The sequence below is a fragment of the Phocoena phocoena genome, chromosome 20 (genome assembly GCF_963924675.1).
Source record: "Phocoena phocoena chromosome 20, mPhoPho1.1, whole genome shotgun sequence".
NCBI lineage: Eukaryota > Metazoa > Chordata > Mammalia > Artiodactyla > Phocoenidae > Phocoena > Phocoena phocoena.
The window spans coordinates 13,236,917-13,359,649 of record NC_089238.1 but is presented as its reverse complement, the minus strand read 5'-3'; the positions used below and the strand labels follow the sequence as shown (position 1 = coordinate 13,359,649).

The following is a 122,733-nucleotide window of genomic DNA, read 5'->3' as shown; positions in this document are numbered from 1 at the left end:
GGACGTGGAAGACCTTGTGGGTTTGGCTGAGGCCCCAGGAGTCTCGGTTATTTCAAAAGCTGGGCTGGGCTGCATCAGGGCAAGGAAGACTCCAGCAGCCTTTCCTCCTTTCCTTGACTTTGACACGTGGCACCAAAGGAAGGTTCTGAGCAGGGAGGAAGGGACTTGATCTGACTCAAGTGTTCACAGGCTCCTTCTGACTTCTTGTGAGAAGGAGAGTTGGGAGGTGAGTGGAGGAGCAGAGAGATGGTGAGGACGCTACTGCAGTGGTCCAAGCGAAGACAAGGCGAGTCTGGACAGGACCAGGGTGTGGCCGTGGGGGAAAGGGGAAGTGGGTGGATTCCGTACATACTCTGAAGATGGAACTGACAGAATTTCCTGAAGAACTGGATGTGGGGTGTGAAGACAGAGGAGCCAAGGAGGACTGCAAGCTTTGTTGCCTGCACAGCTGGAAGGATGGAGGCGCCATTGACTGTGATGGGGATGACTGTGGGGTGACCAGGTCTGAGAGGAAGATGAGGAGCTCCGCTTTGGATATTTACACTTGACATGCCTCAATGTAGCAATGTCATTTATCTGTATTTATTTATTTATTGCTGCGCCACCCCCCCTCCATATTAGCCACTTGAGAACCAATCACATTTATCATCTCAGCACCATATCGCCAGTACCCAAGAACAGGCCCTGGCACACCAGTAGGTGCCCAATAAATGTTTGTTGAGTGAATGAAGATAGACAAGTCCAAAAAATCCTCTACCTTTCCCGTCAGCCAGTATCTATTCCAGTCTATCTAACTTCCATGTTCATTTCGTGAATCCCTCAGATGTCTGTTCAGATGTTCTCCTTCTCCGCAAAGGGTACCCTGAGTACTTCGTTTACGTTCCAGCTCTGCTTGATTTTTCTCCATAACACCCCTATAATATATATGTACTTAAAATTTTGTTTGTTGTCTCCCTTCACTAGAAGGTAGTTCCATGAGGCCAGGGAGTTTTGTCTCTCTTGTTCACTGGCAACGCACACAGAGGGCGCTTAATAAATATTTGTTAAATTTCTGTTACTGAATGGGAATCCACGCCACGCCTCAGCAGGTTCAAGCCTGATGTCGAGACCCGCCTTACGAATCATCCATGCTCTGGCCCCGCCCACACGCAGAGGCCGCGCGCGCTCACGCGGGAGAGGGGGCGCGGCTCGTCCAAGAGCTGAAGGGCCGAGGGGAGGTGCACTCTGCGCAGGCTCCGAGCTCCCCGAGGCGGGGTTTCAGTGCTTTTTGGCATAGGAGGCGCGCGCGCGAGAGAGGGCGGCGGCGGCGGCGCGGTGCGCAGGCGCAGCGAGCAGTGCGCAGGCGTCAGCGGAGGGCGGGCTGAAGCAGCTGAAGCGGCGGCGGTAGCGGCGGCGGCGGCGACGGCGGCTCGGGCAGAGGGGCGGGAGCAGAGGCGGGAGTGGACGGGCTCGGGAGAGGCAGCGGAATGGTGGACTACCACGCGGCGAACCAGTCGTACCAATACGGCCCCAGCAGCGGGAGCAATGGCGCCGGCGGCGGGGGTAGCGTGGGCGACTACATGGCCCAGGAGGACGACTGGGACCGGGACCTGCTGCTGGACCCGGCCTGGGAGAAGCAGCAGCGCAAGGTGCGCGGCCCGCGGGCCGAATGGGCTGGAGGGAGGGGGGGCTTCCGAGGGAGGCTGGGGGCCGGAAAGGGGCTGGGAGGTCCTGAGACGGAATTGGAGGGTCTGTGGTGAGAACTGGGCGTCCTGGGAATGAACTGGCGGGTCTGGGAAGGGGTTTAGAGTCCTGAAGAGGAGTTGCAGAACTTGAGCAGGGAATTGGGAGTCTGAAAAAATAATTGGCGGCTGAGTAGGGAATATGGAAATCTAAAACAAGGAATCGGGGAGCCCGATGAAGGAATTGGAGGGTCTGGGCGGGGAATTGGGGGAAACCGGCGAGATGATTGGAAACTCTAAAATGGAATGGGGTCTGAGGCGGGACTCGTGGGTCAGGATGGACTGGGGGGTGTTCAGAGAGAAACGGGGGAGTCTGGAATTTGTGGGTCAGGATAGAATTAGGCATCGGGGGAGTCTGAAGAGCTCGAGGATGGAGGGGGTTATTTGGATTGCGGAATCCTCTGAAGAGGGTTGGAATTGTGGGAGCCCCGGGTTAGGGGACTTCTAAAGGGGATGAAGATTCTGGAAGTCTGAAGATGGAGTAGGGGTACCAAGGAAGGGATTATGAAGTCTGAAGAGTAGTGGGAGGACTGGGGAGACTGGGGAGGTGGAAGAAGGAGAGGGGCTGAGGAAAGAAGTGGGTGTGAAAGGACCCGGAGCTTGGGGGCTGAGAACGGGGAGGGCTGCTAAGGAGTTCCGGGACTCCGGGTCTGAAGGGAGAAGTTAGGGAGCTGTGAATAGGAGGTTTTGAAGGAGGTGAGATTTATTTGGGGTGCGCTGTTCTACGGGTAAGAGGAGAAGATTGGGAGATAGGAAGAATGTGATGAGGCCGAGACCTCATTGATGAGGAGAGGCCGAAGGTGGGATACAGGGAGTATCTGGAGTGTTTTGAGGAGGGGCTCTGAAGAACTGATGGAACGTAGACAAAGCTCAGCAAAGGGCTGGCGGCGCCGGAGGCTAAGGTAGCCTGGACAAGGTGAGGATGGCGGGAGAGAATGAGCGGAATGGCGGATGGTGGGAGGGAGGTTAGAGTAGTAATGAAAGTCTCATTAGAAAGGGAGTGTGTGATGGATAGACTGAGAAAGGAATTTGGGGGTGGGGGCTTCTGGACATGCAGTCCTGAGACTGGAGAGAGTGTGTGTATTGTGAAGGGAGAATAAATTGTTTGGGGTGGAAGAGGTGAGAGTGTCCAGAAGAATTGTGTCTTTTGGGGGTGGTGGTGAAGAGCTCTTTCTAAAGCAGGGTCTGTTTTCAGGTGGCATGTTGAGAAGGTGGTGTGTGTGTGTGTGTGTGTGTGTGTGTGTGTGTGTGTAATCCAGGGTGGTTGAGAGGGGAGAGCTCCAAGCTGATAGAAGAGAGGGTTTGAGCATGTGCAGCACGAGCTAAAGAAAGGAGGGTGTTGAGTGGGTGTGTGTGTTGGGAGGGGGCTGTTTAAAAGTGTTGTGTGTGAAGAGGGTGGGAAGTACTTGCACTTAGAGGCATTTAATATGTTCCGGAGATCGGAATTTTCTTCCTAGGTTTGTTGTCAGCTCTGTGGCCTTGGGCAAGACCCTTGATCTCAGGGCAGTTCTGTCATCTGTGAAATGAGGAGGGGTCGAAGGGGTCCCTTCTTGATTCTACAAGGATGGATGCGTGTGGTATTGGGACTTCGGGAGGGTAGCTTTGGTGGAGCTTCCTCAGGATCATGGAGGCCAACTCAGGCAAGGGGCTTGAGTGGCGAGTGCGGCTGGAAGCCTCTTGAGGGTGTGAGTTGGTGCTTTGGGAGCTCCGTGCAGGCAGCCCAGTGTGGAGGGGAAAGGGTGAAGGGAGCAGCTGTTCCAGGCACCCTGGGGTGGAGCCTGGCATGACCTTGGGTAAATTACCAACCTCTGCTAGAATTTCCTCATCAGTAGTTGGGGGGGCGGGTGGCGGCTTGATGGTTGTGTCCTTATCTGTTGCCCCACCTTCCTCCGGGTGGGCAGGTTGAGATAATCTGACAAAATTCTTTTTGAGGGGAGAGACCTAGCCTGCAGTCTCAACAGTAATTTATTGCCGGAAGCAGTGCCGGGCTGGAAAAGGTTAAGAGTTGCCAAGAGACTTGGAAAGTTGGGAGGGGAACAGGGGGCCACGGGGTTGTTTTTGAGCATGTCTGGGATCTGTCTTCTCCAGCTCCAGGTGCTTGGGGAGAATGAGCTTCGGAACATTTTTACTCAGGTGGTGGGAGTGGGGACCTTCCCTTTCCCTCCCTTCCTGACTTCTACAACTCCCAGAGTGACTCCCTTTGCTAGCTCACTTCCACTCCCTTCTGGGAGTTAGGGTGTGTGCTCCTTCGTGGTTATAGTCTGCCTTGCGCGCTGGGTGAGGCTGAGGCACCATTCAGGCCTGGGTGGGACCCCCTAGGGGACTCACCGGAACCCCTAGGCCTTGCTGCTGTTGTATCATCCTCCCTCCTCCCTTCCACAAGGACCAGGCGAGGTTCAGGGAAAGGGTGGCTCACAACCCCTCTAATACTAGCTGTTTTAGATTCTCAATAATGGGCAGATTCTAGTGTGTCCTGCTTTATACAACTGCGACAAATACTTACACATAGCTGTACTTTGGGGGGAAATGTCGCTTCGCTGCTGTGCACCTGCCTGTTATGGGGTGGGGATCCTTTCTGAAATGGGAGAAGGAGTAATTGAAAGGAACACACACAAGTTTGTGCTGTTGTCTTCCTTCTAAGAGGAACCCCCCACCCCATTCCCCCCCAGACAGGCTGGCTGGCTTTTTCTGCGCTGCAGTGTCACTTTAGTGAGTGACAGCTTGCCCTTCTTGCCCCTTCAAGGCTGAGCCACTGGTCACAGGGAGAGTGGCAGTCCTGTGAGTGTCCTGTGCGTACTCTCATACCCTAAAAGTCATTATCCGGGATAGCTGTAGGCCCTTAAAGCGTGTGGAATTGAATTCTTCTAGGAATTAAGCAAGGTTTGGCCCAAGTCAGAGGGTGCGTGTGATTCCTGGTGGTTCTCACTTCTACCTGAAGCCCTTCTAAGGACCCTTGTAACCAAGGCATTACCTGATAAGTAGCTTATGCAACAGTTCTGATCTGGGAAGGCTCTGCCTGTTTTCTCCAGGGGTGTGGGGGAAGGACTGGTCTGGCCTTTGAGCAAATTCTTGAGCAATTATAGCTCTGGGCCAGAGGTCTCTCTCCCAGTTTCTGAAAGGGGCCTGGGTAGCCTTGCCCCGCCCCCTTGCCCCCCCCCCATTCTGCTGGACAGGTGAGGTCACCTGATAGCTGATCTAGAACTTCTCATCACAGCAAGAGGAATTGCCTCCTTTGCTAAGGTTGCCTGTTCATTGAAACATCACTGCTTACAGGGCCTCAGTGTTTAGACCCTGACCTTTGGCTCAGGCTCTATTAGATTTGAGTTAATTATTTGAAAGTTCTGATGGTGTCTTGTTTTTCTCCAAGTAGGGTTTGTTTGTTTGTTTTGTTTTTTCCTTAGGCTGATGATAGAGACCTCAAAGTAGCCGTCTGTTATTTTGTTCCATTACTCTAATTGCTTGCGTCTTAGGACCTGGCTGAGACTAGCAAGATCCTTAGCAGTTTTAAAAACTGAATAAGTTACATACTGAAAACAAAAACAAAACCCCCAAAAACCTAAACTCAATTGTCATCTAGAATTAAAGACTGTAAATATGTGAGGGCGGCAGGTATCCTGTTTGCCTTCTTGGGAGAGAGGTAGGGGAAGCTATTAGCTACTAGCCTCTGTCCTCCCCGCCCCCCCACCATGTGTTTTAAGAACAGGGCTTTTCTGATGACTGCGGAAGAGACGAGATGTGGGAGGATGGCCTGGGAGTACAGCGCCCCTTGTACTCACTCACACTCATTCAGCTGAGAGTTGAAATCTGGTTGGTGCCATGGAGTGGCGCCTGCTGCTTCATCTCATTCTGTGCTCTCCAGGGTGTGGGCCCAGGATTGCCCTCTGCCTTTTGAAACACCCTCCCTGAGACCAACAAGGAAGCTGCTTTGGCAGCTGGGAGCTGACTCACTCTCCAGTTGGAACTGGTGCTAAATGGTTTCATTTAATGGCAGCCGATTGCCTGGCCTAGAGTGGAATGCCTTGTGGGAAAAGTTTGGTGAAAGTGTTGGAGGAAAACAACCCCGGAAATGAGGGTGGGGTTTTAATATCCAGGTGCTGCTGGTGCTATTAAACTCCTGAGATGCAGTACAGGAGGTCAGTTAAAATGTAGGCTTGCACTCTCAAAACGTCCTCTTAATCAGATGTCAGGGGAGCGGGGACAAGCCTGGATTCCCATCTGAAGCCTCTGGGGTGGGGAGTTCTGCCACTTAAACATATATTCCAGTCACGGCTGACTTTGGCCAGACAGCACCCTTCTACAGCGTTAACTGAGTGAGTAGTACAAGTTATTTGGCAGTGCTGGTCTAGCAGATGACAGCGAAGAGAATGGAGCCAGAAAGGAATTGATTTGGGGAAGGCTCAAGGAATTTCTGAGACTGTTGAGATGAACGCTTTTGGCTTTTGCCATATTGATTTATAGTGTGCTGGGAATTGTACAAGCCTTTGACCAGATCTTAGGGTTGTTCTTTAAAAAAAAAAATTCCTTTGCTCTTATTTTGGGGGGAGGGGAGAGGGAAAGGGCAAAAATAAGGAACAGCTGTTTGCTCTGGTATCACTTGCTCATTCAGGTTTTCTGAATGGCTGAATTATCAACATGTTTATCTCTTGTCTGGCATTTGGTATATTCCAGATCAATGGTTTCCCCAGCTTTATCCTTATTTCCTTCACTTAGTGATGTCTGTGTTTTCATCAGTCATGGTCAGTTCCCTTCCGTTGCCTTTATTTACCTATTTATTTTACAGAATAGCAAACGCACTCACGTTACCTTGTTTAAGTCTCCCTTCCCCCCCTTTTCTTTTTTCATGGAAATAGGAGGCAAGTGATAGCAAGTTGGTAATTCAATGGCAGTGGTAATTGAAACACTGACCTACTAAAAGGTGGGTGGAAGCTTCTACTTGAGCAGCTACAAATCCTGTCATCCAGGGAGGTTTGAAAGAAGCCTTTATGTCCTGGGTAGTTTGAGAGCTCAAAATCAGTCTCCTTTAGGATGAGGTTAAACTTTGAAACATCAAAGCATCAAGTGCGGCTATAAGGAAACTTAGTTTTACAGTGTTGCCTGTCTAGACGCCAGAAGTTGTTATAAAGTGTCTGAAAGTGGCACAAGTAACACTTGCTTTTCTTCAGGAAGGTTTATGAGTTACATTTTAGACAGTAACCCAGGTATCAGGGAGTGTAGGGTTCAGTGAGTTAAGAGAAACAGAATCATTTAAAATTCCAGCCTCTGTTTAAAGAGTGATCTTATTGGGAGGAAAAATTAACCAGCGGCTGGGAGGAGGATCCCGCCTCCTCCAGAAAGTGAAAACTGCATACATTTAACTGGCAAGAGTGACCTTTATCAGTGCTTGGGAAGTTTTGTCCAAGAAGCGGTCTCCCTGGGATTATAAAAATCCCAGAGACATTTGTCTTGGTGTTGTGCCTTTTTTGGTTGTGTTGTTCTTTCATGTCCCTCCCCCTCCCCTTTCCATCGTAAACAACAGATGCATTAACTTGGAATGTCCATGGAAAGTCTTTAAAAGCTGGTTGGTGTAACTTGGTTGCCTTCTCTTTACTCTGAGCAGGAGTTACTCCGGAAGAGGCCAGTGGACTTTTTTCTTAGATGTAATTTACTGAAGTGGTATCTAAAAGTGAGTGAATAGAGCTTACTTGGGATTTGCTATTTGCCACCTGTTTCTGTACTGGCTCCTGCCTTCCTGGAGTGAGATGAGCCCCATCTCCCCAAGAGCGAGGGACCATCCTGTGTTTCCAGAAGGGACAGTGGTTCTCCAGCCAGAGCAGCCTTCCTCACCCCCACCCCATGCTTGTCTCCGTACTTCCTAAACTTCAGTCATTTGTGATTTTTCCTTAGCCACTTTTGCTTTTATATACTTAATAATATTCTTTCAAGTCAATTTGCCCTTTTTAAAAAATAAATTATTTATTGGCTGCGTTGGATCTTTGTTGCTGTGCGCGGGCTTTCTCTAGTTGCAGTGAGCATTGGCTTCTCATTGCCGTGTGGAGCATGGGCTCTAGGCACATGGGCTTCAGTAGTTGCAGCACGCAGTCTCAGTAGTTGCGGCACGCGAGCTCAGTAGTTGTGGCTCGTGGGCTCAGTAGTTGTGGCTCGCGGGCTCTAGAGCGCAGCCTCAGTAGTTCTGGTGCACAGGCTTAGTTGCTCCGCGGCATGTGGGATCTTCCCGGACCAGGGCTCAAACCCGTGTCCCCTGTGTTGGCAGGCGGATTCTCAGCCACTGCACCACCAGGGAAGTCCCTGCCTTTTTTAACTTAAGTTTTAAAGGGGAAATTTATATGAGCATTGCAAATGGAAAACCTAGCTTCCCTGGCCATAAATAGAAGGAAACTGCAAAAGTAAACAGGCTGAAAACAAAACAGTGCTATTAAGTTCTAGCTAGGTACTATTCCTGCTGCAGGCTCTGGACTTGAGGCTTGCTCCCTTTGTTGAAAGGAGATTGGCAAGTGTTGGTGAGGTGTTAGAGACCCAGGTACCAAGCAGAGACTTTCTCTTTGATCAGAATGTTTTCAAGAGAATCAAGGGGAATAACCTTCTCGCTGTTGTTCAAGGTTTAATGGAGAGTGTGAATAACCCTTAAAATCTCCCATGTGTGCATGCCGCACTTGGAAAAAACTTTATCTTGCTTGACCCTGAAACATTCCGCAAGTGGCGGGCAGAGTGACTTACCCAGGAACACACACCCCATCCTGCTTGCCCGGCATCCCACTGTACTACCCTTGAACAGGATTGGATAGCACTGGGTTTATCTCTGCATTCAAATGTTAAGGTTTCTTGGGTTCTGGGTTTTTTTTTTAAGTAACTAGGGCCATGTTCTAAATACAAGAATTGTGGGTTTATCCCTTGCTCCTCACATCGCTTTTTCTTTTTAAGGCTCCAGCTTTCTAACACATATACACTTAAAGTTTGGCTGCTCCCATGAATGAACCACCCTGCTACCCTGTCTGGGTTTGCATCCTAGATTCAGAAAGGAAGGCAGTACCCTCCTGCCAAGTTAAGAAGGGCTGATATGAATGTTTTGCTTCCAAATATCAGAGCAGAACAGATTCTTTGTCTCCTATGGAACTACGGACATGGGGCAGAAGTAGTTGGAAGTGGCAGTTACAACTCCACAGAACACAGTGAAGTCATCTCAGGAAATATCATTGATGGTGCTGAAATGATTGAATGGGATGCTAGAACACCATCAATACAACAGCATTTGTGTCTTCAGCTTTGGGCAGGAATAAAGAAGACATTGTGGTTTGTTTTATGCTTTTTAATGTTTTCCCCCCAAAGATGTGGGGCTGAGTGATGTCTTGTTACTGGCTTTCTAGTGGGTTTTTCTTTTCATCTTTTCCCCCTCCCTGATGGCTGTTGAGAGTGGGTGGAAGCCACAGTCTAGGTGGATGGGAGGCAGTGCGGAAGGCAGGCAGTACGCCTTCCTCCTTGTTCTCCACATGTGAAGGGAACACATTTGGTTTTTTAATCTCCAAAGAGCCCAGGATGAAGGGTTTCCATATCTTACCTCCTGACCAGTAAGGATTCCAGCTCCTAGAATGTCTTAATTAGCAGCCATCCAGGATGGGGGCATTGCAGGAAGCCAAATAAATGCATTTCTTCTTTTTCCTTTCTTTCTTTTTTTAATATACACTTCATTTCAGTGGCAGAGCAGGCTAGTTTGAGGTTAGGAGAAGCATCACAGGAGGAAGCTTGAAAGGGATTGAACAACCAGCCACCACGCTGGGAGGTTGCTTGAAGGGGTGTCACACCAGGAGGGTTTGTGGGTCTTCAGCTTGCGTTATTGAAAAGACAGGCTTCCCTTTACCAAGCCCCAAGGGGCAGTGCTGGAAGCCAGCTTCAGTCAGTGTCACCGGCCTCGGTATGCGCGTGTGCAAACATCAACACATCAGCGCTCTAGGATCAGTCTAAATCAGGGTGTGGGTAAAAGGTATTTAGTTGATATCGCCGTGGAAACTGAGTTGCTAACTGTTTTGGGGATGCGGCTCCGTACCAGAGGCAGCACCAGTTGTGGAATGTTGGGCTACTGGGCAGAAATAGGCTGTTGCCAGCCAGTGTCACAGAAGATATCCACATGAGTGGTGGCCACGCTGGGGAGGGGGACGAGGGGCCTCTGTTCCCTGGCGCAGGAGTCAGGCCAGCCCGTTTTATTGTTTTATCGATGAGGGGTGTGTATTTGCGCAAGAGAGAGAGAGAGAGAGAGAGAGAGAGAGAGAGGGAGAGAAGAACAAGAGTACACCATGAAAGCCACTGTTGGCTTTGTGGCTGGGATGTGTGCTTTTTCTCTAGGCATTTAGAGTTGGAATTTCAGCTATGTGACTTCTTAATAGCAGGGCAAAATGTGCCTGCATCTTTTGCCTGTTTTCGAAAACACTGACAAATTAAAAAGAACTCTGAAGTTTCCAGCAAATCCCAAGCACAGTTCATTCCATGATAACATTTTTTTAAAAAAAATCCACATCCTTCCTACTCCAACTCTGACAATAATAAATAAGCCTTTTTCTCCCTATCATCCCCCCCTTCTCCCCCCCCCCCCCCCCCGTTTAAGGAAATGAGTATCTTTACATTAAACTCTGTGTCTGATGAAAATATTAAATGCTTCTTTGGCTGCTGCTGGCATGGATTATGTTTGGAAGAGTCAGTTTTGTGTTTTGTTTTTTTAATTTTATAGGCTGGTATGATCTTCCAGTTCTGGCCTATGAAATAAGCTCCATTTCAAAATTCAAAATGTCTGGAAGCAGCTGGCTTGCCAGGCTAGTTCAAGGGCAGTGTGATGAATCACCCCTTCTTACAGGCTGTCTGCTAACCAATCCTGGAAGGTGTCCAGCCCGTAAACATCACCAGGATCGTCAGGCAGTTTTTTCTTTGCAGGACGGGGTGTGGGTGGGGGCATCATTTGAGCTTCACTGCCAAGTCTGGTAGGATTTGACTTTCTGTAAGACAGAAAGGTCTGTATCAAGATGTCTTTTTCAGAGATGTCAGGCCTGTAGTCGCCCAGCACTGTGTCTGCTGGTGGAGTGAGAGGAAATACCTAGACCAATTGGGGTGGGGGAACCTTCTTAACCGTTTGGGCACTCGAATTTTCCCTTTCCTTTTGTAACTTTCATTAACTCACTGACTCACTGACTCAGGGACAACCCACGGAAGAGAATTCAATCCATTGAAAGCAGTGAACCATTTTAGGGATGACTGTGGTTGATGCATCATGGCCCAAAGCTGTGGAAGGTCAGGGAGCGGCACTCGGCTCCTACCCGCTGCACAGAAACACCCCAGAGATTCAAAGGGAACAAGCTTTGACCATAAAAATACAAGACTCCCAGCTCATTGAGTTCTCTTCGCAGCTACCTTAGACTTAAGAAAGTTCTGGGCCTCTTTAATAAACAGCCACAAGGCAGGCCTTGCCAAATACGGCCAGCTCCAGGGCCACAGGGTTAGCTTAGGAGACAACTTTCTTGCCTAAAAATAAGTGTATGTTCCTATCGAACATTCCAAGCATAGTTTAAACATGAGACTTGTGAGTAGCAGTTCAGGCCTTGTGGGTTCAGTTATGTCAGAGTGTGGGCAGTTGAGGGTCTTTGGGGAGCCTAGCTCCCCACTTTGGGATTGGCCAGTGACCACCAAGGAAATCAGATGACCAAATGCAAACCATCTTCCAACTCATTTACGTTTTTTTTTTTTAACTTATTTTTGGCTGCATTGGGTCTTCATTGCTGCACGCCAGCTTCTCATTGCAGTGGCTTCTCTTGTTGCAGAGCACGGGCTCCAGGCACGCAGGTTCAGTGGTTGTGGCTCGCAAGCTCATTAGTTGTGGCGCACGGGCTTAGTTGCTCCGTGGCATGTGGGATCCTCCTGGACCAGGGATCGAACCCGTGTCCCCTGCATTGGCAGGCAGATTCGCAGGCAGATTCTTAACCCCTGTGCCACCAGGGAAGTCCTCATTTACGTTCTTGATCTACTCACAGGTTGGCGGGGGAGACAGAGAGCAAGCATGTAAATAAAGCAAGGTAATTTCAGATGGGATTATGCACTATGTATTTAATAATAATAATAACAGTTAGCATATGACTGTGCTAGACACTATTCTAAGAGCTTTACGTGTATTGACTCATGTAATCCTGAGAGGTAGGTAGGTGTTGTTACCTTTACAGGACAGGTGCAGAAATGGATCGATTGAAGTTGAAGTCACTTGCCTAAGTGACAGTGCCAGTATTTGAACCTTTCAAGCCTGTGCTCTCATTTCTACAGTACACTAGAGTCTAGTGATTGGGAATGGCCTGGAGAGAGGTCGCTGCAGGGAGGAGGGCAGTGCAGGTACTTTAGATCAAGAGGAAGATCTCTGAAGACATGACATTTTAGCTGTTCCCTGGGGGATGAGAAAGAGGGAGCCAAGAGAGCACTGGGGGAAGGCCGTTCCAAGAAGCGGGAACGAAAGTGTGGAGGCCCTGAGGAGCAGAAGGGTCAGAACGGTCAGAGCAGGGCACGTAGAAAACATGGGCACAGCCAAATCTCTTAGAGCCTTGCTGTTGGAAGTGGTGGTGAGGCCCAGGTCTGCAAATTCAGTTCTTCTTAGACTCCAGTAGGCCAGGAGCCTCATGCTTCCAGAACTCTGGCCCTGCAACCCTTTCCCCTCAGGCCCACTGGACAGGCCAAACCAGAACTGACTTCTAAAGTGGGAACCCCAGGACTGTAGAACATTAAACCGAACAAAAAAGCTTCAATTATCTTTGTGATCACTGCTGCAGAAGACACCTGTGTTTGATTAAAGTGTTGGTAACTTCTGAATCTGGAGTTTTATGGCACTGTGTACTCATATGGCTTTGTAGTCTCTCTCTTAGCTTCTACCCCATGAACAAATTCCAGCTCCCTTCAGTCCCATCAGGAGGCTGCTTGATTTACAAAGCATCTTTGGTAAAATGTTGTGTCTCCCTCTTTGAAGTGGGAAGCCCGGAAGCCTGATTTTTTAAACTGGCTCTTCTAGGTCCCCCTTTCTCTGTAAATCTCTTCCGTTTACTCAGTATTTCCGCCTCGTTTCCTTTGGTCAGGTGGGGCTGTAGCTAGGGTGGTTCTAGTTCAGAAAGACAGATGTGCGGGCTGATTCATTCTGAGGCATGCAGCTTTCTGTCCCCGCTGGAAGCCAGTCCAGGAACGCGGTAGATTTCATTTGGCCCATGGCTGTAGGTTGGAAGGCACACCTTGTCAAACTAGTTGTGTGACTTTTACTCAGGAAGGGAGGAATGGTGACAGAGCTCGGAGCTATTCCATGGGCACTTCTGACTGCACACACTGCACCCAGCAAGAAGCTAAGTTCATGGATCATAAAGTGTCCATTGTGAACATGGGCTGGGATTCTCTCTGCCCTGCCCTAGATGCAATTCGACAGCAAAAATCATGCCTTCTGACAGAATGTAAAGGAGCGAATGAGTATGGAGGTGTCCTGTAATGGCCCGGCCAGCCCAGCTGCTTCAGCTGGAAAGAAGATGGTGAGGTTTCCATTTTCCTGGCAGCATACCCATGTGAACTTGTTAAATCTTTTAAGTAGCTGTATAGGAAGGGAGATGTGTGTGTGTTTTTATCCTTACCTCCTTAGATATAAAAATAAAACTTCCCCCTTATAAAACTGATTCAGAGTGGAAAGAAAGTCTATGGCGAGTGGAAAATGTGCCCGATTGTATTGAGCCCTACCCCACGTTTGGGAGACAGCTGTAAGTTTCCACGGTGGGTGGCTTATTATGCATTTATGTTGAGCTGAACCTGCTCCAAGCTGTTCCTGCGGATAGAAAAGGCTTTCTTGTGGGAGTGGGGTGGGGGGGAAGCTGTCTCTTTGCACCACACAGGAGAGACTTGGAAGGTCTGTTGAAAGACTTAAGCAGTCGTCACTTGGGTAGCAGAATTAGGGGCCACTGACCAAAGTGGTTCTGCTTTTACACCAACCAGCATCTTGTGTAACATGAGTAGGGGCTTCATGGGCCCTGGAGTCCCGGGCTCAGGTAGAAACATGACCGCCAGGGCCAGACGACAGCCCTCGCTGGGCCCCTCTGCAGAGCGGAGCTCCGCGCTGAGCCTTTGAGGGTATGAGAGAAACCGGAGACCCGGCCCATGCTCTCAAGGAGCTTGTGGTGTAGCCGGGGAGAGAGCAGAGCCACATGAGACCTCAGGAGGACACTAAGCGGCCCACGGACAAGCCCACCGCACTCTAGCTGTGTCCCAGGAGAGGAAAGGGGGTGAATAAGGGCAGGTGGGGTCAGTCATGGAAACTTTCATAAAGGAGGTGAGTGTGGCCGCGGGCAGGTTTCTGGGGGCAAGTGTTAGGGGGATCCCGTCCCGCGTGTGCAGTTTGAACAGGTTCCTTAGCTGCCTCTCATGAGCAGTCCTACCAGTTCCTTCCCTCAGTGAGTGTTGTCTATGGGGAGTTTCCCATTTGAGGCACCATGTTCAGTATGTCTTAGCCATGCCTTGGAACTTCTGAATTGCAGGACCCCAGGTTCTGAATCCGTATCCATTCACAGGTCCTGTCGCTTTCAGGGCTCTAGGGGGCAGGCCAGACCCTTCCCCAGGTGGGCAGCTGCTCTGACTAATCCTTTTGAGGCATTTGCTTTCAGCTTGCTGATGGTCCCTTTAGAATAAGTGCAGGCTTCAGAAAGAGAGGAGCAGAGAGAGACCCCCTTCTTAGGTCCAAGGGTTTCTTCAAGCCTTGTGCCTTACGGCCCCTCTGGGTATGTGATGCTTGCCACTGCCTTCCAGTTCAGATGACACTCAAAGCCGGGAATGGCGATTCTGTGTTGATCATGGAAATGAATGGGGTTGAGTCCCGGCAGGCTGGCAGGTTTGGTGTGCCACAGTAAACAGGCTATCCCTGGATGAGGGTAGCCTCCAAGTGTTCTGTCCTGAGAGTTTATTCTTGCCTGCCAAGTGCAGCTTCCAGGTGCTATTCTTTTCTTTAAATAAATGCCTTAGACTGGCTTGTGCAACTTAAGAGTTCCCATCCCAAGGAATACTCGTCTGTTTAAAAAAAAAAAAAAGAAACCTCCTCATTCAGATGCTCATGGCCAAATGTGTGACTCAAATACCGCAGTGCCCTTGATTTGCTTTCCCCAAATTGACATACTTGAGTTGCACTCTGGCCCCACCATGAGATAAGGTTGGGTAGCTGGCCCGTGCCCCTTTCTTTGCATGGTTTCAGTTTGGGCTTTTTCTCCCTTCAGAGGATGCTTGAGAGCCGTGATAGCACAGCTCATGCAAATCTGAAATCATCCAGTAGAACCTGGCCTCCATCTCTTAGGCTGCCCGGGATCAGTAGGTTTGCCGTGGAAGGATTTGGTGGGGTTGCAGGTGTCGCCTGGAACGAGCCAGTCTGTGTAGCTTGGGCACTGAAGCAGTGTTTCTGCCGTTAAGAGCTGCAGGATGTTAGTACAGCCAGTTTCTGTTGCCTTTTCCAGCTTGTTATGGCTTCCAGTCAGGGTCTGCCTTAATCCTTAAGAGGTGCCTCTTTCCCCGCTTTTGAAAGGCAGAGATGGGAGGGAGGTGGACTTTATTCCAGGAGAGAACCCGTGGCTCACTAGTTGCAGTTGGGGAATGCATTGCTCTACCCACACTTTGGGAGAGGTTTCTGAGGGAGACGTTGAAGAATATTCAGGATCAGAATGTTTGTTGCATGAAGCCAGGCTCTGGGAGGAGATGCCTGCTCAGCCGGTGGGTGAGCCGATAGCACCCAGCCTGCCCACCAGACGATAGGAGACGGCTCAGTTGTCACTGGGATCCAGGCTGTCTCCTGGCTCAAGCAGCTGCAGCCCGGAAGGGGGTGTTGAGAGCGCTGAAGCTCCTGTGGGAGGGTGCTTCTGGCCACAGAACCAGGAGGGAGTGAGAGGTGTGGGGTGGGGAGAGGGTCAGATCACAGCCTTCAGAGGGAGACAGAACTGGGTTCTGCACCCATCTCCTCCACCTGCTGTCTGCGTGACTGTGGGCAGGTGACAGGGGTTAAGCCTCGGTGTCCTCCTTTGAAAAGGGCCATCATGCTACCTCACAGGATGATTCTGAGATTAAACATGAGAAATAGTGTGTATGAAGCACTTGGCACAGTGCATGGCACATTGTCAGTGCTCAGTAAATGTAGCTTCTCAAAATTCTTTCAGCAGCTCACCATCCTACATCCAGGTGGGGTCTGCTGCTTGCGTCTCCTCTTTAAAGGAGTTGAAAGGGTCTGCAGAAATGTACAGCTCAGGGGGAAACCAAAAAGTACCCCATTTCCTAAAGTCCCCCCAGAGAGCTCTGAACCCTGAACCCGGCCAGCGACTTCAAAGCAGCATTCACTGTCAAGTGGCAACCCGAATGTGAGATGCAGGCGACATGACAAAGCCCTCTCCCCAGCCTCTGGGTCCATCTGGGCCTCATTACCCGGGACGTGGCTTCTTGTTTCTGAGCTGCAAGCCCTAAACAGTTTTGTGTCTGGATGAGCCATAGGCAGTGCCAGCAAGGCTTTTTTGTGAGTAACTCAGCTTGTTACTAAGTTTGGAGTCAGCCGAGGGGCTCTTCCTCAGGTCCGCTTCTTTCCCTGTCCCCTTCCCCCAAAGCAAAAAAAAAAAAAAAGAAAAAAGTCCTTATCAGCTCAAGTTAGAAACAACCCACAGCCTCGAGCCAGGCCGCCTTCTCTCAAGTGGTAATGATGTAGAAAGAAGAACGGCCTCCCACTGATAACCCCCAAAATAACTGCCCACAAATGCTGTCAGTCGGGGCCTAGGGGTGTGCAGGAGCCTGTGCTTAGCTGCTGGCCCAGAATATGGGACCTTCCAGAAGGCTTTGCGGAGCCATGCTGCCTCCTTCCCCAGCGCTTCTCACGCCTGCGGCTCCGTCCTCTTTTCCGCCTGCCTCCTGCCCCCTCCCCGAGGTCACTTCCTGATGCCATTCCTCAACTTAGCCCCTGTCCCCCACAAAAGCAATCAAATCCACAACCTAATAAGGCAAAAGAATGAGGAGAATGTCCACCTCCCAGCCTCTCCCCTAACAGGGCGCAGGCCCGAAGCGAATTTGGAAAATATTACGACAACGGGAAGGACAACTGACTGGTGGGGGTTGGGGGGGCCCATTTTCTGGAGCTGCCCATTGTCCGCAGCAGGAGGGACCCTGCGGGAGGGCCACCTGGTTTGCGCTTTCCAAATCAGGCGGTTGACGCCCCTCTCGCCCACAAGAGTGTGTGGAAAGTAACAGCCAAGGGTCAGTCGCACCTGCCGCGCCTTGGGAACGTGAAAGCACAACCTGACGAGTCCACTCGGAGACACCTCCCCTCCATCGCAACTGGGACTCTGCAAATCGAAACACTTTTTGCCTCTGAGATGAGCAGTTTTCTTCCCCTCGATGGTGCCAGGGTTAAATTAGCCCTGGCGTTAATGAAAACTTGTCGACACTTAGAGCCCCAGAAACCTGTCACCCCTCTTACATCGTTATCCTGGAAAAATCAACCCTCTCCCGACTCAGTTTCCATTCTCCATTCTCTCCATGGAGAAGGAGGGACAAGCCCCTCTCTGCTGAGCCAGACCTACTTGTTTTGGAAGGTCAAGCTTAGTAATTAACCTGAACGCTTCGGGGAGGGGATGAAGGAGAAGGAACCAGGTCTAGGGGTGTGCCGGGTCTTTCAAAGCACTAATTATCTGCAGGCCTGAGGTCATCCATAAATATATCTAATTCTTTTGCTATAATTAAGGTGCTCATTAAAAGGGCAGGGAAGTTTTATTTTATTTTTTTTAAGGAAAAAACACAAAAAGCCTTTGTTTTGACTTGACAGGATGGCTTAGAACAGGCGGAGGGCTCAAGGCACAGGACTAGTTTCCTGTCTTAAGAGCCTTTACAGGAAATTCACTGCAAACAATATTGGTGACCCTGCCAAAGAGGCAGACCTGGGGTGATGTCATTGTTTGAAGCTGTCACCACCAAGCCTGGCCTTGGGGGAGGAGGAGGGTTGGTGGGATTAGAAAAGTGTGTGTGTGTGTGTGTGTGTGTGTGTGTGTGTGTTTAGTTGTCTCTAAAAGAGGGAAGTCAATTGAAAATCTGGGCGGGAGAGAAATCACAAGTGGGGGTCTTTGAAATATTCTTAGCTAGGTTCAACTTTCCTTGTTTTTCCAAGTTTAAAAAAATTCTCTGTTACTATTTTTGCTCCTCAAAATGCTGTTGCTTTTTCAGACACAGCCTTTTCTGAGCCATTCCTCATTTAATGCTTTCTTGGGTAACTGGCTGTTACAGTCTGGGATTTGTGGCCCACAAGGCAGGGAGTTAGGCACCAGGTAAAGCTCACTACTGCTTTTCTCAGGACGAGAGCCCGTTGCTAAGAAATGTGGAAATGGAGACACAGGACTAGGTTAATGTTACTATCTCTTCCACAAAAATCATTTTGGAAAACCACCCAGTGCCAGTGAGTTGGCATCTATGAGTTGTTAACCTTCCCATGTGCCTCCAGGAAGCGTCTGGAGCATCTCTGAAAAAAAGGACAAACTTTGCATCTTGTCATTCTTCTTCTGGCTGGAAGTCTAACAGAGAGGCATAAACAGAGTCTTAAAATGAAAGCAACAAAAATAAACTCAAACCAGCCCCGCGTGAAGACATTAATGCCAAATATGCAAGCTGACTTACTATTTATAAGGCAGAAGGCAATCATAAGGAGATCTAGGCCTGGCTAAGGAGGGTTATGTCTTTTGAGGTGCCTGTTCCTTAGAATTCCAAATAACCCATGGGTGATTTACTCAGATGGGGTTGAAATGCAGTGTCTTGTTTCATGCTTTGCACAGTTCGGTCTCTTGCTGAAACTTCTGAAATGCTAATGCAGGATCAGGATACAGTTTAGAGTGCCCCACTGCACCCTCCCCTCCTTAAAAAACATCCTAACAGCTTCAGAAGGAAGTTTGAGGATTGAATAAGAGAGCCATAAGTTTCCTGTGGTTCACATCCTGTGATCTGTTAGTGTTCTTTTTTTTTTTTTTTTTCCCTCACTCGGCTGACATTTACCCAGACATTCACAGGGTTAGATTTAGAGATACAGTGGGAAAGAAAACCAACCTAGCTCCTGTCCTCATAGTAGTTCCATTCTGGAGGGGAAGGTGGACAATAGGTTGAATGAGTTTGCAGTCTAACTTAAATAGGCCCATTGACATTGCCTCCCTGGGTTCAGAAAGGATCTTCCCAGCGAGCCATGTGTGACTAGGAGCTCAGGTGTTCAGCCTACCTCTCTAATAAATCCACCGCCAGCTGAATCCTGAGTATTTGGTTCTTGGTGTGCAGTTTCATAAGTTCCCCAGGGCTGAGGAGTTGCCATGGGATCCAGCTTTTCCTGGAACTATCCTGGTTTAGGGCACATTGCTGGAAAGGGCTGACAGACCTAGGCAAGAAGGATGCATCTCCTGGCCAAGGAAACCAGAGTTTGCAGGTGTCCCCCATCAGTAGCATCTCTAGAATTTCTGTGTGGGAAAAGCTTCAGTGGCCCAGTCTGGTCTGGAGTGGGTGAACAGGGGCCTGGTCTAGAAGCTGCAGACCTGCTGTTTTTGCTAAGACGGAGTGTGTATAGGAGGCAGCTGGGGAGGAGCTGGTGGAGATGGTGATGGGGGTGGTGGCAGATGCCACAACCATTGCCTGGGGAGATGGTTGCCCTTGGGTTGCTCGAGCTGCTGCTCCATTCCGGAGCTGCCTTGTGCACTTAGAGCCACGGTTTTGTGGTAAAACTACCAGGAAGCTGAGCCCCGTGTGGCCTCAGGAAGTTGGTGAGGTTAGTACTGCTTTTTGAGGGGCTGGGGACAGTACCAGCACTGACACCCCGTGGGCGTAGCCCCGGGATTTTGTTCTTTGGGGACACTGTGGAAATCGTCTCTTGGAATGCTGGCTTACTTGCTCATTAGGTATCTTGAAGCAAGAGTTGAGGGAAGGGGGAGAGGTAATAGTTGCAGCCCGGCCAAAAATCTCCAATGTATAAAACTTTAGTGCTTTTCTGATCTTTCGTGGCAAGAGCTGTTCGCTCTTAGCACCAATTGGAAACTGTTGGCAGCTAAAGGGGGTCGTTCCTCCAGGGCCCGTTGGAGCTGATATATCTGGTGTTCCTAACGTTTTCCTGACCATGCCTTTCTTTTCCATTTGTCCCATGTCGGCCTCCCAGCCCCATCATTTGGATAGAGTGCCTGGAAAGCATGTCTTCTAGGTCCCCCAGGAAATTTAGTGTTTCTGCTTGGGGGAGTTGGGGACCACATAACACCCTCTACCCCCACCCGGGGTTTCAGGCTGTATGTGGGCGCATAGGAGATGGTGGGATCCAGGAGGGAGGGTCAGAGGAGGCTGGAAGCTGAGTGGGGGCAGCTCTGCCCTCAGTCCTCTTTCATGAATAGTGAGGACAGGGCTGGCTCTGTCCTGGCATGTAGCTTGTCACTCCGGGTGGGTGGCCGTGTCACTTGGGCCTTGCTGGAATGGGTGTGAGGGCTCCTGGTTTTCTTCTGGAGCGGAGAGACTGCTGTCTCGGGTTATCGTAGGGCAGGTGACAAAAACCAGTAAAGTAGCCTGGGTGGGGACAGGGGCAGCCACTACTCAGCTTCCGCTTGTGGGCCTCTGGGACTTATTTTCCAGAAGTTTGGAAATCCAGAGTTTTATGGGGCAATTAATTCAGCTTAAAAAACAAAACTCCAAATCTGCAGGCCATACAAAATGGGGCCTATTTGGTCCCCAGAGGTACCCATTTGTGACCTCTGACCTTGAACATTTGCATGGTCTTGATTTTGTCTCTGACTCTCCTTTAGTTTCTTCTTTCCTCTTGACTGGATTGCTGCTGCTTAATCCTCTTACTGGGAGGGAGAAAATCCATTTTCTTTTGCTCCTTGGTGACAGCTCTGATAAACGGTGGTTGAAATGAATGGTGGTAAAAAGGGCTTGCCCTGGCTGGTTTTCCATCTCCGGACTCTTTCCTTTTTCCCCATTACTGTAGATAAAAGAGTTGGCTCCTCAGAATCCCTCTCACCATATACATATTTTTAGGATCTGGCTCCACGTTTCTGTGAACAGAAATAGTGGAAAGTTTTTTTCATTTGTTTTTGTTTTAGAAGGCCCCAAACAATTTTCCTACAAAGGCAGCTATTCTGCGCACACAATAACCTGGTGAACAATGCCAGCCTTCAAAATTACCTGCCAGTTCAAATTTTGCACCCAAGTGGCAGTTGTGCAGAAATGCTCATTTAGGATTGTTCAGCTAAACTTGACTTCTGGAAGATATTGGCAGTCCGGGTCTTGTGAAAGAGATCAATTCTAAGGTCTGTGTAGACAGAAAAGCCAGAACGCAGCACTAATCGCTGATGAGAGAGTTGGTGGATTTCAGGAAAACGGGATCTACTAGGTGTGCGATAAATTTGTTAACTTTTGGGGAAAAAAAAAAAAAAAAAGACACTTATCCGTGAAGAATTCATGCAGCCTTTTTTCCTAAGCTCTAATTAAGTTCTCTGTTTATTGGATTAATGGCCCCACAGAGAAAGATCCTTATCAAACTTTGCATTGGATCTGTCTGTCTGGGAAAATCCAGGAAACTCCCCATAAAGGCATTGCCCTCAACTTTAATTTTTTTGGGCTCCATTGCCTCCTTGCTGGTTTGAGTATTTCCTGGCTCAATTGTTTTCTCAAGCTGGCCTTGAGTCCTTAGATGTTATTTGTGTGCCTAGAAATAGCTGGAGGAAAAATGGTTGTAATACTTCACATTGCTCACTGCCTCTCCGGTGGATGGAAACTCTCTCCGCAAGGGAAAGGGCTTTCCACCCAGGAAAAGAGCTGGGTGGAGAAGACTTCAGTCACCCCTTCTGGCCATCACGTTATTCCAGCAGGGCTCTCGCTGTACCATAGTGACTGGGCTGAGAAAGTTTCCAGCTCACCACAGATTGGCAGCCCAAGGTGTGTTAGGGTAGAGACCAAATTGGTAGGAGTTCTCATAAATGGGCTTTGCTGCTAGCCATGTGGACCACCCAGGGGTGTTTGTTACACGAGGTTCTGTTTTTTTGATCTGTGTCCTTTTTGGTGGATTTAGAATGAGTGGAGGAGGAAGGAAATTAATTATGGAGGGGAGGAGAGGTTGGGCAACAGACTGATAAGGAAGAGAAGCCCTCTCACCAGTTTTAAATAATTGATCCCAGCACAATTGATGAAGAAGATGGCGTTGTCCATGCACTCAGCATTTACTGAGCATTAATCCAGTACGTGCCATAACCAAGATACTGGGTAAAGAGATGTGAACAAAATAGCCCTCTTTGTCCTCATGGAGCTTACGGCCCAGTGGGGAAGATAGGCATTAAACAGCAGCAAAAACAACAAAACCCCCAAATATATAGTGTTCCAAATTGTGGTCCTTGTTTTGAAGGAAAAGAGCAGAGCCCTTTAAGAGGGCACAGTGGGGAACTTGCCATAGATTGGGCAGGAGCCACCCTGGGAGAAGAGTGTCCCGGGCAGGAGGACCTGAGAAGCGTGGGAGAAGAGAATGAGACCAGGGTGCCTGGGGCCGCGAGTGGGAAGGGTGGTGTGAGGTGAGATCAGAAAGGTGACAGCAGCCAGAACATGCCTCTAGTGAGGATCTTAGATTTTCTCCCAAATGAACGAGAAAGCATTGATTCCACAAATATTTACTTCAGGCCAGCCACTGTTTTAGGCACTGGGTATATAATTGTGGGGGAAAAAAAAAACAAAAACAGAACCATCCCTGCCCTCATGGGGCTCTCCGTCAAGTGGAACTCCATGGAAGTATGTCCTTTTCTGCTGCTGGGACAGATCCCACGATAGCTCGTAAAGCGTATAGCACTTTAATATATATTCCTTGAGGGACTTCCCTGGTGGCGCAGTGGTTAAGAATCTGCCTGCCAATGCAGGGGACATGGGTTCGAGCCCTGGTCCAGGAAGATTCCACATGCTGCAGAGCAACTAAGCCCCCATGTGCCACAACTACCTGAGCCTGTGCTCTAGAGCCCATGAGCCACAACTGCTGAAGCCTGCATGCCACAACTACTGAAGCCCATGTGCCTAGAGCCCATGCTCCGCAACAAGAGAAGCCACCACGATGAGAAGCCCGCTCACCGCAACAAAGAGTAGCCCCCGCTCGCCACAACTAGAGAAACCCCATGCGCAACAGGGAAGACCCAACGCAGCCAAAAATAAGTAAATTAATTAAAAAAATTTTTTTCTTAATTAAAATAAATAAATAAATAAAATATATTCCTTGGGACCCTCGTGGTCCAGTGTTTAGGACTCGGAGCTTTCACTGCTGAGGGCATGGGTTCGATCTCTGGTTGGGGAACTAAGATCCTGCAAGCCACACAGTGCTTCCAAAAAACCCCCAAAAAACTGTTTTTATCCCCACCTTATGGTTGAGGAGACTGAGATTCAGAGAGGTTATGTGATTTGCCCAGGGTCACTCAGCCAATAAACAACAGAACCAAGAATCAAACCATGCTCTTTGTCCTTTTAGGTTATTTCTCCCATGTCAGGGCTGAGTGATTGATTCTCTTCTTTCTGACTTTATATACCCCTGGTAGTAAGATTCAAGGACTCCTGGTGATGCTTGGACTTCAGGCATATCAAAACACCTAGAGCTTGGGGTCCTGCAGGATGGGGTATGGCAAGAGGACAGAGGTGGTGATATCCCTGCTTCAGTAGCCTGGAGCTGTGCATTTCATCTTTACCACAACGTCTTAGGTTGGAGACAAGCGTTTGACTGACCCACATGTCTGGGAAAACCTGTCTAAGTGGTGGTGTAGAGCTGGGGAGTGACTTAGCTCTCTGGCCAAACCTTCTGGGTGCAGTCTGCCTATATATGGCCTGGCCTCAAAGAACAGGTGATGGCAGTAGGAGTTGTCTTCTGTGTTCCTGGTGGGAGGTGTCCAGCTACATTCCTTTGTAGACAAGCACAAACTAGATATTTTTGAAACTGAAGGTCTGAAGCCAGCCAAAGAATTAATCCCAGTCTGAAAAGCACATGGTGAGGGTACAGCCAACCTGGCTGGGGTGTCGCCTTCTCAGCTTTGTTGCTTTTTAATAAGCCTAGAAATATCTCTTAAGAGGGAGGATCTTGGGCCCTGGTGGCGCAGTGGTTGAGAGTCCGCCTGCCGATGCAGGGGACATGGGTTCATGCCCCGGTCCGGGAAGATCCCACATGCCGCGGAGCGGCTGGGCCCGTGAGCCATGGCCACTGAGCCTGCGCGTCTGGAGCCTGTGCTCCGCAACAGGAGAGGCCACAACAGTGAGAGGCCCGTGTACCGCAAAAAAAAAAAAAAAAAAAAGAGGGAGAATCTTTGTGAACATCTCCAGCCACTTTCCTTTTCCTTCTAGCTGACAGTGGAGGCCTCCAGCCATCAAGGGCTCAAGTCTGTTTTGCTGTTGTGCACACTTTGGCTAACGAGGTGCAGAGGTTGCAGCCGCTACCGGAGTTTTGTGATGAAGGGTCAGCTGGATGGGCCCAACTCTTCATCACTCAATCAAGAGGCTTCGTAGCAGAGAGAGAGCAAGACCTGGATGCAGGGGCTCCTGCGGTGCACGGCCCTGCCAAGCAGAGGCCGAAGCTGGGTCTCTTCTACAAAATGGGACCGATAATGTATTTACCTTAGGGTCAGGATTTAGTAAGGAGGATCAGTACCTGGCGGCTCTTTTCATTCTTACTGTCTACTGGGGTGGGCGGTTGGGATGGAGTCTTTCTGAGGTCTCATCCTGTGGGATCTGGAGTCCCAGTTGGAGTGATTGGTTGGGGGAGTTTGGGGACCAGGGAGCCTTTCTTCAATTAGGAAACTGCAGCCGGAGAATTAAGATAATAGAGCTGTCTTATGGTGTCTAAGTTGAAGCCAGCTGCTCTTTGAAGATTGACCCTGAGATCCAACAAGTTCAGCTGCTAGATATGGCAGCATTAAGCATTTAAGGGGGCCTGGAAGTAAGGTTCCTAGAAAGAGGCAGCAATCTCTTGCTCATCCCCGATTGTCTCAGACCCAGGGTGGAGGACGGAGCCCCTGTGGTTGAGCGGCAGACTCTGGGCGAGAAAACTAAGCCAGGCGGGGCCGAATGCTTTGTACAGCAGTGTCCTGCAAGTGGGCCAGAGTGGGCCCTGCCGGCCCTCAGAGGAGGCTAGATGACTGTGTCCTGCAGAGCGCCCCATGTGTCCTTCCCTCTGGGAAGCCTTCCACCCCGGCAGGGCCTCTGGGGCCGGATGTGAAAGGTAAACAGGCAGCCCTTCTGCTCTGCTTTTCATCTCAGGAAGCCCTGAGGTCCCACCGGCTCCCCTGAAGCAGCCTCATAGTCCCTGTGCCGCAGCATAACCAGTGTGGCCCAGGCGCTGATGCTGAAGCTTGAGCAACCACCCCCGGCCCCTCCCATCCATTCTCCACATGGGAGCCAGATAATAGCCTGCTTGAAATCTTGATCCATATCCCAAATCTGGAAGCCCACTGGGCCCTGCAGGCAGGATCTGTTCCTTCCTCTCCAGCTTCATCTCTCTCCCCCTCCCATTGTATCACTGTGCTCCAGGCACACCAGCTGCTTCTCTGCTCCATGCTCTTTCCTACCCGTGGAATCCTCTTTCCCTCGCCAAATCTCCACCCAGCTCCTCCTGATTCTTTAGATCTTCCCCACTGTTGGTGAGGAAGTCATACTCAACCCCTCCAGCCTAGGCTAGGTCTCTTAGGGGCACACTTTTCACCTCCACTTTTAACTCTAACCATCCTTTGATCTCTCCACCACCCCACCCCACCCTGCGCTGTGAGGGCCATGAGAGTAGACACAGAGTCTGTTTTGTCCACTGCTATGTCTCCAGCATGTAGAACAATGTCTGACAAATATAGGTGCTCCAATAAATATATATTTATGGAATGAATGGATTAATAGCAAGCCGATCAGGCAGGTGGAATGGACCTGCCACCCACCTGTTCACCCACTTATTTGAGTGCCTTCTATGGAACAGCTTGGTGTTAGGGGCAAAGATTGATCACCCTCAGTTTCTCTGAGAAACAAGGCACTGACACTCTGCAGGCCAGTCGAGTCCCAACTAAAAGCTGGCCCTGCGGTAAGCTGTGTGCTCTGGAAGGTTATAAGACGTCCTCCCCCAGGACACTTCCAGACCCAGTGGGTCAGCCAACTGTTCTGACAGAGTTCTGCATCAGTGCTTGCCAGTTACCAGCCACAAACAGGATGCTTTTCAAGTGCAGAAAGGAGGGGAGACATCACTGTCACCTGAAGAGTGGGGAAAACATTGTTAGGATAAAATTCATCCCTTTTTGTGCAAATACCAAGCTAGGTGTCCATGTGTTGTGTGCCAGGCACTGGTCCAAGCATCAGGGATGCAACACAAGAGAAGGCCCCTGCCCTCAAAAAAATGAGACACGAGGCTAAACACAGGGAGAGACCTTTTTAAATTTTTCTTTTTTTAAACTTATCTCTTTTATACAGAGATTGCTACCTATTGCAAATTAACTTAGTATAATAAGAGACAATAAAGTGTTTTGTTTCTAGAGATAGCTACAAACATAAAAACGTAGCCCTGTGGTTTAACTGGCTGCCCACCTTCCTGAAACCCAGCTTACTATGGTACCGTGCTCTGGGGCATCCCACTCGTCTCCATGTCCTGAGCTGAGCTTGGAGATGCGCAGTACCAGGGAAGGAAGCGCAGTCTGGGCTATCTTTGGTGGCCATTGTTATTTATGGGGCATTGGCAGAGAAGTCAGTACTGTGGAAAATCTAGAGAAAGATAGAGGCTACACGGTGTGGTTGAGCAGAATTCGATAGCTCCTCGGCGCTCTCTGGGCCATGGGACCCAGAACAACACAGCCACCCTGTCTCTGCTGTCAGGCTTGGCCTTGGGCTTGGTCTGCCACGTCCCTCCACACCTCCTTCGCTGTCGGTGTGAGCGATGCCGGGGAATCAGCCTCTCTGTGTTCCGAATCAGGCCCCTGGGACCTTCTCTCTGTTCGGGAGACAAAACCTGAGACTGTTTCTCCTTTTAAATGCAACTTTGTTCTGCAGGAGAGGAGAAAAGCTGGAAAGAGATGGCTTGTTCGTTTGACGATAGTGAGGTGTACTCCGATATGCCTTTGAAAAGGGCCCGTTTGCCCAGCAGCCTTTGCCACATAATGAGAGGAGAGGAACGCGGGGAAGTTGGTGGGAATCTGAAGCTGGGGGTGGGCATGGGGTGGGGGAGAAGTTCACCTCAGAGCAGCCCGGTCTGTCTCTCTCCTGTAGGAAAGTAGAGTGGTGCTGGATGGTTCACCAGCTGGGTTCTATACTGGGGAGAAGAAATGTGCTTGGCTATTGGCCTTGGTGCATTTAAAAAATGTGTAAGCCTCTGCTGGCTGATTCCATTTCCTCACTTCCCGATTACTTCTCAGCCCCAGCAGCTCCCCTGAGTCTGCCCTCAGAGGTCTCCAGAGACTGGCTAATTACCATCCCTGAGGGTGTGGGCGCAGCACTGCCTAATCCGGATGTGCTTGGCGCCTCCTAAGTGCCAGGCGTTGTATTAGGTGCTGGGGATGCAGGCAGTGGTCCCTGCTGTCTCTTCTCAACCTCTCTGCAGTGCATGGTCCTTTCAAAAAAAAAAAAAACCCAACACATTTATGAACATATACAAAAGTGGAGGGAATCCTTATGTACCCATCACCCAGCATCAACAATTACCAAAATTTTGCCAAACTTGTTTCATCAGCTTCTCCCAACACACTCCCTGCTCACACTGTTTAAAGACAACCCAGACATCACCCATAAATGCTTCCGTGTGTTTCTCTAATGGATATGGGTGTCTGTGTTTTTGATGGAACAGCACACCACTGTACTGGATGTTTTTGAGCATGCCTTAAGAAAAAGAAAAGTTCTCCCCTTTGCCTTCCTTGACATCACCTTCTCTACTTCTCCACCATCTCATCCTCTGTCTCTGAATCCTTTCCCTCTTCCCACCTCTGAAATGGGGACATCTCACAACATCCTTTTCCCAGGAGGATTTTATCCCACCTTCCCCTGGCCTTAGGTCCCACACCAGTGTGGATGACTCCACGTCCCTAGTCCTGACCCCCTTCTCACACTCTGGTGCAATTGTCTGCTAACATGTCTCTGTCCCCTGTTAGACTTGAGGTCTTTCGTGGAGGAACCCTATCTCATTTCTCTTTGTATCCCCAGCACCAGCACCACGCCTGACCCTAGGAGAGGCTCAGGAAATGTTTGAATGAGTGAGTGAATGAATGCACGTGCAAACAAATGACCTTTCTGCCGAATCTTAGACATAAGTTTCTGCACACCAACTGGTTGTTCAGCATGTACTTCACTCTCGGCGTGTCCCAAACCAGACTCATTCTCGAGCCCCTCTCCCTGGGTTCACTGTACCCGGGTCCGACATCCAAGCCAGAAACATTAAAATCATCTTTTGACTCCTCACCCCGTCACGGGCACCACATTTTACTTATTTCTTTCTCTCAATTATCTCTCCTCCTTTCCTTTGCTACTGCCATTGTCCTCATGCAGGACCACATAGTAAGTGCTTAAAAGTGCAGATTCTAAAGTCAGACTGCCTGGGTGTAAACTGCAGTGCCGCCATTCGCTACCTTGAGCTGCGTGACTGCGGGGAAATGCCTTAAGCACTCCGTGAGGATAATGTCTGCCTCCACGGCCTGTGGTGAGACTTCGGTGAGTTAATACTGTGTGTCCCTTGCTCCGTGCCGGGCACGTTGGAAGTGTTCTGACGTTGGCTCCATCATCATCACCATCACCCCTTGTTATACCATGTCCGGGTCTCCTGCGGCGGCCTCCTGCTGGCTTCACTCCAGTCTCCTAGTTCATCTCAGTTGCTCCATGAACATTATCTTTCTGAGACCCATATCTAAGCAGGTCACTGAGGAACCTTCCGATACCCAGAGAACAAGTTCTGAGTTCCTCGGCCTTTCTACCTTCTGAGCCCAGCTGACACCATCTCCTGCCACTTTCCCTTAGGGGTTCCCCAAACATTTCTTGCACGTTTATGTTTTTTTGTTCTTGATGTTCCCACCACGTGGAACAACCTTCTTCCCAGGTCACCACCTATCAGAATAGTGCTCCTCTTTCACGGCCCGGATCAGGTGTCACCTGACCTCTGCTGCCCTCGGATCACGCTGCTCTGCAGTGACTGGCTTACCAGTGTCCCTCTCCGGCCAGACCGTGCACTCCTCCAGGCCAGAATGTCAGGTTCTGTACATCGCCCTAGACTCTTGGTCGTGATTCTCTTTACTCATCCTGAATCTCAGTTCCTCCAGGAGATGGGAAGCTACCTGAAGGCCAGTTTCACCTTCATAGACATTTAGTTAAGTAAACAGAGGATTTCTCATTCTCTCCGCCTTTAGCTCTTCCTTTTTTCTTTGTTTTCTCGTCCAAGAGGAGAGGATGCTGTGGAAGTTAGAAACTCACGGCAAGGGTCTGCTCCCACCAGGGGAACGGCTGCCTGCTTTGGCCGCTCTGCTGTGAATTCCTGTTGCCTTTCTCTGGTTCTCTCCAACAGGTTCCATCTGTGGGCAGCAGGCCAGATGCTGGGGGAACTTTGGGATACAGGCCTTCTTATCTTCCCTTTGTTGCCCACCTTCCAGAAGGGAGCAGGCCCCAGCCATCTCAGACTGAAACGGCAGCACATGTGGTGTCTGCCTTCCTCTAGCCGCCTGCCACCCATGGAGCAGAGAGGATCAAAGGCTTTAGCAGGCGAGGAGACTGACGGGGTTTCGTGTCAGTGGAACCAGAGACTTCTCTTTCCCCTTCCATCGCTTGGCCTGGCGGAGCCCCGTCCTCCCCTCGATCTGGTGGGATGTAGGGGCTACTGTGGAAGGGGCTACAGCCATTTGGAATAGATTTTGCATGGGAGATTTAAGATTTAAAGCAGTGACATTTTTCAGTGGCACAGCTGTCTTTCAAGTTGAATCTCACGTGGAGCTACCATATTATAAAATCGATTAAATAGCTGCTGAAGTTAATGTGAGTAGGGGGCAGCCTCCCTCTCTGCTGGCAGCCCTCATGGCAGAACTCTTTTCCGAATGCTGTTTGAAAATCACTCCTTGGTATCACGTCCACTTCTCTGCTGAAAGAGGCATTCCACTGTCCCTTTGTGGTTCACCCTGGGGCCTGTGTGTTTCTAAAGAAGATGGCTGGGGCCGCGGTGGGGGGGGTCCTGGGTCTGCACGTTGGGTGCAGCTTCGTGCTGTGTGGGATAACGGTCACCTCCTGGTTCTGTGGAGGAGCAGGCTTTGACAAAGGACAGCGCGTCCTAGCGGCTCTGCCTTCAGGGTTCTCTCCATCCTCACTGCTGTAACCCTGACATCCCCACGGCCACCAGGGGGTCTTCCCACCCCGTAAATCTAGTCATGCTACTACTCCCCCCACAAGAGCTTCCTGCCATTCTTAGAATAAGACCCAAACTCCCCACCGTTCCTCCCCAGGGCCTGTAAGGCTCCCTCTGCTCCGGCCACACCCATGAGGCCTTTCCCACCCGGGGTCTCTCCTCCTGGAATGATCTCCCTCCTACTGGCAACTGGTTTGCCCTTTCTATTGGTTCAGACTCAAATAGCACCTCCACAGAGAGGTCTTCCTTGGCTGGCTGAACTTGATTCCCTCCCCGGCTGGCCCCCTCCTCCGGTTACTCTTGCTTGCATAACCCTATTTTTACTGCACCACCACTGTCTAATTATCTTCTTCTCTCTTTTTAAAATTATTTATTTATTTATGGCTACGTTGGGTCTTTGTTGCTGCGTGCTGGCTTTCTCTAGTTGCAGCGAGCGGGGGCTACTCTTCGTTTCGGTGCGCAGGCTTCTCTTGTTGCAGAGCACGGGCTTCAGTAGTTGTGGCACACGGGCTCTGTAGTTGTGGCGCACGGGCTCCACGGCATGTGGGATCTTCCCAGACCAGGGCTCGAACCCGTGTCCCCTGCATTGGCAGGCGGATTCTTAACCACTTCACCACTAGGGAAGTCCCATTATCCTTTTATGTATCATCTCCTCCACTAGAATGTAAACTTCATGAGGGCAGGGATGTTTGTCTAATTCCAGTGCTCAGAATATGGCAGCATGTGGTGGCTGCCCAATACATTTTTTTAATTGAAATGAGTGAGTGAAGTTTGGGAGAGACTCAGAGCAGTGAGTCTCCCCCTACTGGGAGCTGGGGATGCCGGGGAGGAAGGATCTGATGCCAGCATTCTGAGCCCAGGCTGGGATGACGCTGGAATCCTGAGTTCCAGTCGGGCTTTGGTTCTCATGCAGTGTCAGAGCACTCGGACCTAACCATTTTGTCCCCTGGCTCTCCTCTTTTGGGTTCCTCTGGGGGAAAGCAGGCGGCTGGGGCTCTCTGAGCACAGGCAGGACTTGCCATTCTGCTCCAGCCTGAAATCGATTTCCTCCGGGCCCTGCCTTGAGCCAGGCCCTGTGAACAGAGGGGAGGGGTTGAAGCCAGGTCTCCCCTACCATGTGTTGGGAAGAGAGTGATATAGCCACTTGGCCTGAGAGCCACCAACCTTTCCCCCGCCTTCCCTAAAAGGCACACAATGGCAGTTGGGCTGCGCCTTTGTTTTATGAGTCATCGGTGCTAGCCCGTCATAAATTGTTTTTTCCTATACTATCAGAGCAGCTTTATCGGGCGTCTCCTATGCAATCCGGGAACGGATTTGATACAGGGTCAGTTAACATGTTGTCGAGTCGAAATCTGTCATTGTGCCCATATAAGGCAAACTCCTCGGGTTACTTTTTACCTTGGCAGAATCTCAGGAATGTCAAGGTAACCAGGCCACCTCAGCATAGCTCTGATTCTCGTTGGGTCACCTGACTTGCCCTCCCTCTCCCATGACTCACCCTGCAGCTCTGCACTAAGCCTGCCACCCTGGGTGGTGCTGGTGGCTGGTGAAATTGGGGGAGGGTCTCCGGAACCTGCTTGCTTCTGTGTCTTCCTTCAAATGAGAGAAACTATGTGAGGTGCCTCACAGGGGGCCTGACAGAGTGAGAACCAGAAACAGAAAGTAGCCTTGGCCAGACTTGAGGTTGGTTAGGAGACGATGTGGGCCCCGGCTCTGACACCTGCCAGCTGGCTTATCTGTAAAATGTAGAGCACTCAGAACAAATCCTGGTACATAGTAAGTGCTCAATAAATGTGAGTCATTTGTACAATCATGTCAGGTTACACCCCACCCAATCATAAAGACACCTCTGCTGTTTCCCTTTGAGGCTCAACCCCCTAGTAGCTTTAATGGGGCAGATTGAGCTGGTACTCAGAGTCCCTCCCTGGAAAACTGAACCCACAACTTCCCAGTGGCACCTCATTCCCTTTCCTCCCCCACCCGCCCCCCACACCCACACGCATGCAGAACAAGCCACTCCTCTGCTGTTACAGGGCCAGGAGTCAGCTCTGCGAGAGCGCGGCAGAGGCCCCTTTGTCCTCTGACATCACACTGCTTCTGGAGACGGCTGCCCCTTATGACTGCTGTGTGGTTTGGCCAGGCCTTAGTACCAGCCCCAGGAAGGTCTGTAGGTTGGGCGAGCCAGGGTGAGAGTCTAGTGCTGTCCCTCTGCCAGGGCAAACGGTTTCACCATTTTTAATAGAGCAGTTATGAGTCAGAGGTTTCAGTCTCTCTTTACTGGTTCCTCCCAATCCTATAATTACCCTTTGGCTATAGAACCTTATTTTGTTTTTTCTTTTTTTAAATCCTAAGACACTGTTCATATTGTCCATCTCATGTGTCCAAGGGGTCTAAGATGGAGTGGTGATGGTAAAGGGAAAAAAGAGAGACTCCAAATCCAGAGTGATTTCTTAACCCACAGAAATGATGCCTTCTCCCCACCCACTCCAAGCACCATTCTAGTGCCACGCCAGGAAGTAGAGCCAGCACCGGCTTAACACAAGGCTGATGGCAAGAGTGGATAACTCTGAACACCTCCAGTTGCCTCTTGGCAAACTTTAAACTCCAAGCCTGGAATTTCTGGTCTGAGGCACCTCCCAGATTGACCGATGGATGGATTCATTCACACTCTTATCCAGTATGAGCCTCAGCAAAAAGCAGGCCTGCTGACGAGCTCCCGGCACCTCCTCAGGCCCCCTGCCAGTGCTGGCCCACTCAGAGATGAGGGGAATTGATCATGCAGATAAACGCCCTGTATTCACTCAGTCTCCACACTCTCCCTGCTTCTCAAAGGGATCGTCTTACGCCCAGGCTCTGAGAGTGGGAAGCCAGTGGGACAGAGTATATAGAAAACAGTGCATGTCTGTGAGTGCTGGCCCAGGCTCTGGTTCCCCCTGGTATGTCAAGAGCAAAGATTTCCAGCCCAACCCACTCCACTCTAGCCATGTCGCTCAGCCCTGCTTTTCACTGGAGCAGGAGAAGGCTTCTGACCTGACCGGCAGACGGGTGAATCAGAACGTCCCAAAAACAGGGAAAAGGGAAAGGGTCACCGAGGAGGAGTTTCAGTTGTCAAAGGTGTCAGGGCCGGCACAGTTGCTTGCCCTTCCGCCAACAAGGCCTAGTTTGTGGATCATGTAAATTGCTGCAGAAAACAAGCTGTCTGCTAGAAGGCGGCAGGGGGAATGGGAGTGTTTGCCCTGCCTTCAGGTGCCCCTGGCCTGTGGCACTCTTTGCACCTCTAGATTCTGTTCGGGAGTTCCTAGGGTGGGCCACCGTGGCCCAGGGTGGAAGGGGCACAGCGCCCCCTCTGACTTCTCCTCAAATGTCAAACACCTGTTATCTCGATGAGCCAGTCCATGGGCGGATTTGTCCAGGCTAAGATGTGATTCTAAAGACCCGTCCTCTTAGGCACCTGTTAGGATTCCAAGCCGCACGGTCTCGAGGCCAGAATTGGCTCACTTGGCTATCTTTTTGAAGGATCAAAGTTTAAACCAGACGATCTTTAATCTCCCCTCCCAAGCCCGAAACCCGAGCTCAGCTGTAAACCATTGAAAATAAATGGGGTTTTTGTAGCTCAGACTCCCTCTTCTCCAGGTGAAGGGCCCCCTGTGCTTGATTGTTTCACAGCAAAATGCCAGATGGGGCCAGAGGAGAGGTGGAGGGCAGGGCCCCAACCTCTGCTGCTGCCCTAATTTTAAAACTGCCTTTGGGGAGTGGAAGTTTTCTCTTTTAAAGGTAGCTGATTTCAAGGTAGGCCTCACTCATCTCCTCTTCCTGCTGAAAAGCCCTCCTTTGAAAGCGGAGCACTGCCTCCTGCGTCTACCTTGTGGGCCCCACCTGCCTGTAGTTCAGACCCTTATCTCCCTATGGATTCTGTGTGGGGAGGGCAGGCTCTTCCCCCTCAGGGAGGACCCAGTTCTTTGGAGTGTAATCTGAGTAGCTCTGGGTTGGTTGGTTGGTTTTCCCTGTGTGAGATGGCTCTGGAAAGGTCCATTTGAGAACAGACACAGGCTCAGACTGGGGCACCTTCCTACCCTGGGCTGCCTGTCCCCTGCTTCTCTGGGGTTTCTTTTAGCTCCAAGAGTCCAGTCCAGTCTAACAAATGCAGTGACAAGGCTCACCGGTTCTGCCTGGGCTTCAGATCCCTCATTTTTAGAACAAGGGGTTAGATTTGAGTGGTGGTTCTCAACCCTGGCTTCACGTTAGACTCAAACCCTGGTTTCATGTTAGAGCATTTGTAAAATATCGTTATTCTGGGACCCAGCCCCAGGAAATCTGATTCATTTGGCCTGGGGTGAAGTTCAGGCTTTTTGTGTGTGTGTGTGTGTGTGTGTTACGCAGGCCTCTCACTGTTGTGGCCTCTCCCGTTGCGGAGCAACAGGCTCCGGACGCGCAGGCTCAGCAGCCATGGCTCACGGGCCCAGCCGCTCCGCGGCATGTGGGATCTTCCCGGACCGGGGCACAAACCCGTGTCCCCTGCATCGGCAGGCGGACTCTCAACCACTGCGCCACCAGGGAAGCCCAAGTTCAGGCATTTTTAAGAAGCTTTCTGGTCCCATACATTTATTGACCTTTGTTTTTCAGCAAGGGTCCAAGACATATGCATTGGGGCAAGAATAGTCTTCCCAGTAAATGGTGCTGAAACAACTGGATATCCACATGCAAAGAATGGAATTGGACCACACCATATACAAAAAAGTACCTCCAACTGGATCAAAGACCTAAATGTAGGAGCTAAAACCATAAAACCTAGAAGAAAACATAGGCATAAATCTTCATGACCTTGGGTTAGGCAGTGGTTTATTAGGTATGACACCAAAACCATAAGCAACCAAAGAAAAATAGATAAACTATACTCTCCAAAATTAAAAAAAAACTTTTTGCTTCAAAGGACACTATTAAGAAAGTGAAAAGACATCCCTCAGAATGGGAGATAATATTTGCAAATTATACACCTGATAAGGATCAATTGTCCAGAATATATAAGAAGTCCTACAATGCAATAATGAAAAGATAAATAAACCAGTTAAAAATGGGCAAAGGACTAGAACAGACATTTCTCCAAAGAAGATATACAATTAGAAAATGGTACATGAAAAGATGCCCAATATCATTTGTCATTAGGGAAATGCAAATCAAAACCACAATGAGGTACCACCTCACAACCACTAGGGTGACTATAATCAAAAAGCCAGATAATAACAAGTGTTAGCAAGGATGTGGAGAAATTGGAATTATCATACATTGCTGGTGGGAATGTAAAGTGGTGCAGCCTGTTTGGAAAACAGTCTGGCAGTTCCTCAAATGATTAAACATAGACTTACCATATGACCCAGCAATTACACTTCTGGGTATATCCCTAAGAGAACTAGAAATATATATCTACACAAAAATTTGTGCTTAAATGTTTGTAGCAGCATTACTCATAATAGCAGATATATATAATAGCAAAGGTAGAAATAACCCAACTGTCCATCAACTTATGAATGGATAAACAAAATGTGGTATGTCCATACAATGGAGTCTTCAGTCTAAAAGGAATGTACTACACTGTGGATGAACCTTGAAAACATGCTGAATGAAAGAAGCCAGACAGAAAAGGCCACATATTGTATGATTCCATTCATATGAAGTGTCCAGATTAGGCGAATTCATAGAGACAGAAAGTAGATTAGTGGTTGTCATGGGCTGGTTTGGCGGGGAGGAGGAGGAGAAATGGGGAGTTACTGCTGACAGTTCTGGGGTGATGAAAATTTTCTGGAATCAGATAGTGGTGATAGTTTTTCAATCTCATGCTAAAACTCACTGATGTTTATATTTTAAAGGGGTGAATTCTATGGTATGTGAATTATAATTCAATTAAAATTTTGATTTTCCAAACTATGAACATGATTAAAAAGATTACATGCATGCCTGTGATCCAGCTACTCTACTTCTATGTTGTATTAGTTATCTACTGCTGCATAACAAATTGCCTTTTCAAAGCTTAATGGCTTAAAGCAGTAAATATTAGAGAGAGAAAATGCAAACGAACCAGAAAAGTGCCTGGGTAATTCTGTTGTAAAGCCAGGATTTGAAGGATCTCTGGAAGCAGGAAGGACCGGATCTGATCATTATATTCCTTTACTTATTTGGTAGTCAAGAGGCCAGGCAAAGGGGAGGGGAGGTTTGGGGGAAGACCGCTTTATGTCAGCCACCAGAAAGCAGCCCGTCAACTTGGCGAATCCTAGGGTGGAGGTGTGGCTTCAACAACTGCAAGCGCTGCTACCAACGACGGCACCTTTCGGAACAGGAATAACATAGTAATGACTAGAACCTCTGTTGAGTGCTCACTGTCTGCCAGGCTGTGTGCCGTGCTGCTTCTGTGTTATCCTGTTGAGTGCCCACACCCGTCATGTCTGTTACCCTCATTTTACAGGGGAGGAACTTGAAGCTTAGAGCGGGGAAGTTCATTTTCTACAGCCACACACAATACGTGGCAGAGTGAGGATTCGGACCCACGTTTGTTCAGACTCGAGAGCCCTTGCTCTGGAGCACTGTGCCATGTTGTCCTCTCCTCACCCTTGTAGACCCTGGCAGATTGATGGCTTGACATGTCTGTCAGCTCCTCAAGCTGTCTCCTTCTAGCCCACCTACTGCTCCGCCCCTGTCTAGGCCCAGACCTGAACCCCATGAACCAGGGTCTCTGCAAGTCCAGTGGCCTCGGATGCCTGAGCGAAGAGGGCTGCTGAGGGCTCCTCTCTTCCACTGGAATGGCACGCCGAGGGCATTGTCTTCCCTGGCTTGTTTTTCGAACGACTACAGCTCTAGGATTATTTCTGTGAACTCCTGAAAGCAAAATAGACTTATCCCTAAGTAGGGACCCTCACCAGTATAAAATGGGATTGGAAACCATGAGAAGTCCTAAATGGCTGGCCATGAGAAGCACCAACCCTGTTCCATTCATTCTAGGATTTACTGAGCACCTACTATGTGCAAGGCGCACTGTTCCAGGCAGTGGGTCCTGCAGCAAATAGGACCCTGCTCTCATAGAGTTTATGTTACACATGGGAGGGAGACTGGTTATGGACAGAGAACCTCATTTCTGATAGCAGTAAGTGCAGTGAATAAAACAAAGCAGAGGGAAGTGACAGCATGGTGAAGATAGCAGGGTCAGGGAAGGCACCCTGGGATTATGGCATGAGGGAAACTCTGAGTGATGAGAACTAAGCAGGCTGTAAAGAGCTAGAAGAAAGTCTTAGACCAGCGTTTCTCAGGAGGAAGGGACTACACTCCAGAATCAGCCTGTTGCAGCAATAACATACACGTTTTCTGGTGCCTCGCAGGAGATTGGCTGACGCAGGAATGTTGGCTACTGGGAGGGGTCGTGGGGGAAAGAGCTGGTTTCTGGATGGACACGCAGGACCTTTGGAATGCTCTCTACTCCACTCTGCGGTATTTATACCTCTCCTCCGACTGGGAAGTCAGCTTTTTCATGTAGGCCGAGAAAACTCCGAATAAGGCAACAGCAGGCCAGGACATAAGAAAGAAGCATTCCATATTTCCCTGTAATTGCTTTCAAATTAGGTTCTGTTGTCATGGGGCAGGCACACACAGCACGCCTGCTCTGTCCCTGGCTGGATATGGAGTTGGGTCCTGAATGGGCAGCTAATGTGTCCTTGTGTTGCTGAACCACTGGCCCCGATGACCCATGCTGGCAGGGCTATCTGAGTCCCATGTTGCTGCACCCGTCTAAATTGTGGTCATGTCATCATGACCAGATCATTTTCTCTTCTCTCAGCCTGGTCCCTGGTTTTTATCTTCAGAATCTGGTAAAGGCAGTGGATCTTCAAAATAGCACATGTATAATCTCAAAACCGTTCCAGAGGCTTCACAGACTTCCAGGATGGATCCATGCAGATGTTGCCAGGGCAATCGCCTGTTTGCCTGGGCCGCTGGTAACCCAGATTCCGGAAGGCTTAGCCGTCGGATCCTGAAAGCACCTTTATAGTTGGTGATGAAGCCCAGGGGCCAGGGGAGCAGTCTCTGCTTTCAGGAACTGAGAAGATGCCCCACTGGGGCCAGGCCTTGCCTGAAGCCTGGCAGTAGCTGGCAGATGGGTGATAAGAAGGGTGGGTGCCTACCCTAGGAATAAATAGCTGTCCCTCCCCTGTGTCCAAGCCCCGGACACCCTTCCTGAGGTCCTGTGGAAGCAGGAACCATGGGCAGCGTCAGAGGCCACACCAGGCAAGGTGGGAGTTCAGGAGGCAGGATGGCGCCCTCCCCCTCAAAGCAGCCAACGCCCCAGCGGAGCGGCAAACCCAACACGGTATTGCAGAGATGAGGTTTGAAAACTCCCAGCTCCCTAGGGAACCCTGTCTTGCCTCCGAGTGCCCTGGGGGAGTTTGCAGTTCTTCCAGCCAGCCCTGGTCCTCTGGCAAAGATATGCAGCTGGTCCTTCTGGGTCAGGCTGCTGGCCTGTGATGTTCTGCTAAGGGGGTGGGCGGTATACACAGCGGAAGGCGAGGGGTGCAGCACGAGACAGCGAACAGTTTTTCCTAAAGTCTTGTCCAGTGTGGAGTCAATGGAATCCACATGTGAGCATCTGCTGGCGCGTAGAAATAGCGCAGCCCCCAACCCTGGTCCAGGAGCTCTCCTTTGCCAGTGCTAATAATCAGAGCCAGCACGCTTGCCCCAGCCTGAGGTCGCAGGTGAGCCCATTTCTAGGTCCAAACTGACTTTGCAAAAGACTCCCTTCAGTCGGGGTTTAGTGGAATTCCAGCTTCCAACTGACATTTCCCTCCACGCCACCCCCTTCAGTACTAAGAACATGTTTTGTGACACGTAGTCGGTAAGAAGAAAAGGGAAGGAAAGTTTTTTCAGCTGGGTTAGCCGCATCCCACCAGGATCCTTCCTTCTTGCCCTTGGCATCACTCTGCCCGCTGGAATACCACTGGGTTGCCCCATGTCTTTCGAATGTTTGTTTCTTCCTTGGTGACTGCCCCAGAATCAAGAGGGTTTACCTCTTTGGGTTGGGGGAGGGAGTCATCGATGAATAGCTCGTTAAAGCCCACTGCTGCCACATTCCTGGCTGTTTAGTTCACCTCCGGAACAATATGCATCATTCATTCACACAGCCACCCCACATCCTGGCAACGGGGAGGGGTCCCTGTGACACAGGAAGGACTTTATGACCAGTGATGCTAGGCCTTCTCCCCCTCCCCCAACGCACAGTGACAAAGCAGAAACAGCTGGGGGGGGCGGTGTCCTCTGAGGTTTGCCTTCCCCAGTGCATGGGCTTCGGGCCTCGGCACAGGGAGTGGTGACTGGATCCCAAACAAACCAACAAGCTCATCCTCTCTTCTTCTACCCCGCCTCCCCCCTACACCCTGTGCTATTTTAACAACCAGAAAAGAATCTTTAACAGGCTGCCAGTGTGCAGAGGCAAGTTTTGAAGGCTATTCTCTGTGGGTTTTTTTTCACGTGTGTTCTCAAAGGCAGACGAGTCCACATCCTTCCTTCCTCCCTAGATAGGTCAAGGGCTGGGTGCAAGCTCCCTTCACAGGATGGCAGGGCCAGGCCTGGAGCAGCACGGCCAGCATTGGCCTCCCACACTGGGCTCAGGCCACCCTTTAAGAGGCAGGCAGGCTTTTAGGGAAACAGCCCTGCCTGCCTCGCTTTGTGAGCTCAGCTCCAGTTTGGGGACTGAGGCTGGGCGGGGCCCTTCTTGACTAGGTTCTGCGGGCTCTGCTTTGCCAGGCCGGTAGGTAGCATTCCCCTCAGAGGAATGGGTGGCCGCCCCATATTTGTGTTAATAGCTGTGTGACCTTGGGCAAGTCACTTAACTTTTCCCTGCCTTAGTTTCCTCATCTGTAAAATGGAGATGATAATATCTCACATGACCGTGGGGTTGGAGGTTTTAAACACTTGCTATGTGTAAATGGTAAGAACTAGCAATTAGCGTTTACTGGCCACCCCGCCCCCGCCGCCATCAGAATGTAAATTCTGGGTCTGTTTTGCTTCCTCCCATGCCCACTGCCTAATCGTGTCTCCAAGTCAGGATTTGTCAGCCAGGTGATTGCATGGAGCGCCTCTTAGGTGAGGTGCTGGGGACACGGCCACCACTCAATCAGTACTGCCCCTGGAAAATGACCTTGACAATAAAACCCAGATGAGCTTGAGATGCTTTTTGCCTTTCCCTTCTCCCACAGAGGGCCAGTAGCTCCGGACCCTCCCAAATGAAATTGAAACCTTGAGTTTGCCTTGCTTGGTTACAACTGTCAGCATTTCCAACACGGCTACTCTGCCTTCCTCCTCCTGCCAAGTTTCTCGTAGAGGCCCTTTACCTTCTTTTTTTCCCTGGTCATCACACATTGACCCTTGCCCCCTTTGGGTCAATCCCCACACAGCAGCAGCCCCATGAGGGTGGCCCTGCCAGCCTCATGACACAGCCTGCTCTCCCTCACTCCCTTCCTTCCTCTCTCCAGCCGGGCTCTGTTCTCGCTGCCACAGGGCCTTTGCACATGCTGTTCGCATTATCTGGAAAGTCTCCCTTATTTTCATCTTACTCATTCTCCATAGGGAAACTTGCCCATGTCCTTCCGGCCAGTAGATCAGGAGCTGTTCCCTGGCATCCTAAACGCTCTCTTCAGCTCCCTCTCTGGGAGTGGGAGGGAAGAGGACAAATGCAGGTTGATACCTCAGAGTGTGGCTGCTGGAGCCAGAGTACCTGGCTTTAAATCTAGCTCCGCAACTTTCCAGGTGCGTGACTACCTGCGGGCAAGTCATGTCACCTGTCAGACCCTCGGTTCCCTCATCTGTAAAATGGGCCAGAAATAGCAACTACCTCACAAAGTAGCTTTGTGGATGAGAGATGTTAACATCTGACGAAGTGCCTAGAGAAGTGCCTAGAACAGTGCCCGACACATAGTTAGCTTATAGAAGTATCTGCTGTGGTTGTTACTGTTACCACTTTTCCTAAGGGTGTCTCTTCTGTAGTTGAGTAGTTGCTTGGTTAATGAGATCCGTCCTCTTCCTCATCAGAGTGGGAGCTCCTCAGAGTGCAGCCTGGGTCTGTTTTTGCTCACTGCTGTGGATTCAGCACCAGGCCTGGCCCTGGCTCAGCATGTAGCAAATCCTCCCTTGTCGTGGGAGTGGATATGTCCCGCCCCACAGGGACCTGGGCATCGCGGAGCCCGTGGGGCCTGCCACGCTCGGGCAGTCGGGTCCTATAGCCCGTGCTCTGACAAATCTGCATGGTGGAGGGGGTACAGTGGGCCCACGAGATGTCCATCTATAGCAGCCACCCTCCACACTACCCACCCCACACATCTCAGTCTAAACTGGGTAGGGAGAGGGAGTGAGTAAGCAGAATGTTATTTTTGTAGCCAAGTAGAAGAAGCTATGAATTTTTCATGTCCCGTTGGAACTCCAGCTCCTACTCACCAGTCATGCCGCGTGGAGCAGTGGCTGCGCATGGTGGGCTCGTTCCCGAGGAGGGCCTCGTGACTCCCGCTCCCCTCGCCCCGAGCCCAGGACTCGGCGAGCCTCTGGTGTCAGTAGATGCTCCTCGTCTTCCAGGAGGAGAAACAGGGCCACGCAGGCCGTGGAGTGGGGATGAGAGGCCTGTCGGCGGGGTTCCCATCGTGTGTCAGGTTCAGGAGAATATCCACAGGCTTTTCCTCACTGCCGAGGCCAGGCCAGTGGATATTCTCCCCTAAGCACCTGCTCTGTATTCTGCTTGGGCCTCTGCCTGCTTCCAGCCAGGGAGACAGAAGTACAGGACAGAGTTACCATTTATTTAAAAATAGTCCTTTCCCTGAGATTTGTATAACACTGAGTACTTAATCTGTGCCAGGCACAGTCATAAGTGATTTACTTGCATTGTTTTATTTAATCCTCATTTAAGAGGGGAGATTATTGCCTCCATTTCACCAACAAGGAACCTGAGGCTCATTGCTTGCCCGATGTTACCCCGCCGGCAGGTGGCCTCAGTGGCCGAGGCAAGATTGGAATCCAGGTCTGTGTGGGCCCCAAGTCAGAGCTCTTGTTTCCTGCCCAGAGAAGCTGAGCAAAGGTGCAGAGATGGGACTCATGTTTGCAGGGTGGACGGTGCCGTGACCACCTGAGGACAGACTGCCTGAACCCAATGAGGCGAGGTTCGTTCAGAGCCTCCACAGGTTGGAGTGAGGGTCTGCTGTATCTTGTTACCACTCCACCCACGGCCGTGGGGTAAGGGCCTTTGCAGAGAGACGGGCTCTCGTCCATCCTTCCTGGGAGTGGAGTGGGAAGCAGCCGGGGTGGCTGTGTTTGCATGTGTGCGCATGCTCAGTCCATCTGGCTCTTGATGCCAAGCTCTGTGCCAGATGTTTTAAAGCATTCCCCCCCACTTAGCCCTACAGCAAATACAGGAGGTAGATTCTGATAAGTCCATCCTACAGAGAAGGAAGCTGAGGTGGAAGTAGGCCAAGCCACTTGGTTGGAAACACAGAAGTAAGCCGAGGGGCTGGCATTCAAACCCTGAAGGGTTACCCCAGGTGTAACCCAGGCAGGCCGAGGCGGAGAGGGTTGCCTTTCAGACACGTGCCCAGCTCTGCCTGCAGCCCAGGCACCTAGATCTCAGCCCAGCAGCAGTGCAGCACCAGGGACGCCTGCCCTCTGGGAACTGCCCTCTTGCATCCTCGGCCACGGGATGTAATGGGCCACTTTGCTGCCCCGCAGCATCTTTCAGGCACATGCCTTAGCAGAGGCCCAGCATCCCCTGCCACTTCCTGCCCCAGCCTGGCCTGCTGCTGCCCTCTGCTTTACAGGGTGGCTGAGTTCCCCGCCCGCCCGCTGCCCGCCACCGAGGCTGCTGTGCTTTGGGCATTCTATTTATTTATTTTATTTTTTGGCGGTACACGGGCCTCTCACTGTTGTGGCCTCTCCCATTGCGGAGCACAGGCTCAGCGGCCATGGCTCACGGGCCCAGCCGCTCTGCGGCATGTGGGATCTTCCCGGACCGGGGCACGAACCCGTGTCCCCTGCACCAGCAGGCGGACTCTCAACCACTGCGCCACCAGGGAAGCCCTGGGCATTCTAAATGCATGTGCAATGTGAGACTCAATCCCTGGGAGCACGCACACATGCAATAAGACCCAAAATGACTGGAGAATGCTGTCAGATGCCAAGGGTTGAGCGCGGTGGCGGGGGCAGGCAGGGGACGGAGAAGGCACTCAGTGGAAGAGGCGGGCCAGGTGTCGAGAGAGGAGGAGATCCTGGGAAGCACGGGCTGTGCGGAGAGCTGCCGCTTATGAGCACCTGCCGTGTGCTCTGCAGGCATTGCCGCTTCGAACCCTCACACTGACCGTGACCCAGGTGGTGTCTTCATCAACAGGTTGCAGATGAAGAAGCTGACGTTAGGAAGGTTGGGTAACCTGCTCACATGAGTGGTGTAGCCCTGGTCTGTCTGAATTGAGAGCTGCAGAGGGGAAGGAGCGTGGGAAGTGAGGTAGGGAAGGCAGATGCCTTGCTGAGAACCTGCTCCTGGCCAGAGCCCAAAGTAACTCATGCTTGTGGGGAGGCAGAAGCAGAGAGAATGGTACTGTGATAGATCTGCACGAGGAGGGGGCATCCGAGTCAAAATCGGGGTGGGGCAAGCAAGTCAGTGGGGGCATCCGGAGGAGCCGCACTTGGGACTGATTTTGTGGGATGGGTGGGTGCGGGCTGAGGCGAGGCGGAAGCGGGGTAAAGGTGCCCGTCGCTGAGGAGACAGCTTCACGTGGGTGTCCGTCTCCGAGGTGGAAGAACTCTTCTTCGTGTTGGCGGGAGGCGGGCGGGGTGCCCTGCCCGTTCGCAGCCCTCCCCCCGCTTCGGGTTTGGAAGGAAACCTTGTACCTGTGGTGCAGCGTATTAATCAGGCGGCTTCTTTGTCTGGGAGGGGCCTTGTGTTGAGTCTCTGAATGAGCAGGGCTGGTGACAGTTGTCAAAACACATGGTCCTTGGCCAGAGGCTCCTTGGAAGCCCCTCAGCCCCACATGGCCTCTGCCGGTACCCGGGTGCACATGGGCTCTTGCGCGTTCCTGGCTGTCGGCCCACCTCCACGCTGGGCCCTGCAGATTGACGAGGGCAGAGCGGGGGGACTCCCGTGAGAAACAGGCGTGGGGTTTTTCCCAGATCTTGCTGCAGGGGCCTGTCTCCCCAGAAGGCATCTGGGCACATGCACCTTAACTGATGTGACGTGCACCCCTGGCGCTGAAGTCTGATAACACGCCCCAGCCAGCAGGGGGCTGAGTGGTGGTTACTACTCGGGCATTCTGCGCTCTGGTTTGGGGTTTGGGCTTCTTATCGATGGGCCTCTCCGCCTGAAAAGGCCCCTTCGCCTTCCAGCACCCGCGTGCCCTGTGATCCTCCGGCAGTTCCTCCTTAGATGTGGTTGCCTAACCCTGGTGGGGGTGGGTGCCTGCCTCCCACTTGCCTTCCAGCCCCCTCTGAGATATACTGGATCTTAAGATGTGGAAGGGTGGGGCGTGGGATGTTCTCCAGGGAATAGAGGGTGTCTGGCCTCTAGGGAAACAGCATATGTAGGGGTGCCACAAGGGTCGGAGGATCTGTGTGCCCGGCCTTTGGGGGAGGTGTTGCCACTGGGCTACTGGCAGTTCGAAGAGAGACTGACTTGAGCAAACCTTGAATTTACAGGAGGCTTGTTTTCCAACTGCTTTCCTGTCCCAAGTCATCTCTGTGCCAGTGATGGGGAAATTGCTGCTCCTACCTGAGGGGAGGGGCAGGTGGAAGGGAGCCAGGGCCGTGGGGACCTGTGGTCTGCTCTGCCCGCTCAGGGGGATGGAGGGCTGGTGTGTCTGTCCAGAAGAACGTGTCAGTGGGAGCTGGACCCCTGCTTCTTGTTTCCATGCTCAGGACCTGGTTCCGTCAGCACCTTTGCCCGATGCGTGCAGTAGGCCCACTCAGGGTGTGGTGGGGCCAGCACTTGCTCTGAGGCTGGCCGACGTGGCTTCCAGTCCACGCTCTGCCACTCGTCACCTGGCTGACCAAGTGGTAGTCTGGTAACTGCCCTGAGCCTCAGTGTCCTCAGATCCACCTGCCTGGGTCGCTGTAAAGACCAGAAACAGTGTCATTGTTGATAAAAGGTGGGGCCCAGGACCTGGCCCTGAGCAAGGGCCCCGTGGCAGCCGTGCTGTTGCGGGGTCAGGGCTGTGACCCGGCCCTTTTGCTGGAGAGCCCTGACGGACACGCCGACCCTCCAAGCCATGCTCTCCTCTGCTTCCCCAGACCTTCACAGCCTGGTGCAACTCCCACCTGAGGAAGGCCGGCACGCAGATCGAGAACATCGACGAGGACTTCCGAGACGGACTCAAGCTCATGCTCCTCCTGGAGGTCATTTCAGGTGAGGCCCCCTCCTGCGGGTGCCCACGGGATGCTACCCACCCCGCCGTCCCATTGCTGCTCAGGGAAGAGCGAGGCCTTTACCAGCTGCAGCAGCACTGCGCCGGCACGGGCCTGTTCTGGGGAGCAGCGGGGACCCTGAAGCTCCTCTCCCTCTCTTTCTCGGTGTTTGGCCCTCAGGGGAGCGGTTACCTAAGCCGGAGCGGGGCAAGATGAGAGTGCACAAAATCAACAATGTGAACAAGGCACTGGACTTCATCGCCAGCAAAGGAGTCAAGCTGGTCTCCATTGGGGCGGAAGGTGAGCTCAGATGGGGCCCGACCTCTGCCTTGGGAACAGAAGTTGTGTTGGTGACAGAGAGAGCACTTGGGGGTGCCTAAAGCCCAGATACACCAAGCAGTGACCACAGTGACTGCCCTTGATGTGATGCTGGGCCCACAGACCTCCTTCCCTTCCCCCAAAGGATAATCCAGCCCAAGACCAGGAAATCCAGCTCACCCGGTCATGAGGGGCACAGGGGGAGGAATGGCTTTGACTTGGACCCCGGACACCCTCACTCGCCCTCCTGGTGCCGGGCCTGAGGGACACAGACCGACACGTGACACGGCATCTCTCTGCGCCAGCAGCACCTTCGCCCTTAGGCCCTGTCTGGTGTCTGCAGGCAGGAGGGCTCAGAGTAGGGGTGGGCGCTTGAGGCCCGGTGTCAGGGCTCTGGGGCAGGGAGTAAGCCCAAAGGTCAGTGAGCAGACTTTGCTGGCTGCACAGCTTGGGAGAGTGTGGCCTCTTGACAGAATACCCGGGATCCTCTGCGCCCCGTGCGGGTACCTGGAACTGTGACCCTTGTCTCCGAGCCCTCCCTAGAGCAGCGGCGTGCCCTCCCTCCAATGCAGGCTCTTGTCTCACAGACGCCTTTGGAGACCAGGCGAGGCCTGACAGAGCCCAGAAGCTCCCCATCAGCCTGGGCTCCCAGTTCTGGTCATTAATCAGAGCAGGGTTTCCTACACCCCCATATCCGTGTTGTCCCAGCTTTTAGAAAAACAAAGAAAACTAATTGCCGCTAATGACAGGGCTCCGAGAATTTGGCCAAGACTCCAGGCCAGAATGCACATCCCGCGTTCCAAGGCTCTGCCCCAACCCGGGACCTCTCCAGGGAGGGCTGCCAAGCCTCGCATGCCACGGTTGAGGTGGTTGGTGTTTGCTTAAAAAAAAAAAAAAATCAAAACCCTGAACTCAATCAGACCCTGAGATTTTCTGTTCTTGCATGGATCTTTCCTCCTGGCTCCCCTCCAGCCTTCTGCTTCTCACAGCTGCATTTATTTTGCTCAGATGCTAGCCTGTAAATACAGAAGGGGTTAGAGGAGAGACCCGTGGCAGTCATCAGTTTTCATCTGGAGAAAAACTCAGTCTAAAAATGTTTTCCGTTCATGCCCAAGCTGCTTCACTCCCAATCCCCGTGGCCGTCGGGCCTCTGGAGGACAGCCGACTGGAGCCGTTCTGAGGGCTTTGGGATACCTGAGCGCCCCAGTCCCCGCCCGCCCCCAGCTCCCTGTCCCTCCACACCATCTAGGCAGTTGCAGGAACATGGCTTCCTCGTGGGGGTTGTGAGAGGGGTTGGAAGTCGGAGGCACAGCTGCAGGTCCAAGAAGCAGCTGGTGGATGTGTCATGAGAGCGGCCATCTTCCTCCCCTCACAGGGACTCTCTGAGTCCTCCATGACCAGCTTGCTCATGGCAGCGGCTGGGTATGGGCGCTGCGGCCTCCTCTCCAGCTTGTGTCCGTCCCCGGCTTTGGGGTGCCTGGCCCTCGGGAGGAATGCAGCGTAGACTTCCTGAATGAATCACCGCCCTCACCCCACGCTGGGAAGGCTCGGCCTCATTTCCGGCCGTGGGGGTTCTTAGCCCTGGGAGAGAGCTGGACAGACGTGTCCTTCCCCTGCTTCCAGGCGGCCAGCTACGCCTATCTCCTCTCCTGAAACCCTCAAGCCGAGAGCTGCCCTCGGCCGTCAGCCCATGGCTTCGCTGTGGGGAGCCTCTCCAGTGGCTAAAAGAGCACCCACCCTTTCCTAGCGAGCATGTCCTCGGGGAAGCCTGGGCCCCATCCTCTGGGGGACCATCGTGCCTCCTTCCCAGATCAAGCCCACCTAGAGTTTTCTGTTCTCGAGGCCGGTGAGCAAGCTCTCTTGAAGTGTCCCCTCCATTCTCCACATCCTCTCTCCTGCATCCGGTGTGTGAGAGGTGTGGGGGTGGCAGGCCTGAGAGGACCGCCAAAGGCGCATTGGGCCCATGGGCCCCAGGAAGAGGCCGCTTGCATGCATCTCCCTCACCTGGCTGCAGACACACGGTACCTGAGCGTTGCAGAAGTGGTTTTTCTCTTAAGTTGCTGAAGCTGAAGAATGTGTGGTCCAAACCCTTCCCTTTCACTCCCAGAAGTTTGGGAGAGAGGCTGGTTTTCGGTTAGTTAAAAAAGCACGCACTTACCAGCTGGACCTTGTGCTACCCACTCTCCCCTTCCTGCAGTACCCTGTCTTTCTCAAGGGCCGGGTCCAGGTGCTGGGGGTGCAGAGGTGATCATGAAGGCAGACAGTGAACAAGTAGACAAACCAGCACATATCAGTGTGTGAGGGGAAGAGCAGGGTGCTGGGGAGAGAGGCACCAGGACAGTCAGGGAAGCCATTCTGGGGAGGTGACATATAAGCAGAGCCTTACAGGCTGGGAAGGACCGGCCATGTGAGGAAAGGGTCGAGGCGTGCGCTTTGTGGCGGGCCAGAAGGTGTGAGATCCTTAAAACAAGAGAGAGCTGGCTTGTTGAGAGGACGGAGCTGGAGAATGCTGGGGAGGGAGGTGGGAGTCACGCAGGGCAGGCCTTGTAAGCCAGACTCCAGAACACAAAGCAGGCGACCGACACAAATCCAGTGCACCTGTTCCAGTGACCACCGTGCCTGCTGCGTGGGGTGGATCGCAGTGGGGATGGAGGAGGCAGCACGTGAGGATCTGAGGGAGACGACGGTGGCTCGGACGAAGGTGGCGGCAGTGGGATTGGAAGGAAGTGGGCAGACTCTCAAGAGACATGCCCATAAGGTGTGGTGGGTCCTGGAAACGGAGGCCCAGCACCTGGGACAAGGCTCAGCGGGGAGCAGTCGTTGAGCTGGGTCAAGAGAATGGGCTGCCCAGAGAGGAAGAGGCCTGCGTGGCCGGGAATACACGGGGATGGAAGCCCGGAGGTGCCAGGCAGCAGCAGGCTTTAGGGGCAGCACTTCCCGGAGTGCTCAGGGGACATCTTCTCCCAGTGAAGGTGGTGGAGGACAGGCCTAGGCAGCTCTTTCAGATGATTGGAGTTAATCTCTGGGCAGGGCCGGGGGCCGCCTGGGGAGTCCCACTCTGGTTTTAACAACCCTCTTGCCCTCTGCCCCCTTTCCCCGTGTGCAGAGATTGTGGACGGCAACGCAAAGATGACCCTGGGAATGATCTGGACCATCATCCTCAGGTTCGCCATCCAGGACATCTCTGTGGAAGGTGAGAGCCAAGGACCTGCTCACGGGCAAAGAACAGCCTTTCCTCCCCACCCTGGTTCCACCCGAGTTGGGGGGACTTAGTTAGGATTTCGGGCTTTTTGTCTTCATGCTTTGAGGCCCTTTCCTGTGTCCAGACATCACTCACATGCCCTGCCTGGGGGTGGTTAGCAGAGGTGCTGGCCCAGGCTGCAGGTGAAGAGTCCCCCCCGCAGCCGCCCATCTCGGTGGACCCTCACACCACCCTTGTCAAGTGGGCACGATTGGCCCCATTTTACAGTCAAGTAGCAAACTAGTGATAGAGTCAGGCCTGGCCTCGTTCTCCTGGGCGTCAGCACCTATGTTTCCACTCAGCCTCCCACCCTCGGACCTTGGCCTCCATGGACCTGGGGTTGGTCCAGGCCACCACAGGATGAGAAAAGCCACAGGGCCAGTGTGCAGAGGGGGCTCCTGGTGACAGGCCACAGCAGGGAGTGCATCTGTCTGGTCACTTGTAGCACTCCCAGTGTGTTGAGGACAGTCAGAGCTGTCCACGGGGAACGGACGGACCTCCTGGGGCCCTCCCTCCCCGCTTCCTCGATGCTGTGGCCAGATCTAGAGACCCTGAGTGGGCAGGCCCGGCGCTCATGCCCCTCGTTCAGAAGAGGCCAAGGCCCGCATCAGGGGCTTGTTTGGCAGTGTGTCCTGCCAGCTAGAGGCACAGGCTTTGGGGTCAGAAACATGGCGCCGGTTCAGGCCCTCACACTGGCCTGTCACTGCCACCTCTGGGGTGACCCCAGGCGAGGGACTGCTCCTTGGGGCCTGGCGTGCTGTTAGGATCAGCAGGCGCCCACCCACGTCTGGAAGGGGCACTGCTGCTGCTCCGTGCAGGGCCTCTCCCCCAGGTGCTGTGTGACCCTCATGCCTGAGCCGGAAGTGCAATCCACCGGGACTGCGTTCTGAGCGTTCAGTTTTGGGCCAGTGCTCACCGTCCTCATGTGTTTTGCAGAGACCTCTGCCAAGGAAGGGCTCCTTCTGTGGTGCCAGAGAAAGACGGCCCCGTACAAGAACGTCAACGTGCAGAACTTCCACATCAGGTGAGCGCCGGCCAAAGCACCCGGCCCACATCATTCCCACTCTGCTTCCTGGGACCTGAGACGCGGTCCTCCCACCCTCTCTCTTTTCCTGTGGTGGTGTCGTGGTCTGTGAGGTGCCAGCTCTCAGCGGCCCCTCCCCCTGCCACTGGCCCCCGTGAGCCCCTGGGAAGGTCCCTGCATCCCCTGGGGGAGGCAGCAGTCACCTCGCCGTCCCAGGCTAAAGGCATTAAGGCCCGGCACTCTGGCAGGCCCTCTAGAATCTTCTTTTTCCCCAAGCAAGGTAACTCAGAAGCAACAACAAAGCTCTTCCTTTGTTTTGACCTGTCGAGAGGGACCTGCCGTCCTTACGGTTGCTAGTGAATGTAGTGTTGGGGAAAAGGTACTGTGTCCACTAGAGGAACAAGACTCGGCCTGCACGAGCCTGTTCTTCCTCGGTTGAGGGCGGGAAGTGAGTGTTTCCATGAGGTGAGTGTGGTCAGTGCCACACGAGATCTGGGAGCGTGGCATGGCCCGGGGGTTAGGAGTGCAGGCTTTGGGGGCGGCCCCGAGGTCAGATCTGGCGTGACTCTGTGACCTCACCTCTCTGAGCCTCTGGTGTTCTCCTCAGGTGGATGGACCAGGGAGAGGGCACACGTAGGAATGAAGAACGGGGCTTCATGGGATCCACAGAGGTCCTGCTGTGTCCTCAGGCTTCCTGGAGCCCTGGCACTGGACGTTAGGGACCATTGTGCTCTGCCATTAAGAGCATTTGGTCCCTCCCTTGAGCTCCTCTGTGTGTTTCCTTCCTTTTCCTGCCACCAGCTGGCTGGTCCTCTGTGCATTTCTTTTTCTTTTTTCGGGCTGCATTGGGTCTTAGTTGCCACATGTGGGATCCTTCCTTGTGGAGCGTGGGCTCAGTAGCTGTGGCCTGCGGGCTCAGTTGCTCTGAGGCGTGTGGGATCTTAGTTCCCCGACCAGGGATCGAACCCGCATCCCCTGCATTGGAAGGCGGATTCTTAACCACTGTGCCACCAGGGAAGTCCCTGTGCATTTCTTACTCGTTTATTTATTCAATCACTAAATGTCTATGGAATGCCTACTCCATGCCAAGAGTGGGAATACAGCAGCACCAAAATAAAGTCCCCACGCTTGGAAGGTAACACTGCAGCAGGGGGACCAGTAGTTCACAAAGGCGTGAAGAGACCAACAGCGTAATTTCAGGTAGTGAGAGGAGTCATAGAAAGACGACAAAGTAGGATAAGGTGATAGAAAGTAACTGGAAGAGTACCACAGTCGGGGGCAGGGGCGGGGGTCTTTCTGAGGAGGTGTCATTAACCTTGACCCATGAAAGAGCCAGTGTGACTAGTATGGACTGTGACCGGCTGTCACTTTCCTCTGAACAGAGCCCCTCGTGTCAAGCCACATCCCGGCATTTAGCCAGCCCACGGGTCAGGTCAGCTAAGGTGCGGAGGGCCTGCAGTGGCCTGCCCGGCTCAGTGGGGCCTTGCAGGGACAGCTACCCTGGTAACGAGCACGCAAAGCACGGGTCAGGCCAAAGCCTCACATATTTACTCATTTCATCCTCACAACAGCCCAGTGAAGTGTAGGTACTGTATTATCCCCATTTTACGGATGTGGCAACTGAGGTAGCAGGAGATTATGGGACTTGCCCAAGGTCACACTGACAGCGAGTGGAAGGGCTGGGATTTCCCCCAGATGGTCTGGCTCCAGCAGCCAGGTTCACGGCCAGCCGGCCACACCGTCTGCCTACAGTGCCAGGCACACACTCTAAACCACCTCACTGAGTGGGAGTTAATCATTCCTGTGGGTGCCCACAGCCTGCAGCCCTCCTATGACGGTGGGGCGGCTCCACTCATAACCTTGGCCTTTCCATCCCCAGCTGGAAGGACGGTCTTGCTTTCAATGCCCTGATCCACCGGCACAGACCAGAGCTGATTGAGTATGACAAGCTGAGGAAGGTACGTGTCTCCTGCTCCCCTCAGTGGCCCACAGACACCCTGAGTGTGACCCTGGCTCCGGGCCACCGCCCCCAAGCCCATCTGTTGCTGGCATCCAAAGCTGGACTCTGTGCTCAGATGGGCAGACTGGGAGGGCCTTGTGCCAGCTGTCAGCAGACCCCAGGCTCGGTGGCTGATCTCGCCTCCTTTGCTCCCCTTGGGGACTGCCCTTCTCCCTCCTTGGTCATCGCAGCTACCTGGGGTTATTGTAGGGCCTGGCCGGCCATGCTTAATAGCCGCCCTTCCTTAACCCTCTAGATTCTGGAGGCATTTGGGGAGGGGTAAAGAATTCTAAACCATCACCGCCGGCAGCCCTGTCCCGTGCGGGGTCCTGTTGTATTTTGCCTGTACAGAGCATGTAAGACCCAGGCTCTGCCCTCTAGGAGCTGCCAGCCTCGCGGGGAAGACAGGACAGTTGCGTCCAGAGCAAACCAGCCGTACAGGGCCCTGTGCATGTGCTCAGGCTGCGTGGGAGTGGAGAGGGGCTGGGGCCGGACAAATGCTCCAGAGGAAGGAAGGCACACCTGAGCTGGCCCGGTGGGGGCAGGGCCTCTGGGGAGGAGGCAGCTGAGGGCCAGAGAGCGGGCATCCCAGGTTGGGGAGGCACAGGCCTGCACTTAGCCCGTTCAGTCCGCAGTGAGTAATCGTATTGGGCTCTAGGTGGAAAGCCTAGGTGAAGGCATGTGAGGGAGGGTCAGGGTGAAGTGCCTTTCATCCTGTAAGCAGCGGGGCAGTTAGAGTAGGGAGGTTAGAACGTGGATGCACTCCATTCCCTCCCTACCCCACCCCCCACACCCAGTGCTCTCTCAGGTCTGGACCACAGTGTGGGTTTCAGGGCAGGGGTCTTAATCTGGGGTCTGGGGATGGATGGAAATTCTAAGAAAAGAGCACGCCTGCATTGTCTCTGGAGAAACGGTCCACAGTTTGCCCCACAAAGATTTCCAGAGGCATTCCTTTGGGTAGGAATTGACTTTACCCGGGTATCCCCCCTCCCCCCACTGATCCCTGCAGCAGCACAGGTGGCTGAGAACTGCCTGAAGGACCCTTTCCAGTCCTAGCCCTTCCCAAGATCCCTCCCTTCCGGGCCAGCCCTTGTTCCTTCTGCTGGTGCATCCTGCCCCTGACCAAGTTTCTCCTCCTTCCCTCACCTCCCTCCCCCAGGACGACCCTGTCACCAACCTGAACAATGCCTTTGAAGTGGCTGAGAAATACCTAGACATCCCCAAGATGTTGGATGCAGAGGGTAAGTACATCCCTTTTGTTCAGTCAGCACCCTGTTGTGGGCATGTCTTGCGGTAGCCTCAGGGAGCTGGCGGAGCCAGCCAGAACGCCTGAATGAATCAGCGTGAACTGGGGACAGTGGTGTCGCCCAGGGAGCCAGAGCAGGAGCAGCCTGAGCAGCCAGGGATGCAGGTGGTGGGGAAGAGGTCCTTGAAGAGGATCAGCTCTCAGGGGCTGCCTCTTGGGCTGGGCCCAGGTGCCCTGCCTTCCTGACTGATCCCACCCCTCCCTCCGGAGGGGCGAGGGAGGTCGCCAGGAGGGTTGACTCCTGCAAATAACCAAGGCCTCTGCCTTCCCTGCCTGCCACAGCCTCGGAGTCTGGAGCCCACCAAAGCGGAGTGTTTTTTCCTTTTCCGGCTTTGCTCCTTTTCCCAGCCATGTACCACCCCCAGCCAGGACCCATGCCTCTGGCCTCTGGTGGCCTTTGGGGTTGACCGTCTAGCAGCCCCTTGAGGCCACTCTCAGAGAGAGGAAGTGGCCTCGTTTTAATCCATTTCCCACAGGCTTGGCCTTTCCAGTGACCATGGGGAATGGAGGGGCCAAGGGTGTGGCCAAGCCAAGCCCACTGGAGTCGCCAAGGGCCGTGGAATCAGCTCTGAGGGTCCTCCTCCCAGGATGGCTCTGGCCTTGGGAGCCTATGGATCCAGTGGGTGACCGCCCCCGCCCCACCCGCCCCTGCTTGGGCGGTTTAACCCTTGTTGTTCACTTGCAGACATCGTGAACACGGCCCGGCCCGACGAGAAGGCCATAATGACCTATGTGTCCAGCTTCTACCATGCCTTTTCAGGAGCGCAGAAGGTACCGGGCAGGGCCAGGCAGGCCCACCTCGCTGCCACTGCCCAATGCCGCTGCTGCCTCTCGCCTCCCGTGCTCACCTCATTTCTCTTGCAGACGGCAGCGGTCTCTCTCCGACTGGAAGCCACCCCCTGACTCCTTGGCACCTCCGCCCATTTAGTCTTTGCCCACACTGTCTATCGAGGGCCTGACCTGTGCCAGGCTCTGTTCCAGGCACTTAGGATACAGTCAGTGACTGAGTCAGGCACGGTCCCTGCTCTCATGGAGCTTACATTCTAGTGGGCAAGGCAGACAACAGGCATGTCCACAGATAGAGTAATCTCTGTGATAAGTGCAGTTGAGAGCATGGGACAGGATGGTGGGATGGGGAAGCGTGGGGGCTGCTTCGCTGGGGCTGTCAGGGGAGGCAGGATGAGCAGGAGCTGCCTGGTGAAGATCTGTAGGAAAAGTGTTCCAGGTAGAGGGGGGAGCAAGTGCAAAGGCCCTGAGGTGTAAATAAGCATGGCTTTTTCAAGGAATGGCTGGAGAAGAGTAGGAGAGGGGAGGAAAATGAGGTCGGAAAACGTGACAGGCCCAGGCCATGTAGGACCATTGTAGTCTGGGATCTGGAGTTTGGGTTTTATTCTGGGGACTCAGGAGACCACTAGGGGTTTATGCTAAGGTGGTAGGTGGTCACACCGGACATGATCTTACTTATGTTTCCAGGAAGATCAAATAACACCTGATCCTTCCAGCACTAAACAAGGCTTCCTTGCTAGTGTTTCACAAACTCAGGCCTGGTTCGAAAAGGAATCCATCTTATTCGGACCCTCCCCCTTCCCCTCTACAAAACCTCGGCAAGACATGCCCACCCAGGCCGGAGCCAGGGTCTGGCTTCCAGTCCAGAGCAAGCGCTATTCCTCCCGCATGAACCTCGGGCCTCGGCCGGCCTTCCTGCATCTTTCACTCTCTCCTGCCTCTCTCTCTCTTTCTCTCTCTCTGCGCAGATATTGTAGGCACTCTGAGGCCAGATGAGAAAGCCATCATGACTTACGTGTCCTGCTTCTACCACGCTTTCTCGGGGGCTCAAAAGGTGAGCTGGGGCGGGAGCACCCTCACTGCTGTGGCTGGAGACTCGCCCTTGCCACCCCTCCACCCCCACGTCCCCCTGCCCGGGCTGCGGCCTGAGGACCAACCCAGTCTGGCAGGTTCCTGTGACTGTGGGCCTCCATTGCCACCACCGAGCCGGTGCTGGCCCACTGTCGAGACACCACAGGTAGTCTCTCTGTGAATACAGCCCACTCTGTGAGATGGGTGGTGGCACACTGGTTTCTCAGACAAGGCAGTTGAATCCCAGTGTCACCTTAGATGGCAGAGCGCAGCTTGGGCCTGTGCTGCTGTGCTCGGCCGCCCCGCCCTTTCCGTGATCCGTGCCGGCCACCTGCCTGCTGCGCTGGCTGTGCCTCTGCCCGGAGCATTGGCTTTGCTGCCCCTCTCTGCAGCTCTGTCCCCTCCCAAAGGCCCCAGGAAAGGCTCTGGGCCTGCTCCTGCTGACCCAGATCGTCAGGCCGCTGTCCCCAGCAGCCCTGCGGACACAGGTAGGGCCGTCAGAAGTGTCTGCTCCCAGGAGCGGCCCTCCCCGAGCCTGGCTGACCTCACGTGTCCCCCGCTGCGCCTGTCAGGAGCCCTCTGCTTCCACAGGACGGTGCCCAGCTGCCCCCACGTGGAGGCCTGGCCGGCTCTGTCCCCTCCACTTGCCTCCTGGGTGTCTGGTCTTGGCCAGCAGTGTATTCCCAGCAGCTTGATTTTGTGTCACAGTTGGCAGTTGGGCAGGGAGGAGAACAAGAAGAAATGAGCTCTCATTTATTGAGCACTTACTGCATGCAAGGGACTGCTCTGAGGACTCCATGTGCACAGGCTCTAAGAGTCCCCTGCACACCCACCCCCGGGAGGGGTGGGTGCCGTTATCCCCATTTACAAGAGAAGGACACTGAAGTCACGGGGCGGGGACTTTGCTGCCTCCTTCAGAGCCTCAAGGCCAGTGGGGGCCTTCCTACGGGCCATCTGCTTGGGCCGCCTCTCAGCAGTGTGACCTCGGATAAGTCCCTTCACCTCCGTTCTCCCACGTGGAAAACGTGGAGCAGGCTAGTGCCAGTCTCAGGGCTGTCCTGAGGATGAAGTGAGCTCATGCGGGTGAAGAGCTCAGGACGGTGCCTGGCCCCTTAAGCGCCCCGCCCGCGGCCCGGCAGTCAGAGTGGCCCGCCTCTGCCCACCGTGCCACTTCCCGTGCCACCTCCCCAGCAGGTGGTCGGAGCTCGTGTTCGGAGTGTTCTGTGGGGGGGGGCACAGGCAGGGAGAGTGGAGGGGACCCCTCAGCCTAGCAGGAAGGCTGGGTGGGGGTGGGCGGTGATAGATTCCTCGCCACAAACCCCAACTAACAGCACGTTTGTGTTGGCCTCACCCCTCCAGGGGCCCCAAGCCAGCCTCGCTGCCCACCACACTGCCCTCGAGGGAGTGTCTTCTCTCTGCCCAAACTGCCCCCTCATGCTTAGAGCTGAGCTCTGGTGTGGGGGACCGGAGGCCTTGAGGCATCTGTGGGAGGGGATACTGGCAGGAAAGCCCAGGTCAGAGCATTTGGGAGTCTTTGAGGCAGCTGGGCCCCTCTCGTGAGGGAGGAAATAAAGGCCGGCCTATTGGGAGCTGCCCGTCACCAAGGGACGTGCAGGATCCAGGCCTCTCCAGCTACAAGCCCAGCTTCCCCCGGCCTGTGTTTACTTCCCAGGACATCCTTGTAATGCTTTTATTATTGTGGCTGTCTTTTCCCCAGAGGTTCAATCCAGTCTCTTAAAAGAGTGCTCTCTGGGCTTTGTTTTGTTTCATGAATGCAAGGGCAACCCTAGCCCTAGCACCAAGTTTGCCCGTTCTCACCTGATAGTTTATTTCTAGTCACTAAAGCATTTGCTCCTTGTTCCTTTGCTCACTCATTCATTCATCAACTCTTGAGTACCTCAAACACGCCAAGCCCTGAGCTGGGTGCCAGGAATTCAGTGGTGAACCAAAATACTTGTGACCAGCAGCCCGCACCTTCGCGGGCCTGCAGAGCGCGGTGGAGCTGAGCTTGGGGTGCCGGTTGTCTCTCCAGATTTGGGGTCAGGGACTCACCTCCGCGACGCCCCCACAAGCTGCGATCTTGGCTCTGCTTCCTGCACTCACTAGGGGCTGGGTGTTCATTGGCCGAGGCCCTCGTGAACCTCACCTCTGAGGAGCACTGCCTGTGGCCGTTGGCCTGTGTCCTGCAGCATGAAGCAGGGTGTGTGTGTGTGTGTGTGCGCGCGCGTGTGTGTGTGTACACCACTCTCAGCTGGTCCCCCACTCACCTCCCCACCTGTCCCAGAAGCAGCGTGTGGAAGTGGGAGGCTGGGCGTCAGTGCCTGCAGCTAGCCAGGTCTGGAGCCATCCCCAAGCCTCTCTGTTTTCCTTCCCCACCACTCTGTAGACCCTCCTCACTATTTCTGTTCCTGTTCTGTTGCCGTTTCAACTCTTCTTCTTGGACCCTTTCTGTGCTTCCTGAAAGGTACCTGGTCTCTGTGTGGCATCCCTCACCCTCCTTCTCCTGTCCTTGCATTTTCCCCCCAGCAGGACAAAGCAGGACATTGTCCTGTAGTTCTGGGCAGAGACTAGTCACTGTCTGCACCGCTCCCTACTCTCCGAAGCCCTGGCTCCCCTTCGCCCTGTGGATCGTGACTTCCGCCCTCTGAGCCTTCAGCAGCCTCCTCGAGGGGAGGATTAGGAAGGGGCCGGGCATGCTCTGCCTGTGCACTGACCACCAGACTTCTCTGGGGGGCGCCAGCACCCCCCCACCACCCCCCCCCCCGCCCGCCGCCACAGCTCTCTGGCGCTCGGCCTTCCCCGCGGTCTCCCTTACCAGCCAAGGGGAGGGTCCTTAGCCTAGCGGAGGACCCTACCCAGCCTCACCCAACCCTCCTCTTGGAGGGCCTGTGAATCCGTTTCCCCCACAGTGGGTGAGCGTACGGCTCCGTAGTCCCCTTCAGCACCTCCACGGTCCAAGTCGAGAGAACCCACAGGCCCAGCTCCCCTGGCGGGGACCTCAGCAGTAAGCTTTGGGGGCCCCGGAAAGGCCTGTCGGGACACAGCCACTCGGCCCCATCTTGCTGAAGCTGTGCTTCCTTCCCTCCTTGGGGACTTCTGTGTGGGCCATGGATGAGCCAGCTTTCAGGGGACGTGCCTGTCAGGAGGGAGGGTCAGCAGCCCCCAGGCAGCCCTGACTGTGTGCTTTCCCCTCCCCTGCCCCAGGCTGAGACTGCCGCCAACCGGATTTGCAAGGTGCTGGCTGTCAACCAGGAGAATGAACACCTGATGGAAGATTATGAGAGGCTGGCCAGCGACGTGAGTGTGTCACTCCCCCCTGCCCTGGTGGCCCCCGCCAACGCTGAAAGATTAGGTCACCTCTTGTTACTCTCTACCAAAGGTCATGGGACATCTGCAGAGGGGAGAGCAGGGATGGCAATGAGACTTTCTAGAAAAGGTCGTAAGGTTATATAGGCTGTGGAGTTTGACCAAGCCAGTATGTGACCTTTCGGGTTGATTTTACAAGACTAAGGGGTCAGACTGCTGTGTCACTATGCTGGCTGGCTTCTGGGGTCTCGAGCTTGGGTTTCTACAGAAGATAACTCAAGGACAGAGTTTTCTGAACACCCGGCTGCATTAGAATCAGCTGGAGAGCTTTTTAAAAATTCTTGTTCCCATGCCCCACCCATGGAGAGACTGATTCCGTAGGATGGAGAGAGACCCGAGAGCTGATATGGTGACAGGACAGCAGTTTGTCATGGCAGGCCCCCGTGCAAGCACTTCACGAACAGGATCTACCATCTCCACAACAGCCCTGTTAGGAGGGAACTCCTATTACCCCCTTTTCCAAGTGAGGAAACAGGCCCAGAGAGGGTCAGGCACAAACCCACCACCATGCGGCTTGGTGGGACGGAGGTTCAAACCCAGGCAGCCCTGCTCCAGAACCTGAACCCGGACCGTCAGTTGGGAATGTGGGTGTTTAGTACGTCTCTCCTAGATTCTCCCCTTTACTTTTAAAATTTCCACATTAAAAAAAATAAAAACATCTACGCTCCCCAAGAGGAGTAGTTTGACTGCTCTTCTAGACCAGTGGTTCCCAGACTTCGAGATTTCACAGACCAGGAAAATTTGGGAAAGTATTTACCAGCCAACCTAGAGTGGTGAACTTTTTATTTTGCCAAGTTAAGGATATTTTTAAAAGAAAAAGCTACCGTTTGTTACCACCATCGTGTCTAACACCTAGGAAAGGCTAAAAGGTTATATCTTAGCATCCCAGCCCTTCCCAAGAGAGGGCAGTTAGCATCACGCACCAAGATGTCAACACACACGGAGACCTTTGTCCTTGGTTTTCTCATCCTGCCAGAGGTTGGCATTTGGGAACCACTTCCCCGGGCCTATCTATGCTGGACAATACTCGATTTTCCTCTCCTAGGATTGTTCTAGAATGTCCGGTTTGTTTGCTTGTTTGTACCCTGGTCTCACTCCATCAGACATGAGTGGCTCATGCAGGTCACTTTCTTTTTCAGTTGTACTTTATAATTTTCTGTGTCCCAGGCCCCGCGCATGGCACTGACCACCCGAGAGTGAGCTAGGCGTGCAGTCAGCCCTGCCCTTGAGGCGGCACAGTCAGTGACCAGGACACAGTGAGGCTCTCAGTGTGAAGCTCGCTGCAGATGGTGACAGCGGGCTCATGGGGGTACAATGGGGGCGGCCATCCAGGAGGGGCGTCTGAATTGAGGCTGCCCCGCTTAGGTGAGGGAAGGAAGGCCAAGAGCAAAGGCAGGAGCAGGAAGTAGCCAGAGAACAGCCCCGTGGTTCAGAGGGGGCACGTGTTCCCAGAATTCCTGGTCATGGGATTCCCATCGGGAATCATGGAAAAGTTGAGCTGGGGAGCAGGGGTGATTCCCCGAGATGGGACCCTCGGAGATCCAGGTCCCCTGTGCCCATGAGCGGGGGGCGGCCCTATCTGTGCTCAGAGGGTCCCCTGCAAAGGCCACTACAGCTTCTTGTGGGCCCACAGCTCCTGGAGTGGATCCGGCGCACCATCCCCTGGCTGGAGGACCGCGTGCCCCAGAAGACCATCCAGGAGATGCAGCAGAAGCTGGAGGACTTCCGCGACTACCGGCGCGTCCATAAGCCACCCAAGGTGCAGGAGAAGTGCCAGCTGGAGATCAACTTCAACACGCTGCAGACCAAGCTGCGCCTCAGCAACCGGCCCGCCTTCATGCCCTCCGAGGGCAGGATGGTCTCGGTGAGAGCCGGGGGGCTGAGGGCGGGCCAGGGCCCAGGAGGTGTGTGGCGCTGCAGGTTCCCTGTGAGGGAGCAGCTGAGGGACAGCTGCTCACCACTCACAGGCTTATTTCCCCAGCATGGTCTTTCTTAACTCAAATGCACAGCTTTCGGAGTGCAGAGTGCGGTGGGGCATGCACTTGACACTTCACTGTGTTCCTTCTCCCCCCATCACTCCCCAGACTTTGGCACCCATCCCCAAACCACACCATAGTTTGTGTGGAATTGTTTGAATTTGGACCCTCATTTGGCTGTGACTCCAGGACCTCCAGTGCTTGAGGCCCCTTCTCAGGGGAGGGACAGTATTCACTGGACAGTCACCTTCTGACTCCCAGTGCCCCGTATGGCATTCGTTCATTTTCACTCATTCATTTACTCCAAAAGTATTGACTGCACCTGCCGTGTGCTGGGCCCTGTCCAGGTACGCAGATACAGCAAAGCCGGGGAGAGATGGGACCCCGGCCCATTTCTGCTGCCTTCCCGTCATCGTCAGGGAGGCGACCTTCAGGGAGGCATTGCTCTGCTGCGTGCCCCATCTCCCCGTGGTAGCCCTGCCTTCTCCTGCCCCCACAGGACATCAACAACGGCTGGCAGCACCTGGAGCAGGCCGAGAAGGGCTACGAGGAGTGGCTGCTGAACGAGATCCGCAGGTTGGAGCGGCTCGACCACCTGGCAGAGAAGTTCCGGCAGAAGGCCTCCATCCACGAGGCCTGGACCGACGGTATGACCCTCCCAGCTCCCTCCCTCCTTTCTTGTCTCTCAGAGACACACACGTGTACGCACACACAGACACACACACACACAGCATAGCGTCTGTTTGTCAGGCCCCCTCTTCTGCTGCCTGGGAACATGCATGTCACAAATGCCGCTTTGGGTTCATCCAGCCCCAGGCAGCAAGGAACAGTTTGGGGCCAGGTCCGCCCAATCTGCCCGGGCCTCAGAGATTACTTACAGGTGGACTTCTTCCTGGGTCACTGGACCCTGTGCCAGCTGCACAGGGAGGTGGCCCCTGTCCCTGCCCCTCGGCCACATCTCCCCTGAGTATGGCGGCCCTCCGGGCCAGGGTGGGCGTGGGGGTATGCTCTCCCCTCCCTGGCAGCCTGGGTTCACACCCTGCCTTCCATGCCCAGCACCCTTTGAGACTGTGGACTTCACACTGAAGAGCCAGTGCTGGATGGTCCGTGGTCCTGAGCACGGTCCTTAGAACGGGCCAGGGAGCCGCCTCCCGGCCCTGCTGCCCGACTTGCACCTGCTGCTCACTGACCACCAGCCACGCACCCTTCGGTGTGGCCCGCCGTGGGAGCTCTTTCTCACCTCTGCCCTGTCCCGGTGCCTCCCCCGAGGGCCCTCTCCCACGAGGGCCGCGGTGATTCCGGTTTCTCGGCAGCTTTGCAGCTGCCTGTTCCCTTGGCTCGGGATATGGAATTCCATCACGTCCCTGGCCCTCGGTCGGGACCCACACCACGGCTGAGATTCTGGATCCCAGGGGCCCAAAAGCTTTCGGGAAACGGCCAGCGCCTGGGAAAGCCGAGCACCTTCCACTGGGCTCCCACCCTCCCACTTCTGTCTGCCTCCTGCCCTACCTGCCCTGGCCCTCCTGCCACCACTCTGCCCAGCTGGTCTCACACTTCCTTGCATTGGTCAGTGTGGTTTTTCATCCCTCCCACCCTCCCAGGTCCCCATGAGATCCTCACTGAGCCCCTGGGGGCTCCTCTGGCCCCACCCACCCAGCTATTTGGCAGGCAGCCCCAACCCTGGTCAGTCGCTGAGACCCACCCAGAGGCACCCATACGGAGCCTGCCCCGCTCCACCCTTGCCGGCATGTGGACACACAACTCTGCAGGATCCGCAGACCTGGGCCTGTGTCACCTGTGTCCCCAGCCGCAGCCCAGCTAATGCCCTCCTCACATTAGCTCAGGCCGGCTGCTCTCCAACGGCAGCTTCCAGATGCAGAGCAATACCCTGATCCCTCCTCTGCCAGGGAAGGAATGCAGAGGAGGGGAAGCCAGAAGGCGAGCCGAGGACAAGGTAGCCTGGGCCAGGGAGGCAGGCATCTCCCTCTGCCTCACAGAAATGGCACCTGTGGGCTCTGCCCCCGCAAACCTGAGGGAGGGGGTGTTGGCATTTAGTTTATTCGTTTGTTCTTCATTCATTCATTCAACAAACACCTCTTGAGCCTCTTCGCTATGCTCAGCAGTTTCTAGGTAGGTGAGGTCCCTGCCCAGGGAACTGCAGATTTTGACATCTTTCTTGTCAAAGGGCCCTTGGACGTGTAAGTGGATTTTACAACACCCGTGTCCCACGCTTGGACTGAGCTGTCTCCTGTCATTATCCACGTGTTGTAGCTCCATCATCCTTTCTTAGGCTCCGAGTGTCCTCCCTGTGGATTTCCCTTCTGGGAGCCTCTTATCAGCCCTCCAGCCTCTCTTCTGGGGCTCCAAGAGGCCCTGAGAAGATGGTCTCCCGAGGCCAAGGGGTGTGGGTGTGACGGCCCACCAGAGCTCCTTCCCTGGGAACCACTTTGGCCGGCCTTCACCCGAAGACATTTAGGAGAAGTGGCCCAGTCTTTAGCCAGGACCCAACTCCACACGCCCCTGCCCCACCCCTACCTCCCCACAGGCACTTTGGCATCTGGCCCTGCCCCTTGCATTAGCCCGGAGTCCCCAGGCAGGCCTGTCCACTCTCATTCCCAAGGCCTGAAGCCTCTGTCCTCTGAACCACCCAATTATGCAGAACAGGAGGACAGACCAGCCTCCCGACCCCTCTACACCCCTGGAAGCCGGGTGTGGCAGCCTCCTCACCTGTGGGGGGTTGGGGGCAGAGGGCGGGTTGAGCCCCCATCGCTCTGTGTCCCCTCCCCATCCCTACAGCCTGCAGGAGTGAGCACCCATGTGGATGCTTCTCACAGGGTCTTAGATTGTCTGGGGGAAAAGCAAAAATGAGCCCCCATCCGCCCCTCAGCCTGGCTGCCCCTTGGCCTGGATCCCAGGCAGCCGTGACCGTGGCCCCCTCCTCCCGATTCTTCCCAGCACACCCCTGGCAGCTCCCTTGCTGAAACTCTGCTGAGGCAGAAAAGTGGTAACCTACTATTTCTGGTTCCCACCCTTGGGAGAAAGCAATTTGGAGAAGGGAATTGCAAGCTTGCCTTTGTGGTTGAGCCTGCTGCCCCGGGGCTGGAGTGGCAGGGCCAGTACACTCAGTCTCCCAGGCTGCCACCTCCTGTCCGCCAGTGCCGGGCCCTGTCCACGGGGTGGCTGAGATGCAGATGGGACTGGCTGGTGCCCGGCCTTCTCAACATCCCCTCATTGAGGTTTTAACCTTGGGCTGGCACTGGCCGCATTTACAGAGGAAGAACAGGTGGGGAGAAGCTGTCTGCCATCCCCTGCTCTAGGCAGGCGGCTGTTGGTTGGATTTCCTGGTGCCAGCTGAGGGGTCTCTGAGCTGCCGCTCCGGGGTAGCCGGAGGTAGCTTTAGGGGTTGGGGGTCCCAGCCACCTTTCCCGGCCAGCGTTTCCCCCTTGGTTCTTAGCAGTATCTTACTGTGCTTGCAGGGCTCACTTGAGCTTCTGTCCTGGGGTGTATAATTAGCCAGGCTCCAGAACTAATAGCAGTGTTCCTCCCTTCCTTCAAAGGGCCCGACAGTGGGCCCTGCCTCGCCGCACATGGAAAGCCCCTAGGATAGTGTGGAGCAATAGACGTGTGATAGGACTCCCACCCCGGGGGGCCTGGCGCCCAAGTGCCAGGGGTCAGGCTCCTGGAAGAGTCCTGACTCAGACTTCCCCTTCCCCCCACTGCTGAGGCACGGCTGCAACGCCAGCTGCTTCTCCAGATCACAGTGGTCCGCAGGTAGGTGTCCACATTTCCAGCCCTGGTAGCACAATCCGAATTCTTAACGTCTCCCAATAAAGGATACCAAGTTTAGAACCCACAGCTTGATCTGGGATATGTCCCAGGCCCACCAGCCCCACAGTGTCTCCCAGCTCCATCCAGGATCTAGTTGGGCATAGAGATTCCTGCAAAGGGCAAGGAAAAAGGCTCTGGACGTTTCTAGCTTTCGTGGCACCATCCTCGGCAAGGCAGGGCGTGGGGTCCACACCCCGTCTCCCTCCCTCTGGCTGGACATCCCTCTGGCGCTGTTGACGAAGCACCCCCTGCCCTCCGCCCCACCTCAGGGAAGGAGGTGATGTTGAAGCACCGGGACTACGAGACGGCCACCCTGTCGGACATCAAAGCCCTCATCCGCAAGCACGAGGCCTTCGAGAGCGACCTGGCCGCACACCAGGACCGCGTGGAGCAGATCGCCGCTATCGCCCAGGAGCTCAAGTACGTGTGGGCCCGTGGTTCCCTGTCACCTGCTTCCCCTCCAGCACCCAGTCCAGAGCAGCAGTGGGGCAGTGGTGGAATGGGGTCCCCCAGCCCTTGTCACCCTCACACCCTCCTTTCAGATGCCGGGGAAGAGCCTTACAGGATGCTGCCTTTACCCCAGATGAGAAACAGTGGGATCTAGGTTCTCCAGCAGAAGGGGGGTCTCTGACCCCTTGTCCTGATTCCTCAGGCTGTTGGGGTCCCTGGGGCTCCCCCTCCTCTGCCTGCCACACCAAGGAGACCCCCTGGCCCCCTGATGTGGGGGGCGGCCTAGCCCACACTGCTCCCACCCCCTGCTCCCTGAGGGAATCTGGCTGCACAGAGAGCCCATTGTTTTGGCCGGCCCCTTCCCTCTCCTGCTCAGAATACACTTATTGTAAGAGCTTCCAGGCAGTCGGTTCTCTGCCCTCCCTTCCCCACCCCAGTCAGATAAACTTGTGCACACAATTAGTACACTGAACCTCCAGAGCCAGTGAAAGGGGGGCCTTATTCCACCAGCGCAGCGGCCAGCAGCAAGCAGGGCCCAGGGAGTGGGAGGCCCAGGCCATTACTTCATGGAAAATCCACAGGCCCTGGAGGGCGGCAGGGCTCCCAAAATAGCCGTCTGCTCAAAAATAGGATCCTTGGCTGGAACTGCCGTTTCCACAGACACCCCCTACCCTGTCACAGTCATCCCCAAAGTTCTCCTTGTTCCTGCAAGGCTGGGGCCTAGCACTGATGCCCGGTGGAGGCCACACCGGGCAGGGCTGGCTTCCTTCCTGACTCACGCCCGCCACACTGCCCAGCTGCTCTGGGGGCTCCCCATTTGCTCACCCAGAGGCAGAAGTACCACTGGGTCTTCACAGTACCGGGGACACGGTGTCCCCATTGAGCACTGTTGGGGGCACCCCTTGAAGTCCTGCAGCTCCCCTAAGATCGAACCCCTGTACCTGGCATGCCCAGGCCGAGAAGAGTGAGGTCACAGACGCAGACGTCCACCACCCTCAGGGGTTGTGGGGTGGGACATAGGCAGGTCCCCCACCCCCACCCCCACCCCCATTGACAGGCGAGCTCCTGGAAGCCAGTGAGAAACAGACTTGGAGGAGATCCTAGGCCAGCCCACTTCTCAGGCACTGGGAACAGCCATGTGAAACCCATTACCCTGAGCCGGGGAACAGGCGGTCCCGAGGCAGCTTTCTGGACAGTAACCCTGGAGGAGAAAGGGAGGGCTGTTTGGGGTGCTGTCTGTTCCCCCGAAGATGAGTCTGAGGGCCCAGGGCCGGCCAGGATGAGCTTGGATAGACAGCCCGGCTGAGCGTAGATTAATGGTAATGACAAAAACTCAGGGCACTTAGTGCTCTACACGTACCAGCTCATTTAATCCCCCAGCAATCCTGTGTCACAGAATGGGAACTGAGGCACAGAGAGGCCAAGGGGCCTGCCCAAGGTCACACAGCTAGGGAGTGAGATAGGACTGGAACCTGGGCCGCCTGGTCCCCGTGTGAAGCACAGCCTTGCTCCTCCTCCAGCCCTTGCCTGCTCCCCCGGCCCCTGTATCCTGCCTGCCCGTCTGGCTCACCAGGCAGGCAACACAATCCCTGTGTCCTGGTTCCCATGTCGTGTTCCTCCCCATAGTTGTTCCCCCAGACCTGTACACTGACTCCCTAGGAGCCTTGCTGCTAAGAGTATCCAAGTGTGGACCCCAGGAGGCAGGAATGCTGGGGCTGAAGAGGGAATAAGGGGCAGGGGGCTGGGAACTATGGCATCAGCTTCGTGTTTCCAGCCTCAGTCACTGCAATAATAATACCCATTCCCCAATCAGCTCACTTTTTTCCTTGAATATATCGTTAGTTGCGTACGGTGAGATTGTAGGCTAGTTGTACATTTCTCCTTAATACCCATTAAAGTAAATACACAACCTTTAATGAGTAACTGTTGCTCCTTTTACCTACTGGGTGCAAAGGACTGCTCTCGGCAGTTCACACGAGCTGAGTAACTTGGTCTCCATGATAACCCCACCCCCATTTCAGAGAGGAGAAAACCCGCGGAATCCAGAGGGAGTTCATTCGCCCAGGGTCACACAAGTTCAAAATCGGAGAGCTGGAATTCACACCTAGGGAACTTGGCTCCAGAGCCTTATTCTCTAACCAGTGTGTTCTGCTAGACTTTCTTTAAATGGAGAATTATCCAGGGCACTTCCCTGGTGGTCCAGTAGTTAGGACTCTGTGCTTCCACTGCTGGGGGTCTGGGTTCGACCCCTGAGATTTCACCAGCCTGCAGGGATGGTCGAGGGCCACACTCTGGGAGCCCTGCGTCAGCTTCCAGTGACAGCAAGCTCTGTTATCCTCTCCCCGCAATTCCTCCTGCCCCAGGTCAGAGGGGTGATTGATGACTGATGTGCTTAAGTGTCAATATCCCCTGGTACCATGGCCTGGGACACCTGGGGGCGGGTGGGTCCAGCACCCCCTGACTGCCCCTGCTGGATCTCACCACTCTCTGCCCGGCCCACAGCGAGCTGGATTACTACGACTCCCACAACGTCAACACCCGCTGCCAGAAGATCTGCGACCAGTGGGATGCCCTTGGCTCTCTGACCCACAGTCGCAGGGAAGCCCTGGAGGTGAGGAGGGAGCAACGCCCCCCACTGAGGTCTGTGCCTCGTTGCCCTCAGAGCAGGGGTCTTCCCCTGACCCCTTGGTGCCCCCGGACCCCTCTCCACCATACACACCTCCTGCTAGCCTACTGACCTCCCTCCTCTGTCCCCGTCCTCCCAACACGCACCAGAAAACGGAGAAGCAGCTGGAGACCATTGACCAGCTGCACCTGGAGTACGCCAAGCGGGCAGCCCCCTTCAACAACTGGATGGAGAGCGCCATGGAGGACCTCCAGGACATGTTCATCGTCCACACCATCGAGGAAATCGAGGTCCGCCCCTTCCCCTCCCGCCCTTCTCGTGGCTCGTGGGGCCTCCACGGGGTGGGGCCATGCCCTCATCCCTTGTCTTCCTGACCCCAGGGCCTGATCTCAGCCCACGACCAGTTCAAGTCGACACTGCCGGACGCCGACAGGGAACGGGAGGCCATCCTGGCCATCCACAAGGAGGCCCAGAGGATCGCCGAGAGCAACCACATCAAGCTGTCAGGCAGCAACCCCTACACCAGCGTCACCCCCCAGATCATCAACTCCAAGTGGGAGAAGGTGGGCGGCACCCACCCACCGGCAGGGCCGGGGCAGGACCAGCCAGGCGAGGCGGCCGCCCCCTGACTGCTCCTGCCCGCGTCCCCTTCCCCAGGTGCAGCAGCTGGTGCCCAAGCGGGACCACGCCCTCCTGGAGGAGCAGCGCAAGCAGCAGTCCAACGAGCACCTCCGCCGCCAGTTCGCCAGCCAGGCCAACATTGTGGGGCCCTGGATCCAGACTAAGATGGAGGTGAGGGCGAGTCGCCCAGCCCTGCTGGGCCCAGGAGAGTCTCAGGGCAGAGTTGAGGAAGAGCCCCCACTGAACGGGAGGCTGCTTGCCCCGGGTGGGGGGGCCCCAGTGCTCCATGGGGCCGGTGGCCTTGGGGGCCTGGTGGATCTGGGACCCAGCTCTCGTGGCCTCATGGGATTAGGAACGTCAATAACATATTCATGGAAATGGCAGCACCATCCAGAGAGAAGCCGTGCTGAGGGGTCAGGTAGAGATGGGTTCGAGTCTCGACTCTTCCCTCGACTTCCGATCGGGAGTCAGGCACAATTTAACCTCTGTGGCTCAGTTTTCTCACCCCCTAAAAGGATGAGGAAGACCATTACTTCATTCCCTCAACAGACACTTTTGGGCACCGCCCTATGCCAGCCGCATCACAAGCACTGTGGTGTAGCTGTGACCAAGGTGGTCCGAGCTCAGACCCTCACCGCGCCCCCACTCTGCCCTCGTGACCCAGCCACGGGAAGGCTTGTAACCATGCCGACTGCGACTCAGGCCACCACTTACGAGTGCTCACTGTGCACTAGGCACCCCACTGACCGAAGTGGCCTCACTGAAACTCACGACGGCCCGAGAGAGGATCGGGCAGGTCGGCCGCGGGGCTCAGTGCCCCCTGCACGGCTTGGTCACCCTGGGAAGCGAGGCGTGGGGAGCACGGGTTCTGAAGTCGCCAGGCCTGGGTTCCGATCCTGGCTCTGCCTCTTAATGTCATAAGTTGCCCTCTTTGGGCCTCAGTTTCCACATCTGTGGAATAGGCCTGTCCCAGTCTTGGGCCTCACAGGGAGTCAAGCGGGGAGCAGCGAGGTTAGCCCTGTGGAGCGTTGGTGCAGAAACCGCATCGTGGCTGCTGTTACGCTGGAGGGTGGGCTGGAGGGGACAGTAAGCAGCAGGCCTTCCCGGAGGGGACCCCTGGGCAGAGGCCCCGGGCTGGAGGCGCCCTGGCATTGGGGCGGCCCGCGACAGACCGCCTCCTGGTGGCTGGTCGTGGCGGAGGGTCTGCCAGTCCCGCCCCCCAGTAGCACCACCCTCTGTGCAGGAGATCGGGCGCATCTCCATTGAGATGAATGGGACTCTGGAGGACCAGCTGAGCCACCTGAAGCAGTACGAGCGCAGCATTGTGGACTACAAGCCGAACCTGGACCTGCTGGAGCAGCAGCACCAGCTCATCCAGGAGGCCCTCATCTTCGACAACAAGCACACCAACTACACCATGGAGGCAAGCCTGCCACGCCCCCGCCCCCCCCCCCCCCCCCCCCGCCCCGCCTGCCCTTCTGCCAGCTACTACTCTCCCATCACCATGACAACACACATCTCAAGACAAGCTCCCTGGAGAGCTGGGAGGGCAGGCAGCACCTGCCCCCCAGTGTGTCCTCAGCCATCTCATCCTCACTTGAGGACGCAGATCCAGCCAGCATGTGCGGGAATCCCGTGCACCGGCTCGCTGCCGCCAGGTTACAGCATCAGGGCTGGTTGCCGTCATATTGGTAGCTTGAAATGGTCCGTGGTGACAGCACTTAGACCATGCAGATCGGAAGATGCCACCAAATAAAAGGGGCGAAGCACTGTTTCCCCAGAAAGCTAGTTAAACATTGCCCAGCGTGTCTCTGCAAAGCTTCCCTGTGGATCCTGGCACAGGTATCAGGACCCGGTTGTCTGCCGCATCCGTCACTGGGACGTACACCGGTGTGACGTGAACCCCGCTGGTTGGCAGAGGCAATAGGCGGGCACCGTGCCTGTGTCCCTGTGTACATGAGCCACACGGCAGAGTGTGGGGCTGGGTTGGCATTTGGGGGAAAGTTAGGGTGAGTCTGACTCCAGGCCACACACACCCCCGCACAAGGAGAAGCCAGTTCCGAGCCCCCCTCAGCTACAGCTGCGGTGGTCCCAGCATCCCCACCTGCCGGCCTAGCCCACACTCACGCCCTCATTCCTCCCGCAGCACATCCGCGTGGGCTGGGAGCAGCTGCTCACCACCATCGCCCGCACCATCAACGAGGTCGAGAACCAGATCCTCACCCGCGATGCCAAAGGCATCAGCCAAGAACAGATGCAGGAGTTCCGGGCGTCCTTCAATCACTTCGACAAGGTGAGCCGCTCCCTCTGCCCCTTGCTGTCATCCCTCCCCACTGTCACCTCCCACCCTGCCCCCTGCGTCTTTGCATCTGTCCGTTTGTTTACATCGCAGTTGCTGAGTATCAGAGGCCACTCACAGGGGCCGGCAGGGCCCCAGCCACTGAAGGGGCTGCAGAGGTGTATCACCTCGACCCACAGCATGGGCAGCTTCCCTCAGGAAGAGAAAGGGGAGTCCCGAGCCCTGCCCCCGGGGCTGTGCATCCTCGCCCACCTGCTGATGCAGCCCTGAACAGACAGGTCCCAGCACACCAGGGATTTGAGACCTGACCCAGGAATCTGATCCACACATACACACAGTGTCCTTAAAAGTCAGATTTGGTTTGGCAGCCCCTTTAGAGGGGCCCTGAGCACCAGTTTGCCCCGGGCCCTGCCGGGCCTGATGTGTCATCTGCCTGCTTTCTGTGGGTAGCATGTGCTCTGGGCGTTAGGCAGGAGCCCAGCAGGAGGGGGTGCAATCCCCTTTCTCCCACCCCAAATCCTGGAGGTGAGGAGAGCTCCCCCCTTCCCTCCCAGGAGTCCTGGGACTCAAGCCTCAATCCTGCACCTCTCAGCTCCCACCCCTGCTCTGACTGCCCTCCAGGCCACCCACGCCCCTCCAGCTGCCCCGCCCTGGCCATCACCTTGTCCACGTCACCTCTAACTCTGTGTTTCCCTCCCCCGTGTGTCCCCTTCCCCCACCCTCTGCATGTGACCTGGGCCCCTCTCCCTGCCTTGGTGCTGGCCTGGTCTCCACACCGCCCCTTGTGCACACCTGCCTTCGGACGCCGGCAGGACCACGGCGGGGCGCTGGGGCCGGAGGAGTTCAAGGCCTGTCTCATCAGCCTGGGCTACGACGTGGAGAATGACCGGCAGGTACGCGCCCCCTGGGCCCCAGCGGACTGTGGCATTAACTGCTCTTCTCTTTCTCTCTCTCCTTCTCTCTGTCTCCCCTCCCTCTGGCCATCCCACCCCTTGCCATCATGTGTGCCATTTCACGGGCTCTCTTGCCTCCTCCCTGCCCTGTGTCTCTCCGGACACCTTCCCCCTTACCTGGTCTCTCGGGGCCGCCTCTGTCTCCCCCGCTCCCTGCCACTGTCCTGTTTCCCCGCTGTGCACACGGGGCGGCCCCTCTTGCCTACTCTGGGCCCGGTCTCCTCTGCTGTCCCTGCGTCCTCGAGCAGAAGCAGACGGGCAGCATGGACTCCGATGACTTCAGGGCTCTGCTTATCTCCACGGGATACAGCCTGGTATGCCGCCTCTGCCTGCCCTTGCTGCTGTGCCTCTTCTCCTCCCCCTCCTCCGTCCCTCCCCCTCCTCCGTCCCTCCCCCTCCTCCGTCCCTCCTCACCGCCTCCAGAATGTCCGCGTCCTCGGGGACACTCCTCCACCAGAGCAGCATGGCCTGGCCTCCCTCCTCCTCCTCTGCTGCATCTGCTGGTTGGGGTCCCTCCGATGACTCCCTGAGCCTCCCACCTCCTTTCCTGGAAGTCTCCGGAGAGAGGAGGTCAGGCCTCCAGCTCTCTCCCCTTCTCTTTCTCTTTCTTTCTTTCTTTCTTCCTCGCCCTCCGGAGCTAACTTTCGAGCCAGGGCTGAGGAGCAGTAGGCCTGTTAGATCCACTCCCCAACTCCCCACTTCCCAGAAACGCGGGATGGGAGGAGCAGAGGGTACACGCCCCAGGTCTGGGGCAGGTGGGGCAGTCGGCCGGGGAGCCAAGACCCTTGGAGGCGGGCTGACGACGCCTGTCGTGTGCGCTGGGGTCGGGCCCTGCTCTCCTGACCCGGTTCTAGCCACCGGGCCGGCCCGGCCACCCTGCCCCGCTAAAGGCCGCCCGTCCCCCACCCACCCCCCTCGCAGGGCGATGCCGAGTTCAACCGCATCATGAGCGTGGTTGACCCCAACCACAGCGGCCTCGTGACCTTCCAAGCCTTCATCGACTTCATGTCGAGGGAGACCACCGACACAGACACGGCCGACCAGGTCATCGCCTCCTTCAAGGTCCTGGCCGGGGACAAGGTGAGCAGGACACCTGGGAGGCACCCAGCGGCCAGCGGGGAGGGGCCCTTGCCAGGGCTGGGCGTGAGGGGCCCGGTGGGCCAGCGTCCGTGTCGGGGGTGACCCAGATTCCCGCCCTGCCGCCCCCAGAACTTCATCACAGCCGAGGAGCTGCGGAGAGAGCTGCCCCCTGACCAGGCCGAGTACTGCATCGCCCGCATGGCCCCATACCAGGGCCCTGATGCCGTGCCCGGGGCCCTCGACTACAAGTCCTTCTCCACAGCCCTGTACGGCGAGAGCGACCTGTGAGGCCCCCACCAGAGAAACCCTGACCAAACACCCCTCCTCACAGCCTCCAGGAGGGGCTGGGGGAGCTTTTCTGCCCCACCCCACCCCCCCGCTGCAAGGGCACCCCCTGGCCCCGCTCCTCTGACTCTGTATCTATGCAAAGCACTCTCTGTCAGTCCTTTCTGGGCGGGAGTGGGGTGGGCAGGGAGGGGCTGGGGCAGGCTCTCTCCTCTCTCTTTGTCAGTGGGCCAGGAGGATCTCCCCCTCCCCCTGGACGGGGGTGAGGGAGGCTTCCGGGGTCAGCGCTTCTGGTCTGGTAAATATATATGATGTGTTGTTTTGTTTTGTTTTTTTAACTCTGTGGAGGGGACAGTGGATCCTCACAGCAAAACAGGCCCCCTCCAAGCCCTAGAAACGCCCACCCCCCACCACCCCCCTGGTCCATTTCTTCTCCCCTGAGGTCCCTTCAAGGCCTCCCACATCCAGGCCAAAGCCCGACGTGCCTTGTCCAGGAACCGCCCGGGCCTGCGATGGGCCCCGTAGAGGGCGCCACAGCTGCCCGGCAGGAAAGAGGACCAGCCTGCTCCCTGCTCCCTGCTCCCCTCCCCTCACTTGGCATCGCCAGGAGATGAGGGGGTTCAGCTCAGTCCCCCCTCTTCTGCACCAGGAGTGGGGTTGGGCAGACCAGCCTCCCACCCTCACCCCCAGCCAGCCCCCACCTTGCTTTGTCTGGACCTGCGTATCTCTCAGATTTTCTAAGGACCCCCTCCACCCGCAAAAAAAAAAAAAAGAAAAAAAGAAAAAACACACACACACAAGACACACACAAAAAAAAACACACAAAAATCCACAAAAAAAAAAAACTATGAAAAAAACCTTTCAGAGAATTACTATTTACTTTATTAACTTACGGATTTATTATATAAATATATATTCACCTAGCAGCATACCTTCGCCGCCTCTTGCTCTCATAATGAAGACATAGCTGATTTGCTCCCCTCCCCCAGCCCCTTACTGATTTCTCTGATGTCTGCCGTCGGTGTGGGTCTCTGGGGACCCCCCCCCCCGAGGCGGAGGGTGGGCTGCTGGCCTAGCTGCCTGTTAGTGGATGGTTTCACTCCACCACCTCCCCCCCCCCTTTTTTTTTGAGTTTATTCCGATTGATTATTTTTTTTTCTCGGTTTCTGGATAAACCACCCTTCTGGGGACAGGATAATAAAACATGTAATATTTTTAAGAAGGATTCCTACAGTGTCCTCTGTTTTTCTATCTGTTCTCCACCTCTTAGGAGAGCACCTCTTGCCAGAGTGAGGTGGGGCGTGGGAGTGCCCCGATCCCTGTTCCCATGAGTGAGTGTGTGAAAGTAGGAATGCTGTTGGGGACCCATTCCAGGCCACGCCCTGTTGTAAGCGTGTAACGTGGGCTAACTTGTGCAGCCTGCATGAGAAAGGTGCTGTTACCATGCCCGTTTACCAGAGAGGTGCAGTGACTTGCCCAGTGTCACCCAGCTGGTGAGTGGGGGGGGGGGGGAGGGCGGAAGTCAGCTCCAGGCAGGCTGGCTCCCAAGGCCACGCTATGAATCACTGTTTAACATCAGGGCATCAGCCCCCTTCCTGTAGAGGAAACCCTGGTCCGGGCTGGGAGACGGGAAAGGCAGGGCTCCCAGGCTGAGGTCCTAGAAGATGGCCACCTCCATCCACCGAGCGAGAGGAAACGGCAGGCATGAGGCAGGGGACTCCTGACACTCCCGTGCCACCCCTCCCTGCAGCCCAGGCTCACCTGTCTGTGGGTCAGGCAGACGACCCCCTCGCCCCCATCCAGGTGCTGGCTGCAGTGGCCTGTCAGGGGCAGGGTGCGCGCCCACCTCCCTGGTCCACCTACCATGGAGACATCCTCCCTCTGTCCCACCAGTGCCAGGGATGACACTCACGGAAGATGCAGATGAGCTGGGCCACGCAGGACGCCAAGTGCTTGAAGTCCACGCGCAGACGGCTGTCCCGGTAGCGGCTAGTGAGGGCCTGGGTCAGCTGGTTGTTCAGGTGGAAGCCCGGGGGAGGCCGCCTCTGAGCCTGGGCTGCCCCGGGAGCCCCACCTCAGGGTCATACCACCCCTCCGACTTTCCAGGGAAGGCAGACACCAGAGGGGCCTGGTCCCACCTCTCTAGTCCCAGCTCTGCCTCATCCCAGCCGTGAGGCCACGGGCAGCTCCCTTCACTTCTCTGGGCTTCAGTTTCCTTATCTGTCAAATGGGGACTATGATAGCCCTGACCCTATAAGGTCGTGTGAAGATGTTATATGTAGAGAGCTTAGGACAGTGTCTGGCACATCATAACTATTGTAGTATTATTCCTTTAAACTGCCGGATTTCTGCTAATAGACACCAGAGAATATCTCTGTGAGGCAGAGCATTTTTGTCAGCCCCGTATGGAGTCAATTTCTTGATGCTCCAGATCAGGGGCGATTTCTGGAGTTCAGAAATCGCCTCCGATGAGGAATCGTCCAACAGAGGCTTTTAAAAGCCAGTCCTTGTGAAAGCCCTTACCTCGGTTACTGGGCCCTAGTGACCATGACCTCCTGGTTACCCCTCCCCAGGGCCCCTGTTGTCCCCAGCCGCCTGGTGGCCTGCACAGGCTGCACCTCATCTCCGGTTCCCCGCCTCCCTCTCCTCTACTTGACCTTGGGCTTTGCCTTGCCTTCTTTGCACTTGATGTTCCCTCTGCCCAGAACACCACGTCCTCTCAGCCCAGAGTGTTCCTACTCTGATACACGCCTCCTTCAGGAAGTCCTCTCAGATACTCAGCCCCCAGCAAGCAGCATCAAGCCCCTCCTCTGGGGTCCCACAGCTCACGTCCCTGCCCTGAGCCCTCTGGGCCTCCACATCCCTGCCCTGAGCCCTCTGGGCTGTCACTCTTTGGTGGGTCTGGCTGCGCCTGCACTGGGCAGGGGAGTGAGTGGTGGGTGAGGTCTAGGAAGGGCTTCTGGTCACCACTGAATCCCCAGCATCAGCCGGCACAGGGCCTGGAGCAGAGCGGGGCTCAGGGGGTGTTTGTGGAGCAGAGGATAGGATTGGATCGGAGCAGTTTCTTTCTCCTGTCCGTCCCGCCAGCCCAGGATTGGCTAGGTCTCCGGACCTTGCTCCCAGCTGGCCCGCTCCCTGGTATTCCCTCCACCATACACACCACCTTTCCCTTGCCTGTCAGCTCCAGGCTCACACACAAGTCCCTGACCCTGGAATTGCCTCTCCCTCCTCCCTCTCATACATATTTAAGAATTTTTAAAGAGCTGTTCTCCCAAGGCCTCGTGGGGCTCTCCTGTCTTCCTCCACCAATCTCCTCTCTGACCACCTCCCCCTCCCCACTTGGCTCCAGCCACACTGGCCCCCTGTCATCTCCATCACTGGGCCCCTCATTCACTCCGCTGCCTCCACACCAGCCTCCTCAGGGCCTTTACACTGACTTTCCCCATGTGGACCGCTCTTCCCCGGAGTCCCCAAGGCTCACTCCTTCCGGTCTCTGCTCACATATCACCCAAGTGAGGTCTTCCCTGACCGCCATGTCTCAACCCACACCTCACCCTCTGCGGGTCCCAGCACCATGGCCTGTTTCCTTTTGCCACTGTAGGACTTCTCACCATCTGCGCTAGACGTTCTGCTCGTTCTGTGTCTGTACCATCAGCACGTCAGCCCCTTAGAGCACTCCTCTGCCTAGACCAACACCAGGCTTGCACCAGGCGCTCGGGCATACCGCGGGAACAGTACAGCCTTCCACCTTCCGCCACCCTCTCTCGCCTCTGCTTCTGCCTACCTGGGACCCTTGTTTCTCAGGCTCACATCTCCCAATCTTCTCTCTGACTCCATCTACCCCCTGTCTTGAGTCCCCTTTTCCTGCACCTCCCTGCACCTTTGACTTCCCCCCTCAGGGTCTCCCCCTGCCTCTCAGACTCTGGGTCACATCACCCCCCAGCCCCCCATCTCCCCATATCTCACCCTTCCCTTTGCTGTGGCAGACGAGCCCTGGGGTGGGGTGGGGGTCTGGGAGCTCTGTGTCTGATCCCAGACCACACCCCGTCCATGCAAGGTGGGGTGGGGGACAGATCACACGCACTTTTCCAACTGTATAGCCCAGGGAAAAAGTTGCTCTCTGCCTCTGTTCATTGGCTAGGATTTTTGTGCTCCCACGCAAATGGAATGGGGCTGTTCTACGTCTCCTGGAAGAACTCAGCCTTTCAGTGGGAGCCTTCCTTCGGGCACTCTGGCATGTTGTCATGCAAGCTGCATTCCCCAGCACTAAACCCTGTGGGCTCCATTCCACAGGCTCCTCCTGGCCACCCTGTGTATTAGCCATTTTACAGAGAGGGAAATGGAGGCTCCAGGCACCCAGGGCCACCCAAGGAGTCCAGGAGTCCAGGACATTCTACCATGAGGTCCTGGGAGCTGGGGCCTCTCAGACACCAGCGCCCACCCCCCCTTCCCCTCCCAGGAGGGCCACACTCCCTCCCTCAGTGCCCTCCTCCCCCCACACAGAGGATTCTCCCCTTTGGGCCTCTCTCAGGGTCACCCATTTCCTGCCAAGAGTGGGCAACTGAGGTGTGGGCTTTGTGGATGGCGGGGGAGGAGTACAGGGGAGGAGGGGGAGCAGATCTGTCCCCAGGATCCCGCAGGACCTCTGTCCATACCCACTGCGTTCAGGGCCAGCCTCAGTTCATAGGAGTTCATGGTTCCAGAGGCGTCCTCATCGAACTTGTCAAATGTGGCCTGGGCAGGGAGGTATTGGTCAGTCCCACCCCCAGGCCCCTAGGTACCCTGAAGGAGGCTGAAAGTGGGTCTTGGAGCCAGAGAGCCTGAGTTCCCACCCACCTCCCTTTCTTCCTGGCTGCCCTGTGCAAGCAGCTTAACCACTTTGGGTGTCTGTTTCCCATTCGGTAAATTGGGAATAACAGTACCAGCAGTAACAAGGGTGTTGTGAGGACAAGGTGATATTCTGACCACAAAGGGCTTAGTGAGGGCTCAGTGAACAGTGGCTTACCACTTGCAGTGTGGGGAGACCTGGGACCATCTCCTCACAAGGATCCAGAGCAGGGGCGGGGCGGGGAATTATCGCCTCCCAGTGATAGACAAGTAGAGGGACAACAAAGGGGTGTATGGGGCAGGGATATCCCACCCAGATGCCTCCAGGTTGGCGTGGTGTGGTCAAGTTCCCCTTCTCCCCGGGGGCCCTGCTAACCCACAGAGCACCTATGCCCATGTTAGTAAAGGTGCCTCTCCCTCCAGAAGGAGGTGCCCTGCCCAGCCCCCATCTTACCTGCCACTCCAGCAGGTGGCCCCAGAGCTGCTGGAAGTGGTACAGGTCGAGGCTTCGCCCATGCTGGGGTTGCGGCATCTGGTTAAGGTCCATGTCCCCAGAAGGGAAGAGGAGGCCATCCTCCCTACCCGGGCAATGCCCCCATCATATACCCCAAAACGCTGCAGCAGCTGCTCCCAGGTCCTGAGCCCGATTTCTCTGGGAGTCCGTGCGTGGGCCCTGGCTACAGGAAAAAAAAAAAAAAAAGGTACTTTCTGCGTACTGGCCGTTAGCGTAGGGATTATTGTTATCCTCAACAATCCTTTCTGAAACTGAGGTGCAGAAAGCCACGGGACTGCTGGAAACTAGTAGAGCTGGGATTTGAACCCAGGCACGGGGCTCTGGGTCTGTGCTCAGGACAGTTACACTTCCATAAAGGAAGATGGGCTTATACGTGGCCATGGCCTTGGCCACGGGTCCTATCACAGAACCCACAGGTCCGGCTACAGGGGAGACGCCAGCAGGCTGAGCCCAGGGTTCCCATGGCCTGACTCCCAGAAGCATCGTGGATTAACACACATGGGGGCTCTGGAGTCCACTCTTGGTCCCCAACTCACCAGGCTCCAGGGCAATGCTTAATAAGGTCTGGAGCTGAGGGGCATTGAGTTCTTCCTCCTGGTAAGGAGAGAGCCGGTTTGTGAGCCTGCACTCGGGCAGTCATTCAGCAAACAGCCCTGGGCCGCCCAGACAGTATGCTGGGTGATGCTGGGACACAGCAGGGACTGAGAGGAGCCCAGGCCTGCCCTCTCAGAGCTTCTGGTCCTGGAAGGGAGTGAGACCTGTCCCCAGAGTGGTCAGGGCTGCAATGGGGAAGCATTGGGCTGTGGGAGCCCACAGAGGACAAGCAGCTGACCAGCCTGGGGGAGGGTCAGGGCACGTTGGAAAGATAAGGCCTTAGCCTGGCAGGGGTTGTGAAGGGAGAGAAAGCAGTCCAGGGGGAGGGTACAGACTGAGCAAAGGCTCTGAGGCAGGGAAGAGCTGTGAGCATTTTGAGAAAAGAAGCTCATGAGATTTAAGCACAGACAGACTGAGAAATCAAAGCAAAATGAGATGTCTAGGATGAGGGAGAAAGGGAGGGAGGGGTACATGGCGAGGGTAGGGGAGGGAAGGGACCCCCTTAGCCCTGCCCCATCTCCTCACCTCTCCTGCCAGCTCCTGAAACAGCTGCTCCATCTCTAGCTCCAGGGGAACGTAGGGGACCTGTGGGGTAGATGGTGTTTAGTTCTGGCCAAGAGGACCCCAGCCCCCCAGCACACACACACCCTCGCACCCCTTCCCAGAGCAGCGCCTCACCATGAGGGCACGCAGGTCGACGCTGATCACATCATCTATCTCCCTGCAAATTACAGACGGGAGATGGGGGGAAGGGACTGCTCACCCCACGGCTGGGGATATGGGCCGCGCGGGGTCTCAGCTGAGGCTCGGGTGGGGTCTAGGTGGGATCCTGGGGGCGCTGGGCTGACCCAGGCGCGGGGCAGGGGATCCCGGGGCGGAGCAGGGGATCCCGGCTCACACTGCGGTGTGGCGGCGCTCGGAGAACACGCGCAGCGTGAAGTCGACCTCGTCGCCGGCGGCACGGGCGGCAGGGGCGGCGCAGGCGGCGCGGGCGGCGTGGGGGCGCTGGGTACCACCAGATAGTGGCCGGGGCGCAGGCTCACGTCGCGGCGGGCACAGAAGGGCGAGCGTTCGGCGCGCAGCAGGCCCCGCAAGAGCGCGCGACTGCTTGGGGAGTCCCACAGTCCCAGCAGCTGGGGGGCAGGGCGGCGTGACCACCGCCGTCCAAGTTCACCCCACCCAGCCTCCGACCCACTGCATCCTCCACACCGCCCTGTCCAAACTCACTGGTCACCCATCACCCCAAGCGCGTCCCAGGCCCCCAGGTTGTCCCAGCTGCTGGGGCTGGCTCAGAGATGGATGGAATCTGGGGTCCTACCTGATACCCACCTCCTCTGGGATCTGTAAAAAGGAAGAGCAAGGGGAGTCAGGGCTAGGAAGAGTCCCTCAGAGTCCCCCCACTCCGGCTCCCTCCACACCCCTCCCTCTCTTTTCTTCCCATCCCACCCCTTCTAAAGCCCTTGCCCCAGCCCCTCCGGACCCCTCCCTCCCATCTGTGCCCTCTGCTCCTTGGTCCCCTCCCAGATCCTCAGCCTTTCCTCCAGCCCTTTCTCTGTCTCCTTTCTGACCCCTCACCCCTCACCCCTCTACCCTTCTGACCCCCAGCTTCTCCCTCTGCGCCCTCCCTAGCCCTTCAGTGTCTCCCTGACCCCCACCTCCGATTTCCTCAGCTGTCTCCTGACTCTGACCCTCGGCCCCCATCCTCTACCCCCTCAGATCCCCCCTTTGGCCTCCTGCACCTCCATGCCTCTGTGTTCCCCCCATTGCCTCTTCCAGCCCGGGGTCCCACCTGGAGCACGTGGAAGCCCACGGTCAGGTATGTGAGGCCCTGGGCCCTCAGGCGCCGCCGGTTGCGCTGGTTGGGTGACAGAAGCACAGTGCATTTGGGAGTGCGCCCCCCAGTGGGGGCCCCGCGCCCCTGCTGCCCCCCAGCCCTCCCAGGGCCCCTTGTCCTCCTCGTCAGGCTCCAGCAGCATCAGCAGGAACTGGGGGTGAGCCCAGAAGGTTTCTAGTAAAGGACAAAGAAACAGGGTTACCCAGCCTGCCACGGCCCCCCCTTGCTTGCCTTCAGGGGCCCCTCCAGGCCTCACCGGCACGAGGCTGGCCCCGGCCAGAGTTGAAGCCGCGTACCCAGCGGCCTTGGAAGGTGTGGATGTGCCTGCTGCCTCCAGCCGGGCTGCGGACCAGCACCTCAGGGCTCAGCGAGCAGACCTGGTTGGTGGCGAAGTGGCAGAGGAAGTCCTGCAGCTCCATCCTGGACGGTGGCCGGCAGTCAGACCCTGGCCTGGCCCCCGCCCCAAATAGCTCATGACCCCCCCAAGTCACAAAGCCCCTAAATTCCTTAAATGTCGCCAAGTACACTTCAGTCCCCCAAATAATACATGTCTCCAGAAATGACCCTCAAATTAGAGCCCTCCAGCTCCCTCAGATTTCTCCAAGTCCTCAGAAATGCCCTACGAATAGCCAAGATCCACAAACTCCCCCCAGATATGGTCAAATTGCCTTCAACCCCCAAATATCAAGACCCTCAGATTTTCTATTACCAGTAAGTATCCTTCAGCTCCTCAATATTGCCAAATCTCAAGAAATGCCCCAATGTCACCAAGCCTCCCTCAACTGCCCTAAATATTTCCCATCCCCCTTCAACCCTCCAAAGATTACCATGCTTCCAAGTTCACTAATGTCACTGCTAATTCTAATTCGACTCCCCGAAATAGAACCCAACTGCCGGATTACCACAGACACGGACAGTTTCTCCCCGTTAGGACCCACCCGCATGAACTTCTCCCATGTCCCTTCAAGCGGGACTTGCCCCCTCCCTGACCCTGCTGGCCTGGCGCCCCTCCCCGAAGCAGACCGGGGACCCTGCCCCACTCACCAGAACTCACCATCCTCCTTTTTCACCAGCAAGGCATCTCGCCACTCAGCGGGGAGCACGTCCCAGCATGGGCATCTGGGGAGACCGAGGTGTAAGGGGTGGGCAGGTGGGACCGAGCCACCCACCCACCCCAGATCCATCCCACCTATCACTCCAGGCCCCAGGCCACTCCACTCGGCCCTGTGGGCTCCGCAGCTGCAGCAGACACACGTTGGTGAAGCCCCGTGACACCTAAGGGAGACGTGGTCAGTGGGGGCTTGGTGCTTGGACACCCCCTGCCAGCCCACCCTGGGGGTTCCTCACCTTGTGTGTGCCTGTGATTGAATATGCATGTCCCTTCACCAGCCCGTCTTCTGTATGGTACTCGCCCCGATCACTCTGGGAAGAGGACAATGAGCCATAGCAGGGGACAGGGCTCCCCTCTGCATCCCCACCTCCTTTCACCAAAGCAGGAGTCACCCAGAGCACCTAACTGAACGGCACCAGGCTCTGAGAGGGGCTGGGAGTTGGCAAGTGAAGGCAAGAGAAGGAGAGAGAGGCAGATGGAGACAAGAGACCAAAACAAATTTAAAGAGGAGAGACATAGGACTTCCCTGGTGGCGCAGTGGTTAAGAATCCACCTGCCAACGCAGGGGACACAGGTTCAAGCCCTAGGTCTGGGAAGATCCCACATGCTACGGAGCAACTAAGCCCGTTGCCACAACTACTGAAGCCCGTGCTCCTCAACAAGAGAAGCCACCGCAATGAGAAGCCCGCGCACCACAATGAAGAGCAGCTTCTGCTCACTGCAACTAGAGAAAGCCCACGTGCAGCAACGAAGACCCAACACAGCCAAAAATAAAAATAAATAAGTTTATTTTAAAAAAATTTACTAAAAATAGAAATAAAGAGGAGAGACATAGAGACACGGGGACAAAGAAAGATACAGGACAGAGAGGAAAAGAGGTGGAGAAATGCAAAAGACACTCAGTAACTGAGTAGAGGATTAAATAAATGAATGAACGAATGAGTTAGACTGACTCAGTGAATGAATATGTGATTGGGTCACAGATGGACATATGACCCAAACTGAGCCCGTGGAAAAATCAGTCCTGAGACTTTTGTTGAAATTCTCAGAAAGAGGCACTTTTTTTTTTTCACACACACACATCCCCCGGGGGCAGTAGGAGGAACCTGCAGCTGTGGGGCCCACTCTTGCGCCCATGAGAGGAAAGCCTGCCTGTGAGTGAATCTAACCCAGAAGCAAGAATAGAAAAACGCATTCACAACAGCCACTAAGCACCTGGATCCAGCTGTGCCTGAAGCTTAATTAGTCGTGAGAGCAAATAAATGTCCTTTTGACTTGCTGGCATTAGATTTGTGAGAGACAATAAGCCAACAGTGAAAGCAGAGGGGAGAAAGACACAGGACACCGCCCCTCTCTAGCTGTGACTGCACTCTGGTCCTGGCGGGGGTCTTCCTGGGAGTCTGACTCTCTCACCAGGGCAGTGGCTCCCACGAGGGACCCCTTGGCCAGGGCATGGCACAGGGTAGAGAAGAGGCCTGGAGTGTCCTGCCTCAGGTAGAGCACCTCGCCCACACTGCCTGTGAAGTCCACGAAAGCCTCATTCATGTGGCCGCCTCACATCACCTCATAGGAGCCGTGGAGCCTGTGGAAGCAGGTCTCGGGTGGGGTGTCTGAGGTATGGGCGAGTATCTTGGGCAACCATGGGAATGTGGGGGGCCTCTGTCTCATGCTGTGAGGTCCCAAGGGCTGTCCCCCAAATTTGCAGACTCTTAAGGAGGGTGCCCTTGGTAAGCCCTGAGAAATTTGGCTGGTGGCTTTGGGGCCACCAGGACTGCGTGATTTGGGGGTCACAGAAGAGCTCTGTCAGAATTCTGGGCATCCTGGGGTCTGTGTCTGACACTTTGAGTCTGTGGGAGATGTCTGCTTTGGAGGGTGATCCCTAGGGGGTTTGTCAGGGATTTCAGAGCTGCAGAATGGGGAAAAGTGAAAATTTAAGGGTCCCGGGATTAAACCCAATATTTTAGAGGTGTCTTGGGTTTCTCAAGGGATCAGGAGAGATTGTCTGAGGTTACAGGTCCCCCAAGGGGATTACTTAAATCTGGTGGCACCGGGGCCTGATACGAGATTTCTGTCTCCTTCAGAATTAAGAGTGTTCAGTTGGTATCTAGGAATATTTTGTGTGAAATATCCATGGAGGGGGACTTCCCTGGTGGTCCAGTGGTTAAGCCTCTGGGCCCCCAATGCAGGGGGCACGGGTTCAATCCCTGGTCAGGGAACTAAGATCCTGCATGCCACAAGGCATGCCCCACCAAGAAAAAAAAAATCAGGGAGGTGTTTATGATTTGGAGGTCCTCAGGCGATGGTATGACATGAGGGTCCTGTGGGCTGTACCTCGGTTTGAGATCTTTGGTGGGGTGTCTAGAGGATCCCAGAAGTCGGGGGTGCTCCGGGCATCCCCTGTGGCTTGGGGCCTGCTGGCTGGGACTTGGGGCTGCCCCTGGTGGCGTCGGGGTCCTTACTTGGCGTAGGCCTTTTCCAGGAGTGGGTCCCAGAACTCGTTCCTCTGATCCGAGCACACGAACATCAGCTTCCCCTCACGCACAGGCAGCCTGTCGTCCACCACGACGTCCACCCAGCAGGGGAGGGGCCTGGGCTCAGCTTCCCACCTCCAACCCTGCTGGGCCCCAACCTCTGACGCCTGACCCTGCTGTACCAGTCAGGAAATTACAGCCCCATGGGGACAGTGTCAACTATGAAATCCATGTCACCCTGGGGGAAACTGTGGCATGAACAGAGGAACCGAGCTTTACCTGGAAGCGGAAGACGCCTGCGTAGCCATCTTGGAAGCCCTGTCCCGGGGAGACCACCTGGGACAGGAGTCGTGGGTACAGGGTGATGGAGGCAGCGGCTGCAAGAAACCAGCTGTTACCTGGCAGGAAAGGCTGGGATTGGGGGAGGGTGGAAAGAGGGAGACCGAGGCACCAGGAGAGGAGAGCCTGAGAGGGAGAGGGAGGGGCAGGGACAGGGCAGGGGGAGGCTGAGGGCGGAGCTGTCGGGGTCCCCACTGCAACCTGCCAGATCTGGGGGCTCAGCATGGGTTCAGTGGTCTCACCCAGACTCCCCTGACACATGTCTGTTCCACTCATGTCCTCACAGATGAACTGGGGCTTAGCGCAAAACTCCTGGGGGAGATGGGGGAATCCAGACTTCAGCCAGGAAGGGGAGGGAAGAAGCAGCTGGGGGGTCAGATGCCCGGGCTCCCTCCTGCCCTCGCGGCTCTGGAGTAATGAGCGCCTCCAACCCCGTGAGAGGCTTGTAAAACCTGTGGGCAGCCGTTTGGCTTCCCTGGGCCTCCCCTGACCCAGGATTGCTGAACCTGCTCTGAGCTGGTCCCACAGTGACACCTCCTCCCTCAGACCAGGAGCCCAGCCCCCAGCCTCCTTCCTCAGACCCAGGAGCCCAACCCCCATCCACACATTACATGGGGCCTCTTCCATTCCACCCCTTTGGCCTTCTCCAAGTCGGGCCCCAGCTCGTCATAGTCTCGGAACAGGATCCCCTCATCCAGGCAGGCTGCTCGGATTGCTTTGTAGTTCTGGCCCCGAGAGGGCTTTGGGCCCTTGGTTCCAGGCCCTGCCTCCTGGTTCACCAGCTGGATGGTGATTCTCTTGCTGCCACACGTCATCCGGACACTATGGGCTCACAGGCCGGCTCTAGGCCCTTTAACCTCCTGAGTCATGGGGGTGGGGCCTCCCCTCCATCTGAGCCCAGATGGGGGTCTTTAGGCAGAGAGGAACCTTCCCTCGTTAATACTAATTGATGGTTTGGGGTGCCGGGGAGCAAGGATGCCTCTTCAGGGTTTTCCTCCTCAGGGCGTGGGGCCTTCAGTTGTGGCTAGGGTAGCAGCTTAATGGGCTTGGCCAGCAGCAGGAGGGAAGGTGGGCAGAGCTGAAGGAGGACCGGCTGCTGCTGTGGGAGTGCCTAGAAGGAGGTCAGTGTGGGCGGTGCATCTCTGCCAGCTTGTCCCTGCAGGCCTCCCTCTGTGGGGTTGAGAAGGGCAGGGGTGGGGAGAGAGGCATCTTTTTTTAGTGCCTTTGATCTGCTTTTTTATAGCCTGCTTTATCCTGGAGGGAGTTATCTTTACTGCTGTCTCTCTCTCTGTCTCTCCATCTGACAGTTTCTCTCTCTGCCTGCCATTGTTATCTCTCTTCTCTATCTTGACCTCACTGTCTCTGTCCATCTCTCTGGTCTCCTTTTGTCTTTCTCCATTTTTTGTTTATCTGTATCTGTATCTCTCTCTGTATCTCCCGCTGTCTCTCTCTCTCTCTCTGTTTTTTTTTTGGCCGGGCTGCGTAGCATGTGGGCTCTTAGTTCCCAACCAGGGATCGAACCCACGCTCCCTGCATTGAAAGCATGGAGTCTTAATCACTGGACCACCTGGGAAGTCCCTCCATCTCTCTCTTTATATCTCTTCCTGTGTCTCTTTTTCTCTCTGTGTCTTTCTTGTATGTGCCTCACTGTCTGTCCCTCTCCATTTTTCTCCCTGTCCCTGTAACTCCTCAGTCACCCAAAGTGGGACCCCCATCTCTCCCCTCCCCGACAAGGCAGACCTCAGCCTGGTCGCCCCAGGCAGAGCTGACCATGGAGGGGCCGCTCTGCACCTACCTGTCCTGGGCTGGAGCAAGGCCCACCGGTGACTATGACACCCCATCCTGCCCACCTGTGGCTCAGGGTTCGGTAGAATAGTATTTCCCCAAAAGGATGCTGTAGCTGATTCTGGTGGTGGAGCAGCTGGAAGAAGGACCTTGGTTCTTGTCTTCTTTGAAGAAAGAATTCAGCAAAGAGACAAAGATTACGAAAAAGATAAAAGCATTTATTAGAAGCAAAGTACACGTGGCAGAGCAACAGAGGTTGCACACAATAGGGGCAGCTTAGGTTGTTTTATAGGGGCAATTTTCTGGGTTGTTTTTCTGACCAATCATCTCCATATTTGGTCCTGGTGTGGGCGCCCATCTCTCAGCCAAGATGGATTCCAGCTGGCATCTTCTCCCTCCTTTTGCCCTTTCCCTAGACTGAGGGCCTTTTCTGCACATGTTTTGGGCTGGGAAATCCACAAGAATGAGCCCAGTCAGGGCCCAATACCTCCGCTGGTATCCCATCTCGAAGCAGCAGGAGACCATCTGCAACTGCTCATCCGGGGGCCTATCTCCTACCTCAAATCCCTCCTGAGAGACGTGGACTCAAAAAAATCTTATTGGGAGGATGAAGGGCCATGGTTCATCTTCTGTAGCTTCTTCAGGCTGACATTGGGTTCATAGACCCAACTTAATTGCGGCCAGGGAGCTCTTACCGTGCCTTGTTAGGGGCCCCAGGGCAACTTCTGTTATTCCGGCAGGACTGGTTTCAGGCAGTGGATACAAACCCTGCATCACCATCATCTTGAATTGCTGTAACCTGGAAAAAGCAAACGTAACAAGCAGGTTAAAAAGCAAGAGCTGAAGATCAGCCTTCGAGTAGGCCCTTGCTTTTCCCATTGATCTGCCTTAGCCAGGGTCAAGATAAAGGGCTGCCCTAGGCCCACCCTTAACCCTAATATAGCCCCAAGGGAGCCCAGAAGGTCTCACCCCAGTAGTAGGGCAGGACACTCAGGAACAACTAGAAAGGCAGGTGAGATCAAACTCTGTTCAAACGGGCAAGCGAGGGGCCCAGGGAAGTAATGCGCTCAAGGCTTTCTGTCAACACCAGTTAACTGTGCAACTTTTAGAGGAAAGAGGCCCAGCATGAGAAATTAAGACAGAATAAGTGGCTCCCGTATCAATTTAAAAACTCCATCTTCTTACCTGCCACATCAAGGACCACCTGGGGCTCCTCGACAGAGATGGACAGCTCGTGAGGGGGCATGGGGGAGCCGCCAGAATCCCTGGGACTGCCTCAGTTGTCCAGCATGGCCATCTGGAGCAGAGCCTCCTTTCCCCTTCAGGACTGAGGGCACGCCCATCTCCAGAGACCCCTCTCTTCGCAGACTGCGCATGGCCTGGGAGCGTTCCTGGCAGTTGCAGGCCCAGTGGCCAGTTGACTTATACTTGAAGCATTCCCTCTTGTTGGTTTTCCCTCGAGACTGATGGTTGAAACTCCTTGTCCCCTTTGGGTTGCCCTGAGGTTCCCAGGCATGGCTGACAGCAACTGTTACCTGTTTAGCTTGAGCCTTGGCCTGCCTTTTCTCACACTGAGTTCTCTCCTCCTCCTGAATTTGATCTCGATTATTAAATACCCCAAAGGTCACCTCTAAGCATTGGTGCATAGGGGTTTGTGGGCCTAATTGTAACTTTTGGAGTTGTCACCTAATATCTGGGGCAGACTGACAAAATGTCTCAGCAGAGCTTGACCCTCGGGAGTGGAGGGGTCTGTGTTAGTAAATTTTCTAAAAGCCTCCACAAGCCGTCCCTGAAAGAGAGCTGGGTTTTCTTCCTTCTCTTGGGTCACTTCCCTGACCTTTTCATAGTTAACTGGCTTTCTGATGCACTTTCTCATTCCTTCTTCTTCTTTTTTTTTTTTTTTTAATATTCATTTATTTATTTGTCTGCGCTGGGTCTTAGTTGTGGCATGCGGGATCTAGTTCCCTGACCAGGGATTGAACCCGCGCCCCCTGCATTGGGAACACGGAGTCTTAACCACTGGACCACCAGGGAGGTCTCCCCCATTCCTTCTAATAGGCATTGGACCATGTGGTTCCTGGCCTTCATTCCCCCCCCCCCGGGAATTATAATCCCAAGTGGGCTCCTGATTTGGGACTGCGTCCTCACCCACATCACAAATGTGAGGTCGGTCCCTGGTGAGCTGATCAGCGTGCCCCTGGACTGCTGTCTAAATCCTGTGTTTCTCCTCATGGGTACAGCTGGTAGATAGTACTATTTGGACATCCTTCCAAGTTAAATCAAAGTCCAGCGTTAGGGGTTGAATCTACTAGGGTCTTCAGAAAATCATCCCAGCCTTTGTTCGCATTGGACTTGAGTCAGAAGAAGGGCACATGTACTCTGGTTGTGCCTTCGCCATTTGCCACTTCTCTAAGAGGGCATATTCTCCCTGATCTTGGGTGATAGGAAGTCCCACTATGGGTTACCTCAGCAGGACTAGCCTTTTCATCCTGGGGTACCGGTGTGGATAAAAGAGCATAGGGAGGTAGGATTGGGGATTGGTCAGGGGGATACAGAGTAGGAGAGGCTCAGTTTCCTCCCTGAGAGTGGAGGGTGAGTGTTTAAAAGAGGATTGTCTAAAATGGAGGAAAGTACACATTGAAGAAACAAAGTATGTGTGGCAGAGAACACAGGCAAACTCAGAGTGAGTTGCAAGCAACAGGGGTGGCTTAGGTCGCTCATATAGGGACAGTTTTCTGGGTTGTTTTTCTGGCCAATCATCTCCATATTTTGTCCTGTGGTGGGTGCCCATCTCTCAGCCAAGATGGATTCCAGCTGGCCTCTTCCCCCTCCTTTTGTCCTTCCCCTAGACTGAGGCCTTCTCTGCGCATGTGTTGGGCTGGGAAATCCACAAGAATGTACCCAATCAGGGCCCAATGCTCCCGCTGGTATCCCATCTCAAAGCATCAGCAGGAGACCAGCTGCAGCTGCTGAGTCTGGGGCCTATCTATCTCCTACCTCAGAGCCATCGGAAGAAATGGGAGAAATAGGTTTCAGGTGGCTAAAACTCACCAGTTTTTATCCCCACAGCCCTTCCACACTCAGCAGGGGGGTCTCCTGCCCCAGCAGAGCCTTGTCTCCTCTGTGATACTAGATGTCCCTCAGCCCTCTGGGATCTTTCCCTCCAGATGGACCAACAGATATTGTCTGTGCCTCCTGGCTGTGTGGCCACAAAAAGGAGGTTATAAACAGGTTTTCTTCCTATAGAATTGCAAAGACCAACCCTCCATGTGAGGCAGGTGACAGGGTTAGGAGTCAGAGGGCCTGGTTTCAAATCTCAGATCTGCCACTTAGAACTGTGTGTCGTGGGCAAGTCACTTATCCTCCCTGTGCCTCAGCTTCCTCATCTTTACAATGGGGGTAATAATAAGACCTACCTCTGGGTGTTGTTGTGAGAAACATATGAGTTGATATGTGGGACATGTTCAGAACAGTGCCCGACACACAGTAGTTGCTCAATGAACGTTCTGTGTCATGACTACGTCCTGTGATCCCATCTATGGTCACCTATCACCACCGGCTCTGGCTGCTGTCTCTGCCATTTCTACAGTCACTTCCACCATCCCATTATCTGTTCTCCATGTTCTCACCCCGCGAGGTCACAGCCCTCTCCCCTTTATTTGCCCCAAAGTACCACTAACAGTAGGAGGAAGCTTTTAGTAAAACCTGACATCTCGCAATGATGTAAAAATCCTGTCAGATGCCCTGGGCTCCTACCTGCCCCTTCCCCGGCCCCTCCTGCAAGGCCCCTCCAGGCTGCTGCTCTTCCTAGCTGCCTGCCGGCTGCCATGCTTCGGGGCTCTGGTCACAACCCACAAGCAAGTGTTCTCTCGATCATCACTCCCCACATCTCTCCTTGAATCCGGAGTCCCAAATATGCTTTCCCCAGCCAAGGTAAGAAGAACGCATTGATGTTACTGTAGTAGATGCTTTGTGAGCCCAGCACCCCCATTATGTTTTGGGGACCCACGGGCCCCTTATTCTCAAGCCCTGTGGCTCTGGTAGGGCTGGCCCCTCCCTCCAGCTCCAGGGAAGTGCATGTGACTCAGAACAGCCAATCAGAGCACCTCAGCCCCTGGTCACGCCCCTCGGTCACACCCCTTGTTCAGTACCTGGGAGTCAGGACAGGGCTTCTATTTCCCTGAGGCCACTAAGCGGACGGCATGTAAGCCCCGAGTGGCTCAGCTCTACCTTGGCCGTGTAGTCCGGAGACTACTGCCTGAGAGTGAGGACAACGCTGAGGGAAGCAGAGCCAGTGACAAGATTCCCGCGAGCAGACAACCCCTCAATCGGGTGTGCTCAAAACCAGACTTTTACGTTAACGGAGTCAATAATTCTCCTCTCTTTTTCCCATTTATTATTTTATTTATTTATTTATGTCACTAGCAACCAAAAGAAACCTTCCTAATTCAGTTGGCATGATTTCTGCAGCGGTGCGCTAGCCGGAATGTCGAGGACATCAATTCCCTGTGGAGTAAGGAATCCTTCACTGTCATGGAGTAAGGGGTCTGGTGCCAGTTACTCGGCTTCTACTCCTGCTTCCTTACCTAACCAGCAAAGCAGAGTGTTCCTGTTTCACCAAGTTAAGGCTGCACTTGAGCCAAATTAAAAAACACATTTTTTTTTTTTGCCTGAAATGCTATCATGAAAATGAAAAGACCCACCATAGAGAGCAGGTATTTGTTACACATATAATAACAAATGCTTACTATTTACCGAGCACTTGCTGTGACAGTGCACAAGAGATCATAAATATGATCTGGCAGCTATAGCAAAGACCACAGACTGGGGGCTCAAACAACAGATGCTTATTTCTCAGTTCTGGAGCCTGGGAGTCCCAGATCAGGATGTCAGCATGGTCAGGTTCTGCTGAGAGCTCTCTTCCAGGCTTGCAAATGGCCATCTTCTTGGTGTATCTTTCCATGGCAGAGAGAGAGCTCTGGTGTCTCTTCCTCTTCTTTTTTATTTATTTTTTTTCATTTGGAAGGTCTATAGTTTTTCACTATATTTAATTCTATGTCTCATCTGTTATTTTTGTGTGTGTGTGTGGGATCTTAATTCCCCGACCAGGGATTGAACCCAGACCCCGGCAGTGAATGTGCTGAGTCCTAACCACTGGTCCGCCAGATAATTCCCTCTCTTCCTCTTCTTATCAGGGCACTAATTCCATCATGGGGATTCCCCACCCTTATGATCTCATCTGAACCTAATTACCTCCCAAAGGCCCCCACCTCTAACTACCACCACATTGGGAGTTAGGGCTTCAACATACGAATTGGTGGGGAGGGGTACAAACATTCAGCCCATAGCAAAAGGTAAGGTTTATAGTGAGCCCATTTTACAGATGAAGAAACTGAGATACAGGGAAGTGTGGTGTTGTGGCCATGCTCTCACAATTGCACACTCAGGATTTTAATCTGGTGGTCTGGCTTGCTGATTATACTATACTGCTTCTCAAAAGGTCAGTATTCAGAATATACAAAGAGCCCCTGTAAATAAACAAGTTGACTCAATAGAAAGCGGGCAAAAACATGAATAAGCAGTTGCCGAATAAGTATATGCTAATATATGCATATGCTAATATGCATATGCTAAGGAAATGCTAATTAGAACCATATGAAATACCATTATCCCACTAGATGAGGAAGAAAGTTAAGAAGTCTGAAAATACCAAGTGTTGGCAGGGATGTGGAGCAACAGAAGTGCTAATGGAGAGGTGTAACTTGGTACAAACACTTTAGAAGACAATTTGGCATTACTCAGCAAATACCTATGCTATAACCCAGCAATTCCACTCCCAGGTATATGTATCCTAAAGAAACGCATGTGACATGTATCCCAGGAGACATGTTCAAAAACGTTCATAGCAGTATGGTTTGTAATAGCAAAAACCTGAAAACATCTCAAATATCTTTTGTCAGCAAAATGAGAAAATGGTGCCATATTCATACAAGGGAAGACTACACAGAAGTGAAAACTGGATGAACAGCAGATACAGCATGGGTGACCCTTAGAAACATAATGTTCCGTGAAGAAGCAAGCCTCAGAAGAATACCCACAGTATGACACTGTTCTCTAAAAATAGTACCTTTTGTTACAGAAAATTTAAAACACAGAAGCAGACTGAAGGATATAATGAACCCTCGTATCTACCCCACCCCTCTTGTATAATTTTGAAGCAAATCCCAGACATCATTTCATTTCCTTAGTAAATATTTCAATGTATTTCTCTAAGATAGAAACTCTTAAAGAGAACCATAACCTGAATACCATTGTCACACCAAGAAAATTAACAATAAGTCCTTAATATCATCAAATATCCACATTTCCAGTTGTCTCATAAATGTAATAAAATTATTAGTAGTTTATTTGGATCAGGACCCAAATAAGGTAGATTCACTGAAGTTGACTGACATGCCTCTTAAATCACTTTTAATCTGTAGGTTTCTTTTTTCACCTTACGGAAAATGATGAAAGTTTACTAGATTCTTATACACTATTCAAACAAGGGTGGAAACTGTCTAAAATACTTTAGTCAACACTGCAAGCTACCAATTTCATCAATAACAGGCCATTTTTAACACCCACTATGTTAATTATTAATAAGGCACTCAATATGCAAATGAAAAGCCATTTCTAACTTTCATCATGCTAATTAGTGACGTCTCTGGTGTTTCTCAAAGATAGTTGAAGCCCTTGAGGTAATTGCCGATTTGGCTTTTGATCAGATGCTGGCTGACTCTTCTGGAAGTGTGTATTTCACCTTAGGCCAACTGATGGCCCCTGGAGTTTAACTTAAATGAAACATATATTTAAATCGCCCTGTGTCTTAGAGTGAGTTCCTTAAAAACAGACTCCAAGGGCTTCCCTGGTGGCGCAGTGGTTGAGAGTTGGCCTGCCGATGCAGGGGACACGGGTTCGTGCCCCAGTCCGGGAAGATCCCACATGCCGCGGAGCGGCTGGGCCCGTGAGCCATGGCCGCTGAGCCTGCGCGTCTGGAGCCTGTGCTCCGCAATGGGAGAGGCCACAACAGTGAGAGGCCTGCATACTGCAAAAAAAAAAAAAAAACAGACTCCAAGGGACTTCCCTGGTGGTCTAGTGGTAAAGAATCTGCCTGCCAATGTGGAGGACACAGGTTCAATCCCTGGTCGGGGAGCTATGATCCCACATGCTGCAGGGCAGCTAAACTCGTGTGCCACAACTACTGAGCCTGCGCTGTAGAGCCCACAAGCCACAACTACTGAGCCCATATGCCACAACTACTGAAGGCCGCGCCTAGAGCCCGTGCTTTGCAACTAGAGAAGCCACCACAATGAGAAGACGGCGCACCGTGGCGAAGAGTAGCCTCCGCTCACCGCAACTAGAGAAAGCCTGAGTGCAGCGACGAAGACCCAACACAGACAAAAATAAATAAATACATAATTTTAAAAAAATAAATAAAGAAATTTTAGAAATGCTGATAAAAATTTAAAAATGTGTATGAATACAAAAAAGACCCACAACAAAGTAATTTTGAAAAGAACAATGTTGTAAGACTTATACTATGTGATTTCTTTTTATAGACTTTTTAAAAAATAGATTTTATTTTATTTATTTATTTTTGGCTGTGTTGGGTCTTTGTTGCTGCACGCAGGCTTTCTCTAGTTGTGGCTAGCAGGGGCTACTCTTCGTTGTGGTGCGTGGGCTTCTCATTGCGGTGGCTTCTCTTGTTGCGGAGCACGGGCTCTAGGCGCGCAGGCTTCAGTAGTTGTGGCATGTGGGCTCAGTAGTGTGGCTCGGGGGCTCTAGCGCAGGCTCAGTAGTTGTGGCGCACAGGCTTAGTTGCTCCATGGCATGTGGGATGCCATGGCATGTGACATGCTCCATGGCATGGGCTCGAACCCATGTCCCCTGCATCGGCAGGCAGATTCTTAGCCATTGCGCCACCAGGGAAGCCCAGTATGTGATTTTTGACTTACTAGAAAACTACAGAAATCAGGAGTGTCATATTGGTATAAAGGTAAACAAAAAGACCAAGGAGTTAGAAGACTAGTGAGGCCAGAAATAAACACACACATATATGGTCAATTAACTTTTGACAAAATAGCCAAGGTAATTCAATGGGAGAAAAGACAATCTTTTCAACAAGTGGTGCTGAAATAGCTAGAAGTCCATATGGTAAGAAGTGAACCGCAACCCTTACATCACACCATACAAAAAATTAACTAAAAATAGATCATAGACCCAAACATATGTGCTAAAACTATAAAACAGCTAGAAGGAAACATTTTTAAAGTTGTGACCCTAGGTAGACAAAAATTTCTTTTTTTTCTTTTTTCTTTTTCTTTTTGGCCATGCTGAGAGGCTTGCAGCATCTTAGTTCTCGCTCCAGGGATTGGACCTGGACCTTGGCAGTGAAAGTGCCGAGTCCTAACGACTGGACCGCTAGGGAATTTCCAAAGGTTTCTTAAATAGGACACAAAGGCACACAGCATAACAGAAAAAAAAAAAAAACCTGATATGGTGGAATTCATCAATTAAACACTTCTGCTCTGAGAAAGGCACAGTTTAAAAAATGAAAAAAAATTCGTCTTTTGTTTTTAGTCTGTGTTTACATAGAGGAGAATACATATTACAGATTCACAATACATATATTTGGCAAAGGACTATATCCAGAAAATATAAAGAACTCATAACTCAATAATAAGAAAACAAACAATCTAATTAAAATGGGGGGCTTCCCAGGTGATGCAGTCATTAAGAATCTGCCTGCCAATGCAGGGGACATGGGTTTGATCCCTGGTCCAGGAAGATCCCACATGCCGCAGAGCAACTAAGCCCGCGTGCCACAACTACTGAGTCCTCATGCCACAACTACTGAAGCCCACGCACCTAGAGCCCATGCTTCGCAACAAGAGAAGCCACCGCAATGAGAAGTCCGTGCACCACAACAAAGAGTAGCCTCCGCTCGCCGCAACTAAAGAAAGCCCGAGCTCAGCAACAAAGACCCAGTGCAGCCAAAATAAATAAATAAATAAGTAAATAGGGAATGTGTGTATATATATATATATATATATATATCTGAATCACTTTGCTGTACAGCAGTGATTAACACAACACTGTAAATCAACTATACTTCAATTAAAAAATTTAAAAATTTTTAAAAATAAAAAATATTGTCTTTCTATAAACGAAAAAAAAAGTATCTCAGAGAGTCATTTTAAGGATTGAACAAATGGTTAGCACAGTGACTAACACATAGTAGGGACTCAGGAAATGTTAGCTAAATAGGTATATAAATATATATATTCTAGTTTTCCCCAAAATGTACAATGTAGATAAATTATTATAGAAAAATGACTAGAAAGAAACACACTAATATATTGTGTGCTTATTTCAGAGTGGTAAAATTGTGGGTGATTTAAAAATTCTTATTCAAAACCGTACAATAAGTGTGCATATATTTTCCTTATTTTTTTATGCATATATTTTCTAATAACAGTGGAGATTAAAAAGGTAAAAGCTTTGGGCTGTTGTAGGTAGGTCCAAGGAAACTCACTGAAGTGTAGTTTGTAGGTAGGAGATGATGTGACACCAGTAGACATCCAGCAGTTCAAGTGACTTTAGTTGTGTTACTCCTTGCAGTGGAGTCCTGGGAAGCCAGCAAAATGAATGAAGCAGTATATATATCTCTCTGTTACAAAAACAAAGTCTCAGCGTAGGAAAATGCAGCTGATTTTTGTGTGTTGACTATGTGTCCTGCCACTTTCCTGAATTCATTCATTTAAGTTTTAGCAATGGGGGGGGAGAATCTTTAGGGAATTCTACATATAAGAGCATATCATACATTTATGATATAATGTATATATATATTTCTTGAAATGACAAAAAGTTTTAAGTACATTATAAACTTCAGTTTTTTCTTGAACGATTTATGAATAAGTTGCCAACATGCTGCCTCTTTATCTCCAAATAGTTTGTATTTTGTATAAATAAGAACATTCTCCACTATATACACGGTAAGACAGAGGTGAAAGTCAGGAAATTAACACCGATGAATCATTACCATCTAAACGGCAGAATCCAACCCCCTCTGTGATTGTGCCAATAGGGCCTTACTTTCCACTGTATTTTTTGAAATTCGAACTGTATAGTATATTATCTTTACAAACATTTTTTAATGTTCAGTAACTACATGAAAACACACATAAAATAAAAATTAATTCATTTAACAATGAGCCCTGGAGTCCCAAGGGATGCCAGATTTTCTCAGGTCTCCGCAGGGGACCCCTCATTCCACTGCCCCCCAGAAACATATTCAGAAGGGCCAGCATGGGGAAAGGTAGTTATAGGCGGTTTGCAAAGTACAGAAAAAGGTCCTGAAAGGGCTCGAACTGGCGCCCAGGCTTGGTGGTCCCACAGGATTTTCCACCTCTCTTTAAGGTGAAACCAAGGAAAACAGGGCCCTGCTCCTGCACCGATTGCCAAGATTGCAATGTTGGCAGCGGCCAGGAGGGGGAAACATGTCACTGGTTTCGCAAGGTTCCAGGCCGAGAAACATCCGGCAGGGGCGCGGCTCCGGACTTTACAACACGTGGTGCGCTGCTGGCACGCACCTTCCACCCCCCTCTCCGTCCGCTGCTGAGAACCACATACGATGCGAGTGCCTTGTGGGTGCGGGATTCGGGGGCGCTCCCGTGGTCTGGGCTCCTCTCCCACGAGTGGCCTTTTAGGGACAACCAAACCACCCCCCTGAAACCAGAAAATCCCCACATGGCACTCAGGGCTGACTGGGCTTCTGTATGTACCCCGCTCCCCGTTCCCCCTCCAGAATCCCTCGGGTAGGGCCGGGGTCGCAGGGCCGTTGAGTGAGCCGAGGAGGAAGAAGTGTGAGAACGGCGCGCCGGCGACGCCCTGATTGGCTTCCAAGCCCTTCCCTGCGCCACCTGTCTGCAGGCGCCAGGAGGCCGGCGAAGCGACGGAGAAGCATAAAGCCTCGGGCATCGGCGCGGGGAGCCGGGGATTCACGCATCTTCTCCGCGAGGCTGCGGTCTCCAAGAGACCTGTTTGCAGACGTACCGATTGGGGGGTCCGTTACACCCATGGAGCGGGCGCCAAGGGATGGCTTGGGCCCCTGCAAATTCCCTAAAGTCGGCCCGCACCGCATTACCACCTGGCTGCTTCGCAAAGTGCTGCAGGGGGGCAAGCCAAAGCCCCACCCCCGCCAGATCGTGACCCTCCTCAGGCCTCCAGGGACAAAAAGTGCCCTCGGAGATCCAGGCCCGGACCCGCCCCGGCCACGCAATCGCTGTGTGACCCTTAATCAGTGTCTTCACCTCCCTGAGCCTGCTATCCTCGTCTATATGAAGGAGACACAGACACACAGGAGGCGCACAGACGAGAGGCTGAGACTTTATTTGTCACTCAGGACCCCTGTGCCCCGTCCCCAGCGCTCAGAAGATCTTCACCAACTCCGGCTGCACGTCCCCGCCCACTTCGAACCAGAACGCGCGCTCTGGTGAGATCCGGTAGCGGTAGTGGTGGTATTCCGTGTCCCCGATCACAACCTGCAGGGGCGAGGAGACACGGTTTATGGTTCCCCAGGCGACTGCGGGGTCATTCCCGACTCGTACCCACGCTGCGTGACCTCGTCACCCACGCAACCCCGCATTAAGGAAAAGGGCTGCTCTTGATTCTAAGCCCTTGCCGAGAGGATTCAATGGCACGGGGGTGCTTTTTAAGCTTTGGCGGTGGAGGTGGTCTCCACGGTGCCCGCGTCCACCGCCTCACTGTGACGCACAGATTGAAAGTGGAGAACGGCCTGGGTGGTGGAGGGTCTACAGCGACCACTCCCTGCTGGGACTTATTCTGGGTTCTGTCTCCCAACCCATCCATTCCCCTGCCCCAGAGCCACTACGTCAGGCGCCAGTGGACAGGGAATAGGGTCCGGGATGTCCACGCCTCCCCGCTGGACACCCACCCTTTGGGCTCGTGCTCTCACGTCCTTGTCACCGCCATACGCCTGCCCTCTAGTGCGCTTGCGCCAGGGGAGGTGAGGGACTGGGGACGCCGTGCCCAGCCTTGGCCGCGCCTTTGCTCCCCACCTCCGACAAGAGCCTTCCTGGCCTTGCCAAGGGAAGAGACCTGGGTGTTGGCGGCCACCCCTGTGGCAGAGACGCACCTTGAAGCCTTCTTTTTTGGCAATGAGGAGCATATCGAAGGACTCCCCACGCTGGAAGGCAGGGCCAAAGCCGAGCTCCTCTAAGCCCCACTCGCCGCACTTCCGGGTGTTCAAGACCACCGAGGATTCATCCAGCCGGGGGTTGAAATGCAGGACGATCTCACTGTCTGGGTCGTCACTGCACAGCAGGTTTATGTAGAACCTGTTAGGTGGCGGATGAGAGGGGGCGTCAGAGAAAGGACTTACCGATTGCCGAAGCACATCCAAATCCACAGGGACCTGAGAGCCACACGCCAGTGAAGGAGGGGTGGTGGACTGGAGGCCAAGGAGCCCAGATTCCAGGACATCCAGAGACCAACTGGGGACCTGGACACACATCCACCCAGGCAAGGGTCACTGTACTACGGCCTGGGTCTCCCGCATTTCCAGAGTCTGGGAGTTGCCGAGGAGTCATGGTCCTGAGACCGGGGTGCCTCCGATCCCCCAATTCCCAGAGGGCCGGGAGCAATGCCAGGGACCCCAGTATTCGCAGGCATCATAGATTCCCAGAAATCCTGAAGCTCCCGACCCAGGAAGTCATAGGTTTGATGGCTGAGGCCTCCCAGGTGCCCAGGGCACCTCTGACTCACAGGCTGTGTTTCCACAGTGGCTTCAGACTCAGACTGGAAGTCTTACTATAAGGAAGAGCCTTGGATTGCCCTGGCAGATTCTCCCAGATTCTTAGAAGGTTGTAGGGACCCCAGGTACACTGTCCTGGGACAAATGAGTAAAGACATCAGATTCCAGAAGGTGGGAAATAGCTTGGAGATTCCAAGATCCTGGTGGGCAAAGCTGGCCTGGGGCTTGTTCTCTGGGCTGTAAGAAGTGGGGTCAGCTGAGCCTGGAGACCTCCCACCCCCTACCGCAGAGGCTTGGAGGTCTCACCTGTCAGCATTTTTGGGGACAACACCACGAATTCTCATCATGGTGCCGACTTCGAAGCCGTTGGCCAGGGAGGTCCTGTAGGGCAACTTCTGCAGCAGCAGGGGTGCGGGGGCCAAAGTGGATCAGGGAGGCAGAGGAGAGACACACATGGGTCAGTGCCGGGGAGAACATGACCAGGACCCAGACCAGCAGAATCAGAGAGCAGAAAGGGCACAGAGGCAAAGGAAAGAGAGCCAGGCGTAGGGAAAGGGTTGGAGAGAGGAACACAAAGAATCAACAGGAAGATATCCAGAGAGATAGAAAGTAAGGGGGAAACACCAAGGGGGAGATGGGAGCGTGGGATGGATTGGGTCAACCCAGAAACAACAGCCCAGAACGTCATAGCACCCCCGAACACCCGTTTTCTCCTTGAAACAGGAGACCTCAGCCAAACGCCCAGCCCCTACCCCATTCCAGTGCAGCCTTGGGTCCAAAACCTCGCCACCTCCACACCCCTGAAGCACTCACATATATCTCTGCCATGGCTGGAACAGCGGACAGGCAGTGGTGGTGGTGGGTATGGCTGCTGGGACCTTAAATAGAAGCAGGGTGTAGCTGGCCCTGGTGACTCACCGTCACCCCTTTCCACACCCACCACCCACACCTGGCACAGACCCTGGCCCTGGGGCCATGCTGGCCAGCACCCTGCTTCTAGGGCTCTGACACTCCTGCAATCCCTGAGTATTCCCAGGTCCCTCTCCTCTGAGCTAATAATGATAGGAACAGTTAACAATAATAATAATAATAATAACATTATAGGGGCTTCCCTGAGGGCACAGTGGTTAAGAATCCACCTGCCAGGGGAGAGGACACAGGTTCGATCCCTGGTCCAGGCAGATCCCACATGCCTCGGAGCAACTGAGCTCGTGCACCACAACTACTGAGCCTGCGCTCTAGAGCCTGCAAGCCACAACTACTGAGCCCGCGTGCCACAGCTACTGAGCCCGTGTGCCACAACTATTGAAGCCCACGGGCCTACAGCCCGTGCTCTGCAACAAGAGAAGCCACCGCAATGAGAAACCCGTGCATGGCAACGAAGAGTAGCCCCCGCTCGACACAGCTAGAGAAAGCCTGTGTGCAGCAACGAAGACCCAACACGGCCAAAAATAAACAAATAAATTTATTTATTAAAAAAAAAAACATCAGAGAAGGCTCATTGAGCCACCGTGCCTCCAGCCCTAGCTTCCCGGTGACTGGCGGAGAGAAAACACGCTCGTGCCCATTTCGTCATGGAAAACTCGAGTCCTGAGAGGCTAAGCTGTGGGCTGCAGCTCTGGACCCTCTCTGCCAGGTTAGGACCTGCTGACTAGGGCTAAGGACGTGTCCGCCCTGACATTCCAGTTTATGCTTCTGGAATATAATAACAACCATGGCAACAACAATAATAACAGAAAAGGGAGCTCAGAGGGGCAGGGTGTTTTGCCTGATGGTCAAGGCTGTCTCCTTGGTGCCTAGTGCAGTGCCTGGCACACATAAGTGCTCTGTAAATATGGGTGAAAGAAGGAATGAAAGATAACACAGCTGCCATTATTAACGAAGCCTCCGGCCTTTCTAGCATGAGCCAGAGACCACTGATTTCAGACAGGCCACTGAGGCAGGGCCATGGATCCCCCTTATTTGACAGATAAGGAAACTGAGGCTCAGAAATGGGAAGCAGTTTGCCCAAAAAACACAGCTGTGCAGAACCACGGACACTGTGTCTCTGGCTTTCTTGATCTCTGGAAGTTTCTCTCTGGTTTATTCTGTCTCCAGGATGCCCTAGTCTCTCTGACTCTCTGTCTCTCTGGCTGTCCTGTGTCTCTGTCCCCCCACCCCCCGACGTGTTCCTGTTTCTCTCCTTCGAGTCTCTCTCCCTCCTCCTCCCAGAACCCTTCCTCTCTCCCATCCGATGTTCAGGACAAGGGGCGGGGAAGGAGGGGTGTCCTACGACCCGCCCCCCAGCCAGACCAAGGAAGAGAAAAAAGTGGGACCCTCTACCCAGGCCCATTTCCACTCCCCACAGCCCAAAACTCCAGAAGAGGAATTCAGGTATGAAGGGTGGGGTCAGAGGGAGAATGCTGAAAGAGGGTTCTGGAAGACAGGGAACGGGGAGGTGGGGAGCTGGGCAGAAGCCCCTCCTAGCAGCTCCCTCTCCGTTTCCGCCGCCCTACTCCCGCACCCCACCCCCATTGGCACCCCACCCAGCAGAGGGAGAAGAGGCCTGGGGCAGAGCCAGGAATGGAAACTTTGGGTGGAGACAAGCAGGCTCAGAACCTGATCCACAGCCTCGCAGGCGTCCCAGCCTCCCTCCAGGCCCCTGACCACACAGCTAGGGCAGCTGTAGGAGCCAGGGCCTTGGAGAGGGAGGCTGGGCAGCTGCATTCAGGCGTTTGGTTGGGGGCTGCAGGCACCCCTATTTGGCAGAGGAGAAAGCAAGCTTAGAGAGGGCCAGCCTCTCACCAAGGCCTCACAGCAAGGACGGGCCAGGGCCCGGGCTGGAGCTGCTCTGTGTGCCAAGGGCACCTCATCGGGGCTTTCAACAGAGAGGACAGTGGGGTCTGAGGTGGTAACACCAACATCTGCTGGGGTGGAGAGTTCCCCAGGATGATGGGCTCCATTACTCTGATCGCTAAGGGTGTCCCTTTTCTGTACCTCATCCTGTATATTGCTGTGTATCCCACTAGCTCATCTGTTCCCCGATTTCTTCATTGTGCTTGGCTATTTCCCCACATGCTGCCGACCTGCAAGTCCTGACCTGACCTGACCTTCGTGTTTGGCCGTATGTTTGCATTGAGTGTGTTACCAGCTTGATCGCTAGTTCATTTCTCAGCAGTCAGATATGGGCATCCTGGATGGATTCTTATTCATTTGTGCTGGTTATGTTCCATCAGCTCTGGAATAACATGCTCAGGAGCATTTTTGTCTCACCTCTAAATAAGTGGCGGATGTCCTTCTTTCCCAATACGCTTTTTGTTTTCTCGAGCTGTAGGTCACGCTCGTAAATCATCCAGGTTTTACCGGAACACTTCCATGAGCCTTGACAATACACAGACCTGGGCAGCCACCACCCCAATCAAGTTTTAGCCCCTGAAACAGCCAGTCCCCCTCCACCTGCCCCAGGAAACACTGTCACTCCTCAGCATTTAAGAGCCACCAAGTTCATTTGCGATGAAAACAAAGAAAGGGATGCCCAGCGGGCCGAGTTTGCTGGCTCTCCCCTCCTTCAGAAATAACTGGGGCGAAAAGTACTAAGTGTACCACGGTGTTTGTAGGAATTGAAAATCCCAGGCTCTGTCCATGTCAGCTTCTTGGAGACTTTGGGTTGGTTTTCATATACAGCGAAGAAAGTTCAGGGGCTGGATTGGTTTTGTAAATTAGTTTACCAATGAGGAAGATGACATGTTTTAAAAATCTGACCTTTTTTTTTGGCCCTGCTGTGCTTGACTTGTGGGAACTTTTTCCCCTGATGAGGAGTCGAACCCGGACCCTCGGCAATGAAAGCACCGAGTCCTAACCACTGGACCACCAGGGAATTCCCCCAAATGTGACTTGTTCTTAAGCTAGGAAGCCCGCTGGAAACCTTACAGTTTTATTTATAAATATAGTAAATTGTATCGATGCAATCACTTGCTAAGGAGAAGCAGTTGCTGTCATATTTGGTTCCATTGATAAACTGAGTTCATTAAACCCCTTTAAACATTTTAATCAGAATGCGGGATTTTGCCATGTTGAGTTTGAAGTATTTCCACTGTCTCTCCAAGGCCAAAGTAATCTTGTACATTTCCGTCTTGCTCTGTGAAAACACTGATTTGCTGTTTCTCCTCCTCTTCTCCTTCCTTTCCTTCCGCTGAGCAGTTGGGTGCTCCAGCTGTTATGCTGGTGAGTAAGTGCTGCCTCTGGGGGGTGGGGGGCCCACAGGGCGGGCTGAGGGGGCGCCCCTCCCCCAGGGCTGGGTCAGCTGGGGTTTCAGAGGGAGCCGGTGAGGAGGGTGGCGGGACAGCAGGGCGCGCAGCCCCGACGTGGGAGGAGGTGTCTGTGCAGGGGTGAGGGTCACTGAGAGGTGCTGGAGCCCAGCGGGGGAGGGCGGCTTCCGCAGGGGGAGGAAATGCCGTGTGGGTGTCAGCGATGGAAGGCAGTCCAGAGCTGCTCTCTCCCTGTCAGAGGAGGGACGTATAGATGTGGACCAAAGAAGTGGGCCGTGAACCCTGTGACATCGGGCTGGAAACGGAAGTATCCGTTTGAAGTAATGATTGCATGAGTTGGAGATTTACTTGGAGAGGATTATTTTAAAACGTTTTTTAACATTGTGTTAAAATAGAAAACCATGGAATTTACCATCATAACCCTGCTTTAAACATACAGTTCAGTGGTCTCAAGTACGTTGACACTGCTGTGCAACCCTCATCACCATCCATCCCCAGAACTGTTTCACCTTCCCCAACGGAAACCTGTACCCACTAAACACTGGCTCCCTGTTCCCCTGTCCGCACCCCCTGGCCACCACCATGCTACTTCCTGTCTCTGTGAATTTGACTGTTCTGGCTACCTTGTATGAGTGGAGTCATACTTGCCCTCTGTGACTGATGAGAGAAAGGAAGATGGATGTAAATATGTGTGTGTGTGTGTGTTGAAGGGTGACAGATATGCCACCCAAAATATTACCCTTTGGGACTTCCTTGGCGGTCCAGTGGGTAAGACCCCACTCTCCCAATGCAGGGGGCCTGGGTTCCATCCCTGGTCAGGGAACTAGATCCCGTATGCCACAACTAAGAGTTTGCATGCTGCAACGAAGATCCCGCATGCCACAATGAAGACCTGGCACAGCCTAAATAAATAAATATTAAACACCACCACCAACAACAAAATATGCCCCTTTGGCATGAGGATTATTTTGAGCTAAAAGCACTTGAAAAGCAGCAAATACAGGAAGGGCATTCTAATCTCCCCTTTTCTCCTGAAAACAGGAGATAAAAACTACTAAGTGAAAGACACCCTACTTGGACCCAAGGAAAGTAACATTTTTATCAGCAAGCTGAGACCTAGAGAGTTCAATAAAAACAGGCCATGTTAAAATAATTCTTATCTTCCTTTAGCCTCCCCACACATTAGTTACTTTTCCACAATTGCTTTTATTGTTCTTAGCTTGAAGGTTTAGCTGTTTCTTTGCATTTATTTCCTTATGAGGGCTCCAGGATCATGTAAAACATTTAAATGTGTATACAGGGGCTTCCCTGGTGGTGCAGTGGTTGAGAATCCACCTACCAATGCAGGGGACACGGGTTCGAGCCCTGGTCCGGGAAGATCCCACATGCCGCAGAGCAACTAAGCCCGTGCGCCACAACTACTGAGCCTGTGCTCTAGAGCCCCCGAGCCACAACTACTGAAGCCCACGTGCCTAGAGCCCGTGCTCCACAGCAAGAGAAGCCACTGCAATGAGAAGCCCGCGCACCGCAACGAAGAGTAGCCCCCACTCGACGCTACTAGAGAAAGCCTGCACGTAGCAATAAAGACCCAACACAGCCAAAAATAAATAAAACAATTAATTAATTAATTAAAAAACAAAGGCAAGACAAAAGATGTGTGGACCCTTTGTGTCATTTGAATATCTACAAACATTGTGGCCCTACCAGGCAAGAAAAACAGGAAAGGAACTCAGCTCCTCAACTCAAAACACTAGATCAAGTTTGGTCAGGCAAAAATGTCATCTGAATGCATGTGGCTGACACATCAAACTTGGAGAACGTGTCATTTGAATGTGGCTCCCTTCCTAAAACCCACTAGGAGCAGTTACTCCCATGTAAATGGCATATCCTGGTGTGTGTCACACAGCTCTAGGCACTTGATCAGCATTCACCCTTTAGTTTCTCACTGTCATCTAATCGAATCTAGGAGGTAGGGACTGCTGTCATCCCTGTTTTACTGACATAACGAGAAAAGCAACTGTCTTCAGATCACGCAGTCAGGGAATGCAGGGCCAAAAAGCGATCCCAGGCGTCTGGCCCTTAACCACTATGTTTTAAATGAGTTTTTAAAGTTGTCAACACTCAGGGCCAAAGAAAAGGAGAGAGAAGACAAATTTAGGTACTGGATACGTGGTAACCTCTTAGTAAATCCCAGAAATTGAACCCTAGGCTGGAGTTGGAAAACTATAGAAGAAACTCATTGAATTCAGAGCCACCAAACAGCTCGGGAATCCATGGCACCAGGTGCTTCTGGAGGTGGGACAAAAAATGGGAAGCAGGCTTTCCGGGCAGCGGGAACGGAGGTGGGCCTGGCGGTTCCACGTTGCCTCGGGGCTGGAGCCCGGGTCCCCGCCCGCCCCAGCGGCCGCCGCCGGCCGGCTGAGCCCCACGCCTCCGTCCTGGGCCGCGGTGGCCGGAGGTGCGCCCAGGTCCGCGGGACAGGTGAGCGCAGAGCTCGCTTGTTTTGGGGGTGCCATGCAGCGAGGTTCCGGCGCCTCCGCGGAGCATCGCGAGGCCCGGGCTGAGGGCTCCACGGCTTGCTATGCGCTCCGCACTTTCCCGGCTCTGAAGCCTCGAGAACACGGCTAGGCAGCAGTAGTTTAAAGCGGAGTTTGCCTACTGGGAACTAGGGGCCTGCTGGGGTCTCAGTTCTTGGCTGGCCCCGGAACACGAGGTTGCCAGGCCTGTGACGGCAGCAGGTAGGAGTGAGCCGCTGGTGCGGTGATGAGAAGGAAAGGAAGGACACTGGCTGCTGGCCTGTGAACCTAGGCAAGAACGAGCAGCCAACACAATGCAGACCAAGGTCCGTGGGCCCACCTCGGTCCTGGGCGGCTGGTCAGTGGAACAGACCTGCAGGTGTGGCTCTTGTCACTCTCGGACTGGCTTCCGGACAGAGCCTGCTGATGAGCCCAGGGCACCGCCCTCAGTCCTCCAGGAGAGGGCGCCGGAGTGGAGCCGGGGGTGTGTGCCCACTGGGCACCACGGCCACGCCCCTCCAGTCTGCCGGCAAGGGCAGTGGGGAGCAGGGGGAAGTCACGGTCTTGGGAATGTCCTCTGATAAAAATGAACCTGCGGGGCTTCCCTGGTGGCGCAGTGGCTGAGAGTCCGCCTGCCGATGCAGGGGACACGGGCTCGTGCCCCGGTCCGGGAAGATCCCACATGCTGCAGAGTGACTGGGCCCGTGAGCCATGGCCGCTGAGCCTGCGCGTCCGGAGCCTGTGCTCCGCAACAGGAGAGGCCACAACAGTGAGAGGCCCGCGTACAGCAAAAGAAAAAAGAAAAGAACCTGGGCTTCCCTGGTGGCGCAGTGGTTAAGAATCCGCCTGCCAGTGCAGGAGACACAGGTTCGATCCCTCATCCGGGAAGACCCCACAGGCCGTGGGGCAACTAAACCCGCGAGCTACAACTACTGAGCCCGTGTGCTGCAACTACTGAGGCCCGCACCCCTACAGCCCGTGCTCCGCAACAAGAGAAGCCACCACAGTGCAATGAGAAGCCCTCGCACAGCAACGAAGACCCAACACAGCCAAAAATATAAATATTAAATTAAATCTTAAAAAAAAAATAACAAAAGTATGAAATTAACACCAAAAATACCTCCACCGATTCTTTGGCACTTCTGCTACCATGAGGTGGAGGCTTAAACGCAGGCCAACCTCAGTTGTTCACTCATAACAAGTAGAGTGCAGCGTGGAGAGGTTTGGCATGACTTCCCAGACCAGGTTAGAGAAGAGGAGGCAGCTTTCATCTGGTGAGCTGAAAGGGCGCTGGCTTTTGGAGCCCTAAGCTGCCATGAAGGAAGTCCGGCTACTCTGAAGATGCACAGGCTTCCTAGGAAGACTGTATGCAGGTCACCCAGATGATCCGAGCCCCATAGTAACAGAGGTTGCCCAGATATCATGGAACCTTAATAGACAAGCCATTCCCTCTGTGCCCTGTCCAAACCCTCGACCTACAGAAGCCATGAGCCCACACACACACAATGGCTGTTTTAAGCCGCAAAGCGTTGGGGTAATTGGTTTCACAACTAAAGTAACCGGAACCCGGGGAAATGCAACAGCCATATGGCCATCCTGGACTGAGTCAGGAGTCTGATTAAGAGAGAAAGTGATAATGGATATTGGAGGGTCAACTGGTGCTCCCTGCCACGGTGCAGCCCTTTGTCTACAATAATATTCATCTGTACTCTTCCTCCCCTACCCAGACCACTCACCTCCCCTTCCAGTGGAGACAACCTTAAGCTCCCATCTGGTAACTGTGCCCAGCCCAGAGGCCAGGATTTTGGTGGAAGACACACACAGTCCTCTTTGTCACGCCCAGCCAAGGCTGGCCCTAGACACCCAATAAACTAAGGTGAAGGCATTTTTGGGTTTTTTTGTTTTTTTCTTTTGTGCGGTACGCGGGCCTCTCACTGCTGCGGCCCCTCCCGCTGCGGAGCACAGGCTCCGGACGCGCAGGCTCAGTGGCCTATGGTTCACGGGCCCAGCTGCTCCGCGGCACGTGGGATCCGCCCGGACCGGGGCACGAACCCGCGTACCCCGCATCGGCAGGCGGACTCCCTACCACTGCGCACCAGGGAAGCCCGGTGAAGGCACATTTATGCAGGAAACGGGAAACAGGGCAACATGCAGCAGACACCAGCCCAGAGCAAAGATCAAGCCCACTGGACACGAAGATCAAAGACTCGTTCTGCTTCTGCCTCCAGGGAGGTTCTTCTTGTCTCTACTGCTTTCCAAGGCCTCATCTGGGGGGTAGGGATGTTGGAGAGGATGCTCTTTCTGGGAACCATGGCAGTCCGGATTCTGTAAAATCAGAACCCCAAGTTTGATTTATCCTCCCACCATTTTGAAAATTTTCACACTTACAGCAAAGTTAAAAGAAGAGGACGGTGAACGCCTGCAGAGGTGTCATCCAGGCTCCCAGGCACGTTAATATTTTCCACATCTGCCATTTCTCTCTGTGAACCACTGCAAGGCAGGTTGCAGGCATCATGACACTTCACCCCTAAATACTTCAGTGTGCATTTTTTAAAAAATGTATTTGGCTGGACCAGGTCTTCGTTGCAGCAGGGGGGAATCTAGTTCTATGACCAGGTGTCAAACCCGGGCCCCCTGCATTGGGAGCGTGGGCTCTTAAACTGGACCACAAGGAAGTCCCTGCAGTGTGCATTTCAGAAGCATAGTTCTCCTATATAATCACAGTACAAATCACACCTAAAAATGTTAACATAAATTTAATCTTGTAATTATTAGCTCACACGGTCACCATCATTTCCAGCCCGAGGTCACAGGGTTCACGGCCCACTTCTTTGGTCCACATCTATACGTCCCTCCTCTGACAGGGAGAGAGCAGCTCTGGACTGCCTTCCATCGCTGACACCCACACGGCATTTCCTCCCCCTGCGGAAGCCGCCCTCCCCCGCTGGGCTCCAGCACCTCTCAGTGACCCTCACCCCTGCACAGACACCTCCTCCCACGTCGGGGCTGCGCGCCCTGCTGTCCCGCCACCCTCCTCACCCGCCTCCTGAGGGCCAGCCTCTGCTGATCACCCTCCTCACCGGCTCCCTCTGAAACCCCAGCTGACCCAGCCCTGGGGGAGGGGCGCCCCCTCACCCCGCCCTGTGGGCCCCCCACCCCCCAGAGGCAGCACTTACTCACCAGCATAACAGCTGGAGCACCCAACTGCTCAGCGGAAGGAAAGGAAGGAGAAGAGGAGGAGAAACAGCAAATCAGTGTTTTCACAGAGCAAGACGGAAATGTACAAGATTACTTTGGCCTTGGAGAGACAGTGGAAATACTTCAAACTCAACATGGCAAAATCCCGCATTCTGATTAAAATGTTTAAAGGGGTTTAATGAACTCAGTTTATCAATGGAACCAAATATGACAGCAACTGCTTCTCCTTAGCAAGTGATTGCATCGATACAATTTACTATATTTATAAATAAAACTGTAAGGTTTCCAGCGGACTTCCTAGCTTAAGAACAAGTCACATTTGGGGGAATTCCCTGGTGGTCCAGTGGTTAGGACTCGGTGCTTTCATTGCCGAGGGTCCGGGTTCGACTCCTCATCAGGGGAAAAAGTTCCCACAAGTCAAGCACAGCAGGGCCAAAAAAAAAGGTCAGATTTTTAAAACATGTCATCTTCCTCATTGGTAAACTAATTTACAAAACCAATCCAGCCCCTGAACTTTCTTCGCTGTATATGAAAACCAACCCAAAGTCTCCAAGAAGCTGACATGGACAGAGCCTGGGATTTTCAATTCCTACAAACACCGTGGTACACTTAGTACTTTTCGCCCCAGTTATTTCTGAAGGAGGGGAGAGCCAGCAAACTCGGCCCGCTGGGCATCCCTTTCTTTGTTTTCATCGCAAATGAACTTGGTGGCTCTTAAATGCTGAGGAGTGACAGTGTTTCCTGGGGCAGGTGGAGGGGGACTGGCTGTTTCAGGGGCTAAAACTTGATTGGGGTGGTGGCTGCCCAGGTCTGTGTATTGTCAAGGCTCATGGAAGTGTTCCGGTAAAACCTGGATGATTTACGAGCGTGACCTACAGCTCGAGAAAACAAAAAGCGTATTGGGAAAGAAGGACATCCGCCACTTATTTAGAGGTGAGACAAAAATGCTCCTGAGCATGTTATTCCAGAGCTGATGGAACATAACCAGCACAAATGAATAAGAATCCATCCAGGATGCCCATATCTGACTGCTGAGAAATGAACTAGCGATCAAGCTGGTAACACACTCAATGCAAACATACGGCCAAACACGAAGGTCAGGTCAGGTCAGGACTTGCAGGTCGGCAGCATGTGGGGAAATAGCCAAGCACAATGAAGAAATCGGGGAACAGATGAGCTAGTGGGATACACAGCAATATACAGGATGAGGTACAGAAAAGGGACACCCTTAGCGATCAGAGTAATGGAGCCCATCATCCTGGGGAACTCTCCACCCCAGCAGATGTTGGTGTTACCACCTCAGACCCCACTGTCCTCTCTGTTGAAAGCCCCGATGAGGTGCCCTTGGCACACAGAGCGGCTCCAGCCCGGGCCCTGGCCCGTCCTTGCTGTGAGGCCTTGGTGAGAGGCTGGCCCTCTCTAAGCTTGCTTTCTCCTCTGCCAAATAGGGGTGCCTGCAGCCCCCAACCAAACGCCTGAATGCAGCTGCCCAGCCTCCCTCTCCGAGGCCCTGGCTCCTCCAGCTGCCCTAGCTGTGTGGTCAGGGGCCTGGAGGGAGGCTGGGACGCCTGCGAGGCTGTGGATCAGGTTCTGAGCCTGCTTGCCTCCACCCAAAGTTTCCATTCCTGGCTCTGCCCCAGGCCTCTTCTCCCTCTGCTGGGTGGGGTGCCAATGGGGGTGGGGTGCGGGAGTAGGGCGGCGGAAACAGAGAGGGGGCTGCTAGGAGGGGCTTCTGCCCAGCTCCCCACCTCCCCGTTCCCTGTCTTCCAGAACCCTCTTTCAGCATTCTCCCTCTGACCCCACCCTTCATACCTGAATTCCTCTTCTGGAGTTTTGGGCTGTGGGGAGTGGAAATGGGCCTGGGTAGAGGGTCCCACTTTTTTCTCTTCCTTGGTCTGGCTGGGGGGCGGGTCGTAGGACACCCCTCCTTCCCCGCCCCTTGTCCTGAACATCGGATGGGAGAGAGGAAGGGTTCTGGGAGGAGGAGGGAGAGAGACTCGAAGGAGAGAAACAGGAACACGTCGGGGGGTGGGGGGACAGAGACACAGGACAGCCAGAGAGACAGAGAGTCAGAGAGACTAGGGCATCCTGGAGACAGAATAAACCGAGAGAAACTTCCAGAGATCAAGAAAGCCAGAGACACAGTGTCCGTGGTTCTGCACAGCTGTGTTTTTTGGGCAAACTGCTTCCCATTTCTGAGCCTCAGTTTCCTTATCTGTCAAATAAGGGGGATCCATGGCCCTGCCTCAGTGGCCTGTCTGAAATCAGTGGTCTCTGGCTCATGCTAGAAAGGCCGGAGGCTTCGTTAATAATGGCAGCTGTGTTATCTTTCATTCCTTCTTTCACCCATATTTACAGAGCACTTATGTGTGCCAGGCACTGCACTAGGCACCAAGGAGACAGCCTTGACCATCAGGCAAAACACCCTGCCCCTCTGAGCTCCCTTTTCTGTTATTATTGTTGTTGCCATGGTTGTTATTATATTCCAGAAGCATAAACTGGAATGTCAGGGCGGACACGTCCTTAGCCCTAGTCAGCAGGTCCTAACCTGGCAGAGAGGGTCCAGAGCTGCAGCCCACAGCTTAGCCTCTCAGGACTCGAGTTTTCCATGACGAAATGGGCACGAGCGTGTTTTCTCTCCGCCAGTCACCGGGAAGCTAGGGCTGGAGGCACGGTGGCTCAATGAGCCTTCTCTGATGTTTTTTTTTTTAATAAATAAATTTATTTGTTTATTTTTGGCCGTGTTGGGTCTTCGTTGCTGCACACAGGCTTTCTCTAGCTGTGTCGAGCGGGGGCTACTCTTCGTTGCCATGCACGGGTTTCTCATTGCGGTGGCTTCTCTTGTTGCAGAGCACGGGCTGTAGGCCCGCGGGCTTCAATAGTTGTGGCACACGGGCTCAGTAGCTGTGGCACGCGGGCTCAGTAGTTGTGGCTTGCAGGCTCTAGAGCGCAGGCTCAGTAGTTGTGGTGCACGAGCTCAGTTGCTCCGAGGCCTGTGGGATCTTCCTGGACCAGGGATCGAACCTGTGTCCTCTCCCCTGGCAGGTGGATTCTTAATCACTGTGCCCTCAGGGAAGCCCCTATAATGTTATTATTATTATTATTATTGTTAACTGTTCCTATCATTATTAGCTCAGAGGAGAGGGACCTGGGAATACTCAGGGATTGCAGGAGTGTCAGAGCCCTAGAAGCAGGGTGCTGGCCAGCATGGCCCCAGGGCCAGGGTCTGTGCCAGGTGTGGGTGGTGGGTGTGGAAAGGGGTGACGGTGAGTCACCAGGGCCAGCTACACCCTGCTTCTATTTAAGGTCCCAGCAGCCATACCCACCACCACCACTGCCTGTCCGCTGTTCCAGCCATGGCAGAGATATATGTGAGTGCTTCAGGGGTGTGGAGGTGGCGAGGTTTTGGACCCAAGGCTGCACTGGAATGGGGTAGGGGCTGGGCGTTTGGCTGAGGTCTCCTGTTTCAAGGAGAAAACGGGTGTTCGGGGGTGCTATGACGTTCTGGGCTGTTGTTTCTGGGTTGACCCAATCCATCCCACGCTCCCATCTCCCCCTTGGTGTTTCCCCCTTACTTTCTATCTCTCTGGATATCTTCCTGTTGATTCTTTGTGTTCCTCTCTCCAACCCTTTCCCTACGCCTGGCTCTCTTTCCTTTGCCTCTGTGCCCTTTCTGCTCTCTGATTCTGCTGGTCTGGGTCCTGGTCATGTTCTCCCCGGCACTGACCCATGTGTGTCTCTCCTCTGCCTCCCTGATCCACTTTGGCCCCCGCACCCCTGCTGCTGCAGAAGTTGCCCTACAGGACCTCCCTGGCCAAGAGCTTCGAAGTCGGCACCGTGTTGAGAATTCGTGGTGTTGTCCCCAAAAATGCTGACAGGTGAGACCTCCAAGCCTCTGCGGTAGGGGGTGGGAGGTCTCCAGGCTCAGCTGACCCCACTTCTTACAGCCCAGAGAACAAGTCCCAAGCCAGCTTTGCCCACCAGGATCTTGGAATCTCCAAGCTATTTCCCACCTTCTGGAATCTGATGTCTTTACTCATTTGTCCCAGGACAGTGTACCTGGGGTCCCTACAACCTTCTAAGAATCTGGGAGAATCTGCCAGGGCAATCCAAGGCTCTTCCTTATAGTAAGACTTCCAGTCTGAGTCTGAAGCCACTGTGGAAACACAGCCTGTGAGTCAGAGGTGCCCTGGGCACCTGGGAGGCCTCAGCCATCAAACCTATGACTTCCTGGGTCGGGAGCTTCAGGATTTCTGGGAATCTACGATGCCTGCGAATACTGGGGTCCCTGGCATTGCTCCCGGCCCTCTGGGAATTGGGGGATCGGAGGCACCCCGGTCTCAGGACCATGACTCCTCGGCAACTCCCAGACTCTGGAAATGCGGGAGACCCAGGCCGTAGTACAGTGACCCTTGCCTGGGTGGATGTGTGTCCAGGTCCTCAGTTGGTTTCTGGATGTCCTGGAATCTGGGCTCCTTGGCCTCCAGTCCACCACCCCTCCTTCACTGGCGTGTGGCTCTCAGGTCCCTGTGGACTTGGATGTGCTTCGGCAATCGGTAAGTCCTTTCTCTGACGCCCCCTCTCATCCGCCACCTAACAGGTTCTACATAAACCTGCTGTGCAGTGACGACCCAGACAGTGAGATCGTCCTGCATTTCAACCCCCGGCTGGATGAATCCTCGGTGGTCTTCAACACCATGGAGTGCAGCGCCTGGGGCTCAGAGGAGCGCGGCGGTAGCCCTACCTTCCAGCGTGGGGAGTCCTTCGAACTGCACCTCATTGCCAAAAAAGAAGGCTTCAAGGTGCGTCTCTGCCACAGGGGTGGCCGCCAACACCCAGGTCTCTTCCCTTGGCAAGGCCAGGAAGGCCCTTGTCGGAGGTGGGGAGCAAAGGCGCGGCCAAGGCTGGGCACGGCGTCCCCAGTCCCTCACCTCCCCTGGCGCAAGCGCACTAGAGGGCAGGCGTATGGCGGTGACAAGGACGTGAGAGCACGAGCCCAAAGGGTGGGTGTCCAGCGGGGAGGCGTGGACATCCCGGACCCTATTCCCTGTCCACTGGCGCCTGACGTAGTGGCTCTGGGGCAGGGGAATGGATGGGTTGGGAGACAGAACCCAGAATAAGTCCCAGCAGGGAGTGGTCGCTGTAGACCCTCCACCACCCAGGCCGTTCTCCACTTTCAATCTGTGCGTCACAGTGAGGCGGTGCACGCGGGCACCGTGGAGACCACCTCCACCGCCAAAGCTTAAAAAGCACCCCCGTGCCATTGAATCCTCTCGGCTAGGGCTTAGAATCAAGAGCAGCCCTTTTCCTTAATGCGGGGTTGCGTGGGTGACGAGGTCACGCAGCGTGGGTACGAGTCGGGAATGACCCCGCAGTCGCCTGGGGAACCATAAACCGTGTCTCCTCGCCCCTGCAGGTTGTGGTCGGGGACTCGGATTACCACCAGTTCAGCTACCGGCTCCCACCAGAGCGCGCGCTCTGGATGGAAGTGGGCGGGGACGTGCAGCCGGAGTTGGTGAAGATCTTCTGAGCGCTGGGGACGGGGCACAGGGGTCCTGAGTGACAAATAAAGTCTCAGCCTCTCGTCTGTGCGCCTCCTGTGTGTCTGTGTCTCCTTCATATAGACGAGGATAGCAGGCTCAGGGAGGTGAAGACACTGATTAAGGGTCACACAGCGATTGCGTGGCCGGGGCGGGTCCGGGCCTGGATCTCCGAGGGCACTTTTTGTCCCTGGAGGCCTGAGGAGGGTCACGATCTGGCGGGGGTGGGGCTTTGGCTTGCCCCTCTGCAGCACTTTGCGAAGCAGCCAGGTGGTAATGCGGTGGGGGGCGACTTTAGGGAATTTGCAGGGGCCCAAGCCATCCCTTGGCGCCCGCTCCGTGGGTGTAACGGACCCCCGAATCGGTCCGTCTGCCAACAGGTCCCTTGGAGACCCCGGGTGCGTGAATCTCAGGCTCCCTGCGCCGAAGTCCCTCTTCCTGCCTCTCGCCGATTTCGCCTACCTACTGGCGCCTGCAGACGGGTGGCGCGGGGAGGGGCTTGGAGGCAGATCCGGGCCTCGCCTGCCTCCCATCTGTTCCGGAGTCAGGACAGGCCTCCGATGGTCGCGCCCCGGGGCAGACGCGCACTGAAGCTGCAGCCTCCCCGCGGAGAAGACGGGAAACGCGAACCGCCGGGCTCCTGTGTCCCTGCTGCCTTCGAGCGTGTTCACACACTTCGTCCATCTGGGCTCGCCAGACGGCCCCGAGACCCCGGCCCTCCTCGAGATTCTAGGGGGTAGGGGGAGTTGGGTATATACAGACGCCCAGTCACCCCCGACCTGCAGGTGGGGATTTTCTGGTTTCTAGGGGTCGCTGGGTCGCCCTTGAATAGCTGTGGTTGGCGGGGGAGCCGGGACCAAGCGAGCTCCCCCAGCCTCGCACCCTCAGCGAGGCGCTCGCAGCGGACGTGGTTCGCAGCTGCGGATGGAGGCGGGGGGGTGGGGTGGGGCAGCGTACCAGCGGCTCACAGTGGGTTCGGACCCGGGTCTCGGAAAGTCTGGATCCGCACCCCTGGCGGATGTACCACAGGCTTCCGGTCCGGACTCTGGCCAAAGTGTGACAGATAGATCTCCCTCCTTCCCTTGGGCCGCTGCAGAAGTTGCGGTTTAAAAACGGAGGCTCGGCGAGGTGGGGCTGCTTGCCGACTGAACCTGAAACAGCTAGGGTGGTGGGAAGAACAAACCCTGCTGCGGCACTTGAGCTTTTTCTGGACCCGTTTTTCTGCCCCTTGAGACCCTTCGGCTGAAGCCACTTCACCCCCATGCCCGGCCCTCAAGAGTGTATCTCTGGGTGGGTCGTGGAATGAAGGACACCCTCTCCCACTGGAGGACCCGGGAAAGTCTGAATTCCCCTGGTCCCAGGGCTCATTATGTTTATTTTTATTTGCCTGTTAAAGGAATTACATATATATAATATCACTTTATATATGTATATAATTTTTAATATATATAATTTTAAAATATATATTAATTTAAAGATATACCTACGGTACAAATTTCAAAGTATGCAGTGGAAAATACAGTTGTTGGCACAACTGGTAAAGGTGGTTGGGGTCTCGGAATAGATGGTAGTCATCCATCTGTTAATCTGTTCTCCATCTGTTAATTTCCTGATTTTCACTGTTGCCTTACAGTGGACATGCAAGAGGATGTTCTTGTTTGTGGAGATACACAGTAAAGTAATTGAAGGTGATCAGGAAGCATGTTGGCAACTTATTCTCAAATGAGTGTAGGGGAAAAAATGTTTGTACTGTACTTACAACTTTCTGTGTTAGTCATTTCAAAATAAAAAACCTATAAATATATAAAATATGAAAGTCCTCCTTTATAAGAGCAAACTTCTGTTACCCGTGTCTTTCTTTATCTCTTGTGTATCTTTCCAAAACTCTCTGCCCTTCTAAACACATGTATATGCAACTTTTTTCCCTCCTTGCATAAAATTGAGCATCTTTCACCCACTCACCTCTTTTTTGTCACTTAGCAATATATGTGCATAGTTTGATGTGTATGTTTGATGTATTGACCCTTTTATCATGATGAAATGTCCTTTGTCTCTAGTAAAATTTCTTTTAACATCTATTGTGTCTGATACTAATTTTGTCCTTCTACTCTCTTATGGTTACTGATGGCACGGTACTTCTTTTCTCATCCTTTTACCTTCAACTTATTTACGTCTTAGATCTAAAGTGTGTCTTTTGTAGATAGCATATACTTGGGTCTTGTTTTCTTATCCAGGCTGAAAATGTATTATTCTCTGTAGCTTCATGACAAATTATCCCAGTAACATCATAAAATAACACATACTTATTGTCTTACAGTTGCTGAAGTTAGGAACCTAGGAGTGGCTTAACTAGGTTGTGGTGCTGAGTTTTCATGCAGTTACAGTCAAACTATAAGTGAAGTTGCTAGCACCCGAAAGAAGTTTTGGCAAACTATGGCTGTTGGGATAAACCCACCCATTACCTGTTTTAGTAAGGCTCACAATCTAAGAATGGTTTTCACACTTTAAAATAGCTGAAAAAAAAAATGAAAAGAAGAATAACATTTCTTAACACTTCAAATGATGCGAAATTCAAATTTCAGTGTCCATAAATAAAGTTTTATTGGGACACAGCCATGCTCTTTCATTTATGTATAGCCTACTGGCTGCTTTTGTGCTCCACCCGTGGAGCTCGGGAGCTGCAACAGAGACTGGGTCACCCACAATGCCTAACATATTTGCTATGTGACCATTATAGAAAAAGTTTGCAACCCCTGCTCTAAAGGCTTGACTGGGATTGGAGGAACTTCTTCTAAGAGGGCTCACACACATGGATGTTGGCAGGAGTTTTCAGTTTCTTGTCACATGAGCACTTACATAGGACTGTTCAAGAAGTTACTGACTCCTCCCGGGGGAGTCATTGAGAAATGAAAGAGCAAGAGAGCAAGCCACGACAGAAGCTGTAGTGTCTCTTATACCCCCGTTTGAGAAGTGACATACTATCAGTTCTTCCATATTCTCTTGATGAAATGTAGTCACACATACCAACCCTGGTACCATTTGGGAGGGGTTCACACAAGGGTTTGCATATCATTGGAGGCCAGTTTGGAAGCTGACCACCACGGACGATCTCTGACTTTTTTTTTTTTTTTTTTTGGCTGCGTTGAGTCTTTGTGGTCGCCCGTGGGCTTTCTTTAGTTGCGGTGCACCGGCTTCTCACTGCAGTGGCTTCTCTTGTTGCGGGGCACAGACTAGACTCTAGGCGTGTGGGCTTCAGTAGTTGTGGCTCGCGGGCTCTAGAGCACAGGTTCAGTAGTTGTGGCGCACGGGCTTAGTTGCTCCGCGGCATGTGGGATCTTCCCGGACCGGGGCTCGAACCCGTGTCCCCTGCATTGGCAGGCAGATTCTTAACTACTTTGCCACCAGGGAAGCCCCGATCTCTGACTTTTGGTTGGAATGTTTATTTCGTTCACACTTGATGTCGTGATTGATATAGTTGGCTTCACGGCTGCCATTTTGCCATTTGTTTTTACTCTGTTAGTCCTTCACTACCTGCCTTTGTGTTAAACAATTTTTAGTATACCATTTAAATTCCTCTGTTGTTGTTGTTTTTTTTAACTGTATATTTTGATTTTTTTTTTTTTTTTGCGGTACGCAGGCCTCTCATCGTTGTGGCCTCTCCCGCCACGGAGCACAGGCTCCGGACGCACAGGCTCAGCGGCCATGGCTCACGGGCTTCCCGGACCGGGGCACGAACCCGCGTCCCCTGCATCGGCTGGTGGACTCTCAACCACTGCGCCACCAGGGAAGCCCTAAACTGTATATTTTGAAAGCTGGTTTTTAAATGGTCACTCTAGGGATGACAATATGCATTGTAAATGATCATAGTCAACTTTATGTTAATACAGATTTAATTCCAGTAAAATATAGCAGCATTGCTCCAATATATCTCCATTTCCCACCTTATTTTGGGTTATTGTTGTTATATATATCACATTCATATATGTTATACACTCTACAATATACTGTTACAATTTTCACTCCATCACAGTTTTAAAGAAAATAGAAAAAAAAGTAAATTTTATTTATATAATTTTGAAAAATATTTATCCACATATTCATAATTTCTAGGATTCTTTATTTCTTCCTGTGGATTTGATGTTATTTTCTTTCAATGTGAAGGACTTCCTTTAGTATTCCCTACAGGGAGGTCTGCTAGCCATGAATTCTCAGTTTTCTTCTATCTCAGAATATCTTTCTTTTGCCTTCAGTTTTTTGTTTTGTTTTTTGTTTTTGCGTTATGCGGGCCTCTCACCGCTGCGGCCTCTCCCGTTGCGGAGCACAGACTCCGGACGCGCAGGCCCAGCGGCCATGGCCCACGGGCCCAGCCACTCCACGGCATGTGGGGTCCTCCCGGACGGGGGCACAAACCCGCGTCCCCCGCATCGGCAGGCGGACTCTCAACCACTGCGCCACCAGGGAAGCCCTTGCCTTCAGTTTTTTGTTGTTTTTTTTTTTCTTCTTAACATTTGCCTTCAGTTGTTAAATATAGTTTTGTTGAGTATAGAATTACTGACAGTTTTCTTTAGTTTAGCACTTTGAATAAATCATTCAACTGCCTTCTGGCCTTCATTGTTTCTATGAAAATTTAGCTGTGAATCGTACTGCTTTCCCCTGTACATGATGCGTTGTTTTTTCACTTATAGCTTTCAAATTTTTCTGTTTTTTTTTTTTTCTTCCAGCAGTTTAACTATGACGGGTCTCGGTATGGATCTCTTTGTATTTATCCTACTTGCAGTTCATTGAGCTTCGCAGATCTAGAAACGAATGTCTTTCATAAGATTGGGTACGTTTTCAGGCATTATTTCTTCAAACATATTGCAGCAGTGATAGAAAACTAAACATGACCTCACCAGCTCTTTGGGGGACCCTCTTCCTGTGCCCCTCTAGGCTCGTGACTGATGTATCTCCTGACAGCCATCCCTGGGCAGTGACTGTTCAGTAAGGGAGGAGGGAGCCCAGAAGAAGGAGAAGACTGCCTCAGACTGGAGGCTGCCCAGGTCAGCCCTCCGCCCTTCCTGACCTCCTCAGCATCCATCCAGGGTCTGAGGGTCCCCAGAACATCTTTGATCAATGTTTGACAAATCCATAGAATCTTTTGGAGAACTCAACGAAAATATTGATGCCCAGGACCCACTACAGACTTACTAGACTAGAACATACGAAATTATCGATATTTAACCACTTTTAACCTACAAAAATGGCATTTTTGTGGTTTAACCTAATGATGGTCTGGGTTGGGGTCAGGTATCAATATTTTTTAAAAGCTCCCCAGGGGATTGCAATGTAGGACTGTTTAAGAACTACACTAGGTGAATGAATGAGACAATAAACTGAATGAGTAATTCAATAGACAGTGACAAATGACTGGATATGTGAACAAGCGAGTGGGTGAATGAATAAGAGTGAATAAATGGATGCATGAAAGTGTAAGTAAATGAACACATTATTAAATCAACACAAAGATGATGATAAAAGGATGTTTGAATGAATGACACATGGTTAGTGGACAGATGAAGAGATAAATGTATGGATAAATAATTGGAAATGGACGGAGGAATAGATCATGAAGAGAAGAATGGATGACTGGATAGATAAAAAATGGACAAATGGATGGATGGATGGATGTGCTGGAAGGCAGAGAACTGCATGGACAAATGGAGGGAGTGAAGAGATGAAAGGATGAATGAAATCTGGATGTAAGCACGGCTGAGTGAATAGACATATGGACTAATAAATAAGTAGTTAGATGTTTGAATGGATGGATGGTCAGATGGACGGGTGAACGGCTGGATGATGGATGGATGAACAAACAGCTAAAATGGAGAGGTAGAGTGGATGGATCATTGAATGTTTAGATGGATGGATGAACATATGCTCGGATGAATGTTTGGAAAGACTGATGGATGATGAGATAGATGGATGGAGGGATGAATGGATGGGTGGATGGATGAAGGGATGGATGAAAAGATGGCTGGACAAACAGACGGATAGATGGATTAGTGAGTGGCTAGATGGTTGGATGTTGAATGGGTATATGGACTTTTGGTTGGATGGATGCAGGGTGGGTGGGACAACAGGCTGTATAGTGGTTGAGTACGTAGCCTTGGGAGCCAGACCACCTCGATTTGGATACTAGTTCTGCCATTTATGGACTCTGTGACCTTGGGCAACAGCTTTATTTTTCTTTGCCTGTCTCTTCATCATTTACAGATGGAAAATAATAATAGTTCCTACCTCCTGGCATTGTGAGGAGTGAATGGGTTCATACACATAAAGCCCTAGATTTATTATGATGAGAGGATGGATGGGCAGATGATTGGATGGCTGAATGGACAGTGCACGATTGAACCAAGAAGGAAGGAACAGTGAGGGAGGTGAACGGGGTCGTGTACACTCACAAGACGCCCTCAGACATTTTATTAGGGGCTTAGAAAGGAGTCCTACAGGATCTTCCTCTGTGTTCCCAGGGGTTATGGCCCCAGATATAGATCAGATCTGGACATAGGACAAGGTGACATCACCCTGGATCTCCACCATGTCCACCCTCTGGAAGGCCGAAAGGCGATGGGAGAAGTCGAAGAGGTGCTGGGCGTTGGCATACACCTTGAAGCGATCCATGCCACAGCGAATGGACAGCTGCAGAGAGAGGGGAGGGCATGAGGCCAGAGCCAGGACAGAGGCTTTGGAGGGAAGCAGGGAAAGAGACCCCAGACTCACATCAAAGAACTGTCCAGGACCAAACGGGTTGTAGGAGACCTTCCTTTCCTCAGCTCCCCACGAGCCATTCAGAAAGCTGTTCCGAACCACACTGCCCTCATTCAGCCGGGGGTTAATGTGCAGAGCCAGGTCCCCTGAGGATCCCACCTTGAAGTTGATGACAAAGCTGGGGGCAGAGAGAAAGGTAGGAGTAAGATGGGTGGGGAGGAGGTGGGGGAGCGCTTTGCTTCCCAAGGAAGGAGGGGACTGGGGACTGGATTCCCAGGTCTCCAGTGGAGGAGGCTGAGGGCTCAGTCTCCTAGGACTGAGGGATGAGGAGGACCAAGGATTCACACCTCAATCTAGATTCTGTACCTCTTGGCTGTGGGGGGTACGTAGCCCTTGACAATAATGGTTCTTCGGGCTGTAAGCCCCCCTTGCAGTCTCCCATTAAATGGCACAGGCTGTGGGAAGAGAACATGGTGTCCCATCATCTCTCAGGTCCCCAGAAGCCAGAGGCAGGGATAAATTTTCAGAGAGGGGCTCTCACTTGTCCTGGGAAATGTCCCAAACCCCTAACCTCCACACCCTCTGACCACCAACTCCACCCTCTCCCCACCCCCCTCCCGCCCCAAACACCCTCTGCCCACACTATTTCCTACCTTCTCAGGGTTCCCCATGGCTCAGGACCCCCGACCCACCACCAGTTCCTGCTTCCCCACAAACTGCCCACCACAGAACCCTAAATTCCCACCAGAGACCTTACCGGGTTGAAGGTTGGGGGTCCTTCCATGCTCTGTGAAGTGAGGAAGAGTTATTCTATAATATTCGGCAAATATTAGGCCCACCTACTCCATGCAGGCGTAGCTCTAGGTGCTGGATTAGTACAACTGGGGATCCAGTCTCCCTGACCACCCTCCAGTTCTTGCCACCCACCCCCAAATGGCCACACAACCCCCCCCACTTACAGGGAGGTTACTTGGCTCTTGGCAGCACTGCCCGGGACCCTACACAGATGGACGGAAGGCATGAATGGAGAGAGGCTGGGGGTCCTTTGGCTGCCTTAGGACCTCCTCAGCCACTGAACCCCACCTCAAGGGGAAGTCCGTCACCCACCAGCAGGTACTTACTGGGTACGTCGGATTAGGCATGGGTATCTGTGGGCACAGAAGGAGAAGGAGGCAATGAGGGGGACCCTAAACTAGGGCCTGGAGGGTGTCAAGGATGCCCGCCCCAGGGCAGCCTACCACCACCATCCAAGGGAACTCGGGGTCAAAGGGTAGCACCCAGATGGCTCATTCATGGAGAGGAACTCGCCGTGTTTAGGGATCTCCAGTGCACAGCGAACTCAGCCCACTCCTTTAGGACAAGGCTGGTAAATTCTGTTTCTGTCCCCACCTCTGTCCTGGCTTTCTGCTGACCCAGGACCCTCATCCACTCCTCTCCTCCCTCCAGGAGCCACACGATAAAGCGTGCACCCTCATTACACACTCCCAGGCCCA

At 53.6% G+C, this 122,733-nt stretch overlaps 5 protein-coding genes across 9 annotated transcripts in view; 2 read left to right on the top strand and 3 right to left on the bottom strand.

Annotated features, from left to right (window-relative positions):
* Window positions 1-1,433: 1,433 nt before the first annotated feature.
* ACTN4 (actinin alpha 4) lies at window positions 1,434-73,022 on the top strand. 5 transcript variants are annotated; one of them, XM_065898547.1, is made up of 21 exons: window positions 1,434-1,628; window positions 45,358-45,472; window positions 45,652-45,771; window positions 48,896-48,982; window positions 49,967-50,054; window positions 51,934-52,012; window positions 53,213-53,294; window positions 54,045-54,130; window positions 58,421-58,513; window positions 60,216-60,446; window positions 61,058-61,205; window positions 64,656-64,806; window positions 67,339-67,447; window positions 67,612-67,752; window positions 67,843-68,025; window positions 68,120-68,254; window positions 69,327-69,506; window positions 70,230-70,376; window positions 71,195-71,275; window positions 72,257-72,415; window positions 72,545-73,022. In XM_065898547.1, exons 1-21 carry the CDS (start codon window positions 1,467-1,469, stop codon window positions 72,701-72,703), a joined length of 2,736 nt encoding a protein of 911 aa, XP_065754619.1. In that variant the 5' UTR covers window positions 1,434-1,466; the 3' UTR covers window positions 72,704-73,022. The 5 variants fall into 5 exon arrangements, with proteins under 5 accessions (XP_065754619.1, XP_065754621.1, XP_065754620.1 ...); XM_065898549.1 differs by lacking the exons at window positions 54,045-54,130; window positions 71,195-71,275 and adding exons at window positions 55,114-55,199; window positions 71,584-71,649 and having other exon boundaries at window positions 1,467-1,628; window positions 72,545-72,703; XM_065898548.1 differs by lacking the exon at window positions 54,045-54,130 and adding an exon at window positions 55,114-55,199 and having other exon boundaries at window positions 1,467-1,628; window positions 72,545-72,703.
* On the bottom strand, window positions 72,923-85,205 carry CAPN12 (calpain 12). Its single transcript, XM_065898327.1, is given in 23 exon segments — window positions 72,923-72,952; window positions 74,462-74,520; window positions 74,613-74,751; window positions 77,360-77,434; window positions 77,982-78,044; window positions 78,134-78,204; window positions 78,578-78,635; window positions 79,161-79,220; window positions 79,314-79,356; window positions 79,534-79,605; window positions 79,641-79,768; window positions 79,965-79,976; window positions 80,425-80,539; window positions 80,541-80,643; window positions 80,726-80,889; window positions 81,514-81,588; window positions 81,659-81,744; window positions 81,817-81,891; window positions 82,994-83,162; window positions 84,040-84,194; window positions 84,331-84,449; window positions 84,633-84,702; window positions 85,002-85,205. Coding segments are annotated over 23 exon segments (2,145 nt in total).
* Window positions 85,206-97,646: 12,441 nt separating this feature from the next.
* On the bottom strand, window positions 97,647-101,698 carry LOC136140246 (galectin-7-like). Its single transcript, XM_065898326.1, has 4 exons — window positions 101,591-101,698; window positions 99,299-99,387; window positions 98,375-98,576; window positions 97,647-97,760 (listed from the first exon to the last, which is right to left on the bottom strand). The coding sequence occupies exons 1-4, from the start codon at window positions 101,696-101,698 to the stop codon at window positions 97,647-97,649; spliced, it is 513 nt and encodes a 170-aa protein (XP_065754398.1).
* Window positions 101,699-110,432: 8,734 nt separating this feature from the next.
* Window positions 110,433-114,483, top strand: LOC136140245 (galectin-7-like). Its single transcript, XM_065898325.1, has 4 exons — window positions 110,433-110,540; window positions 112,743-112,831; window positions 113,554-113,755; window positions 114,370-114,483. Exons 1-4 carry the CDS (start codon window positions 110,433-110,435, stop codon window positions 114,481-114,483), a joined length of 513 nt encoding a protein of 170 aa, XP_065754397.1.
* Window positions 114,484-121,024: 6,541 nt separating this feature from the next.
* LGALS4 (galectin 4) overlaps window positions 121,025-122,733 on the bottom strand; it is a 7,174-nt gene continuing 5,465 nt past the window's right edge. The window contains exons 5-10 of the mRNA XM_065898561.1: window positions 122,362-122,388; window positions 122,200-122,238; window positions 121,998-122,027; window positions 121,607-121,695; window positions 121,253-121,418; window positions 121,025-121,171 (exon numbers count right to left, since the gene is read on the bottom strand). Of these exons, the coding sequence (XP_065754633.1) occupies window positions 121,025-121,171; window positions 121,253-121,418; window positions 121,607-121,695; window positions 121,998-122,027; window positions 122,200-122,238; window positions 122,362-122,388 (498 nt within the window). The remainder of the gene's footprint in view (window positions 121,172-121,252; window positions 121,419-121,606; window positions 121,696-121,997; window positions 122,028-122,199; window positions 122,239-122,361; window positions 122,389-122,733) is intronic.

Bases quoted from the DNA above. Each gene is read 5' to 3' on its own strand.
- ACTN4 (XM_065898547.1), top strand. From the start codon at position 1,467: ATGGTGGACTACCACGCGGCGAACCAGTCGTACCAATACGGCCCCAGC. The intron at 45,473-45,651 runs GTGAGGCCCCCT...TTTGGCCCTCAG, and splicing joins CCTCCTGGAGGTCATTTCAG to GGGAGCGGTTACCTAAGCCG. The intron at 53,295-54,044 runs GTAAGTACATCC...GTTCACTTGCAG, and splicing joins CAAGATGTTGGATGCAGAGG to ACATCGTGAACACGGCCCGG.
- LOC136140246 (XM_065898326.1), bottom strand. From the start codon at position 101,698: ATGCAGCTGCCCAGCCTCCCTCTCCAAGGCCCTGGCTCCTACAGCTGC. The intron at 99,388-101,590 runs GTTCTGAGCCTG...CTGCTGCTGCAG, and splicing joins CCTGCGAGGCTGTGGATCAG to AAGTTGCCCTACAGGACCTC. The intron at 97,761-98,374 runs GTGCGTCTCTGC...TCGCCCCTGCAG, and splicing joins CCAAAAAAGAAGGCTTCAAG to GTTGTGATCGGGGACACGGA.
- LOC136140245 (XM_065898325.1), top strand. From the start codon at position 110,433: ATGCAGCTGCCCAGCCTCCCTCTCCGAGGCCCTGGCTCCTCCAGCTGC. The intron at 110,541-112,742 runs GTTCTGAGCCTG...CTGCTGCTGCAG, and splicing joins CCTGCGAGGCTGTGGATCAG to AAGTTGCCCTACAGGACCTC. The intron at 112,832-113,553 runs GTGAGACCTCCA...GCCACCTAACAG, and splicing joins GTCCCCAAAAATGCTGACAG to GTTCTACATAAACCTGCTGT.